Genomic DNA, 144,179 nt, shown 5'->3' with positions numbered 1-144,179 from the left:
ACATTTAATTTGCCAATTTACTAACTAGATTTATTTGTTATGGGTGAAGATTTTGTCCCAGAGAATAGTTTTATTTTGTCTGTAGTGAAACCTACCTTTTAAATGCTAACTAAATCTCTGCACTCTTGAGTGGATAGGTCTTCTTTCTTCATTTCAGATCTATAAAGCCAGCGCTTTTCATTTTCTTTAACACATCATGTGTATTCTTTCAAAGTCAGTATTTCCTTTTCTTTTAGGTATTTCCATACTTCTTTTGATCTAGAAATGTCTGTTTGTGTGGTTTTGGTGGTCTCTCTGCTATAAAGATTAATTTTCATCATCAATGTTAATTATTTTTATTTAACGTTATAGTTCTAAAATTTCATTTAAAACAAAACTTCCATTAATGTACTAAATTATTGACAATGAAGTTATAGCTTTCATAGCCTTCATGGGTTTTAAATTTTTCTATTTTTAAATAATTTTATAGGTTGATCATTCAGTGATAAAATATGATTTATCAAAACCAGATATACCATATTTATAAATCTAAATCAAAAATGTCTGAAATAAAGAGGAGTCTTGTCATAATTTATTCAATCAGTTTTATATTGTGGCTTTGATTTATAATTTTGCCCTTTGATTATGATGATCTAAAACAAATTTTAATTGAAAATAAAAAATAGTTTTATTCCGATAATGCTTGTTCTTCCTCAGAAACTCCTAGATTATTGCTACCTCCCTACTCAACCAGTCCATACCTTTCCTTGGTCTTTCTCATTAGAAACAAATAGGCATCTAAAAACAAATAGAAAAATAAACAAAAATACTAGCTACTAAAATAAGATGTGATAAAAAAAGCTAACAAATCTAAATGGGACAAAACAAATAAATGAACAGAAAATCAAAGAACCAAAGAAAACACACTAGAAATGCCTAGAGATGCAGTGCCCAACACAGTGAAAAACAGAAATCTCATAAAAAACACAAACTGGTTTGTTTCCAGGTTCTGGCTATGGCAAACACTGCTGCTATGAACATAGTTGAGCACATGTTCTTGTGGTTTGATTGAGCATCCTTTGGATGTATACCCAAAAGTGGTACTACTGGGTCTTGAGGAAGGTTGTTTCCTAATTTTCTGAGAAATCTCCATACTGATATCTAAAGGGGCTGTACCAACTTGCACTCCCACCAGCAATGCAGGAGTGTTCCCTTTACCCCACACCTCCAGCATAAGTTGTCATCAGAGGTTTTGATCTTACAATCTAAATGCCCCTGGACCAAAGAATGGATAAGAAAAATGTGGTACATTTACATAATGGAATACTATACAGCAGAAAAAATAACAACATCTTAAAATTTGCAGGCAAATGGATGGAGGTAGAAAACATCATTTTGAGTGAGGTAACCCAGACCCAGAAAGACAATTATCATATGTACTCACTTATAAGTGTTTTTTAAACATAAAGCAAAGAAAATCACCCTGCATATCACAATCCCAGAGAACCTAAAGAACAATGAGGACCCTAAGAGAGATGTACATGGATCTTATCTGCATGGAAAGTAGAAAAAGACAAGATCTCCTGAGTAAATTGGGATCATGGGGACCATGGGAGAGGCTAGAAGAGGAGGGGAAAGGGAGGGTAGCAAAGAAAAATATAGATCTCAATAAGAATCAATTAATAAAAAAACAAATTGGAAACCATAATATATAAATAGAAGACATGTATGATAAAAAAAAAGCTTAGACAAACCTCATGAGACAAAAGCAAAAGCAAACAGAAGCAAAAACAAAACAAACAAATAACTCAAAAATCCATAATTATCATTGAGTTTATTTTCTGCTGGCCATCTACTACTGGGCATAGGGCCTACTCTCAAAAGTGGTTTGTAGCCAGGTGGTGTTGGCACATACCTTTAATCCCAGCACTTGGGAGGCAGAGGCAGGTGGATCTCTGTGAGTTTGAGGCCAACTTGGTTTACAGAATGACTTCCAGGACACTTGGGTCTACACAGAAAACCCTGTCTCAGAAAACCAATATAATAAAATAATAATAATAATAATGATGATAATAATAATAGTAATAATAATAATGTAGTTTGTAAACCCAGTGAAACTCCCTTGGAGAAAACTAATTTTCATTTGCAATTAGAGATAACATCTGGCATAGGGGTAGGGGCTTGTGTCTACTTCTATGCAGCACTGGAACCCAAAAGGTCCTTACCCATGTAGGCCTTTCGCATGCTACCACAGGCTCTTTTGCTAGAGCTAAACTCCTTCCATTTTACTTAGACAAAAGGGGGAAATGTGTGAAAATATGGGTTCCTTTTCATGGAATGGTCCTTATATCCAACTGGTGTTGGTTAGTGAGTCCCACAAGCCTTGCGCCACTATTTTGCTGGGATCTTGTGTGCAGGTGGGTTATCATTGTAGATTGAAGGGTTTGTAGCTGAGTTGGTGTTTACCATTCTCCTTTGATAGCGTGCAGGGTACCATTAAAACTAGTCAGTGTGGGTGAAGGCTAGACATAAGCTCAGTTTTTCCATGAGTTGTGTGGATGTTGCCTTCAGCAACACAGCATTACTCTCAGGATGTGGAGTACAGCTGATAGAGTAGGCAATAGCCTGAGTTGTTCTGGGAGTTCCCATGGGGGCCCTTTGGCCAACAACTTGATTAGATGTATGTAACTCATTTCTCAAACTGGAGACTTCATTTGCTGGGGAGAGATGTGACCTAACTTACAATGACCTAGAACACAGATGCAACTCTGGGTGTTTGTGAGGAGTCTCTGGTGAGGATTAACTGAAGAGCAAACCTACTCTGAATGCGGGGGTGGGGTGGGAGTGGGCACCATCCCTGGTCTGTAGTACCAGTACCGTGTAGAAAAAGGGAAATGGAGAAAGCAAGCTGACACTAGGAGTCCCCTTTTATCCATCTTGATCCATCACAATGTGAATAGCTGTCCAAATCAAAACAAACTCCCTGTTTTTCTATTTTTCTGTGTGTGTAAACTTTTTTGTTTATTGATTTGTTTTGGCATTTATGTCTTACTGTTTCTTTTCCTTGTTTGTTTTTTATTTATTTTCTTTGAGAGAGAGAACATGAAGTTAGGTGTATAAGAAGGTAGATAGAATATGAGAGTAATTGGAGGAAGGAAAAATATAGAAAAACACATTTTAAGACTCTAAAGTAAAAATGAACTGAATAATAATATTTGTAAGTGATTACACACTTGTACTATTTAAATGTTTCATCAATTATTAAATAGTCTTTTGAACTGTCCACTGTTCAGATGCTCCTTGTTCAGCACCAAATTTAAAGATACATGCTTTTATTTTTATAGCTATAATAGCTATATATACAGTATAAAATTTGTAGCTATTTCTTAACTTTATTTATATATCATTTTTCATATCTGTGGTTTTCATTGCTTTGAAAATATACTCTGACAGCTTGGAGAGGAACAAGTTTACTTTGCCTTATAGCTTAGTCCATCACAGAGGAAAACCAGGGGAGGAATTCAAGGTAGGAACCTGGAGACAGAAACTGAAACAGAAACGATGGAGGAATGTTGTTTGCTGACATACTACTCCTGACTTTCTCAGTCTGTTTTCTTTTCTTTTTTTTTTCTTAAGATTTATTAATTATGTATACAGTGTTCTGTCTGCATGTATGCTGCAGGCCAAAAGAGGGCACCAGACCTCATTACGGATGGTTGTGAGCCACCATGTGGTTATAGAAATTGAACTCAGGACCTCTGGAAGAGCAGTCTGTGCTCTTAACCTCTGAGCCATCTTTCAGTCTCAGGACCACTGTATTCTTCACCGTGGCATGGTCACTCCCACATCAACCACCAATGAAGACAATACCCCACAAACTTACCTACAGGTCAGTCTTAATTGTAGTTCCTTATTCTTAATTTTCTTAATTGTAGTTCCTTATTCTCAGATAACTAGTTTGGGCCAAGGTGACACAAAACAAGCCAATACAAGTGATATCTCTTCAACTTCACCTTATAAGCACATCACTATTCAGCTAGATCCTTTCCTTTCTCATGTGTCCCCAGGTTTATAGGCTAATATTAATACTAGTACAAAATATTTCAACTTTTAACGGTACCACCATCTTTAATATTGAAATCACATTAAAATTTTTATTTCTTTAAAACATCCGCAGTCTCTCTCAAAGGTCAAAGCTTCTCAAAAATATCTGAGGCTTTTCTAAAATTCTGAAGGCTCTTTAAATGTTGGGATGATTTAAATTATGGACTTCTATAAAATCAAAAGCTACATAACTTTTTATTCCACTTGGGAAGAACCAGGGTATAATCACAATAGAATCAAAGAGAAACCGAAATTCAACAGCTTAAAATTTTTGCTGCTTACTGTCTAGGTCAAATTTATCATCCTTTGAGTTTCAATGGACAAAGGCAGTGGCATTGCTCCAGCTTTGTCATCCCCAATATCCACAGCTTTTTTTCTTCTGCTCAGACCCGCTTCGTTTGACATCTATGCTGTTGGTGGTGGTCATTCCATGCTACTGGTGTCTCCAACTGGCTTCTTCAGAGCAACTGAATTGTACCTTCATCATTAGCATCTTCTGGTTTCTTTTCAAGGACTCATTCAGTCACACAGTACCAGTCTCAACCTCTTTCATTGACCTTTTCCTTTTTGGGGTTTCTACCTCAACTGAGGCTGGAAATTCACCAAGGCCTGGCTTCTCATGTTGCTAAGCATTTTCATGCTTTCAAAACCAGTACTACCTGGGAGATACTTACATATTAACAAGTTCAACTGTGAACACCTGGGAGATACATAGTAAAAAGTTCAGCTGTGAACACCAGGGAGCTACTTACATATTAGCAAGTTCAGCTGTGAACACCACCTGTAGCCTTGATCTCCTCTGGATCAGAGATTTTGTGCTGACCAAGAAACACTTCTCATAGATTTTGTATCAATAATACTAGTCTCTTTAGAATCATCACCAAGTTCTCAACTCCAACTCACGAGCATTAATTGTCCCAGTAAAGCAAAGGTCTGATTTCAGTGGTGCCCATCTATTGTTATTCACAGCCATTTCTTCATCCCCATCTGACGACACATCACTGATGTGAGATCCCCTCTGTCTGCTGTCATTACCATCAATAAATAAAGAAACTGCCTTAGCCTGTTGATAGGACAGAACTTAGGCAGGGAAGACGGAATTGAATGCTGGGAGAAGGAGAGAGGGACACTATGGATCCATAGCAGGAGAAAGACATGCTTTGCCAATAAGCCACTGCCACATGGCAATATACAGATTAATAGAAAGAGGTTAAATTAATATAAGAGTTAGCCAATCAGAAGCTAGAGCTAATGGGTGAAGCAGTGATTTAATTAATACAGTTTCTGTGTGGTTATTTTGAGGCTAAACTAGCCGGGTGGCTGGGATGAACAAGCGGGTCCTCCTCTTACACAACACAGATTATTAACACAACATATCACACCAATGACCCTGGTAGTTTTTGTTTTTCTATAAAACTCCACAAACCAGTCCTCCATCCTCTGCACTGCTCTCGGTGTTCTTATTTTTCATACTTACAAACAAACAAAACAAAACAAAAAGCCATCAAGCTCTAAGCACTCAATAGCTTTTCTAGCCCCAAATTTAAATGCAACCACAATACTTCAAAAAATATATGGTCAGATCTGTCACTTCAATATCCACAAGCTTGGAACCAAATTCTTTCTTAGAGTTTCTGTTGCTGTGATAAAATATATGGAAGCAAACTGTCCTATGTCAATCTGGGGCTATCTTCTTCTATATCTTAATAATATTTGACTTCTACTCTCTGTGGTTTTTCTCTAGTCAATACTTGTACAACCTAAATAGCTATACTAGAGCAAACACTGCATATTCTAAGTGGTTAAATTAAGAGAATAAAGAATAAATGCACAACCTTTCTTTAATTCTCTGATTACACCCACGTTGAGCTGCCTTTGCACAGTTCCATGTCATGACTTTAGAAAAATCAATTAAAATAACCACCTAAGCCAGGCCTGGTAAAGTCTGTTGTTCAGTTACCACAAGATATGACACAAGAGTGCTGAGGCTAGCCCAGGCTTCAAAGTGAGACTTTTCTCAAAGATAAATAGAAATAAGTAAATAAATAAGCAAACATCTACCACATCTTTCTAATTCACCCTAGTCATGCAAGTCTCTACCATTATTCTCCCAAATGAATCTGTTCTCTCTTTCCCCACAGTTTATGGATTAGAATCAGTCATTTTTTCAAGTCAAAATCTTGATAGATCATTGCTTTTGTTTTGCTTATTACATAAATTTGTTTCTGTTTTTCATTTTAGAAAATCTCATGTCAAACCAATATTCTATTTTCTTCAGTTTTCCTTGAGGTCAATCTTCATCTCATTACCACCTTTGTTGTATCTATTCTATTATTTTCATCTCCTCATTAACTACTAGATTTCCTAGAACTAGAGATGGTTGTGAACCACTATGTGGGCTCTGGGAAGTGAATCCCGGTCCTCTGTAAGAACAAGTGTTCACAGCTACAGAACTCTCCTTCCATCCTTAACTTCATTTCTTATTCTCTGTTGGCATCCAGTTTTATGATATTCTTCTCTCGTTTTTATCTTGCAATGTATTATTCTTGTGTCCCAGACTTTTACTTTTAACAGCTGATTCTTCTCTCCTTTCCATGTCTCTGAAACACTTCTCTTTTCTTCTATGTGTCCTGTTTTCCATTTTTTTACTTCTGTTTTCTGTCCACCTGTACCTGAGTTCTCCAATTCACATATCATACATTGCTATTTTTTCTCAATTCTCTTTGAGTTCATGTTAATCCAAAACTTCTGGGATAGCATTGACATACAAAATTTTCCAGCATTTTTTTTTTTTGGCTATGTTACTTAGAGTCAATACTGTGTTTACCATTGCACCTTTTGTGCTTTCATGCCTATGAATGTATGTAATATGCAGTAGATAATAAGCTCATATTATTTGTTAACATCAAAGTGAATCAATACAAAGAATATACACATGTGAGAAGAAATAAATGATGGTCTGTTGAATAAGTGTATTATCGCTCATTTTCCTTGAATTTTATTTTTATTTCAATCATTCATTTTAACTTACATCACACTGTCCATTATTTTTGCAAACTACTCACATATGAATGAAAATGAATTATGTTTTCAGGGTATCTCAAATTCTAATTCATATTCTGTGATGTGGCTTATTGTTCTAAAATGTGTATTAAAGTAGATTAGAAAAGAGTCTTGACTGTGGTTAAGAAATTACTACCTTCAGAGATACGACAACAGATTGGTTCCCAGGAAGAAATGGTTCTTTCCTCCTAACTCTGACAGTCAGGGATTTTTTCCTTTTAGTTAGTTAATATATGATCTTCTGCAGGCTGCCAGCTTGTTCTGTACTCTGTGGAACAGTTGATCTTGAAAGATGTCATTTTTCCTCATTTTCTGACTTGTTTTGTTACATCAATGTTGATTTATTTTGCAGTCTGACAATCTGGATTTTTTTTTTAAAAAAAGCAAAACAGATTACATCTCAGAAACTTTAAATTAACAAATTGGAAGTTGTAAGCAGAGGGAAAACTACTCTATGGAACGGCTTATTTTAATTTCCCATCTCATCTCATCTTCTTTCTCTTTTCCCTCTGCTTTTCTCTTTTCCAAAGGGACAGACAGGTACATACTCTACTCATGGGCCTTGAGAACAGATGTTCATAGGAACACACTGCCAGGCTAAGTACAGTGTCTTTATTCAGTGCATTCTTACCGCAAGAATTCTACTTCCCAGACAGAACACAGTGTTTATTTGAGATCCAGCTCATGCAAAATTTGTAGGCTATTACTACAGCATTTTCAAGTTTATTTGTAGTTCTAGACCAGCATATTGTAATCTGAATGTACATCCCGTAACATTTGCATGTTATGGTTTTAATATTAAAGGAGAAGCATTACTTAAAATACACTTTGGCAAAACTGTTTGGCTAGATTTCTGCTTCTAAAAACCATATCACAAATGACATAAAATTCACATTCAGTTTTCAGAGTCTTAGCCAAGCTTACTAACTGTCCGTTGGTAGAATGCTGGTTGATTTTGGATAAATTGGGATAAGTATTGTCTTATGGTTTTGTTTTTAAAAATCTTTACTATAGGATAAAATGCCTTGGTAATAATATATGCATATACACATATGTCTACTCACATACAAGCCTAATAAAAAGACCAGAGTGAAGGCTTCATGTTTGGCAACCTTGATTACACTTGCTATTTGGTACTTTGGCTTTATTAAATAATCATTTTTAATGACTACTGAATGCCAAGTTAGTACTACCAGTGTCTTAGTCAGGGTTACTACTGCTGTGATAAAAACCATGACCAAAGCAACTTGGGAAGGAAAGGGTTTATTTGGCTTACACTTCCACATCCTGGTTCATTACCAAAGGAAGTCAGGACAGGAACTCAAACAGGGCAGGAACCTAGAGGTAGGAGCTGATGTAGATGCCATGGAGAAGTGCTGCTTGCTGGTTTCTCTGTATGGTTTGCTTTCCCTGCCCCGGGACTACCCTAGGAATGGGTCCACTCACAATGGTCTTGGCTGTTCTACATCAATCACTAATTTAAAAAGTGCCTTACAGGCTTGCTTACAGCCTGATCTTATGGAGCCATTTTCTTAACTGATACTCTTCCCTCTCTGGTAACTCTAGCTTGTGTCAAGTGGACACAAAACTAATGACATAAAACTAGCCAACACAATCACTAAACTGAGTATAGGAAAATGTGTGTTGAAGAAAAATTAGAGAACTCGGTGTCAGATATGTTATTCTCTGGCTATTTTATTTTTAGGTTCTTTGGGTGTGTGTGTGATCTTTATGTAATGGACAAGAATTCAAGCTCCGTACAGAAGGTGAAAGGAAAAGTGTTATGATTCATGGGTGGCTCACTTATGCTTGTTGTAGTTCATGTACTTTGGAAGGTGGTTTCTAATAAACAGCAACAGGGAAACATTGCTTGGAAATAAATTGATAAGAAGATATAACTTTCATGACCTTTCTTTTGCCTCATACCTTCCTGTTTCTCACTGCTCCAAATTATGGAAGGCTCTGAATTTGTGTTATTTACATTAACAGTTGTATTCATTTGTCTATTAAATCTTCAACATTGGAGACAGATGTTGAGGGAGGCATCTTGTTCATTCCCAGCTGCCCAGACCACAAAATAATCACACAGAAACTAGATTATTTGCAATACTGTTTGGCCAATAGCTTAAGCATATTTCTAGCTTACTATTAACCCATCTTTATTAATCTGTGTATCACCACATGGCTTTGGCTTACCAGCAAGGTTTTGTCATATCTGTCCCCGGCAGTGACTACATGGCTTCTTCCTGACTTTGCCTTCTTTTCAGCATTCAGTTCAGTCTTTCCCACCTAGCTCTATTCTACCCTATCACAGGCCACAGCAGCTTCTTTATTCATTAACCAATAAAAGCAACACATATATAAAAGGACTTCCCACACCAGACAGATGATCTTCACCAAAAATATCTATTAAGTAACTGAAGCATAACTTCACTAAAATGTACATTTATGCAATAGTCATTATAAGATAATGTTTTTCAATAATCTTTACACAAATTTGGAAACATATAGTCAGTTTGAGTTTGTCATTGTTTATGCATTCACTCTCTCAGTTTACTAGGTAAGTAGTAGAAGAAATATTTCTAGTCTGTATGACGAAGAACTTAACTCATTCTGCATGTTTTCATTTTTTTTGTCACAAACATACTTTCTAGGATTTTAAGTTTCATAAAGATAGGACTAGTTGTAACATAATAATATTTCAAAGTTTTAAAATGGGAAACAAATTATAGATGTTTCATAGTTCACTTTGTTCTCCCAATAATGTATCATGGACATCTTTGAAAATCATTATATATTCTATGAAGACACCAATATTAATGGCTCAGTGGCAGCTCACTGTATGCCTGCACGTAATTCGTTTAATGCATGCAAGTGGTGCATGCTTGATGCAATGATATTGGAAATATTGCAAATGGAGTCATTTAGGATAATTTATTCATAACCAAGTTTACTCTTTGTTTCTCAATCTGATTTATTTGTAGCCCTGATAAATGGAACACTATATGTTTTGGTTTGTGTATATCAAGCATAAATTTATATGCAAGCCTGAAATATTGTGCGTGTGTGTTTACTAATATGTGAATATGTGTACAATGAAGGCAGGGAAAGGATAAAGCTTGGGAATAACTTCTGACAATAACCAGAGTGCACAAAGCAAAAACAAGAATACATCAGTGCTAATCTTCCTTGGGATTCTAAGTTGCATCACAGTTTCAGGTCGGAATTGCAGTGAGCTTTTAAAACTGTTTGACTGCAGCTTTCACCATGAACACATCTTAGGAAGAAAAGAAAAAAAAAAACAATAAAGAATTCTGAGTCAGAGAGGTAACTTCTTGCTTCTTGCACAGTTTTATAATATAGCAAAGGACGTTGTACTCAGCCCTCATATCATTTTGCTATACTGAAAAAAAAGGAACTGTTCTTGTTTTCTTCTATTTTAAATGCACAGATATAGCAGTTCCTTACTTCTGGAGGCTGCTAGCAACCGGAAGCATAAGCTCTATATAAACTCGATGAATACTATAGCTTCTACGCTTCTTTTCTTTGGCATTTTCATCAGATTTTATCTTTGGTATTGAAACATTAACACAAATGAAAGAAAAATGTGGGAGATTTTTTGTTCCTTCTTTCTTCTCCCTTTTAGATCAACTTCAAAAGAAAAAGTCAGAGAAAGAAAAGTTCGTTTGTTCTCAGGTACAATGGCAGCCACGAGAGCATACCTTTTCTCATCCAATCACCCTTTTCTCAGTCTGAGTTTCATGGCTAATAGTCTCGGGAAAAAAAAAAGCGTCCACTTGCTCATCATTCTGCAAGCCCTGAGCAACAATCAGTGTGTACTCATGTGGCAAAGCCCTGGCCTTTCCTATCAATCCTCTTGACAAGAATGTTGTCAAGTCTAGTTTGTTCTTTTCTGAGTTGATGAACTTATTTCAGGAGGCTGGTAGTTATATTTCACATCTGTCTGGGATGTGCCAGTGAACCTTAAGGCTCTCTATCTTCCTTGACTTTCCACAAGCCTTTGCAGAGATTAGGTGAGGTAGTCTGATGAGCACAGACACAGAGTTCCCATTCTCCAAAAGGCGCACAAAGAACAGTGGGGAACATGAAGGCAGCCTTAGTATGCACAACAATTTTTTTCCTCTAACTTCTCTTGTTTATTTAGTTATATGTGGCTGGTGAGAATTTAGATATGAAAAAGGATAAAGGAGCTTGTCTTTTGTTATTTAGAGAGCAATGGATGGAGGTGTGGCTGCTGCTGCCCAGCTGTTTTACTGGAAAAAGAAGACCTTGTCATATGTTTTCCATCTTGCTGTGGTCAAAAATTGTTAAAAAAAATCCTACAAGACTGAGAAAGCAGTGTCCCCAAAGGTGATAATTCAGCCAGTTGAGCACAAGAGCAGGTATGCAGTGACACCTGGAAACTTCCCAATGAATAGCAAGCAGCATTTGCTATCCTTTAATTTGCATAAGATGGGCAAAGCCAAATGCCACACAGGCTCTGGGTAAAGCAGTGAGCTCTGTGATCAATGGGTAAAGGGAGAAGGGTCCTTAATTCTGCTACAGGATGAAGAAAAGAATGACGAGGCATTGAGGATGCTGGCTTTAACTTTTCTCTCAACATAAGAATTTTTTTCATTCTAGTACAGTTATATAGAATTGAAATTTTTTTCTATATAGAGGTGATATATGGAATCAAAAAAGAAAACGCAACTGGGCAACAGAAGCAGCTGGTTGAGAATCAGTTTGTACTACTTAGGATACAGGGCTTTTGTTGAGAAACCAAGTCTCCATCATATTCCCTCAGGTAGCTTCACTAACCTTGTCTGATGCTCCATTTTCTTGCCCAGCAGCTAGGGCAAGACTGGTGTCTACCCAGAGAATATAAAAATGCATCACCAAACAGAGTGTGTTCACGTTTAGTGGCAATCCTCCCACACCTTTGACTCTTTTGAAAAGCTTACCCTTTGTGCTCTTGTGTATCTGTCACAGTCTGCATTGTGTATTACAACTGTAGATTTCTTCATCCCTTGCTTGTTCAGCCATATTTCTACACATGCTCATTTTGAATTTTTTTTTTTTGCTTCTCAGGTCTAGTCTAACCTATAATGTCATACTTGAAGTATACAGTTAGTGTTTTCATCATTTTTTAAAAATATTTATTTATTTATTTATGTATTTATTATGTATACAATATTTTGTCTGTATATATGCCTGCAGGCCAGAAGAGGGCACCAGACCCCACTACAGATGGTTGTGAGCCACCATGTGGTTGTTGGGAATTGAACTCAGGACCTTTGGAAGAGGAGGCAATGCTCTTAACCTCTGAGCCATCCCTCCAGCTCATTTATAGTAGCACAGGAGAAAATCCATAGGAAGACATGAAGTAGCCAGGAGCAGTAATATGATCAGCAATAACACAAGCTTGGATGAGAAACTCATTGTATGTGACACTCATAACAGTATCTTGGATAAAGTGAAGACTCCAACCAGCAAATTTACAGAACAGAACCACCTATGAGGGGTTGATAGTACAATAGAGGATGAGAAGGAAATGACACAAAGCGATGTGAGCAAAAAATACACAGCAGTACACATCAGACAGATGTAATTAGGATCCTATCTTTGCTGTATACTTGATATTTTAGCATTCCGTTGCTATGATAAAAGAGCTGAATTTTTTTTTAAAAAAAGTTATAAGAAGTGGAAGTTTATTTTGAATTATGGCTTCAGAAATTCCAGTTTATGGATGTCAAACTTGTAGTGAGGCCAAGCATGACAGCAGGAGGCATAATATGGAATGACTATGCTTATTGTATTACAGCAGAGGTAGAAAGGAGAGATGGATAGGGAATGTTCTTTCCCCAATAACTCACTTTCTTCATCTAGATTATATTGCTTAAGAACCTTTTCTATTATTCCACTGAAGAATGTAGAGACCTCATGTTTAAAAGAATCACCTCTCAATTCTATGAACTTAGTGTCCTCATAACAAATAACCTACCAAATAGAAATCAAACCTTTTACACACATGAGCCTTTTTTTTACAGACACTCCATACCTAAACCATAAAACTATTCTCCCTCTTTGAAGAAATGTGAATTTTTTGTATAAAAAGTATGTGTATTGAGTTTTATTTGGAGCTAAGGATGGTGTACTACTCTATAATTTTAGCTTTTGGAGGTTGAGGCAGAAGGATGAACAGTCCAAAGCCACAGACAAGTAGTAAGTTCTAGACCAGCCTGAGCTACATTGTAATACCATGTATTAAAAGAAAAAGAAATACAATTTTGAAAGTAGAGAATAAGAATATTGAGGGTGAAACAGTTTAAGTAGGAATGTCACTTGGGGAAAAGGAGGGTGAGTTAGCAGAGAGAAAGAGCAAGAGAAAGTCAAAGGGAAACCCACTGAATTGTATCCAAATTAAAAGTTTGAAGCCATAATCCCTGCCTGATTGAAACACTTACTGCTAGAAGCATGAGTTATTTAACAAAACTTCAGTGCCAGAGTGTGATATCTCATGAGTTGTTGGTCAGTGAAGTTCTAGACATCCTCTAAACAATTCTCCTCAGTTGTCAGTCATGACTGGATGATGAGATGCTATTAGTGAAGATGCCACACCCTTTGGTTTCACGATATATGGAAATCAAGTTGGAGGTGAGTTGGAAGCTTCCTCCATGACGGTTAATTTTTATGGTCCCAAAGCTGTTATGCAGAGTAATAGGGGAGAAAGGCATCAATTCTCCTTGCCAGCTTTGAACCCTGTAATAGTAAGACCAACCTGCCAAGCAGATGCAGCCACTTGTACAGTCATGACACTGCTGTAATGGGGGCCAATCAATCACTCTTTGATTGAATTTGAAGCCTACTCCATAAGAAAAAATCTGACATGTACTACAAACCTCGGTTTTTAAAAAGCCTATACACATATGTGCATGTATGTAACAAGAATTAATGAAAACATGGGCTATGAGTTTGAAAGAGAGCAAAGGGGTTATTTGGGAGGGTTTGCAGGGAAGAAAGAGAGAAAGAAATGATGTAATTATGATATAATTCATAAGATAAAAGAAGAAAAAGATCATACCAGGCAGAAATTATAGATCCTAGGGGGAACTGCATCTCATTCTTTAATTAAACTGATACAGAATCCAGGTTCTCTTTGAATATTTAAGTTTACTAAATATTATTTATTATCAAATGCTACTTTTAGCCTTAGTCAAGGAAGCCCCCCCTTTTTTTTTCTGTGAGCGGTGTCATATGTAGAGACTCACAGATACACAAGGGGCTGAGTACAAGTGATAAACGAAAAGACATTTCTATCCTGTTTTTTAAAGCACAGAAGAGGAGACAGAAATAATATGAATTGAAAGACAGAAGGGCTGTGAAACACCATTTTCTGACTAAGACATAACATTGCAGTAAAGAACTCATAACAGCTGTGGACAAATATACTAGATTTGCCCAAGACTGCGTACCTCTGTGGTTATGCAAAGCTGGAGGAGCGACTCAGGGGTCCTAAACCTCTCAAAAATAAACTTTTTGTTACTTATAGATTTGGAGAAAGGAACCACAGACATTCTTTAGTTACACAATTAGATATCAATCATTAGATATCGTCATTAAATCCATCAAGTTTCAAGGGATAGTTTCAATCCAAAGGTTACACAGATCATCTTGGTTAAACTAAGTTGTCACAAAACCAAGCTAAAACTCATTAATTCAGAAAGGAGACTGGTAGGGAGGAGTGAGATTGAGGTTGACAGGAATTAGACTGTGAAAAAAAAAATCAAAAAACAAAAAAAAAAGTGTTGGTGAAGACTGTAGTCAGAATGAATTACACACATGTATTAATCGCCAAAGAACAAGTTTAATAGAAAAAACAAAAGGAGTTTACAGTACTTTTAAAAATCCTGGGTTTATTTTCTGATGTTTAGATTTCTTGTTTTGTCATTTTGCTGACTAATAAGGGTTCTGTCACTGTCTAGCAAAGTGGTCTGTCTCCTCAATGATATTTCTTCCTCTAGGGTTTTACATCTGGGTTCTTCCCAACTTGTGTTTTATGTGTGGATTCTGGAATATTGGACTAAGGCATCTGTAAGGCTATTGATTATACAGTAATTAATCCTTTCTGAAGCTAATGTGTATATTTACACAAATTAAATGCTTTTGGGGGCAGCCCCGATTCAAGACAAATAAACAAAACCAGTGCCAGCCCTCCAATGTAATGGCATTTCCTGCCCTCAGTTTTGATCTTTCTATTTGCAGTTCTGAGGCAATGGTGGCTGATGATCACAGTTCACTTTAAATGACTTTTTAATGCGTTGATAAGACATATTCATTGACTGCCACTGTTCTCTTTGTACACTTTAGAAATTTATTACAGAGATAATTGTTTAAGGTTTATTGCAGCTAACCTGAATCATCTTGTTTTGTCCTTACTTTAATAGGGATTGAGAGGATAAAAGAGATTGTATGTGATTGTTTTCAGAATTTATTTAAATTTTCACAAATGCTGTCAAAATGTTGTTTTGCTAATATTGAACTCATTCTATACTCTCAAAAATGAAAAGATAAAGAAATAAAGAGACAGGTTGGGGGCAGGGGTAGTAGAGGGGAATCTTTACACCTGGGAGCGCTGGGATTTGTTATGATTGAGAGGCAGGAGCCATTCGATTCTCTTTGTTCTGAAATTTATAATAACGTCATTATTTTTTTAGGTCTACCCTATTTCGCGTTTTTTGATATTTCTAGTACATACGACGAGAACATTGAAAATGAATGTGTAGACAACAAGATAGATTGCCGTTGCTAACTTGACTCTGGGTTTACTCCTCAGTAGCCACATAAACAAGGCGAGAGATGACTCCCACATGTTGTACTCCAATCTCTACATGCTATAGTGCATGCTCTATCCTTGTTTTGTAGGAAAATAAGGGAAGATATAATAGAACTAAACAGACCTGGAAAAAGAAGAATTTATTTAAAATTACAGAAAAGGAATCAAATCATCATGACTCCCTTTTATATCTACTATCAAAGAAAAAAAATTAAGTATGCAAATTAGTCTTAACTCTGGGTTTGAGATTATACTTCAGCTCTTCAGGACTTACTGCAGTGCTTGTCTTGTAATATCAAAATTTCAAACTTTCCAAATCCAAAGCAACACCACCAAGTTTCCTCCTTTGCTCTGTGAGATCACTTTCCCTGGGGAGATGTGAAGAAATGCTTGATACTGTGCTAGAGGGCCAAAGAAACAGTTCTACTCAAGTCTAATGTTGTAAACCAGTGAGTCTGCAGGGGATGCTCACAGGAGTATGGGGGAAGGGTAACTCACAGGAGTATGGGGGAAGGGTAACTCACAGGAGTATGGGGGAAAGGTTACTCACAGGATTGGGGAAGGTTACTCACAGGAGTATGGGGAAGGTTACTCACAGGAGTATGGGGAAGGGTTACTCACAGAAGTATGGGGGAAGGTTTACTCACAGGATTATGGGGGAAGGGTTGCTCACAGGAGTCCGGGGAAGGGTTACTCACAGGGGTATGGAGTAAAGGTTACTCCCAGGAGTCTGGGAGAAGGGTTACTCAAGGAGTATGGGAAAGGGTTACTCACAGGAGTATGGGGGAGGGTTGTTCACAGGAGTATGGGGGAAGAATTACTCACAGGAGCAGGAACGACCCAAAGGCAGCTGCTTCACTGAAAATTCAATCTCAGCATGAGTATGGGAAGATGAACATTGGTGGTCTTGCAATCTGAAGGCAGCTCTGCCAAAATTTGATGGTCTCTTCTTCCCAGCTATTTGTTACCACTTATATAAAGTTGAGAAGGGCTCTTGCAAACCTCTAAGATTTCAGGAGTCTCCTGGTCTATGCATATTTTGTTCATTTCCCAAATTTTTCAAACCTCTTTTTTCCCAATAGATATTTCAATTCAGATGAGATTGGTATAAAAATGCCCTTTCCTTGGCCTCTAGTATTCTCCACTCTGCTTCTATGAATCTATTTTCTTTTTTATTATTTGTATTTACTTTTATTTATATGCTCATCCTTTTCATTTTTAAAGGTTTTTTATAAGTTCATACATGATGCTGTAATTACATTATTGACATCCTTCCATATTCCCTTTCAACTCTTCTCATGTCTCCCACATCCTCTCAAATTCATGATACTTTATTCTTTAATAGTTTTGTGTGTGTGTAAATATAACCTGCTGCTGAGTCCTTTTACTGTTGTTCATATATATATGCATATAAAGCTGACTACTTAGTACTGGATATTCTATTGTGGACTTATTCTTGGGGGAGACTGATTCTCTTTGTAACATATGCCATTAATTACCTGTAGCTTTTTATCTAGAGGCAGGCTTTTGTGAGACTTCCCCCATATAAGCTGGTTTGCCTACTGCTTTTGTAATCTTCAGAGGCGTGTAAATCAAATCCACAATGGGACATCATTTCTTTCTTTTTTCCTTTTATATTTTTTTGGTTTTTTGAGACAGGATAGAACATTATTTATTATCTACTACACTGTTATCAAAGGTTAAAAGACAATACTAGTTTCCTAACCAGTTGTGAAGTACACGAATATTTGTATACTCTTGATGGGAATTTGTGCATCTGGTATGAGAATCACTATGAAAGTTCCTTATAACATTCCAAATTAAACTATCATATGATCTAGTATTCCCAAGAATGTATACTGCCCCATGGAATTGAGATCTCACACATTTAAAAAGAATCCCAGCTTTCCTATGTTCATTATAGTCTTATACCCATGTTCATCATAGCGTTATAGCATCGTTTCTATGCTCATTGTAGTTTTATTCCTACATTCATTATAGCGTTATTCCCAATACCAAGGGCAAGGAAAGTCAAAACGTTAGAGTCACAGTGATAGAAATTGCGGCTCTGGTCCTGGATTTGTTTATTTGTTTTCTGTCTCATTGTCTGAGCATGCCTTTTCAAAGAACTATACTAAAGTTTAAAAGCAGCATATGTTAATTTTTTACCACTTCACAAAGTACACTTTCAACATCCAAAATTTTAATATTAACAGTTATGTAGTATTAAGTACCAGTAATTGATTAAGAAAAATCAGAGAATTAAAGAGATAGGCTACAGACCAGAAAACCACTATAGTACTGATGACAAGAGACAGAGGAGATTTACATATCATTGCATTCTAATTACAGTAATGGTTGATGATCCCTAAGAAGCCAACTGAAATTTGACTAAATATTACAGGTAAAACAATGTAAACTGAGTTGTTCAAATAGTGTCTGATGACAAAGGCCCTTTTAGTTTCTTTTTTTTTTAATTTAGGAACTAAACTATTTAGCATGTATACAAGTATACATGTGTACAATAACCAACAGGAGAGAGATGTGCATGATCTAGTAACTAGTCTAGTGTCTTCCAAGAAAAAAAAAACCCTAGAGAGCCTTCAGGAGAAGATTCTGTGTGAGGCAAAAGACATACTTAGAATCCTGGGTTTAAGTTTCTATAATAATTATTTTGCTAAGCCAATGGGCTGTAGAATACCTATAAAAACCATATTGCTTATTTCCTGTTGCTACAAGGTCCAAGGATTAATCAGAGTAGAGTACACTTACCGGGTGTGGAGATTTTTGTAGTTGGCGTGCATTGCAAAGTGTGGCAGTTTTCTCATGTCTGTGCCCTGTCTCCTACTGAGGAGGTCACAGCATAACAAACCATGTTAGGGGCAACAGGATGGGTGGTCGAAACTCAAGACGTGTGGTTCCCTTTATCTTTTCTAATCTTTGTCAAGAAATATAAGATATAACTATACTATATTTTAAGACTTCCCTGATCATTTATGCTCAAAGATAATTTTAATATTTTTTGCATGTTTCCTTTATAGCACTTTGCTCTTTTCATGATGTCAACTTTCTTCCAAAACTGCTGATTTCTCATGCACAAAGACTATGCTTTGTATGCTGGATACAGCTTGCATCGTTTGATACAACGTTTGGTGTCCTCTCCATTCATACCAGAACTCACTGTCATCCACTTACCCTCTCTCAAGCTGCCAGTAACCACTTCCTATGAAGTGAAGACTTAGTGATTTCCTTTTAAGTCAGAGTCATGTGATTCCTACCATTTTCAGAATAGTGTTTTTTTTTTTTTTCTCTAGTGAAAGCAATACAGCTGAATCAAAGTCTAATTTCTGTTCTGATTCTGTTTGGGATCCCTTCCTTGCTTATATACTCAATTCAACTTTTTTTCATATACTGTTTCTTCAAAAAATTGGACTTGATTTAACACATTCCATGGTGAGAAAGGCAAAAACTGCAATTTCTCATCATGGAAGAAAACACAAACCAGTGAACACTCGATCATTTGCCCTGCACAAGGGAGATGTGTGTTATGGAAAGCGAGACTAAGTGTGAAAAATCTAACATTTAATTTCTTAAAGGAAGGCTATGCTTGTTATTGCTGGCAGAGCTAGCTAGACATGAGGAGTTGTGACATGTTGATTCAAAATGTATATTAACGCCCTTTTATATCTATACACAAAAGCATGTAAATGAAGTCATTCACTTGCAAAGGGAGACTTCTCACAAAAATCATATTTCTATTATTTCTGCATTAAAATTTAGGGCATTTTGCCTTACTATTTCAACATTTTTCAATGTATCCTGATAGTTCTAAGCAATATAATTCTACTCTAAAATCTGAATCAACAATTTTGAAAAATTCAAGTCATAAGCTTTAAGTAATCTACTTATTAAAATGCAAATTTCCATATTCCATGAGAGATCGGCATATGTCAAGGATATGCCATTTTTAAACAATTCTGGTGATTCTTCTGTGGTGTACCAGAGGTATTTTGTACGCTTTGTAATCAATTGGGTTGTCTATTACGCCTTCAGATAAATTTAAAATTCCTTCACATACTAGAAGGAAGACATCCTTGACTCCCAGCCACTGCAGTGGGTGTCCAGGTGTAACCCTCTAAACATGGGATGGGCTGCCCAAGTGAGTATATTACCATCACTGACTTACCCAACAGGAATCTGCTGCAGTTTGATTAGTTTGATCTTGAATAAACTCTCCTGTGTAATAAAGAATCTTAGTCAAAATTGGTTTAGGAAAAAGTATGACATAAAATAATACCCATCATGTAGTATTTAGTTTATTTTGTTCAAAACTGCATGTGACTGTATATCAAGAAATAGAAACCACACTATTTTGGCTCATTTTTTTTTAACCTTCTCTAAAAAATCCATCCTTCTTTTTAAAAAATATGTCCTGAGAAGATATAGTGACATTTAATTTCCTGCTTTCAATTTATTTATTTAATTTTGCCCAAAAACTGTGCTGAAAACCATATTGCTATGGGTGTCATCAGTTTTTATTTCTTGATGTTATCATTAAGTTTCTTTCCAAACAATTTTTTTAAAAGGAAAATTGGCTTCACGGCTGGACCTCAGAACATGAGATCCTGGATTAATTTATTATTTTTGAAAGGAAAATGTGTGGAAACAACAAAATCAATAACCATTTGCCACATAAGTGGGAAGGAAAATGTTGCTCTTAAAAAAAACTAAATTGGGGGCTCTTAAATTGAAACCATGCTGAAAGAAATATCCACCGAGTTCCCGAAATGTGACAGGTGCTTTAGTCAACAGAAATAACTTCCGATCAAATGCCTCATTGTACTTACTTGCAAGGGACACTATAGTAACCATATGTCTTGTCCTAAGCTTGGTATTTTCTCAGATCAACTCATTTAACGCATGCAATAGCAAAATATGCACAATGTGATCTCATTTATGTAATGAAAGCTATGCATTTTAAATATCTCATTAAATTGTCTCTGCAACAACAGTGATGTAGCTTTTCCCATCTTTATCAAAACAGTTGGGGGGTTTGGAAGAGAAGTACTTGCTTGGATGAGCTACCAGTTATCCTATAATTTACCTTACCTGTGCTCTATAAATAATCCTAATAAATTCATGGACTTACCAGATTGGCCTTGGATATACATGTCTCTTTGGCCTGTCATTGATTTATTTATTGGAGTAGGTGAACAGAATCACGCTGTCCAGGACATATTCAACAGAGAAAATGAGTTCAAGGGCGAACATATGAAAAATTAAGTTGGGTTTGAATGAGTGTGGCAGGGCACATACATATAAAGGATTGAAGAAAGTCTTCTACAACAAAGATGCAAATGCTTAAACCAGAGAACATACAAAATGACTTTGCAATTTGTTTACTCCTTATTGAATTCTCCATTTCCTGCAATGTCTCTGAGATACTTTCCCAATAAAGCATACTCCTAGGTCCTACTGCAAGCCTAGCACTAAGTCAGACTTTCTTAGGCTTGGCTGCTTTTGTGGTTTCATAGTCTCATGTGTCTGAGCACCTGGTCCCCAGGTAATGGTGTTAGCAAGGTGGTAGTAAGTATAGTAAGAAACGCCTTGCTAGCAAAAGACTGGGGGCATTTTTGAGTTTTCATAGCTCAGCCACACTTCTTTCCAGAGTGGGTATGAAATTTGACCACTTTGCTTCCTGACTGTTCAGCCAGGTTCAAGTCTGCTTTTGGGCTTCCCACCCATGATGGACTGTATCTCTTTAGAACTGTTAAATGAGATTAACCCTCTTACCCCTTAAGCTACATTTTTTAGGCTATTTTATCACAACAGAAAATTGACTGATTCTTGTACACAAGCTTTAATTTGATCTCTATTGACCATTTTTTTATTATTTTATTTTTATATAGCTGTTGACCATTTTAATACATCTGTTTGAGAAAATTTAATCCCCAATATATTTTATGGTAATACATTTTTATAGTCATTAGGCAATATGATGCCATTAAATAGACCCTTGCTTTGTTCCTTACATCTTGTTTCCCCCACCTCTGTTAACTGTCTATATTGCTCAGGCAGGCCTCAACTTTTTAATCCTGCTGCTTAGCTTTACAAGTAACTAGAACTGTAAGCCTGTAGCACTACACATAGTCAACTTAGATGCTATTTCTTAATGAGTAATGTGATATTCTTTTATGTTCAATCACATTTCCTGCTTCTGTCAGTTTATCTTAATATTGTCACATTTCATTGGATAATAGTTCTCTAGTTTGTCTTGAGTAGCCAAAGGCCAGCACGTCAGCATTCTGTGTGTTTAGAGCATCACAATTTGCCAAAGATTGTCCAGTTGTTTTCAGTTGTCTAGCCCACAATTGCTTTTAAATCGGCTGCCTAAATGATGACTCTTCTCCAGAACATTGATGAAAATGCTGGATTTCACTCTTGATGATTTCCTATATGGACACTGTGCTATTTAGCTTCTTTCATTGAAAATATCTTTAATAATGATCCCATCTGCAAGACCTCGTATTTGTTTATAGTCCCCCATCTTCTTCTTGCTGCCCTTGTACATTCCTGAATGTGTATAGGGAAGCTGAGCACTTTTGTTCATCTTTTTGTGAATGCACCTATTCTCATGATATCTACCTCTACAAATTTACTTAGAAACAGCAAAAGGACTTTTATATATGAAAATTACATATTTTAGATGTTACTGTTCTTTGTGGATGATGCAAAAGACATATAAAGTCTAAAACTGGTAGATCCTCAAATTCTCAGTTCTGAACTAGTTGAGCTTAAACCATTTTTTTTAATAAACAGCCATCCTAAAATATCTTTTAGTACAGATTGATCTTATTTTGCCCTGAAAATATTAGGTGAGAATTCTTTTAGAGAGATAAAGTATGATTATATATGCCCAAGGTTTAAGGGTGAAAGCTTCCCTTTCATTCATAAACTTTTCTTTTTCCTATTGCCTTCCATCAACCTGCTCTGTATATTTCATCAAAATATGTTACAAGCCCACCCTTATACCTCTCCATTGACTCTATCCTTTTTAAAGCCCCATCACCTTTTATCTACTCTATATCAAGAGTAAATTACCTGTTACTACCTTTTTGTCTATCCCACAGCTCTCTGAGGTGTAGCAAAGTGATAAATTCAAGACAGATGGTGTCACTTCTTTTCTCAGCCTGGATCTACAATGTCACCTAATTCACTTAGATTGCAATGGCCTGTAGAATCCGACCCTTCCTCACTCCCCATTCTTCTTCTCTTCCTCTTACCTCTCATCTCATTCTTTAACATTTCTATTCCGTGAATATGCCAAGCATGTTCCTCTCATAGGAATTTAGCCTTGATGGTTTTTGTCACTCCCTCATTACTGTGAAGTCTTTATCCATAAATCTTCCTCTCAAAGATGGAGTACCAGAGACCACTCTCATTCAAATGGATTCCCAAAAGGCCCTCTTCCACCATATCCAATCTGAAATTTATTTTGCTAAACACTACTGTCTTAACCCTCTCATCCTCAAACAAAAACAGGGATTTGGCTTGAGTCTTTCACACAGTTGTCTTTCCATTTCCTAGAAATATACCTTGGAGTTAGTAAGTGTTCTATAATGCTGTTGACATAATCCATGACAAGACCACTTGATGCTTCTGTCACAATATCTCCCCTAGACAGATGCACATAAAGGAATTTTTATTTTTTTTAACTAAAAGAGAATTCTACTACCATTACAGACTTTACCAGGGCTTCTACTTTTCAGCAAATCAAAGTGATTATTAGACCGATGCTGATTGATATCTTGAAGTCTCTTTCAGGTGAAATTGCTAAGAAATAGTAGGTAGGATTCTGCATATTTTCTCTGATGATAATAAAATTCAATTTAACAATGTTAGTTTGGAATAAATTTATATATTTGTTTGAATATATCTTCACATATAGAAACAAAAGTTGATTCCATGAAAGTGTGTTAGCATAGAGTACAGTGATTTGGGAAAACAAGACTGTTATCTTTTTGTGTATTATTTATTCAAATAAGTGTGATACAAAAATACAGGTAACCAAGAATGTGTGTTTCTCACTTAGATATACAGTTTCTTGAAGATAGAGTTCTCTTCTGTGATAACATGTCCTTTACTACTTTATAATCAAGTAGACTACATGGTAATTAAGCATTTGTGTTTCAAAAGTTAATTTAGAGTTTTGTAAGATGCTTGTGCAATAAATGTGTGTGTAAGAGTGTATGTGTGCACTTTTGTGATATCCCTTATTTCCAAAAATTTTTAAATTTTTAATATTTTAGTTTTCTTTTTTATTGAAAAGAGTGTTTTTCATACTATGTATCCTGATTAAGATTTTCACTCACCCTATTCCTCCCAGTTCCTCCACATCTTCCCTTCCACCCAAATCCATCCCCTCTCCTTCTCTCTTTAGGAAACAGTCTAAAAATAAAATAAAATAAGATTAAAAACAAAAATGAGCAAACTGGAGAAAAAGAGCTCCCCAAAAGTCAAAAGAAAAAAATATAGACATAGAGACCCACTTGTTTGTACAATCCCATAAAAACACAAAACTGAAAGCCATAATATATAATCAAAGGACCTATGTGCGTATATGGGAGTATCAAACAATAATAAAATTTAAAAAATAAATAATCAGAAAGAAAAAGGCCTGATATGAGATTATGAGACAAAGGATTTCCAAGGAAGGTTTTTGAGCCCCTTTTCTACTAGACAGCTCCTTTGATGAGTGCAGACTACGCTAAAGAGTGGTTTCATTCCCCAGTGAGATTCCCCTGGGAAAAACTAAATTTTCTCTTTCTTTTTTAAAATTATTTATTTATTTTTAAAATCATCTTTCCTTCTTTTATATACCAATTCCAATTCTCACTCCTACCCCTCCCCACACTCTCTTCAATTTCCCCCACCCCACTCCATTCACTCTTCCAATAAAAATAGGGTAAGGCTTCCCATGAGAAGTCAAAAAAGTGTAGTACATTGTTTGAGGCAGGGCTAAGATCCTCCCTACTATGTCCAGTATGAAAAAGGAATCCCTCCAAAGATAATGGGCTTTAAAAAGCCAGTATAAGAAGTAGCGATAAATCCTGGTCTCACTGCTAACAGCCCCACAGTCTGCTTAAGCCATACAACAGCCATCACATTAAGGGGGCCTAATTTGGTCCCATGCTGGCTTCCCTGCTGTAAGGCCAGAGTCGGTGGGCTCCTGTTAGCTCAGGTAAGGTGTTTCAGTGGGTATCACCATCATGGTCTTTACCCCTTTTCTCATATTCTCATTCTTCCCTCTCTTCAACTAGTCTTTGGGAGCTCAGCCCAGTGCTCCACTGTGGATCTTGGTATCTGCTTCAATCAGTTGCTGGTTGAAGGTTTTATGATGACATTTAAGATAGTCATCAATCTGACTACAGGGCAAGGCCAGCTCAGGCACCCTCCCCACAATTGCATAGGATCTTAGCTTTGGTCATTCTTGTGGATTCCTGGGAATTTTTCTAGTGCCAGGTTTCTTGATAATCCTGTAATGCCTCTCTCAATCAAGATAATCTCTTTCCTTGCTCTCCCTCTCTGTCTTTCCCCATCTTGACCATCTTTTAATCTCAAGTTCTCCTTCCCCTCCTCTTCTCATCTCCTCATCCTCTTCTCCCCTCTCTCCCCCCATACTCCCAATTTTCTCAGGAGATCTTGTCTACTTCCCCTTCTCAGGAGACTCCATGTATATTTCTCTTAGGGTTCTCCTTGTTACCTTGCTGCCCTGGTGTCATTATATTTTGCTTTACGTCTAATATCCACCTATGAATGAGTACATACTATGTTTTTCTTTCTGGGTCTGGGTTACCTCACTCAGAATGGCTTTTTCTAGTTCCATCCATTTGCATACAAATTTCAAGATGTCATTGTTTTTCGCTTATGAGTAGTATTCCATTGTGTGACTGTACCATGATTTCTTTATCCAATGGATCAAAGACCTCAATATAAATTCAACTACGCTCAACCTCATAGAAAATAGGAAGTAGCCTTCAACAAAGGGGCACAGGAGACACTTCCTAAATATAACACCGGTAGAAAGACGCTGACAGCAACAATAAATGGGACCTTCTGAAGCTGAGAAGCTTCTGTAAAGTAAAGGATACAGTCAATAAAACAAAAAGGCAGCCTATTGAATGGGAAAAGATTTTCATCAACCCCACTTCAGACAGGACTGATTTCCAAAATATTTAAAGAACTCAAGAAACAAGATATTAAGATACCAAATGATCAAATTTGAAAAGGGGGGGGGTACAGATCTCATCAGAGAATACTCAACAGAAGGATCTGAAATGACCCAAAGACACTTAATGTTCAACTTCCTTTGCTGACAGGGAACTGTAAATCAAAAGGACTCTGAGATACCATCTTACATCAGTCAGAATGGCTAAGATCAAAAACACCAATGATAACTTATGCTGAAGATGATACAGAGTAAGATGATACAGAGCACTCCTCCATTGCTAGTGGGAGTGCAAATGTGTACAGCCACTCTGGAAATCAGTATGGCGGTTTCTAAGAAAAGTGGGAATCAATCTAACTCAAGACCCAGCTAAACCTCTCTTGGGCATATACACAAAGGATGCTCAATCATACTACAAGGACATTTGCTCAATTATGTTCATAGCACCATTATTTATAATAGGCAAAACCTGGAAAAAATGTTTTCTCTTTTAAATGCAATTTTTATTTTATTTTTTTCTTTGGGAATTTCATATTATGTACCCCAATCCCACTCATTTCCCAGTCCGTCTGCATCTGCCATTTACCCTTCTAGTGTCCCCTTCAAAGGAAAACTTAAAAAGAAATAATTAAAATAACACTAAAAAATTAAAACTACAAATAAGGATATTAATTAAAAGCAAACAAAAACCAAAAAGAAAAATTAAAAAAAATCAACCAATCAACCAAGCAAACAAAACAAACAAGCGAAAACAAACAAACAATGGTGTAGGACAATTGTATTCTGTCACTCATGTTTTAAATAAACGCTGACTGGCCAGGCAGGAAGTATAGGTGGGAAAACCAGACAGGAAGTAGAAATGATACAATGAGAACAGGAGAATTCTGGGAAGGAGGAAGTTGAATCCTCCCAGTTCAGACCAGACCACCTAACAAGCTGAAAAAGGTACTGAGCCATATGGCTAAAATAGATAAGAATAATGGGTTAATATAAGCTACAAGAGCTAATAAGCAGCCTGACCTAATGGGCCAATCAGCTTTATATAGAGATATCTGTGTGATTGTCCTTGGTTCTTGCCGGCTGTGGGATACCCGACAGAACAGAAAACACCAAGCTTCACTCCCCTGTATTTTCCACCTCTCCATCTGGTCTTCATTCATCTTAGTGTCATTGGGAGCTGCTGTGTATCATGCTGTTTCATCCTTTTATCCACATAGCTTCATTAGCAGAGGTTCATTGTGCAGTGTGTTGTTGGTCAGGTTCAAGGTCTGTGATACACCCTCAGTACCGTACCTTCACAGAATCTCCACACCTGCCGCAACCTGGGCTACAGACCACAGCTGTGTCAGCACCACAGATGAGGCATCAGCAGCAGCTGTGGTCAAGTTGTCACCGTGGCCAGGAGGCAGTGAAGGACTCTCATATCTGAATGATCCCAGCAGTCGCATGCTCCGCAAATTCCAACATGGCCCCAGGTGTTGGCCCAGACCCAGAACATCTGCTTGGCATTGGATGGCAACAGGAGCCCCAGATATCAACATGGACCCTGGTTGTCGTAGGGTCACAGATCCAGACATGGTCCTTGACTGTAGTTCTGGCTGGGATGCCTCCAAGGCCTATGTTCAGACCATTCAGAATGGCTCTTGCGTTGGCATAACCCTCGGGTGCCAACGTGGCACATGTAGGGGGCCAGATTTTTACAGCCTTCCGTGACAACAGGAGCTACAGACATCAACATAGTTTAACTGTGGCAGGGCCACAGAACCAGACATGGACCTTGGTAGAAGATCAAGCTGGAAGGTCATTGTGGCCCTGGGCGGCCTGCAGGCCTCCCACATCAGCCCATTCCTCACTATTTCCCCTCTTCAGAGCTGCCTCTCTCCATAGGACATGAGCCATTCTGCCTCTTTCTTTCCCCCACTATATATTGGCTCACAATCAAGGCACCCGAGTGTTGGAAGGCTCCAGACTGGCTCTTGCTTATTCCTACCCACCCAGGTCAAGCGGCTCTGGGCACGCGTGTGAGTGGAAAACTATATTTTTACTTGCAAGTGGTTAGCATTGGAGATAGCTTCTGAATTGGGGATGGGGGGGGGGATGTTTCCACTACTTCTTGCAGCTCTAGGACCCAATTTAATGCACACTTTTGCAGGCCCTGTGCATGCTGCTGTAGTTTCTGGGAGGTCATATATGCCCTGGTCCTGCTGTATTTTGAAGGCCTTGTTTCCTTGATTGTCTTCCATCCCCTTTGGCTCTGACACTCTTTCCATCTCCTCTTCAACATGATTCTCTGAGTCAATAAGCAAGAGATTTGATGGAGGCATCCTGTTTAGTGTTGAGTGTTCCAAGGTCTCATACTCTCTGCATTTTGTCTGGTTGTGGGCTTCTGTATTTTTTTTTTCCAACTGCTTCGGGAGAAAGCTGCTCTGATGCTGGCTGAGCAAGGCACTGAAAGTCCACTAAACACCTTTCTAATTAACTGAGAGAACAAGAATTCTACAGCAACTGACCAGCTCTTTCACAGAACGCATAATTCCAGTGATGACACAGAAACTTGATAAGGTCACATCTGTCAGAACAGACTGTGACTTTCAAGAAATCATCAGCTCATCTTCACTTTCTCTTTTTTCTCCCGCTCGTTCCTGTAATCATACCCCTATACTAATAACCTCACTGGACCTACTGCCATTTATTTATGTAGAATCTAATAAATGTAATTCACTTTAAAGTAAAATTAATAAAGGTGAATTACAGTAACTGTACATCTTTGTTAAATATGTTTGTCAGGCTCAGCTAGACTCAAGTGAAAACTTCTTACTTACTTACCTTCAGCAAGAATATTGAACACACACAGCGGCTAGAAAAGAGATTCGAGTTTCCAAGCAATAGTCTTGGGTTATTCAGTCGCATGACATCACAAGGGACACATGAGCAAACGTGCCACTGTTCTATGAAAAGATTTTTCATGACCATAATACAGTCTGAGTGTCATGCTTATGAAATGCCATAGAGATTAGCCTTTTATTCTATACTTCCATTGAAACCTTTCATTTTTGGTTTAAAAATCTTGCCAAGGAAAGATGAATATGTCTGAATTGGGGGATTGGCTCTGCCGTTCATGCCTTCTGGGCTTGCATTCAGAAAGTGAAAGGAGAGAGAAGAAAGGGAAGGGCGTGTTTGAATGTGATTCCCTTTGATGAGCAGGCAATCATTTATTTATCTTTAGGTTATAGCTTAACTTGCCTTAGTAAGAGGTATAAAGAATTGCTTTTGAGTTAGGTTTTTGCTTTCTTTCTGCCTGTTTCTTTCTGCATGGGATGTTTTCTACCTTATTTTTCTGTTACCTCTCTTCTAGCCTTAGCATCTGCTCCTACTTCTCTTTAAAAATTGCAGTTTTTACTATTTACTTCAAAAGTCTGGGACAATCTCTGGTGTGTTTCTGGATGCCACCATATATTTTCAGTTTCTCCCAGAAGTTGTTTTGAGTTGTAGTTTCATTACGGTTCCCTGGTAACAATGTAATCGCTGCCGAGATCTTCATTCTCTTTCTTTTCTTTGCCCCAGACAAACCAATTTAAAAAGCAAATTCAGTCAGCATGACTGTTACCAAGAAAAAGAAAAATGAGGCAGGCTGTGGGGGTGTATGCCTATAAGCCCAGTACTCCGAAGGCAGAGGCAAGCAGATTTCTTTGAGCCAGCCTGGTCTATAGAGCTAGTTCCAGGACAGCCAAGGCTGCACAAAGAAACCTTGTCTTGGAACACACACACACACACACACACACACACACACACACACACACACACACACACACAGAGAGAGAGAGAGAGAGAGAGAGAGAGAGAGAGAGAATGACTAAAAATAAAAATGCTAGTGAGAATGTGAGTGTAAAGAAGCCCACCTGTCCACACTGTTGAGGATGTAAACTGGTGTAGTCACTGTGGCCAAAAAAATCTATAGACAGAGCTGCCATGTGACCCAGCCCTACCCCTCCTGGGTACCCAAAGGTGCCTACAATAAAGATTTGATGTGAGTCTACTTAGAATATAAGAACATTGGAACAAGTCTTGCTGTCCACCAGTAGATGAATGGTTAAAGAAGATATGTTATATGTCTGCAAAGGATTTTATTTAGCAATAAAAGAGAATGCAATCATGACATTTGCAGGGAATTAGAACTGGAGAATATACTGTGTGAAGTCAGTCAAGTCCTGGGAAACAAACACTGACTGTTCTCCCTCCTGTGTGTATCCTAGGTATAAATTTTCAGAGCTTTATGTTTAACTTTATGCATCATGAAAGGCCAAACTAGAAAGGAGGTTCTAGAATTGGAAAAGAGATCTTGAGGGAGGATGGTAGGAGGCATTGAGTAGATGGTGGCAATGCCGGGACTAGCAAGGTCTAGGCAAGCAGGGAATTGGGAGGACAGGGAAGTAGGGGTAACCTAAACTTCCTTCTCCCGTTCATCTTGACATTTGTGCTAAGTACGTTGGAGCACAGGCAAAGTTTTGCTTTGTTTTGGAATACCTTCATTCCTTTCCCAAATCCCTAATTAGAGCCAACATTTTAAAATAAGAGACTAGATACTGTCGACTGAGGCTTCTACAAGGAAAGATCTGAATAGATATTTATTTTAACAGCTTCCACAATTCAGTAGTATTTCACAATCTTGGGTCCATATAATGTAATAAACTGGTTTCAGAAAAAACTGGTGTTGGGCCTTAAATCCTATTTCAGTATCAAAATTAACTAATACTTTTTGCTTTTTCCCCCAACTTTCTCAGCTTTGCCTTAAAAAAGAAATTATGCTACCATGGAAAGGACCAAGAAGCATGCAGGTCTCAGTGGATTAAGTGAATGCGAACACTCAGGTGTTTCTTCTGCTAGGTGTTGTTGCTGGTGGTTTTAAGTAGTTGTCATGCTTTAACTCCCCTTAGTGTGGATTCATTAAACAACACTGTGGGATTCTCTAGTCCCTGGCAAAACTGACTGGAGTAAGATAAGAAATTCTGTGGTACTGGCCAGCACACACAACTGCTGTGGGTTTTAGTGGTAAGTGCCAAAATTTACAAAATTTTAATATAATCTTGAATTCAAACTTTTGCCATTAATATTTTATGCATAATCTATATAGTACTCTATGTCTAATTTTTAAAATTATCTTGATTGATGATTATGTATCAACTGGTAATTGATCTTTAAGTAACAACATATATTTTTCAATGTGTGTAGACCTCATACATAAACATATTAATAAAATTAAAAACAATAACATTTGAAAGACTTATAGTACAGACACTGCATTTAAGTGTGAAATAATATATATTGGACTAACCATGAGCAAATGAAAAACTGTCTCTTTGAAACAGAAAGGAAAACAAAGAGCAATTTATTATTTTTCTTAACTTTGATTAATTAACTGTCAATCTTGTATCTTATTATATTTAAATCTGATGTCAAATTTGTGTATAACAAGCCATCTGATTGACAAGGTAGTTTTTTATTCATGGATGTGATGTTATACGTATGTATAAGTAGGTATTGATTGGCATATGGAAAATGTCAATATAACTTTATATTCCATCTAAAAGTTGATATTGTTCAAAACCAAAATGAAAGCTGCACAAGTGTTTGTCATATACTTTTTATTTAATTTCTTTTAGTTAATAACTATTATGAAACTAATTTACTTCAAGATAATAATATGTTGTATAGTAGAAAAATACTTAAATATTAAAATACATATGCTATGATCTTTGAACTCCATCTCATTTATATATATATATATGTATATATATATATATACTTTTTATAATACAGTTTTCTATTATATGAATTCAAATGTGGCAAAAAATCCCCACTGTTTTAAAGTATACTGCTCAATTAAATGTGAACCATGAAGTCAGAATAAGAAGAAATCTCAATAATGCTATTCAAGATTATCATGCCATTTCTTTATGATTTCATTATTGAGAGGTTTGCATGTACATTTGAATAGTTAATTTTTTAATTTTTTGAAATTGTAGTATAGTTTCTTTATTTTCCTTTTCTTTCTCTAACTTCTCCAATGTACTCCTCCTTTATCTCTACAAGGTTTTGGCTTATTTTATGAATATTATTATACACACATATGTATTTATGTATGTACACACATTTATATTCATATATATATATATACATATATCTCACAAATAAATAAACTCTGCTCAGTGAATTTGTATTATCTGTGTCTGGCCACTTGGTATTGGATAACCAACTGGGGTTCTTCTTTGGGTAAGAACATTTCTTATGCTCTAAGCACTGCCCTGTTGCTTTAGTTCTTTGTCTAGTGTTAAGACACCAACAGATCTTCCTATTCCATGTTAGCAAGTCTAATGGCCAAATAATTGTTCAGGAAGTCATGCTGATGAAATTTCATGGGTATAGCCACTATAACAGTTTTAGCCATTTGGGTAAGAAAATGCTCTTGCCTAGACTTCTTGATGTTATACTGTATGAGCTGGATATGCAGGGCCTACAGAAATGACTGCTGAACTTGTCTAAAGGTAAGATGTTCCTTCAGGTTTCCTGCTTCATGAAAGGGTCTGCAAGACATTTTGCATGACACAGGAAAAAGTGACTGACAAATTGCCAATATAGGAACTGTCTTTAAAATTTCCTGCTTTGTGGAAAAGTCTGCAGACACTTTGGGCCTGTAGGCTGTAGATGGGTACCCATAACATTGCAGAAGAATTTGAGTGACTGTCCAGGTAGTGAGATGTCTCTGTCAATTCTAGAGCTAGAGTTGCTTACAATGCACTTCCTGCTTACTTAAGTAATATTACATCCTTCTGGAGTCTTTGATGGAGTTGAAAATTGTACAGTTATAATTGTAGTTTTCTCTAGTAATGAAAAAGATATAATAGATATAAATATTCATACTGTAATTCTTGCTTGATACCTATTTTTTATATGTGATTTTACTATGTTAACGTTAAAACCTTCCTTTTAATTTAAACTGAAGAGGGGAGGTAATGTGGGATTCCCCTCTGTATGCTGTGAATACCATTGGCTAATAAAGAAATCTGTGATAGGGTAGAGTAGAGTAAGGTGGGGAAAACTAATGTGAATGTTGGGAGAAAGAAGGCAGAGTCAGGGAGAAGCCATGGAGCCCCACCAGAGACAGAAGCCAGACAGAACTTTACTTGGTAAGCCATAGCCACGTGGCCATACACAAATTAATTGAGATGGGTTAGTTTAGGATATAAGAGTTAGGCAGAAATATGCTTAAGCTATTGGTTAAACAGTTTTGCAAATAATATGGTTTCTGTGTGATTATTTCGGGGCTGAGCAACAGGGAACAGACAAGTGGCCCCTTACTACAGTTCCTCTTGTTCTTACAATTTTCTACCTTATCATCCACAATGGTTCCTCCAGTTTCAGGTGTAGTAATTGTGCTGTATTTTCAGGTTTTTTTTTTTGGGGGGGGATGATACTGTATAACACAAGATATCTTGTTTTCTAAATTTTGATCAGTTACTGTTTTCTCAATATACTGACACAGTGTAAACGACTTAATAAATTTTGATTTAAAAAAGGTTTAACATGTTTTTCTAGTGTGGAATTTTTCAGAGTGATTGAAATGCTAATATAATCTATGAATACCAAAGCATGGGAAATATGTTCTTCAAACGTCTTTGTTTGTTTGTTTATTTATTTATTTATTTATTAAGGATTTCTGCTCCCCCCCCTCATCCGCCTCCCATTTCCCTCCCCCTCCCCCGATCAAGTCACCCTCCCTCATCTGCTCAAAGAGCAATCAGGGTTCCCTGACCTGTGGGAAGCCCAAGGACCGCCCACCTCTATCCAGGTCTCCAAAGGTGAGCATCCAAACTGCCTAGGCTCCCCCAAAGCCAGTACGTGCAGTAGGATCAAAAACCCACTGCGATTGTTCCTGAGTTCTCAGTATTCCTCATTGTCCTCTATGTTCAGCTAGTCCGGATTTATCCCATGCTTTTTCAGACCCAGGCCAGCTGGCCTTGGTGAGTTCCCGATAGAACATCCCCATTGTCTCAGTGTGTGGGTGCACCCCTCGCGGTCCTGAGGTCCTTGCTCGTGCTCCATCTCCTTCTGCTTTGGACCTTGAGATTTCTGTCCCGTGCTCCTCTGTCTCTGTCTCCTTTCATCACCTGACGAAGGTTAATATTCATGAGGATGACTATGTGTTTGTCTTTGGGTTCACCTTCTTACTTAGCTTCTCTAGGAACATGCATTATAAGCTCATTGTCCTTTATTTATGGCTAGAAACCAAGTATGAGTGAGTACATCCCATGTGCCTCTTTTTGGGTCTGGCTTACCTCACCAAACTTTTTTTCTGGAAACAAGAGGGAAAAGAACATCTTTTAAGAAATACTGTTCAGAACATTTTTGCTTATGATAAATATATAAAATTGAATAATTTCATAGATTTTGCTAAAAAAATAATGCGGTTTGGCAAATATGTTAAATTAAATAAAAACATAGTTTTTAGCCAGTTGTAATAGTGCACATCTTTCCTGGTACTTGAGAGGCAGAGGCAGAAGGTTCTTTTTGAGTTAGAGGCCATTCTGGTCTAAATAGAGTATTTCAGGACAGCCAGTTCCACGTAGTGAGACTCTGTCTCAAAAAAAGAAAGGAAGAGGAAAGAAAAAAAGTAAGCAAGGAAGAAATACAGCAGATAATTTTTTCTGTCTGTGATTGACTTATAAAAATATTATGATTTTTATAGTGAGTTATTAGCAGAGAATAAAAACTAAAAATAATAAAATAATTAGTGTTTATTAATAACCTTCTGTATGAAACAATATGCAGCAATTAAATAGTGATAGTAGAACTGCATTGCTGACATGAAAGTATGGTTTCAATATGTTACATAACAGGAACCATAAAATGATGAAAATGTATAGTTTGTGTGTGTGTGTATTTATGTGTGTGTATAGAAAACAGGAAAGGTATACAGTCAAATGACTAGGGTGTTATTTTAATTTTTCCTTCATGTTTGTATTCAGTCATTCATTAAAAACCATCAAACTGACATGGCTTCAAGTCAGAAGGAATGCCAGTTTGCAAAGTATGATAACTCACCCAGCCCTCAGTTGAGGATGGGGACTTTCAATGACTCTGAAGATCTGCATCAGGAGCTGCCTGATAGTTATCGAGGGCTCCAAACATGGATACTGAGCAAGATCAACCCCATTTGTCTGGAGTACATCTCTCAAGGAACAGAACAGATTGAAAAGCGAAAATGTTTCTGTGAATAATGAAATGTTCCCCAAATTTAGTGGACCACAGAACACTGATCATGAAAGGTTCATCACTTTATATCTGGCAGGTTAGTGACTTTGGAAATACATGAGGAACTGGTGAAATGGTGTGTAGGCTCACAGTTGGTATAGTTAGCCCCTTTAGAAAATTTTAACCTCCATGCAGAATTAGATTATGAAATTAACATCTAGGAAATTAACTTTTTCAGATAATCCCATCTTATTAATATTACCTTTGTAATCACTGAGTAAAGTAGATCAGTAATTTTTTTATCAATACAAATGAAAAGTCTTTCATGTCATATCAAAATTAATTTTTCAAAGTTTTCCTTTTCTTTCAGATCTTAGAATCAAAGCACTAGAAAGGATTCATAGAGTTCCTGCCTTCAAGTAGGATCAAGTTAAATCATCCCTGACAGAAACAAGCCCAATTTTGATTCCCAGCTGGGTTGTTCTCTCAAGTGAAATACTGTTCTGATCATACCCAACTGAGCTCAGTGGCTGTAATTCTCATCACACTCTCTCTACTTTGCCCTCTGGGGACACTTTCAGATCCCAATCCTAGCTTCATCAGCAGTTTTTGCTGCTAAAGTCAAGAGCCTTAAGAATCTTGAACCTAAGACTGACTCTGAAATCATATTCATGCAATTAATTTTACTCTGTAAAAACCAAGAATTTACTCTAGTCATAAAGACAATCGGATATGACTAGGAATAAAGTTTCCATAGACCAAAATAAACAAAATTGGAGAGTTGAATGGGCACTAGGTGACTCTGTGCCTCACCCAAGAAAACCAGCTGAACACGGGCAAAGGAGATCCTAAGGAGCCAAGAGGCACAACGGAGCAATATGCACTCTTTATGCAGAATTGTAAGAGAACAAGAAGTATCTGGACACTTCAGTCAACTTCTCAAGGTTTCTAAGGAGTGTTCAGAGAGATGGAAGAACATATCTACTTAAAAAAAATTAAAAAAAATGACAAAATCGGACAAGCCTGGTTGTGAAAGAAAAATGAAAACTTGTATTCCTCCCCAAGGGAAAACAAGGAAGTTGTTGTCCTTTGTGTTTTGAATACTGCCCCTGAATCAGAGAAGAGCATCTGGCAAGAATCTGGGAGAGCTGTGGAGTTGCACAGATGCAAATGGCAAGCAACTTATGAATAGAATGCTGCTACACAGAAGGGAAATACAAAAGGATGCTTCTGTATTGGGTGTGATAGAAAAACCCAACGCAAGGGGAAAAAGGGAGAGGGTAACTCAAGGCAAAAACAAAAGCAGGATAAAAAAGAGGGGATATGAAGATGGTGAAAAGAATGAAGAAGAGGAAGGAAATAAAGGTGATAAATAAAGTAAATAAAGGAAATAAATTTGAATCTAGAATAGTGTTTTGTTTGTCTGTTTGCTTGTTTTCATGTATGTAAAGTGTTTAATACTCACATACCGGGATCACTCTTCTTAAAAGGAAAAAAATGGAAATGTAAGTGTATGCAATATCATTTTCAAAATATATAGTTTCTTCTTTATATAGTTCACACACTTGTGATATGTTTTTATATAGGCCTGCTCTGGTGGTATTTTTTTCTTTTCTTTAAAAAAAAATCTTATTTTGCATACCACTCCCAGTTCCCTCTGCCCCTAGTCCTCCCATTCTCTCTACCTTCTCCCCACACCACCCCTTTCTGCTCAGAGAAGTTGAGGCCTCCCATGGGGAGTCAACAAAATCTGTCACATCACTTGAGGTAGGACCAAGCCCCCCTCCTGTATCTAGGTTGAGCAAGGTATCCCTCTATAGGGGATGAGCTCCAAAAGTCAGGTTTTTTAACTGAAAATTAGTACAGTATATTCTGATCATGGTTTTCTTTCCCTCATTTCTTCAAAGATCCTCCCCAACTAGGACCCATCCCATTCATTATGCACCTTATTTTTCTTTCTTTCTTTCTTTCTTTCTTTCTTTCTTTCTTTCTTTCTTTCAAAATCAGACAGGAAAAATAACATAACAAAAGAAAAAAAAAGCAGTGAAATTTTCAATAGCAACTAACTTCCTGGGCCAGTATGTGGGGTTTGTAAATTGACATGAAAATTTAATACATGTTCTCACTGATGCACAGCACAAATTGGTTATATATAGGATAGGAATTATTTGTTTGTTTTTAACTTCATTTTTCTATGGTGCAGCTTATAGGGAAATAATTGTTATGTTAAAGGAACACTGCTTTGTAATTTTGAAAAACCGCAGATATTTGTTGACATTCTGAATGGTTCTAAGAAAATAAGATTTTTAAAAAATAAAAGATGAACAAATCCTCACTGTGTGTGCCATTATGAATCGCTCAATTTTTTTATTAATATTTTTCTATGGTAGTGTAGAATAAACAGAGGTGCTAAACCATAATAATATAACGTTATACAATCACTCTTTAGGATAGCAGTTCAGCACCACGGGCAGAGGCATAGTCATAAATCTAATGAATGCCTGGTAATCCTGGAAGCCCATTCAATTCACTGATCCATATGTATATGAAAATATGGTATGCAGAATCTATTGGTCTTGTGTTTCACTCATAGTTTCAAACCTAGAGAAGAACCAAGTATTGTCTCGTGCCAATAGCCAACATGAGTGAGTTCCATGGTCATAAACACAACAGGAAATAAAATTAGTCGACTGGGGTTGGTAGTATGACATTCTGGTCAAAGCCTCCAGTCTTTGGTCCACATCCTGATTTTGGTTTTAGTCCTATAGAAGATGCTGCTAGGTATAAATCTATTCTATATTTTTTTTTTGAGAAAAGGGATCCTTTTATAGCTCCTGATAGCAATGCAAACTTCATGTGGTCACTACAGAAATCAGGAAGGAGGATCCTCCAAAAACTGAATATGGGGCTGAAATAAGATGAGTTAAACTACTATGGGTTATCTAAACAAGGAACTTGTAATCAACCTACCATGCATTGTACACCCGTGTTTATTGCTGTACTATTCACAATAGCTAGGAAATGGAGCCAGCCAAGATGTCTATCAAAAAATAAACAAAATATGGTACATATACACAATGGAATTTCATGCATCGAAAAAAAAAAGAATGTCATTTTCAGGAAAATGGTGCAACTTGAATTCACTGTTGAGTGAAATAAGCCAGACTTGAAAAGACAATGCCGCCTGCTTTCCTTCAAATATGGAACACTATTTAAATTCATGTGTATATATTTGCTTGTTCACAATTATTTGTATGTAGGTATATTTATATATGTGCATTTGTAGATCATGAAACTACAACGAGGTTCATAAGAGGGTGGATGAGATTTTAAGGGGGGTAGGAAATTGAGAGAGTAACATAAAGCAAAGAAAACCAGCCTACAATTCACAATTTCAGAAAACAAAGAGGACCCTAAGAGAGACATACATGGATCTAATCTACATGGGAAGTAGAAAAAGACAAGATCTCCTGAGTATATTGGAAGCATGGAGATTATGGGTGAGGGCAGAAGGTGAGGGTGGGGGAGGAAAGGAGAGCAGAGAAAAATATGTAACTCAATAAAAACAATTAAAAACAAATATTCAAAAAAGAATACAATAAATTTCTTTAAAAGAAAGTGTGCTACATAAATAAGTACAATGAGAGAAGGGAAGAGGGGACTTTGACTTTTTTTTACTATGGTGATTTTGAAAATACTTTAATCTTTCAGGTTAGCATACAAAATAATGAGCTGCATTATGGTGTCTTCATATATGTGCACCACTATACTTTGTTCTGATTAGTTTTTCTTTGCCATGTCTACTTCCTTCTTCTAACTGGTTCCCTTTCTTTCCCCAGTTGCTTTTCCCTTCTGCTTCGCTATTACATAAACGGATTCACAATGATGTGAGGTGATAAATTAATGCGACTACTTTAGATAGAATATTTGAGTTTCTTTTCTATTTATGTGTTAAAAACAGAATCCATGGTATAATATAATGAATGAGGCCTTTGTGAGATACTCTATAGTGTCAGTAGAACCTACATGAATGAAATTGGTGCCTTTATTAAAAGGAAAAAAAAAGATGCCAGGTTTGAAGAGGTAGTTCACAGCTTACCTAGTGTGTGTGAGACCCTGCGTTTGACTCCTACACCATAGAAGAAGCAAGTGGCCAAACAAACTAACAAACAAGCAAGGAAACAGGCAGATGAAATCACAGAGAATCAGCTCTCTTTGCAATGTGATGAGAGAGAGAGAAGGCAGCATCCAAGAGAAATGAGCCCTCACCAGGCACTTGGTCTGCCAGCGCTCTGATTTGAGCTTCCGATCTTCCAGAACTGTGAGAAACAAATTTCTGCTGTTTATAAGCCAGCAATCTATAATATTCTGTCATAGCAGTGCAGACTAAAACAATTTTTTAAAGCAGCCAAGTTGTAGTAATTTGTTGCATAGCAATACGCAGCCAACACAGCAGTTAGCCAGTGCCTGTCCTACCATGAGGGGAAGAAATAACATCTTAGTTTCTCAAGTTCACATCCAAAGAAAAAAGCTGTTCTTTTCCTATCACAGCTGTATGTGAACCCACTTTGCGTAGGAAGAGTCTGTTCCCTGAGATCATGAAGAGCAAATGGGACAGTTGGAAACCATGGAAGGGCTAGGTTCCCTTTATTAGTGGGAGGTATGAGAAGGGATGAGAATCTTTGTGGGCTTAGAGGCAAGTGGATACACTGACCCATGCTCAAGTGCAGGGAATACATATGGGTGTACATGTTCCAAGTCAAGAGCTGGCAGGGGGCATCTTGGAAGGGAGCTAGTGCACAGTCTTTACATTTTAATAAACATTTAATTAACATTTAATATAATTTAACTGATTCAGGCTTATGAGTACTGTCTTAACTCTCTTTTCCAATCTAGCTGCTGGCCTGTGTTCCCCCCCCCCCCCCCAAAACAGTTTCTCTGTGGCCTGTGTTTTTATAATTCTGATTCCCACTTTGGTCTATACAATTATGAGTAATATTTTAGTAGATATTTTGAAGACTGTAACACACATTTGTAAGTTATTAAAGAAAACATAAATGAACAATTATTCTGACTCCTAAAAATATAATCATCTTAGAATAATTTAACTACTTTTCTCTGCATGTCTTAGACATATTCGACATACAGACACCAATGCATGGATTTGTATATTTACATGACTTTAAAACATTGATGCTATTATTGTATAGATCAATATTTTATCAGATTTATCCACAGTTATACTAGCTTAACTAGTTTCTTCTTATGTTTATGATCACAGTAGTAGTAGTATCTGGTTCTAAGTCTCTAGAACTAGATTTTATATTTTCTTTGAGTATGTTTTAGAATTCTAATTATTTATACTTTTTTGCCTGATAAGAACTTGCAAAGGTTGTACTGAAGATACTCTTATAGGATATAAATTTAAGTTAACACTGTTTTCTTCCTTTCCATAACCCCATGAAGACTGCATTCTGTAACTTTTTCATTCTATCATGGAAAGCTGTCAATTTTGTTGACATCCTATAAGGGGAATACTGCTTTTTCCCCCCAATATTTGGCATAAATACATTTTCCTTAGTTTCCAAGCATTTCAGTTGTTCTTTATTTTTATGTGTGTATATGCTGATAGCAAGTTTTGGATCTGTATCTGAATATCTAGCTTGAGAAAATTATTTTTCATTGTCTCTTCAATTTTTTCATTCTAACATTTATAATTAATAATAAATCTCCGTATCTTTATTTGGGACCTGGTTGGTGGCCCAAAGAAAATTTCACCTACAGTTTCTTCTTAGCTGCTGTTTTAGTGTAATAGTTCAAATATATCACCTCTAAACCTTAGGTGTACACCTTTAATGGCAGCTTGAAAAAAGTGATTTTTGTCATGAAGATTCTTACTATCCTATATGGAATTCATATTTGTGGCTTTATATTAGGGAATGTAAATTAAAACTCCTATAACTCCATTTTTACCATAGTCAAAATGAAAAACATCTAGCAGCACCACCCCAAACAAAAATAAATGAGGATATGGGGAAAGAGAAACACTTACTAATTGCTAGTAAGTGTATAGAATGATGCAGCCATTATGAATGTCAGTATAGAGTTTCCTCAAAAACTAAAATTAGAATAACCAAGGTAATATGGTTATTCTACACACTACTATGCTACTCTGGATATTTCCCCAAATGATTCCAAGTCAACATAACAATCACAAAGATAACTTGCATATTCATGTTCACTATTGCAGTATTCCCACTCTCTAGAAGATGGACTCAACCTAAATGTCTTTTAAAAAGTGAACAAAGAAGACATGGTTCATATAAACAATGCAGTTTTGTTCATCCAAAAAGAAAAATGAGATCACGAGTTTTCAGGAAAGTTGGTGGATCTGAGCATTATTATCTTAAGCAAAGTATCACAGACTCACAATGACAAATACGCTTTTCCCTTTAAAGACTACGTTAGATTTCTTTCTCTCCCAGTCTGTATCTATCTGTCTACCTATCTCTCTGTCTGTGTAACTATTTATCATCTTTCTATATGATACACATACACACATATGCACATGTGTGTGTGTAAGTGTGTGTTTGTTTATATATGATTGGGGTGAGTATAGGTTATGAAAATAGAAAGGGGACTAAAGACGAAAAGGGTTTTAAAGGATAGTTATGCGGGGGAGGGGGAGGGAAATGGGAGGCGGTGGCGGGGAGGAGGCAGAAATCTTTAATAAATAATTATCATGCTAAAAAAAAGGATGGTTAGGGAATGAGGACAACAGAGTGCATGAAACAAGAGAGCAGAAAGAAGATGAATCAAAGGGACCATTAGAAAGTAAATGAGATTTGGGGAGGGGATGAATAATATCATCAACAAAAACAAAATCTGTGTGTAAAGCCCATAATGAAACCCATCATTTTGTATACTAAATTGAAAACCAATGAAAAATGAAAGACAAAATAGTAAATTAAAAGTTGTTTTGTGCATTATTTATGGGCCTCATTTCCCTTCAAGCTTCCACCATGTGAGGACATGCTTTGGAGGATGGAGCATTAACGAACCACATGAAGAAGAGCAGTATTACTCAGACACCTGAGTGTGATGGCACCTTGGAGGATTTCTAAGACCCCATAATGGTGATAAATAAATTAGTTCCACTCTGCATCTATTTCCTAGTGTCAAACATTTATGTAGCCCCACAAGTAGACTGAGATATTCAGTTTTCACTTTTAGGGACTGCCCAGTGCTCTTAACCCTTCAATAAGAAGTGTGCTGGTAGATCTTAAGTTAGATGTGTCCCAAACACAGATTCTGGTGGTGTTCCAATTTATACAGGGCAAAAGAACAGAATGTATGATAATTGAAGTGTCACATGATCTGCCCCACACTTACCTTCCTAATCCATTTTACTCAATGAACACATCTCTCTGTTTAAACAACAAGCAAGCATTCCCTTATGTCTTTGGGATTGCTTTGCACTTGGCCTAGGACACTTTCCTTCACCACCTCCCTCTAATATCAACTCCAGCACTGCCTTTCCTAGTAGGTCATTTAATATCATATCTACTTAGAATTTCCCATCTCTTTATTTACTGATTTTTTCTTTTACCTATCATGTCACCTATTTTTAAGTTAACTGTGTTTATTCTCCATCCACCATCTAGAATATAAGCTTCATTAACATAGATTTGTTGTTTGATTTATCCCTTTTTTCTCCATCTCTAATGCATTAGAGTCATCCAACAAATATTTGCTGAGTAATTGAAAGAAGTAGTTTTAGAGTCTAGTTATTTAAAATGCCCTGGAGTCTGTGTTTTCATTTCTTCCTAGACAAGGAATCATTTCTCTTAGGAAATTTGAAAGTCCAATTTAGTACAAGAATGTTTGTTCAGTATACCTATAGTATAATGTCTTTATAATTTGCAAAATAGTCAAATTTGTAGCATCAGCTACCATATTATTTAAGTTGTCATAGTTATATGATATTTCATATTGACATACACTTTGAATGTCAGACTATTTTTAAAAGGTTAATGGATCCTTTCATGCAAGATCCAAAGTCAATGTGTAAGCCCTACCTGCCCAAGGACAAGGCAACTTCCTAGAATTTTGGGACTTGTAGTTCTTGGAAAATAGTGAAGTCACATGAGAAATATGGTGGCCATGTGGTGTTGTCCTGCAACATGTGACTTGTCACTTCCTAGGGTTCCAGAGCTTAGACCAGGCTAGAGTCCATTCTGATCAGTATTTAATGGCATAAATTAAATTTAAGAATGAAGAGTGACAGGGTAGTACAGTTGCTTCCCCATTTCCTATGTTGTTGACTTTACTAATTATGTGTAGTTTTTTTTCATATACCGTATCATTAATTTTATTATTATGCTTAGCATTTTGTGGATCTCTGACTCAAATTCAAAGGGGTTATTTTGCTCTGATTTTTATTGATTTTATTTATAGCTACTGTATATTTTATTCTTCATATTTTAGATCTTTTTTAAAGGATTAATTTCTTTCTAGTTTCCTGTTTTTCACACTTTTGTGCCTGCATCAAAAGACAAGATTTAGAAAAATTAATAAATACAAATGTAAATAAACCAACTTATTTTTACTTAACAAGAATGGTTAACCAATTAATACGTTTATTTTAATATGTTTATTTATAGATCATTTTAGTTTTTTTATAGATGCATAGAAGCAGGTGCAAGTGGTATTTTTGTTGTTTACTTTTGAGATTCTCATATAATTAAAATGTTTCTCTCTTCCCTTTTTCCCCTACAAACCTGTGCATATACTCCCTTGCATTCTCCTTCAAACTCAAGGTCTATGTTGCAAAGAGGAGAGAGCAACTTGTTTGTTTCCGGCCACCCACAACTGAAATAATCACACAGAAACTTTATTAAGTCACCGCTTGGCCTATTAGCTCTATCTTCTTATTGGTTAACACTTACATCTTAATTTAACCAATTTCCATTAATTTATGTATCACCATGGGGTCATGGCCTACCAGCAAAGTTTCAGGATGTCTATTTACAGCGGTGGCTTCATGGCAGCTCCCTGGTGTCTCCCTGACTCTGCCCTTCTTTCTCCAAACATTCAGTCCAGTCCTCTTCACCTACCTAAGGTCTGTCCTATCAACAGGCCAAGGCAGTTTTTCTGAGACATAACCAAAGGCATTGGCAATAGGTTATATGTTTTGGGAGTCACTTAGATAGCCCTGGTCAACAGCCCAAAAGAGAAAATTTCATTTCTGGTATTTTATTAGATGGCCTTTGGCTCTTGCAGGTAACACCATCAGCCCAGAAAAGAAATGCTTATTGAGACTATATTTGTATATTTGTACATTAAATTATGTGCAGTATTGGTTATTCTTTAGGTAAAAAGTTAATAATGTGAATTTTTGTGGACTTTTTAAGTCATTGTTATTGTTATTTTACTTCCCCTCCTTCTTTTCTTGCATTCATCTCACAACCTTTCCCAAGGATCCTGTACTTTTTCTCCATTTTCCCTATCAAATCACTTGGTTCTGATTTTGTCTCTAATCTTCCTCCCACCTTCTTCTGTGTTCAACTCGCTCGCTCCCCTTTCATTAGGAGTCCCACCTTCTCATTTCCCTGACCAGATCACTTGTGCATTGATAAAGCCATCTCTAGAATTGTATCAGTCTTAGAATTAAATGTTTCCTTGTTGTTGTTTTTTCAGTTTCATACATGATAAAGTATAACATAGAAACAATTAGGATAACACTTTCAGTGGAGTCAGAGGTTGAAATACTGCATACCAAAGTTTTGTTTTGTTTTTGTGACAGAGTTTCTCTGTAGCTTTGGAGCCTGTTCTGGTGCTAGCTCTTTGTAGGTCAGGATGGCATCAAACTCACAGGGATCCACCTGCTTATGCCTCCCAAGTTCTGGGATTAAAGGTGTGCAACACCACTGCCTGTACATATTCAAAAGTTTTAATCCCACGTGGATGGTGTTGGCAAGAATTTAGTGCAACATACCTATATTTTGTTTCTCAAGTAAAAGCTATTCACCTCTGCCATTTGTAGTAATATGGGGCGGCGGCGGGGCTGCGTCCCCAACACCCCAGCCGCCTGCTCGGCTATCTTATGCCCCGAAATAATTACACAGACACTGCATTCTTTTAATCACTGCTTGGCCCTTAGCTCTAGCCCTTACTGGCTAATTTTGATATCCCAATCAACCCATCTCTAATAATCTGTGGCACCGGTCTTAATGGGAGGATTCTAGGTCGGAGCTTCATCGCGTGTGTCTGCCTGGGAGTGGGGCATGGCGTCTCTGCCGAGGCGTCTGCTCCGGAGAGGAGAGCTGTCGGGTCTGAGCTCACTTCCTCTTCCTCCCGGCATTCTGTTCTGTTTACTCCACCTACCTATCTCCTAACCAATGAGATGGGCCAAGGCAGTTCCTTTATTAGCCAATGACCTTCCTCCATCACACCTTAATCCAAAAAATCTTCATCTGTTTAGGGCTGTATCAAGAGTGCAGGTATAGAAAAAAGTGATGCTAAAAAGTAAGCTCCCAAAATATTTATGGAATAATTGGCAATATAATGTATGTTAGAACAGTCAAATGATGTTTATAATAAATCTAAGAAATTATTATATTCTTGTGCCCTGGTTTTGACCTTTCATAACAAATATTTATTTTTAAATTAACTTAGAAAAACTTAATAAAACAGATTTAAAGAAGAACTAATTTAAACAATGCATTACGTGATTAGTGCTGTGGAAGCTCCTTCTGCTCCTTCAGCCAATATTTTTTAAGATACCAGCCCACTTGGGCATGGTCTCTTATACTATAAATGCAGCTCTAAAACCTACGCTTGCTCTTTTGCTTCTAGCTCTAACTTCTGGCTGCTAGACTCTGTTCCTGTTCCCATTCATGCAAAGGACTGTGATCTAGGACAGTGATCTGTGAGTCTCCCCTAAATAAATAACCCTTATTATTTGTACATCTGAACTAGTGTGAGATTACTTTGCAACTTCTGCCATCAGATTAGAGAGGAACAATCTATGGTATTCAAATAACCAACTTTAATATATCCAATAACTTTACAGGAACAATTGCCAAATGATAGCTATCCACAAGAATTAAATGGACTCCTGTGGAAATGTTAGATTTAAGGAGATACAAGTAAGCAAAAGTCTCATATGGCATGCATCCACCTTTTGTGAAACAAATGTTAAACTCATGGTCAGTTCATAGTACAATTATCCCTAAAGATTGAATTAACTTGGTTTAAGCTGTTTTAGAACCTGGTACACAATTACCTTGTTCAGAGAAGAGCCTAAGGCTGTTGAACAATGGAATAAAGCTAGAGGCATCAAAATCTCCCAAGATCAACTTATTGAAGTATTGAAGATTGTGCCACTGTAGAGATCTTTATATGATGAACACACCCTGGCTTTATGCCATGCAGCAGCTTTGATCTCTTGGGACAGATTTGAGAAGTAGGAAAGAAAATTAATTCATTTACTAAAGTTATAAAGGGCCCAAAAAAGCCTTCATGGATTTCTTATTTTAGCAGTAAATAGAATGTTAACAAATTGAGAAGTTAGACAAATAATAATAAAATAGCTGGCTTTTGAAAATGCTAATTTTCACTGCAAAAGGATAGAAGGAATGAATCCAAGATAAAATCAATATTAAATCTCCTGACCATGATGATGTGTAGAAAAAAAGAGGTGATTTCCAGAGATTTGGAGACATATCAAAATGCCAGGTGTTTTAATTATGGCAAATATGGTCACCTAAAAGAGATTATAAACATGGCTTTCCTAGAAACAAGGCTTTTTCTAACCATAATCCAAATAGAATACCCCTCATTTCTGATTATGCAGAAGGTGTGCCAATGGCAGGCAATGGACTAATAAGTTTACATCAACAAGAGCTATTCAAGATAATTCTTTTCCATAAAAAAACTCCTTGAGTGGTCTCTTACAGACTCCTATCACAATACCAGATTTTTTGAAATGAAAAAAAAAATCATTTTTTTCCTACCATCACAGAGAAAACTACTTCCCAGAGAAATTAAAGAACCTAACGCTTATTGGAAGAACCCATACTGCTCTGCACAATAGAACAGCTACAAATGAGAGAACAAAAAATCAGGAGAAACCATAAAGTGAGTATTTTGACAAACTTTTTAAATGGAAAATACCAAAATTAAAACTACAAATAAATGTTGTTATCATTAAAAGTCTGGTAGACACAGGTGTGGATGTAACAATAATTTTACCAGAATCTTGGCATCCAAATTGGCCTCTTCAAGAGGAAAGTGTTTAGCTTTTAGTGACTGGAACCTTATCTCAGGAAAAACAGAGTGAAAAATAGGTCAAATGGATTGGGCCAAAAGGACAGAGAGGAAATTAAAGCCTCATGAGCAATAAATGTTTGGGAACATGAAGTTTTACAGCAATGGAATACTCAGATTAACATTTCCCCAATCTCAGAAACAAATCTTAAGTTAACATATGCTTCTGGAAAAAATTACAAGTTATTATAAAGAACAGTCTCCAACCATTCAGATTATACAGGAATAGGGCACAACAGCTGCTGATATTTCAAAAGTACCAAAAATCCTACCTTCAAAATGGTTGACAGACAGACCTCTATGGGTTAATCAATGGCCTTTAACAGCAGAGAAACTGCAGGCTTTAGAAAAACTGGTATAGGAGCAACTAAATGCTCAGCATACTGAAGAATCAAGCAGCCTTTGGAATTCTCCTGTATTTGTTATTAAAAAGAAATCTGGAAAATGTAGAATGGGAGCAGGTTTAAGAACTGTTAATAAGGTGATTCAGCCAATGGGATCTCTACAGTCTGGAATTCCTTTGCATTCTCCTTTAGCTAAAGGATGACTTCTTACACTTATGGATTTAAAAGATTGTTTCTTCATTATACCTTTACAAGAAAAAGACAGAGAAAACACATTTGTCTCATGGTGCCTATTTAGAATAATTCTCAGCCTGCTAAGAGATATCAGTGGAAGAATATCCCACAGAGAATATTAAATAAATCTACTATATGGTAATATTTTTATAGCAGCTATTGGAAATGAGACATAAGCTATTTCCTCAATCTATAGTTTACCATGAAATGGACAACATCTTGTTAGCTGATTCAATCACAGATACTTTAAAAAGAATGTTTGAAGAAGCAATTAAAATTTGCCTTTTTGGATATTACAAATTGCTCCTGAATAAATACAAAGATTAGATTATATTAATTATTTAGGCTATAAAATAGATTTATAAAAAATTCGACCCTAAAAGGTGCAAATTAGGAGATATCAATTGCAGACTGTTAGTGACTTCCGAGATTGCCAGGAGACATTTCCCATCTATGGCCAATTATTGGGATAAAACCTGATGAACTGATTAATTTAAGCAAAACCTCAGATGGTAAAAAGAATTTAAGTATTCCCTGGGAATTATCAATTGAACCTGGGAGAGAATTGGCTTTGATAGAAGATCATGAGGATCCAAATCTTAACTGCGTTCAGGTCATATTACCCTCCAAACATTTCTCTACAGTAATTTTAATGCAGTGGGAAGATACCTTAGAATGGATCTTTTAACCACATAAACTTTGTAAAAAGTTAAAAACTTATGTGGAAAAAGTCTCTACTCTGAGTTAATTCAAAAAGGAAAACTGAGACTTTGTCAATTAGCAGTCATAAACCCAGGAGAAATTATAGTACCTTTTAATAATGGTGAAACTGACAAATTATGGGAAAAAGATGAACCCTGGCAAAGAGCTTATAGTGATTTTTGGGGGTGAGATTAAGAACAATTTTGCCCAAAACTAAAGAATTCAACTAGCTGGATACTTCCTCACACTGTACAGGACATATCAATAACTGGTGTACTATTCTATACTGATGCAAATAAATCAGGAAAGGAAGAATACGAAACAGAAAATTTAAATAAAGTGGATCAAAGCCCTTATGATCCTCTACAAAAGTCAGAATTGTTTGTTATTCTCATGGTACTAAGGAATTTTAAAGGACCTCTCAATATAATTACCAGTTCTCTTTATGCAGAAGGAGTTGTTTTGCATATTGAAACTGCTGAATTTATACCAGGTGATACAGAATTGATTTTATTATTTATTCAAGATACAATCAAGAATAGGAATCATTCAATATACATAACCCACATCTGATTCCATACAGGTCTGCCATGTCCTCTAGCACATGATAATGCAGAAATTGATCAGTTATTGATTGGAAATGTGCTGGAAGGCTCAGAATTTGATTTTACAAAACTATCATGTCAATATCAAAGGTTTCAAAAAAGACTTTTTCATCATGTGGCAATAAGCCAAGGAAATTATAAGGAAATGTTTTACTTGATCTTTATACAATCAAATACGTGTAGGAAGTAATTCAAAGGGTACTCAAAGGAATGAAATCTGGCAGATGGATGTGCCCCATTTTGAAGAATTTGGAAAACTAAACTATGTAGAGCACACCATTGATACACATTCAGGTTTTCAGTGGGTAGCTCCTTTGAGTTTTGTAAAGGGTGATTTGGTACTCACACATTTGCTAAAAGTTATGACAATCATGGGTGTACCTGTAAATATAAAGACAGACAATGCTCCAACGTATGTTTCTAAGAAAATGAATCAGATTTTATTTTTCTTATTATAAAGCATATTACACGTATACCACACAATCCTTCAGGGAAGACAGAGAAAGAACAAATTGAGCTCTAAAAGATATGTTAAATAAACAGAAAGGAATGATAAAGACCTCCAGAAATTGATTCCATAATGCTTTAATAGCTTTAAATTTTCTAAATGCTAATGAGAAAGGAATAACAGATATAATGACCACAAAATGGAAACCAAGACATGTGTTACGTTTTATGACACAGAATGGGGTTTGCTTTTGTTTCCACAGGAGAAGAAAAGCTATGGATATCATTGAAATTGATAAATGTTCAATTTGAACAAGAAATAGCTCTTAAAGAGAGAGATGATAGTTCATCAAACAGCATGGCTGTTTAATCCAAACTAACATATAAAATTAGCAAATGCTTTTCATTTTATCAGAAATAACTTGCCAAAAGAGAATCTCTAAAATTCATGTTGAGGAAGGGTTTTGTTTTTCAGTTTTCAGAAGAATAAAGGTATCTAGTTGAGGAATCTGAAGACCACTGAACAAATGAGAGACATCTGAAGAAATAGGACAAATCATCTAAAGAAGTGTCTACAGAAAAAGATTAAACAGGCCTATTGAAATATCACATTTCCAACAGCATAAAATTTCATAAACTTTCCCAAACATTTGTTTTTGCTATTCTCCACAGCCATATAATGCAAATGGTCTTTTTGTAGTCCCAGCCCAGTTAAATACTAAAGCTGGCTTTGGAGTTGGCCTGTGGCTCTCTCCTTCTCTAAACTTATTAAAGCCAAATCCAAAATCACTGTCTCATGACAGAAGAGCCACCTGATATGGGACAGACAAAACCAAATATTTTAGAACTATGTTATTGCCATTAATCTCATAATCCTTTGGTTTCATATTGACTCTTTAACAGCTTTCCTTGAGGTATAAAATTTATAATGTAAGCATATATATTGTAAAGTTTTTGTCTTGATATTAATGGTAATAAAAAGTACTAATGAATTCTAGAAAACGGTTTTATATCCCCTACCTTTCTGTACATGATCTCATCTTTGATTCTCTATCAGTTTTCTGCAGTGAACTATGAACAACAACCTTTGAAGTCTCTAAAATGAGGATGTGGCCACACAACGACAATTCCTTCAGGACAATGACAACACCACTAAAATGAAAATCGCTACCTAAATATTGACCTGTACTACAAAATGCTTGAACAATTTCAAGGTGGCTGAAATTGATATGATGTGAAACTGAGATGATACAGCCTCGCAGACTGCTGTAGCTGGGACTTGAAACAGCCCTGCAGTTTCTCATTATGCAGAGACTTAACATCAAATGATAAAGCTACCTTTCCTAGCATTTGATAATTAACTCAAAGTTTTCTTTTCAGACTCCTCTAAAGATAATATCACTCCTAGACAGCAGGAAGTAAATTTACAAATATGATGTCCACATTCACAAGAGGTAGGTATATTTTGGTCTTTCATTGGATATTTGTCATTATTCAGGGGGATTGATTGTAACTGATTATTGGTTACAGTAAGGAGGAAAGCTGAACAAAGTATATTAGATTCAGGTTTTTTTAAAAAAGATATGATATGATATGAAATGATACAGATATGATAAAATAAAAGAGTAGGCTATTGAAACTACTCTGAAAAGAAAAGGGGAATAATATAGATATGATAAATAAAAAGGTAGATTTTTGAATCTACTTATAAAAAGCAACTACTAGTTTTAAATATTTTACATCAGATTTGATTTTTGTATGTTGATACAAATTTGAAACTAATTTTATTTAAACATACTGTCATGGATTCCTAATATTATTCAAAGTATTATGCCTATGCAGTTCATTTGACAATGTAATATAAATTTCTAGTCCTTAAAATTATTATTGTCAACTTTTTAGGATAAGGAAATGCAGTTTAGCAATTAGTCATTATTACAATTAAACTTGTAGTCATATTAAGTATGTTTTCAAAGTCAAACAGAAATATATTTTAAATAGATGTGTCATCTTCAAACACTTCAGAGATCTACAGAATATGACATTTAAGATGTTTTAATAACATAGGTTCTTTTTCTTATGACAATAAAATATCTCTGCTCTTAACAGTACCAGTCTACTTCAGAGAAGATGATGGGCATTGGAGAAACCAATGAGTTCGCTTTCTTTTTTGAAAAAGTAAGCCACTAGGCAATAAATACCCAAGCCTTGACTGCTGACAGTCCTAATCGGACAAGCAGGAACTAACCCTAGTGACTGCCAAATTTTGTCAAGATAAGAGAGGACCATCTTTCAAAAATCCTAGAAAATTGTGTTGTATATTCAGCCTTTAGGCTGAAGATGGATACCCCAACTTTGCAGAGAAACTTTGGGTGACTGTCCAGGCAAACATCGGTTTCTCTGACTTCTCTCATTGTTTGGAAGTTGCTTGCTTGCACTTCCAGCTTACTCAGTTAATAGTATCTTCTTCTTTTGTCTCTGAGGTAGTTGAAGACTAGACAGCTGTAGTTATAGTTTTCCTTGTTTACAGACTCAAAAAAGAAATTCATTAAGGAAGTGTAAATTGTATAAGATTGAGAGATATCAAAAGATAGTTTTGGAAGGTAATACAAGACATGATAGAAAATAAATTAGGTATAAGACTTTGGACTAACCAATATAAAATAGACAGTTGAGTATTTTCCTATATTTGTCATACACAATTGGACTAGACATTGTTGAAGTACTTATTGCATGTATATATTGTATATAGTGATTGCACTTATTGTATATAGTTTTTATTATATAAATTATAATCTTTATCTTATATTAGACAAAAATGAGAAATACAGTGATTTTTAAAAATAATCTATCAAATAAAGCTTGTCTTGATGGGGGAGAGTCTTCTGGCTTGTGTTAATTTCATTGGTTAAATAAAGAGACTGCCTTGGGCCCTTTAATAGGACATAAAATTAGGTAGGTGGAGTAAACAGAACAGAATGCTGGGAGAAAGAAGCAGATGGAGGAGTCGCCATGATTCTCCTACCGGACACAGATGCAGGTTAAGATCTTCCCTGGTAAGACACCTCGTGGTGTTACAGGGATATTAGAAATGGGTTAGGTCAATATGTAAGAGCTAGCCAATAAGAGGCTGGAACTAATAGGCCAGGCAGTGTTTAAAAGAATACAGTTTCCGTGTAATTATTTCGGGGCATAAGCTAACCATGCGGGCGGCCGGGTGCCGGGGACACAGCCTCACCGCTCCTACTACAACATTGTCTGAGATCAGAGTGCAAAGATAGCCACATTAGTCAGCCATACAGGTCAAGTGATAGTGGTACACACCTTTAATATCAGCAATAGAGAGAAATAAGGTGGGACGAGATAGAAACTTGCTCTATTTCCAGTCTGAAGATTTTGTAGAGGTAAGAACTCTCTAGTGGCTTGGCTGCTTTGATTTTCTTATCTTCAGGTTGAACCCCAATATTGGTCTCTTTTTATTTATTTATTATTATTATTTTATTATTTGTGCTATAGGCTTATAATGTGATAGGCTGATCTTTCAATTTGAATCCCAATATCTGTCTCTGAGTTTTTATTATTTGTGCTACATAAATCAATAATATGTATTTTAGTATCAGAAATATACTATAGTCATTTAATAATCTATCTTACTGAAAATTTACTGAACTAGATGGTCATGAAGGAGATCTATATACCCAGTAATAATGCCACTAGCTCCAAAGTTTCCATATAATGGAATTTCATTGACTAGTAAAAAGAAGGAAAAACCAATTAAAGGAAAAGCAAAACGAAGAACACTAGTATCTATCTATTTAGCTCATGTTCCTAGATTCACACTCTTTCTGTCTCTCATTAGAAAGCAAACAGTATGAGAAATAATAATACAATAAAATATAATAAAATAAAACAAGAACAAATACATTGAACTAGAACAAACAAACGGAAAGAAAACAGCCCGAGAAAAGGCATAAGAAGCAGATACAACACAGAGACATGTTGGTTCACTTAAGAATCCCATAAAAATATAACTTAAAGTCACAATGTAAATGCAAAACCTGTAAATGTTGGCACAGCATCTAACTACTGAAATCAATGGTTAATTAACTCTTTGTTTTAGAGAAAATGTTTCCTTTTGTGTTGAATATGTAAAACTTTAAAAATTAACCTGGAATCCTGGTTTGTACCTATAATCTCATCAATTAGAATGCAGAGGCAGGAGTATTTTATGGAGTTAGGAACTAGCTTGGGCTACACAGTGATCTCCAGTTCAGTCTGACCTATAGAATGAGACCCTTCTAAAAATGCAAAAAGCGAAGTATAAAACAAAGAAATATGAAAATGAAAATAGGAAACCTTTTAACTGCAACTGTAGTTTTTCTCTGCTAAACAGAATCACATGTGCTTTCTCTCTGAGGTTTCAATTATCTGACATTCTAGTCAAAGAGTCAGGAGTTATTCTTAAATGTGACTGTGGATCATTGGTACAATAAATTTAATGACCTTTTTCCCCCAAAGAATTGGAATCCCAGAATGAACTTAGGCTCATTATTTATAAAGATGCTGGCTTGAGAAAAGGAATTATGCTTTCGTGGGCATGTACATTTTAGAGAATAAAAGTTGTCAGGATAGGACTAAAGATATGCTAATTCATTCATTGCTTGATTTATTATTATTATTATTATTAAAAATTTCTGCCTCCTCCCCTCCTCCCTTTTCCCTTCCCCTCCCCCCCACTCTTCACCCTCCCTCTTCCCTTCCCCTCCCTCTCCAGTCCAAAGAGCAGTCAGGGTTCTCTGCCCTGAGGGAAGTCCAAGGTCCTTCCCCCTCCATCCAGGTCTAGGAAGGTGAGCATCTAAACAGGCTAGGCTCCCACAAAGCCAGTACATGCAGTAGAATCAAAATCCAGTGCCATTGTCCTTGGCTTCTCAGCATCCCTCATTGTCCGCCATGTTCTGAGAGTCCAGTTTTATCCCATGCTTTTTCAGTCACAGTCCAGTTGGCTTTGGTGAGCTCCTGTTAGATCAGCCCCACCATCTCAGTGGGTGGGTGCACCCCTCGTGGTCCTGACTTCCTTGCTCATGTTCTCCCTCCTTCTGCTCCTCATTTGAGCCTATAATTCGTGATCCTAGAGAAGATAAACAAGATGGTGAACCCAAAGAAAAACATATAGTTATCCTCCTGGATATTGGAAGTAGACAAGATTGCTGGGCAAAAATTGGGAATTGGGGTTGGGGTGGGATGGGGAAAAGGGGAGATGGGGAGAGAAAAGTGAGAAGGGGAGGATGGGGAGAGCTTGGGGGAATGGGATGGTTGGGATAAAGGAAGGGTGGATATGGGAGCAGGGAAGTATATATCATTGCTTGATTTTTATCATTTGGAATTTTCCTTTTGTCCTCGACCTCATACTAGCAATATGGTTCAGGGCCATCCACTCCACAATGGAAAAGCCATCTGATGTCCGGCTTTGACTCAAGCCATCATGTCTGTACTCATGCCTTTTTCACTGGATTGTGATTGATCCCGGCAATCCCAGTAAATTAAAAAGCTAACCTGAAAGCCCACGTTTTTGTACATAGATGACCGCACACAGTTATAGAACACATTCTCATGCACAGATCTCAGCTTTCAAGATTTGGAAATTGCTAAGATGATAGGGATTGTCAAAAGTAGCCCTTAAACACCAAAAACAAACTGGTTTTCCAAAACCCAACATCAGACAGCCTAGTCTTGATTTCGTTGCAATAAAAATGATTTTCCTCTTTATTTTTCAAATTGTATAGAAGAATAATTCCTTTCCTTTCATGTCTGCAACAGATTGGTTTCCTTGCTTTCTGAATAGATATGCAGGTTCTGGGAAAAAACAATAGGTGCTACTTACAGTTTATGATTTAGGAGGTTGCTTTTACAATTATTCTAGCAAATGAAACATTGTTACATTTAAAAATGTGCAAAGTTGTTCAATGTTAAGAATACCTTCAGCATATTCTTCTCACAGAAACCCTTGTTTTGGATTTGTGGGTATTTTCATTGACTTTGGTTTCATAGAAGTGTGTGGGTGTTTTCCTTCCATGAATAAGAATGAAATGAGTTCATTTAAAAGTATTGAAAGAAAGACCATGCCTTCCATACACAGTACCACTCTTTTAATTTTCTTGCTGTCTTATGCTGCAGCAATGCACGGAAGGTCTGGAACAATGTATTAAACTTATTCTCTGGGGATTTCCTGGAGGTGATTATTTTCTGAAAGAACTGTATTCCTTTTGGCACACATCTTACTTAGAGGACAGGGGTTTAGAATTGTTTTGAATTAGATAGTTGTTTCACTTTGGCAAGAGTTGAAACCTCTTCTTATAAGCCATGACACCTGCTTAATTCTAACATGCTAGTATGAGGGCAAGGGCGGTAGCTCCCTTGCAAATGAGTTAAGAGCTACAGCAGGAGACTGATGGTGTGGAGACTATTGTAAACCTTTTAACTACACAATTGCAATACAGTGTGGTTTGTTATCTCATCCTCTTAGATAAGCAATTAGGTTTAAACTGTTCAGATTTCTTTAGCATAAAAATTACCTAGATCTTTACAAATTAATTTGAAATATATATATATATATATATATATATATATATATCATTATTCAATAATTTTAGATGGCAACTCCGCTATGAAGCTTTTCTTCCCCCACTACAATTTAATGATATTTATCTCAAAAGTCAGTGGCAGGAATCATTAAGGTTAAAGGGAACATTATGTCCAACAGCTAGGAGTCAAACTTCAATTTGACAAAGTAGCCAGGACTGATTTATTGAGGGGTCAAGAGGATGAGAGAATTTTGTTGTAAGGTCAGTAACAATGGAGGAAAGATATTTTCTTTGAACTTAACAGTCTTGAGTATTTTATGCTAGTTCCCAAAATAATTTACATCTAATTATTATTTTTATTTTTTTTCTCATCTTCTGTATAACAAAAAGTTCAAAACTCTACGCATTAGCCAAAGAAGTTTAAGAGAAAGCATACTACTTATTAATTACTAATATAAGGTGGTTGGCAAAGATCTTTTCATTGATGACAAAATGCTGCTTAACCTTTAGAGCTTAGGCAACATAATAACACAGTAAATTGGTCTGGTTTAGTTTAAAAGGTGTGAACACTGGCCTTCAAAGAGCAATTCCTGAACATTAGGGTATGTACTTAGGCTATCTAATTAGATAGGTATGGTGTGGGCTAATTACCAATTGTTTGAACAGATAGATAGACCTGCCTAAAATAATCTGTTTGTTTTCCGTGAATGTGTTCTTTTGGACTGGGGATGAGAATCACAATCATCTGTTCTTTTACTCATCTCTGTGTGGCCAGGACAAATGCCATTTTTGCAGTTTTTCGCAATGGCCTTATCTGAGGCTTTTTTACTTGATACCTGTATTATTTACCATTATTTATTAATTCTCATTTCACATCTGTGATGCGAAATGGAGAAAGTGAGCCTTGTTGGATGCTGCAGGGGTAAAGAATGTTATAACTGCAGCTCTGAAAAACAAAAAACTCCCAGAATGCCCATGGATGATATAAGGCAAAGCAAAATATAACTATGCTATTCCACGGAGAAAAACATTATAAAAGGATTTAACTGTTATTGTGTTTGCCCTCAGTCTAAACAACAAAGTACAGGTTCTTACCCTAAATCTAAGAACAAACACTTTCCACTTATTTCTATCATTTGAAGACATTTTTACCTTGAGCTACCAGGGTAAGAGACTTATGATCTCAGGAAAAGCAGAATCCATGATCTTATGACTTTGCCTTTTCCCACCAGAGTGGACCTACTTTTCAGAACCAAAATATCATTATAGTACCAGTGGGAGATTTGGGGAAAATGTTTTAGATGAAAAAACAGCCTTTTTTTTGACACATGTCACCCTTATTTCATTTCAGATATGCCTCAGGTCAAACATATTCTTGAGACACTATCTTTCAAATAAAAGTCCTTTGTACAATACCTCAAGAGATTTGATGTCATGCTTCCCTAAATCTGAGACCTAGGGTACACTGCTCTCTGCCCAGAATATGTGCTCATGATTTCTAAGAGCTGGCTAAAATAAGTTTGAATTTACACAGTAACAGGATTATTTTAAAAATTGCCAAGGGCAATAAACAGAGGCATTAAAATTCTCAGGTGACTAGAAGTTGAGTTTAGTTTTCAAATGTTAAAGGAAGGGTATTAAGAGATTGTTTTGACTTTGCCATCTACATTAAAATAACTTAATTTATGATCAATGTGGTAAGCCACGTAGAAGAGAATTGTGTACTTTTTGTCACTTAAGAGTTAAATATCCATAATAAATACAGGTTAGTCTGTGTAGCAGGGGTTAGCTTCTTTCAACAAGAATTATGAGCATTGGGGCCGGAGAGATGGCTCAAATGCTCTTGCAAAGGTCATGGATTCTTTCCTAGATTTCACATGGCAGCTCATAATAATCTGTAACTCCAGGTCTAGGAGAGACTACAACCTCTTCTAGCCTCTTCGGACAATGTATGCGTGCACATAAGTGCAGGAAAAACACTCATACACATAAAACAAAAGTAACTAAATCCTTTGCAAGGAATTATGATTTCTGGGTTAATATGGAAACTAGGTTTGGATTTGTTTCTGAAATGTGCTCAACACAATTTGTTACCCGTGCTCTCTAAAATGAAGCTTCACTTCAGGAATTATATCTTATCATAAGTTTTACAAATTTAAAAACTTCATATTGTTTCCTTAAAGTAGAGGATTATTTGTCGAGATGCAAAATCCAGGAAGTAATAACATGAAGATATGCCATTTTAGTGTTTTCTATGCAGTTTAAATTTCATTAAGCAAAGATTTTCTTATTGTGTAGTCTTTCCTAGTGAGGATGGATATTAAGAAAAGCCTTTTCCCCCGCTCTCTCTCATTCTTACAAAGAAAGAGCATTTATGCCAAAGGACATTTTATGTAACTTATTTCTATCCTAAATAACACTGTAAAGTAGGAAATGTTATATGTGGTTTTTCAATGAGCAATCTGAGGCTCAATGATGTGTTCAAAGTCATAAAAAAATAAAATGGATAACAGAGGTAGAATTCCAAAATAATAAATAAATGCTACATGGAATAAAAAGTGTCAAAGCAGTTAGGTTGTATTTGTCTTGTTCAATATTAAAATCCCAAGATGAAATAGCTGTAAAATATATAATTTAGGACCCATCATTCAATGTAAAGAGGGAATGTGTAGAGGGAGGAGAGATGAATTTGGAGTACACAAAGTCCTCACCCTCAGTCTCTTTAGGGGAGACTAACAATGACTTGCTTAGCTGGATGGATGAATTAACTGGGAGGATGACAAGGCACTACAGACTTTATAGCACCCTGCCACCAACTTTGCCATTTCTGCTCTTAGCTAGAGAGTTTTTACTGTTCCCTAGTTACACAGGTTCTCCTGTGGCTGCTTCCCAAGTAGGTAAACATTTCCCTGTGGGAAAGCAACAAGCCCAGCTAAGTTAGACTCAACACTTACTCCTAAAGAGTGAGTGGCAGAAGGAGCAATCACCCTCTGCTGCTTGTCTGCTTCTACCATCTTTACACAATAATTATTGTTTAATATTTTAGCAGTCTGTAAGTGTGTCAGTTTCCTTCTGCACAAGACCAGACTATCCAGAGAGTTAAAATGAAGCCCAGGATGATTATCCCTCCATTGATTTTGTGTGTAGTGTGAGAATTCTGTGCTGCTGAACTGTTCAAAACCAATTCTCCCATCCAGTCTCCTCTCCGCACTGTGTTTTCGGCTGGCTTGCACCCAACTATCTCCCAGATGCTAACCCAGTCTGCTCTATGATCAGTTTCATCAAAATCAACCTAAGTAGAAATTCAGTATAATTGTTGCACTTGGATTATTCTATATGAGTCTTCTATGTCAGAAAGAAGCATGTTTAGATACACAAGGAGATCCCACAAGGAAATGAAAATAGGCCATTTCACACCAGTGTCTTCGGTTCTCTCTCTTCCTTAATCTTACACCATTATCTCCTCCCTCAATACTTCTATTTTCTTGATTCTTTTCTCCTCGGTGAGTGTACTAGATAAAAGGTGAAAATGAAATTACAGTAAAATCGTATTTTAAAATTATTGTAACAACTTATTGCTAACAATCATTTGATGTGGTAAAATACAGTTTTATCTGTAAATTCATTCAACTTCGTTTAATGACTAAGTTATTTTTTAAGACAAATGTTCAGATTTCTAAAAAATTTAATATTTAGGGATTTTATTTCATGCTGAATTTCTAAGAGGGATATTAAAGATATAATTCATAATGGATGAAAAGCCTATTTAACTTCAAAGATATCTCAAGCAATAATTCTATGATTTGTAAAAAATATCAGAACATTAGGTACTAGAAAGAGAAATATCAGGATACAGATGCTATGAAGGAAGAAATGGAAAATTGGGAAAGGGTACCCAGTTGGAGAGTTAGAAGAGGAAGAGAAGGAGGGAAACAAAGAATAGCAACAAAATTGTTTGTTAAAGACTTAAAGAGTCTCCCTAAAATTCTGTGCACTTTATATAAGTGATATAAGTGTGTATATGTATATATAAATCCCATATACATACACACACATATATATGTATGAATTTATGTGTGTAATATGTGTGTGTGTGTGTGTGTGTGTATAGTGGTAGTTTGAATAAGTTTATCGGTAGTGGCACTATTAGGAGGTGTGGCTTTGTTGGAGTGGGTGTGGTCTTGTTGGAGGAAGTGTGTCACTGTGGTGGTGGCCATTGAGGTTTCCTATGCTCAAGATACCATCTAGTGTCTGAGACCATTTGCTGTTACCTTCTGATCACGATGTAGACAACACCATGTCTGTGTGCATGCAGACATGCTTCTTGCCATGGTGACAATGGACTCAACATCTGAACTGTAAGCAAGCCACTGCAGTTAAAAGTTTTCCTTTATAAGAGTTGCACTGGTCATGGTGTCTCTTCACAGCAATAGAAACCCTAACTGAGACACACACACACACACAATATATATATATATATATAGTATATATATATATATATATATATATATATATATATATATATATATATATTAGTATATATATATATTGTGGAGTATTATGTGTTATGATATATGGGCACTTTGGCTGAGCATGCATGCCATAAAAACAATAAGCTAACAAAACTCCCGGTGCCAGGCACAAGAAAAGCCTTCATGTTGTTGTTCAGGGTAGCTGAAGTAACTCCAGAAACTATATAGACAATGTCTTTTGTCCTTGATTGTATCTCAAAGGTTAAAAGTAAGTCCTACTGAAGACACCACACCCTTAGAACATAGTACTCATATAATTAAGCTGGATCTAACATGAAAGTTTTCATCACGCAGTCTAGTTTCTGTAGTACTAGAAAGTACTATGCAAGCTGCCAAGGAAGGAGATCAATTAATAATCACACCCAGTTGTGAAACCTGTGAATCACAACAATGACCGGTATGACAAGATATCTATAAAGGTGCAATAGATGGCATTCAAATGATGGTGATAACCATCATCTGTCTAATTAGCCCACACAACAGGAGGAAAATTATGCTTGGTACTAGAAACTTAGATGATTATCAGAGCTACTGAAGTCATGGATCTTAAAAGAGAATCTGCTCTTTCCACTTCACTACATCAGCATGATTCCTACCTACATTTAAAATCTTATCCTATATCTGCAGGTAGATACAGCTCTTACTCCTCTTAAAAGAAGCTTTATGCATAGCAAAGGGAAACCAGTACAGGAAACCACAGCTGGGTAAAGTGGGGACACAGACATCGGTGATATCAGGCCCTGTGGAAGCTTGCACAGCACAGCTCCTGAATCTGAGGCTCAGAGAACATCTTGGAGGGTTGGCTGAAAATAAAGTAAGAGACGGATCATCAGGAAGTTTCCTGTGAGACTGTTCTCTTGGAAATAGCTGTACCAACATGTCCTGAATAATGACAATATCAACAGACTTGCTAACTCAGGAGGAGGAAAATTTGTTGGTCTTCTTCCTCTAAACAAAGAACTATAGGCACCTAATGGCTGCTGAAAGAGGGAAAATTAGCCTCTTTCAGGGATGAGGATGCAGACCCTAACTGGTCAACCCATACAAAGTGTCAGCCTTAAAATGGTACACACATAGACAACAAAATCAGATTCAGGAGGTTGTATTTATATCTTCGTATGCACACGTTCTCTCTCTCTCTCTCTCTCTCTCTCTCTCTCTCTCTCTCTCTCTCCCACACACAATCAATAAAGAAAAAGAGTCTGTCACTTTGAGAGTGGTGGGGATGGGAGTAGTTTGAGAGATGAAACATGTGAAGGGCAAGAGGGAGGAAAGAAAAAAAAGTAAGTGATATAATTATATTTTTATTTCAAATACATTAAAATTAAATACAGAAGATAAGTAAAATAAGATATTGTAGCAAAATAAATACAATTCATAATAAAAGAATTTCAAAATATAATTTGAAACAAATATGACCCAGTCATTTGTTAGTTTTAACCTTCATCATAATAAACACAAGTCTCTGTCACTTACTGGATATATTATTTATTACACAGAGTACTTCTTTGTCAGTTGTGTAAAAGATTTTCAAGATAAATACCAACTGATCTAGAGAGAAAGGGAGACCTCCCATATGCTGTTGGTGAAACTGGAACTTAATAAAAACCAACTCTGAAATGATACTTGCTAGAATAGGTATACCAAATATAATAAGTACACAGTGTAATCATGGCTATCATTGTACATTGCTCTAATTGAGTTACTTGATAAGTGTATTATAATGCCTAGATGTAGATGGTAGGGAACTTGTACAGAGCCATGTCTGCTAATTTACATATAAGCTTTCAAGGTGCGTGATCAGCTGAAAAATACAGTATACAAAAGTGATTATCATGGTCATTTTTTATTTTAAAAGGCTATTTTGTGCACACAAATGTGTGCGTATGTGTGTGTAGTAGTAGTAGTAGTAGTGGTGGTGGTGGTGGTGGTGGTAGTAGTATACATAGGAACATTCTGGGCATTTAGACAAATAATTATAATACTGATACTTTCTTAGAAAGTCACTTAGGAGTGGGTGGTTATAGAGACATCACTATACTCTTCTCAGAATATTTTTAATATCTAATTACCAGTATTCATATCCTTATAATTTTTTAAACATAAAGAGAATACATAAGTAGAACATCTGAGCATTAAATATGCCAATACATGTAAGTTATGACATGATTCTGGTTGACAGTAGTTAAACATTGCTTTATGAATTCACAAGTGACTATACATTTTTTGTAAGAAGGAATCCTGATTTTAAATGATATGATCAGGATTCCCAGAGTAAGTTTTCAAATGACTGAACAGAACTGTATATGCAGAGCTCAGAAAATTTTTTAGTGGGCGAGAAGAATTAATGATCAGTAATTCATGTTTGTTCAGGATTCAGCAAGCAGGATAACTGGATCATGTACATGGAACAAGGAAAATAAAAGGTGGTATTCTATTCCTCCTCTTGTCATTAGATCCTCTTTGTGTGGGATATCAGAGCACTGTTATGATCTCTTGTCCACCTAGAAACAGGTCCTCTTACACAAAGGTGTCTGCAAACCCTCTCTTGCTGCTCTGTTGCTCATCCCATGGGTACATGGATCTGCTGTCGCTGGACTGTGGACCTTGGTCTTGATTACGGTTATTGCCCCTCATGCCACCTTCTTGTAGCATCTACCACAGGGTTGTAACAGGATTTCTTAGAATCCTCAGTGAGGTAAGAGAGGGTGTTGTCTTTCATTTGTATTAAGCTTTGCCGGTAGGCCTGGAATAGAGTTTACAAGAACAAACAAGATGCCAACACTCTAGGCATACATAAAACATTTCTTCTTTTCCGATTATGACCTCTTTTCTTCTTGTACTCTAGAAATAAAATTCTTTGTTATGAAGTTCTATGCTAAGCTGAGTTTTACCACCCGAGAGACTAGAGGGGAATTGTCAGGGCATGGCAGTTTTGCAAGTCTATAATCTACTTTATTGTGTATCATTAGATTTACAGTGCTTTTCAAAAAAGAAAAAAATAATAACACAACAGTTTTCTGTTTATGCAAAGTGAATGGGGAATGATTTCCAATTAACTAATTAATTGGCATGTATTCAGAGCTACCTGAATGTTTTTACAATATTATTTTAGCCAAAGAGAGGGCCATTAACCTGGCTGACATAAAGTCTTCTCATGTCTTGTCACTTGAATCACTATCCCTCTTTAATATAGAAATTAATAGTAGAAGAAAGAGGACTCATAGGTCTGAATTCTGGCTGTTCACTGACTAGCTGCATAACCATAAAAATAATCTAAGCTCCAAAATCTGTTATATAATATAGAACTGATCTGATGATAAGAATCTAGCCATGATAATGACTTTCTTGTTCTAGTTTTGATTACATTCTAATGTGAATTTAACAAATTTCTGCTTGGATTGAGTTTCTTAAACTAAAAAATAAGGTAACCTTACAAATATCTAAGGTAAAATCATAATCATTTGATATTTTGTATTATTCATCTAAAACAAGAAGCCTCATGTCTATGATCCTCCTGCATCAGCCTCTTCAGTATTAGCATGCAGGGAGACATAAAATAAACACCTCTAAGGTAGCTCTCTCTGTAACGATGTAGTCATACAACAATTCTTGTATTTTTATAACAATTATTTATTTTTATTATTTGTTTAGAGAAGTTTTTCCTGAATGTATGTCTAATTACCACATACAAGCAATACCTACTGAGTTCAGGCAAGGGGATCAGATCCGTTAGAACTAGAGTCACAGACAGTTGTGAGCCACCACGTGGAGGCAGGTAATCAAACCCAGGCCTCTGGAAGAGCTCTTCACTATTGAATAATCTCTCCAGCTATTCCCTCTCTCACAAAGCATTGCCTGGATTAAATTTTTTAAAGTGATTTTGGTTGAAAAGGTCTACATAAATGAGTTCCTGTCGTTCTTGGTATTTGAAACAATCTCATATACTAAGTTACATTAAACTTATTGAATTACTTCATGTTATACTCTGTGATACAACTCTGAAAAGCATAGTTGATTGAAAAGGCAAGCAGTACAGAAATCACTAAAGAAGCCTGGTTCCTTAAAGTTCATGAGCCTAAATATGTATACCAAATAATTTTGTTGGATTTAATATTTTTAAAAATGATAATTAAAGGTCATTATGTCTTTATCTTTTGTCCAAATGCCCAATGAATGTAGTTCTGACTGGGTTCATTATCTTGCTTATGGTTTTGTTGTGTATGGTTCCTGAGATCTCCCGTTGCAGGGCAATGCAATCCATTTGTTTTGCAATGCTGCCTAAGCCTCAGTTTCCTTGACATGGCCTTGGATACTCAATACTGTGTGGTCTGGGGAAAGTGGCAACATGGGAGATGAAGGTACTACTGATACATAAATCTGAACGGGATGTGCTGGAAAAATCATTCAATCCACTACATATATCCTGATAAAAAATAAAATATAATAGGTGAATAAGGACAATAGTGATCTTAGGGAACATAGTGGCCAAATATTTATGTTTTACAATTTCTAAAATTGAAGATTGCAGATGAAGTTGTGGGCGGTTGATCATTTTATAATATAGCCAAGGGGTTTAATGGACACAATTTACTATGTACCATTTTAATGTAATAAATACCCTTCAAAGAGTTTCCCACACATCAATTGATTTAACCCTCATTAAAGCACCATTAGAAGGCAAACTTATTCATCCCCAATTGCAGATGAGATAAGTGAAGGCAGAACTGGATGTCAGACCAGGGAATCTTGTTGAAGATGTTATGTAGTTATCTTCTTCGTTATTTTGGCTCTTGTTGCTTTGTGATAATTACTTTCCAATACTGGCCACTGTTATAGTGCCTGCTTATGCTGTCCACTTCTACAATAGCTGCTGGTGTATGAAGACCCCGGTAAGACAGAAGTATGTATCCACATTAAGAAAATGCAATTATTTCAGTTAGTTTATGTTTCTAATTTTATCTGTGTCAGATAAAATGAAAAGAGTACATTTGGTGTGTGTGTGTGTGTGTGTGTGTGTGTGTGTGCATGCATGTTTAAAACAAATAAGGCTGTACCGAAACATTTATAAAGGCATACTTTATAAAAACAATAACAGCAGACAAGTCACAATTTTCCTTTCTATCTGAGAATGAGATGTCTGCATAGCTTATGTTTTATTTCTCAACTGCTAGCTGGAATAACATCTTTCCCCTTCCAGTTTATCGATAAAATTGTTTAACTAAATATAAGCTTTTCCTTGTAGGAAAAGAAAGACTAATTACAGAAATGTAGGCAGTCTTAGTATCACAATGCACAAAAGGGATATTATGATTGTAATGGGCAGAGTTTCTGTTTGGGGGAATATTGACTCATGTCACGGAATACATCACTTTCATAATCACTTCTACTTGCAGCCCAAATTCAAATTAAGAGGATTCAGGAAATTTGAACAGATTATATTGGCCTCCATATATTATTGCTCTTTTAGCTTTCCATTTCTGTGGGAGTTTATTTCCAGTAATGGCTAATTTAGATTCAAACCGGGTCACGCTTGCTTAGTAACAGCTGGACTGTCATGGATATTTTTTTTCTAATATCAGTCCAAATATTGCCTTAAAAGTTCACATCTATCATTATATCTGACAAAGATTTAGTATTTGCCACTACCTTAACTCTATTGACATAGCTATTAATTCAGTCCTTGGAATTGTCAGGGATGTTGATAGTGTTCTTGGCTTTGATGCATTGTGGCTCTCTCCATGCAAAGCAGACTGAGTTTGCTACTGACTTGGTGCTGCTCCATCTCCATCACAAAGCATAGATTCACTCATTCCCTTTTGACTTTGCCTCTCATCCTTGTAATTAAGACTCCTTTGATTGTGTTTGGCAACTCACCATCTGCAGAAAAAGAGGGCAAGCCCAGAAAACTGGCGCTTTCACGATTTCACAGGGTCCTTGATTAAACTCCGTTTAATTCTGAGAATCTTAATCAAGGTAATTATCTGAGTGTGGGTGTCGGCGTCTGTGTCTGCATGGGTTCCTCTGTGGCTTCTTCCAACAGCTGGAAGGTGTTTTGAAAATGGCAGCTCTCCACAATGGACCTACTGTGGTGGAGCAGCACGGAATATACCAGCTCTGCTGAACACAGTCCTGAGCGGATGGCTATATTGATTTGTTTTTAAAACCTTCCAAATGTGTACAAAGCACACTGTTTGTTTTGAGCCAAAAGACTAGATTAGCTAATTTGCAATAACACTGAATTCAACCCCTTAATATATTTCTCCCTATTTCTCATACCAAAATGCACTAATTACTTATCAGTACATTTCACCACCTTCTACAAATACAGGAAGTTCAAGCAAGAGAGAGGTCAGAAGTTAGTCTCAACACACGCATCACTCATTTTATAAAAGGTTAGTTTACTAGAAATATTGTAATCTAATAAATATTTTAATATGCCTACCTAGCCAACAGTGACAGACAGCAGAAAAGAAAATAATTTCTAATATCAGAAAATGTTCGTTCCTGAACGTTTCAAGTTCTGTTGGTTAAATAGCTTGGAGAACTGGGATTGTGCATAGCTATTGCACTGAGCGTACAGTTAAGTTATAGAGTTTTGTCCAAACCAGCACATCCAGGGCTGGGGGCAAATAGATTTTCTTAAACATAATCCAGACCTCCATTTTGATTTATATCTCATGAGTGAATCAATCCACCAGAGCTATTATATATCTTCCTTTTTCCATTTCCTTCCGCCAAGGCCTTTGGTTAGTGGGTGGAGGAACGATACGAATCTGCCAGCCGTGGCATTGTGGAATGGGAAGGCCTTGGATGGCCTCCAGCCTAGCATTTCTCACCTTCTGATTTTGTTTTGACTTTCTAGCTTACTAAAGTCTCATAAGGACAGAAAATGCAGTGGAAAGAGTCTAGAAATTTCCGACCAACCTTAAGCCTTCAGTTTGACATCAGTGGTTGTACATCAAATATTTTGTTTCAGAACTGTGTGGTATTTTACTATGAAATTAACATACTAATCTACCATATTTAGAGCATATAAGATTACATTTTATTTCATTTTTATTAATTTATATTAAATATGTGATGCAAGCATTTTTAACATGAAAGTAATTAAAAAGGATATATTTTATAATATTTTTATGGGTTGACCAAATATATTTTTGCAGCATAATGTTTTTTTGTTTCGTTTTTTTGTTGTTTTTTTTAGCATAAAGTTTTTTAAAGCCTGATTTTCATGCCCTCTTCAAAACTGTACTTTAAAATGAACAGTTTGAAAAATAGGACTTCGTCATATTATCTTAGCTAAAGAAACAAGAGGAATCTCTAGGAGATGTTTATCGGCATGTTTTTACTTGCTTTACTTTGTTCTCTGATAATGGGTTGTTAGTGTGCATCCTCTTATATTCCAAATTCTAAATTGTATTTCTATTGTGTTTATTTTTTAAAAAAATAACATGTACACAAGATAAATATGTTATTGGAATTTTTTAAATTAATGTTGTTTTGATGTGCTATCTGAGATTGATAAGGTGATTCAAATCTGTGAATCTTGTGATTGAGCCTAACACTGTTTTCCAGGAAAACATTGCTCCCTCATTCTCCACCACCTTATGCTTTCTTTGAAAAAGAAGTCCTAAGTTCTTTTAAATGACTGCCTCTTTTAGTCACAAAAATATGACCAAAATGACAGTATCAAAATCATATAACAGTTTTAAAAATTAATGCAAAAAGTATGCCACCTCCGTGATGGCTTCCAAGACTTGTGAGGGCAGAGGTGTCAGAGGCAGGAGGATTTCCTGATGTTGATATTTCAATTTTTATGTTTAAGACACAAACTTGAAGAAATGTTGCAACGTCTTTAACACTAACACTTCACTGTGAAGAGTTTTTTAAAAATCTATTTTGGAATTGCTTTGCTTAAAGTACCTATCAAGGGTGAATTCCCTTTTTCCTTATTAGAGGAAAAAGTTGATGTCCATTTTTACCCCTACTTCAGCACATTGCTCTGCTTCAAAGCGTATTTAGAGGAGGAGATGTTTAGCAAGTACTGAGCAGAGTGTCTGGTCCACTAAGCAAATCAAGTGTTAATTGTTTATCTTTCCCCTGTTGCTCTCTTCATTCACTGTTATATTTACAAATGTCCCTAAAGGGTCATGGACTTTTATTTTCTGTGTCTTTAATAGGATTTTCCATTTCCCTTGTACTTTTCTCCAGCTCATCCCTGGTTGGTTCCTCTCCGTCACCAGTCTACTAGCAACTGTCAAAGTCATTTGCTCCACCTTTGACCCCCCACTCAGAACATACTGATGAATTCCATGCTCTTTTGCTAAATAATAAGAAACTGCAATTTAAAAGTAGACTTCTATGTTGCCCAAATCTATGATTCTTGGTTGTACAACTACTAAAGCTTGTGCTCTTGTCTGTTTTCTTTATAGATAATTCTTGGAGATTTGAACAGAGAAATTTAAGCCTCCTGATGGAATGGGGAACTTAAATCAGAAAGTCAATGTAGTAGCAAGGTGATTTTTTTATATGAATAATTTTTATATGAATTATATGACTACTTAAAAGTAAACCAGTATAGTCTATTTTGTTCATGCTTTACTTTAATTATGATAATATATAAAATGAAACTAGTTCAGAGTACAAATTAGTAGACATATTCTAATATAGTTCAATGGTAATGTAAGATATGGTATTTGACCCTTCTCACATACTTTTAAATATTGAAAGATTTTATAATCAACTGTGAATCATTACATGCAAAAGTTCCATTGACATATTTCATCATGTATTGTAGTATTTGGAGCGGTGGGGCTGCATCCCCAGCACCCCGGTCGCTTGGCTAGCTTATGCCCCGAAATAATTACACGGACACTGTATTCTTTTAAACACTGCTTGGCCCTTTAGCTCTAGCCCTTACTGGCTAATTCTGATATCCGGATCAACCCATCTCTAATAATCTGTGGGCACCGGTCTTACCGGGAAGATTCTAGCCTACGTCCATCCTGGGTCGGAGCTTCATCGCGTCTCCCAGGGAGAGCGGAGCATGGCATCTCTGTCTGAGCCGTCGTACCTCGAGAGGAGAGCTGTCGAGTCTCTGCTCACTTCCTCTTCCTCCCAGCATTCTGTTCTGCTTACTCTACCCACCTATGTTCTAACCTATGAGGGCCAGCCAAGCAGTTTTTTTATTTTTTTAACCAATGACCTTCTTCCATCAATGTATAAACATACAAAGACAAAGTACAACTCTTAAAAATAGTGAGGGTGGGGGGAGGGTACTGTGTAGGTCGAATCCAGTAGAACCTCTGCTTCAATGTCAGCAACTTTTTTAGAGGCTCCTGGCAAATTTACATGGCATGAGAAGATGATTCTTAAAGCAAGGAATCAAGGTTATTTTACCATGCAGCTGTTTCACAAACACCTCCACGATGTCTTTGAAGGTTGGGGAATGTTGATCAAAGCAAAGTCTCTTGTGAAGCTTCAGAAACAACTTAGCAAGACATTAGAATAAAAGACAGGAGTTGACATCAACTTAACTCCTCACCCTGATGTGGTGTGTCCTATTAATAACAAGCCTGATATTAATCAGGCATGAGATTTAAATGATAATGCATTGCTGTTATTCTAGCAAAAATACGTAAAACATCTCTCAGATTTGTATTTGCTAGGTCCCATAAAGGTTTAAGAAGTAACACAAAACATTTACTATAATTAACTTCTATTTCTAGGAACAAACTGGGATACAGTATCTTAAATGACTGAAGTTGAAACCTTGCCTTTCCCCAAGAAAGGGCCAAGGGCAGGTAAAACAGCAACACTATAGAATTAATTCTGCTCTGTATAAACTTTGCACATAGAAACAAATAGGAAATCTCAAATTGTCCTTCTCCTATATTGGTAATAAGATAATCATTCAGTCAATTCTAATGGTGAGGAGTTAGCAGAGACAATGATTTTGAAAAATAGAGCCTCAAAACTTCCTGGTAACGTGATTAGAATGATACATTAAATTGAACAATAAATACAGTTTCTTGTCCAATAAATACAGCTTTTTTGTCCACTTATTGGAAACATTTAGAATACTACTAATTTGTGTAAAAGTTTAATACAGAGACTCCTGATAAAGTTCTACCGTAGTCATGATGTACTCAAACAGTTGAAAGGATGAGATGTGTTTGAAGAAGGAACAATTAGTTATTTTAGGCTTGGCTACCAATTTTTTGTTTGTTTTGTTTTTGTTTCTGTTTTTAGATAGTCTTACTATATAACTCTGTCTTTCCTTGCTATGTAGACCCGCTGCACTTGACTTAAGAGAGAGAGAGAGAGATACTTCTCTTTCTGCCTCCCAAGAGCTGGGATTGAAAATACTTGCCAACAAGCCTGGCTGTATGGGCCACCAACTTTTATTTTTTGTCACCTCTTGCCTCTCCATATAGTTATTTGCTTGGATAAAAAGTATTTAGTCTTTTAACTATGATAAACCATGGGGACTGGCAACTCATGGATGGTGAGAGCTATATCAGTAGTTTTTCCCAGGGAAGAGCATGCTAATACCAAATACTGCTCATCCTAAAGCAAACATAGGAATAACTTTATACAGACTAATCAGGTTGTATTTATATATATACAACATGCTGTCTTAGTGTTTCTATTGCTTTGAGGGGACAACATGACCATGGCAACTCTTATAAAGGAAAACACTTAATTGTGGAAGCTCACTGACAGTTTGGAGGCTCAGTGTATTCACTGTCATCATAGCAGGGAGCATGGTGACATGCAGGCAGATGTCTACATCTTGCAGGTGCTGGCTACATCTTGATCAGAAGGCACAGGAAGTTGGCTATGACACTGGGAGTATCTTGAGCAAAGGAGATCTCAATTCCCACCTTCTCAGTGACACACTTCCTCCAACAAGGCCATACCTACTCCAAGAAAACCACATCTCCTAATAGTGCCACTCCCTATGAGCTTATAGGGACCAATTGCATACAAACCACCACACATACATATATGTAATTAAACACAGTTAATGAAAATAATAGGTCACTACTTTGAAAGGGAGAAAGGAGATTTTCATAAGAGAGATGCATTGAGGATTGAGAAGAATGCAATTATAACACAGTCTCCCAAGATATTAACCCAATGTCTTCCAAAAACAATTAAATTAGTGATTATAGTGGACATTCTTCACGTACTTACACACTCTGTCTGCTAACTAATCTATCTAGTCTTCTTTTCTATTGCCACATGATTCTTCAACAGGTGAGAAATAAATTAAAAGGATGAAAGAGGCTTCAAAAGTTAAAAACTAAATTTAAAATTTTCTATTTAGTATAAAACACATTACGCTTCTGCGTAACCATCATGGGAAATTGAATATCTTCACAACCATCAATACGGCAACCAGCACTGTGAACCCAAGGAGTGATGTGGTTTCATAAAAGAATGACCATGACCTGGAATCATGTTGAATTGTCTGGGTGATTTAGTGAACTCCAGTCTGTATTAACTAGATAAAGGAAAGAATCTGAAAAAGTTAGAAGTTCTCAAAAACTGGGTTGTCTTTTTGTAGACATAGCACTTGGGTGAGAGAAATTGTGCCAGACATAGGGTTGTCTCTCGTGTTTTCCTAGTCATTAATAAACATTGATATGTACTGTCCATAACTGTGTGATATAAAGGGCAATGGAGCAGAAGCTGTTCCAAATTTGCCTCTGTGCTTCCTTCTTTTCTGGAATGCTAGTTTTATTTCTATTCCAAAGTCTTTGACTAATTTCCTTTGCTCTACTGAAAAGCTTGACCTGTCTTACTAATGGCCTTTAATCACCCTGTTACTATAATCTTTAGTGCGCGGCAACTTTTTAAATACTGAGTTTTTGACACAAGAACACTGTGGGCTTTTTGAGGGTCATAACATTCACTGATAGTAGAGGGGTAAAATGAGGGATCCTTGATTTACACAGACCATAGATGACACTTACTTAGTCTGTACACTTCAGGTGATTCATGGACTAGTAAATTCAAGGACTTCACTTCTCTGAGCTTATTTCCGAAGTCGTGTCTTGGGGATATGTCTCAGGGTTGTGGTAAAGGTTTACTGTGATGGCATGTTTAAAGCTCTTAGCAGGCAAAGGGTTTTGCACATAGAACAGATTTAAATAAAATGCCAGGATCTATTTCTTACCAGCCAAGTATAGGATTAAGCGCATACCAATTACTTCATAAAAGTTTAATTATGAAATGAATTAGCGAGTTAAAATGTCTTCTTTTAAAGTTAAGCATTTTAAACTATTTTTTAATTTGTAAAAAATAATACGGAGTTTGTAACCAAAAATGTTAATCTATTTGCAATAAATAAGTCTACTGATGCATTCTAAAACCAACTGGGGAGCAGCATAATTGGTGACCTGGGTGAATTTTCTCCTGAAGGCAGTTCCTTGGAAGAACAAGGAAATGCAAAGATATGCAAAGAGTTCCATCCAGCTGAGCCTAGCTTATTAGTAATCTCATTGACCCTACCAGGAGGCCCTCCTGCTACAGCTTGGGCTGGGAGCCCTCAGGGGCCCAGATGGTCTCTAATGCACTGTAACAGTCAGTGCAGAGAGTGAACCAGGTCATCAGCCTGGGAATGTCCCATGTTCCACCAGCCTGGCCTCATTTGTGCTGTAGTGTCATATGTATGAAGAAAAGATAAAGCTTACGTCTATGAAGAAAAATTAATTTGCCAATGTTTCATGGCATCATAGTGTCACAATCGTTCAAGAATATCTTTTAAATATCTTAAAAATGCAACGAAAACTGGAAAAGAAATTGACTAACAGAAGAAGTTGATTTTACCATGGATGAAAACCTTTGAAAATATTCTTGCTTGTTACTCTTGCCTTAACCCTTTCAATTTCTTATTATAACTAAAGTAGATACATGTCTCAAGCTGGGATTGCTATTCTCTTGCTAAAATAATCAAGGATAGTTTTTTAATCCTGCATTTGAGTGGATAAAAATTTTAATAATTTTCTTACAATAGCTTAAAAGGCAAATGACAACAGAGATTGCCTTTCTCTTGAGGTTTAGAAAAGGTTGTTTGACGTCTAGCCCTGACTCCAGAATTTGGAGACAAAGTGGACTGATGGTTTTCTCACCACCATATTGCTAACTTTTGGTCTTTTTCTTCATAGCTGAGTGTAATATCTAGACATCAATCCAGTTGTGAAACCCTATGCCACATATTTTTTATAGTACTTTATTATGTTAGAAGATCTTTTTGTTTTGTTTTTTTTTCTTTTTGTTGTACTAATTATATAGCCCAGGGCCTCAAAGAAGTTGGGCAAACATTCTACCTCTGAATTAAATCTCATCTAAGAAGATTTGTTATTAATTTAAGTGCCTGATGAAGGGGAGGGTGTTATCAAAATATCTACTGATCAGCAAAGCACATGGCATTTCATATTGAATGTTCTTATTAAAGTTCTTTCTGTCAGTCTCTAAAAAATATTTACTTCATTATCCTTAGCTTTATGTCATCTCTCTGGTTCTTTACTCATCCTGTATCATTATTCTCTTCTCCAATTCTCCCTTTCTTTTTCCTTTAACAAACAACAAATAAACAAGTGCCAACACATACAAATTATTTTTCCCAGAGACTATATTATGCGTTATTTGTAACTCAGGATGAAGAAATTCAAATCCCACCTTTGCAAATACAGGGACAATGACTTGGGATAAATCTTTTAATCTCCTTCAGTTTTATTATCTAAAATATGAAGGAGAAAGAACTACTCAGTAACTACTTAAAAAATGGCCACGATAATCGAGTTACTAATTTCTGTAAGCTCTGGAAAGGGTTCATGGTGCTGGGAACAATAGAATTTACCACTTTCTTATTGCAGCTTAGACTCACCATCACATTTCCAGTCAAATAACCTACCAATATAGTTTCTAACAGAGTATTTCTACCATAGAAGAAATTCCTTTCCACTTTGTAAGAACGTTTAATATATAGTGGATATGATTGAAGTTCTAGATTAGTGCTGACAGAACTTCAACATTTAATAAAATAATATTTATTATACAAAAGCCTTGCTTAAGATATCTATAAAAATTATGAATACATTTTTTTGCTATGCTTAGTGCCTTATTTTTAAAAATAGATTCTTCTCTCATACAGTGAATCCTAATAACAATTTCCCCTACCTTCACTTTTACCAGCTCTCCCTGACCTCTCCACCTCCCCCCACCTCAATTTCCCTTTAGAAAGAGCAAGCCTCCAAGGCACAGTAACCAAACATGACAGAATAGGATATAATAAGACAAGGCAAAATTTCCCATGAAGGCCTGACTAGGCAACCCAATAAGAGGAAAAGAGTCTCAGAAGCAGGCAAAAGAGTCAGAGACATACCTGCTACCTCTGATAGGAGTCCCACAAAACACCAAGATAATAGGGATAAATCCGTGCTTGCCACTTCAGTCTCTGTGAAACTCTATGAACCTTACTTAGTTGATTCAGTGGGCCATGTTCACCTCGTCTGTCACCCCTCTGACTCCTACAATCTTTTTTCCCCTGCATCTTTAGAATAACCTGCATGGTTCAATATGAATTGTAAAAAATATAGTGAAATATTTCCATAGATTTGGAAAATATCTTTGATTCATCCATATTCTGATTTTATACTCTACTCATTTTCTGAGAATTCCAGGTCTTTCTACAACCTCAAAGCTGTAAAGTCAAGACATTTTCAGAAATGATATTCTAATTCCTTCCTTAGTTTACACCAAACCCTTATCTTTGCTTTTCTTGGGTAGTTATAGTTTTTAATATTCTATTGCTCTGTTTCCAAAATTGTATTAAGAATTGACGAAATTCTTGTATGTAATATTTAATCATAAAACACCAGCATCAAGCCGGGCAGTGGTGGCACACGCCTTTAATCCCAGCACTTGGGAGGCAGAGGCAGGCGGATCTCTGTGAGTTCGAGACCAGCCTGGTCAACAAGAACTAGTTCCAGGACAGGCTCCAAAACCACAGAGAAACCCTGTCTCGAAAAACCAAAAAAAAAAAAAAAAAAAAAAAAAAAAAACCCAAAACCCACCAGCATCATTTGTATTTGGGGATCACCAAATAGTTTGTTAGAATTTATGAATTATGATACTTTACTTAAAAACAAAAATAAGGCCCAGGACCTTGTGCAGGTAAAAAGCTCTCATAAACAAATACAGCTTATCATAGTTTTTTTAATTATTGTTAAAAACATTGGCTAAGCATGCTTTTCAATAAATGGATTGACAATTGGAACTTTTAAAAAAGAAAGCATATAATTACAGAGAGAACTATACTAGAAAAGCTAAGGGATTTTTCAAATAAAAAAAGAAAGAAAAGATTTGTGCATTCTACCACAATAGATGACCACTGTATACTACAGGAGTTGTACTTCACATGGTTATCTGTATGATTTTAAACCCTGATACTGTTTAAACTCAAGCCCTGTTGACATACTAAGCAAGTGCTCTACCATTTAGACATAGGCCCAATCTGCACATTTTCCTGAGCTTCACAATGCATGGTTGAATAGTTAAAGGATGTCAATGTGTGATAGAAGCACTGTGCACATTAGAAACAATAAGATGATCATAGGCTCGTGGATAGTGGCAGTTAATCTTTTGTTTTATTACTTTGTTTAGTAGTATACAAACAGAATTTATGCTTGAGGTTAAAAACATATTCAAGTATTTGAGAAGTGATAGACCATACTAAAAATGACCCATTGTAGTGTAAAAGATATTAATACTATAAACTAAGTGTCAGATTAGGATTATCTTTAATAATGATTTCTACTACTTTCTCTGAAGTCAATAAAATCTAGTCCCACAGGCGTCATTGCACAAATCCATTCTTTAAAGTAAAAAGCAGGTGAGACTTTCTTCCTTGAGTCTTCTGGCTAGAGAAAAATGTGTTATTAAAGAGTGTTTTCCTAATGCTAGCCAGCTGTCTTAATGATTCTGATGATTTCATCCTTACTCTCAATACCTTCTCCTTCCCCACCCACAAAATGCTCATCCTCACCACTATTGAGAAAAAAGGATATACAAATTATACTTTAAGAAAAAATTCTTCTCAGTGGGAGGTCCTTGGACTCCCCACAGGGCAGGGAACCCTGACTGCTCTTTGGGCTGATGAGAGACATGGAGTTGATTGGGGGAGGGGGAGGGAAATGGGAGGCGGTGGTGAAGAGGAGACAGAAATCTTTAATAAATAAATAAATAATAATAAAAAAAAATTCTTCTCATCCCATAATGGGCTACATCACTCAATACACAAAACAGGTATGAAACTGTCAAAAGGGGAAAACAAATATAGAAAAAAACAATTATTACCTACTTTAAAATGCCTTCGTTAGCAGTAGTCTTTACTAAATCACAGAAAGTGGCAACAGTGTCAGAACTTGAATCATCACCAGAGGAAAGATAGGAAAGAAGTGAATGGGAACTGTTGATTTTTATGAGATATTGCAAATGCCCAGGGAAGAGATGAAAGATGACAGAGCAGCAACAATTAGTAGTGGGCAGAGAATATGTTTCACAAGTTGCTTAGGCAGGTGATGCTGTTTCTATGCTTATTTTTATAATCAGTTCATATAAATAACATTAGCAAGATCTTTCTCTGCCCTTTACACTTTTATACTCACTTCATTTCTTGAAGCAGCAGGTTCTGTATGGTCAAAAGTCATAGGACTGCAGATATGTTTAACATCCCTCCCCCAGCCAATTGCATCCCAATATTGCTGTGAAAGTGCAGTAGAACATTTATACATGATGCCATCATCTTATAGTGTTAAAAGGTTGAAAATCCATGCATAGGAAAAGAGATTATTAGCAAGAGGTGTCCTAGACCTTGCTTCTAGTGTCATTAAAAGTATCTGTAATTCATTGTTGCTTTACATTCAAATTATTAGACACTTATATCCTAACATATGCATTTAATAAACAAGATAAGATATAGTAACTATTATAGGACCTGAAGGGAAAATCAGAAAAGATATATAGCACATATTTTTGAGTAACTGGGTAGATTTATTAAAAAACACAAGCTAAGAGAAGGTCTGGTCTTGGAATATAAAAAGGAGAAAGATTGAGCCCAAGGGATTTTGTGTGCTAAATTTCAAGCATCTGTGGAAATTATTAAGGTCATAATTCCAGAAGAGAGTATCACTGGAGTTCCATTTTTGGATAACATCAATTATCAACAATTGTTAAAATTATAGTCTTGTAATAAACAAGCAAAAGCATAATATTTATTCCATAATGTATATGTGTATAAGAATATCACACTATACCCCATAAAGGTATATGGCTGTTTGGTTTCAATTAAAAATAAATTATAAACTAACCAAAACGTGATGAGAGACAACTGGAAACAAAATGGTTAAAACTGAAAATGCTTTCAAGTTGCAGTCTTGGGGAACATGTAAATATCATACAATAATTTGACCCTTTCTTTTATCCTGAGAGTTCTGCTAACACACACATACACACACACATGCATGCATACATATACAAACACACACACACACACACACACACACAGCTTGGCTTTTATCTGACTCAGTTTTCATCAACAACAATGAAAGTATAATATTTTTACTAGTTAATTTATAATAGTAACCAGAAAGCATTTAGTAAATGCCAGAGAATATTGTAAGTCTAATATTCTTAAGGACATTTTTTCAGTAATTGTGTCTCCATTTAAATTCTAAAGGAATACAGAGCAAAATGTTAGCTGAGTAGGATCTCTGTTGATTGTCACCACATGGAGAAGTTTGTGACACTGAAGAAATACTGTCTTCATAGAGCTCAGGAAGCTGAATCAGAGATCATGGTTTTTGGTTTTAGTAGAATAAAAAATAATGCCCTGAAGAAGCCAGGAAGGAAAGGGTTGCTTAACTATCACTCTCACACTACAAGGTCAGCATGAGCAGAAATGTCATCTGTTTCCATAATAAAAAATAATTAAACCTAGTCTTTACCATTAACCCAATGCCAAGTTCATTGCAGTGAAACCTACAGACAAGGCACAACCCCATGGTCCCAAGTCTGGGCTAAAATCCAAACGGATTTGCTATTACTGCTTAACTAGGGTTACTAAGGACTGTCTCCACACATTCAGTCTCAAACAACAGAGAGTAAAGTGGTCCTATACCTTCTAGCATTGGACTTTGTCTTAGAGCTCAGTGCGAAGTTTGCCAAACCAAAATTTAACACTGAGTAGAAAATAACAGCTTCTATACTCATACCTGAACCTTAGATAAAGCCTTTAGAACTCCCCTGACAGCAGACAGTGTGTCCTGGTGGGACAGATGCAATTAGGCTGCAATCATTGCAATCTGTGATGTGTGCCTGTGTATGACCTTGGTATTTTACAGGTTCCTAAAACTGTTAAACTTAGTTAGAGTCCAGGCTAATAGTTAGACTTGGCAGCCAAGGAACTTTCTTTACCAACAGTTTTCCACCCCAGGGAAGAATAGGATGGCACAAGACCCTATTGACTAGAATTATCACAAATCAAGAAGCACGGGACTTTTATATGGAATTTACCCAGTGATATTGTGTTGGAGAAAACTGATGTTTTTTCTCTATTCCCTGCAGGACCCAACTGTAAATATCTTCTTTTTTAGGAGAGAGACTATGTGTCCATCATTCTCAGTATTAGTATTTTGTCTAGTTAGAAATTGTGCAGGTTATTGTACAAAAAATTAAAGTAATTTTAAAAGAAGTTACTATCAAGCTATATAAATTTAACATTACGTATACTTTAATGATGCCTATTCCCAAAACTCTGTGGACAGAACCAGCCTAGTGTTGGGGATGGGGAGAAAACAAGAACCAGTGTATTGCACTTCCCTTCCAGTCAGCATCATGTGTAGCCTTTTGCAAAAGTCTTGGACCACCAGTTAACTTCAGTAGTAGCATCCCATAGAAATGTGGTTGGTATGGAAGCTGAATAAAACATTTTAAAAGAGAAATGTGAATTTTGATCTTTCTATAGTGCTGTGAATGTTTTGTGAGATTATAGGTTCAGTGGATAAAAGATCTTTTACTCTTGGTGTCTACAAATATTGGACATGAACATGCATATCATCATTCCATGGTGATTCTGTTCAGCGAAAGAGACAGAGGCAGAATTCTGCAGGAATAAACCACAGCCTGGTGACCCTGAATGAGAGGTGTTCGCCCACTTATCCTCAGGGAGATGCTTGATGGAATAGACTAAACATTTTCATTTTATAAAGGAATTCCTTTTTCATATATTTTGTTTGTTTTCTAGGTGTAAGCATATGAACCATCTCACTGCCCAAAGGTGTTGCCTATACTTTTAAAATTCTCCCCATATATCTGGTAAATAACTATCGATTTAAAATTAGATTTGATTTAATTGCTATGCCAAAACAGTAAAGTCATGCCAGATTCAACCTTCTGGGAAATTGGAATTAGGTGTCCTTATGCTACTGAAATCCTGGAAGTGACTGCAGTGGTAAAAGAAATGAGCAGTCAGCCTAGAAGTTTTGGAAAGCTATGCATGCCCAGATACTGTATCAGTAAGCACCAAGAGAATTCAGGGAAATATGGCCTTACCTAAAAGTTTAAATGAAACAATAGAAGTTGACCAACTAGTAAACTGATAGAATAACAGTAGGCAATTTGACAGTTATTCTAAGTTAAATCAATACATCTTCAAAAAAAAAAAACCAAGAAGCTAGATTTGTTAAATGTTTCAATACTTCAATACTTTGACAAAGGAACTTACAAACAGATGAAAACATGCTTGAAAAATCTAATAAAAACCAGTGGTTTGAAGAATACAGTAAGTGAAAAATATAGCAAGTGAACATAAAATCTTTAATCAGCAACAGCAGAATTGACCAATTAAAAGAAAAGGCATTAGTGAGCTAGAACACAGCTGGGGGATGCAAAGACAAAAGGATGAAATAAATTGCAGAAAATTATAGGCACTTTGGGAAACATCAATGGAAAAAATATGCAGGATATTGGCAATCAAGAAAAGATTTTAGAGCTGAGGAAATGGCTCACAGGTGGAATGTTTGCTCTTCAAAAGCCAAGATCAGAGTTCAGATCATCAGAATCCATGTAACTAAAAAAGCTGAATGGACAACCCAGGTCTGTTTTGAGTCCATGGTCCATGTAGCCCCCAAGGACCACACAAATGCCCGGGATCTATACTGCAACCTGTGGCCATGACAGTGTCCAAGGGCCATGGTGTATTCTGGGTCAGGTCTGTTGCTTAAGGCCATGTCTTGATGCTTGGCTCTGTATCAGCCAGGGTCTGAGCTGATATCCGAGGCTCCTGTTACCAGCAAGGACCGTGCAGATGACCTAGTCTTGGATAGCCATTTTAGACCATGTTGGACTTCGAGGACCATGCTGGGCTAGGGCTATACCAATCTGGGTGTCCTGGGACCATGGAGGCAACAGCCTAGGAACGATCATTTCTGGGTCCGTGCCCTACAGCGGTCTGGGTCTAGGGTAATGTCCATGGATCCTGTTATCACCAAGGGCTCTGCAGATGCACAGAGTCTGGTCAGCCACTGGAGAACAACTTGGTGCATGAGGGACATCCTGCCACCCTGGTGGCCTGTGTTGCCTCCTAAATCATGGTGACATCTGGACCAGAACAACTACTGAGAGTCATGTCTGGGTCAATGATTCTACCAGCTGGAGTCTGTGATGATGTCTGTGGCCTGTGTTAGCACAGGTGGTCCCTGGAACAATACTGTGCTGATTTAGCCTCTTCAGGGGCCCTGTGGTATCTGGCTCTGCCCCTTGCTGGATACTGCACCAGGAGAGCTGGCTCCACCCCTCATGAGCAAACTGGCCTGCACTCAGGAAAGAGGGTCCCTCAACCCTCATCATAGGCATGTATCTCACCTTGACAGCACGTTTGAGCTGACCTGTGCTTGGGGATGCAGGTAAGCCATCCCTGAAGTGTGAGAGCAGAAGAGCTGACCCTGCCTGTCTGTCTGTCATGGGTGAGGGAAAAATGCACTCCCCATCTGCCCCTTTCTAAAATAGCTGGTCCCAGGATCAGGAGAGTGGGAGAACTAGCCCTGCCCTTCACCAGCTGCAGCACACAAGATAGCTGGCCCTGTACCCTGCCTGGAGAGCGCACTAGAACTTGATGGAGGAAGGTCATTGGTTAAAAAATAAAGAAACTGCTTGGCCCTCATAGGTTAAAACATAGGTGGGAGGAGTAAACAGAACAGAATGCTGGGAGGAAGGGGAAGTGAGCTCAGACGCCATGCAGCTCTCTCCAGGGCAGATGCTATGAACCTCCGACCCAGGATGGATGTAGGCTAGAATCTTCCCGGTAAGCGCACCTTGGGGTGCTACACACATTATTAGAAATGGGTTAGTCCAGATGTGAGAGTTAGCTGAGAAGAGGCTAGATATAATGGTCCAAGCAGTGTTTAAAAGAATACAGTTTGTGTGTTGTTATTCCGGGTAAAGCTAACTGGTGGCAGGCGGCGGGGTGCCAGGAACATAGCCCCGCAGCTCTCATTACAACAAGAACTGATCCTGTAGTCAGGTGCACATGAGAGCAGGGAAGCTGACCCCCACCTCCCTCCTATGCTCCCTACAGCAGTCTGGAGAGAGGACTCTGTGCCTGGCCTGGGCAAAACAATAGAACTGCTGTTGTGAGTGGGGGTGACCCGGATCTGAGGACCTCAGAGCAGAAGTGGTCCCGCTCTTTGCTTCAGGCTGCTTTGGGGGTGCTAGCTGAAGTAGTGTTGGAGTGCTCACCCTGGTAGGATAAATGAAGCAAAGTTGGCAGGCTGACCAACCTAGCTACCACCCAGGCTCAGAATCAGGGCTATAAATTGGCTTACCCCAAAATCCACCTCATCTATGAATTATTGGAGCAGGTGAGGGGGACAAACCTGAAGATCCAAAACTTCAGGATCTCCCTAACACTGGACAACAACAGGGTATCTAATAAGGAATCCCAGTGATAGCCCATTATTGGTGGTATAGCAGAAGCCAGTGGACCAGAGCCATAGAAATACCTTGTAGCAATGAACACTTGCAAGTAGGGATGAATGGACTAAAGGGTAAACTGTGGCTCAATAGACCACAGCTTCCATCATAAGAGTCTCTCTTTCTGTCTCTCTTGTTTCTCTCTCTCTCTCTCTCTCTCTCTCTCTCTCTCTCTCTCTCTCTCTCTCTTGTTTGTCTGATTTTTGTGGGTTTATTTTTTGGGGGTTTCTTTAAAATAGGATTTTGTTTAGGGAGAGAGGTTGAAAGGGCAGAGAACAGATGTGGGGGACAGGGATATAGTGGCATTGGATTAAATGGTTTGAAATTTGAAATCCACAAAGAAATAATGAAAGTTTTAAAAAAAGCTGGATGAATGTGACAAGTTGCCTGCAATCCAGTAATTCCAGTGCTTAGGAGGCAGAGAAGGAATCCCAGATGCTATACTGCTAGCTACATAGCAGTAGCTACAAGCCCCCATTTTACTGAGAGACCCTGCCTCAGTAAATGAAGTAGAGAGCACCTAAGGAAGACATATGATATCATCTGGCCTACACTCACACACACACACACACACACACACACACACACACACACACAGAGAGAGAGAGAGAGAGAGAGAGAGAGAGAGAGAGAGAGAGAGATACCTACATACTTGAAAACAGAAATAGAAACATGCACAATAAATACACATGCAAAAATAAAGATAAATGAGTGCTTAATAAAACTAGAAAAGTTCATTCAAACAGATCAAAACAGAAAACTTCCCAAACCTGGGGAAGTATTCAAGCATTCAGCTACAGTCAAAGGTCACTAGTCAGAGTTAGTGAAGTTTAACTCTATGCTAATACTAACCTCTCAGTGGTAGAAAATGAGAAGAAACGTCTCAAGAGGAAACCTATGATGGTGTCCAAATTTGTCTAACAGCAGACTTCTCAGGATGAAATTCATATGTAAGAGGGAAATGCATTTGCTTTTCACACTACCAAAGGGAAATAGTGCCTATAGAGTATACCATACACAGGGAAGTCTTCTTTAGATATAAAAGTGTGTGGTTTTGATACCCCACTATATTAGAGTTTTACCTGTAACTGTAGACTCACTCACATCTGCCAGTGTTCTTCATAATTCAGAAAGTTTTGTTATATATGATTTTTCTTTCAGCTAAACAAGCTCCACTAGCATTTGGTGATACATCAGGTTTCATGGTGCCAAACTTGCTTAGCTGCTGCTTACCTGGTAACGTCTTTATTTCTCCTTATTTCTGTTGACAACTTTTGGGTTGCATTGCTTGGCTAGAAGATGATTTTCATCTGTACTTTAAATTCATTTATATGTATAGAATTTCTTTGCACTTCACTTGTGTTTTCTGTTTCATTTTCCCCCTTCTTACTGCATTCCACATACTTCCTTTGTCCTGATCTTTAACAGCTGAATTTTGTCTTAGTGTGGTCTTATCTGAATAAGATTACTATCAATAAACTTCCAGTAACTAATCTATATCTGTCTTGAATTATGAATCATTCCCTATTATTTCTTCTACTGATTCACTCTCTGCTCTCCAGTTAGTATCTCATAAGCTTTCTTTGTTTCTTGAATATTGTTTTCTCTTTCCTCAAATACAAGGTCAGAAATTCTTGGTTTTGATTAATTCTGATAAATAAGGCTTTGAGTTATCTTTTCTTTTATTTATTATACTTAATTCTTCAGAATGTTGTGAGAGAATCTTTTTGGAAAATGCAAAAATGTGTTGCTGCCAAGGCACCTTCTGATTGATTTAATAATGAGTTGAATACCAAGAGCTAGGCTGGAAATGATAGGTGGGACTTAAGTAAGAGATAGGAAACTATGGGAAAAAGAAGGTGGGATTTTCCAGCCAGACACAGAGGAAATGATATGTCTAATATGAAGGAAAAGTAAGGAAACACAAGGCAATAAGTAGATTAGTATAATAAATGTCTTAAGTTTTAAGAACTAGTTGGGAAAAAGCATAAGCTAAGGTTAAGCTTTCATACTTAATAATAAGCCCCCATGTCATTATTTGAGAGCTGGTACTCTAAAGAAAGCTGGGCTACATATGCTGTCCAACTTTGGGCATATACATGAAGACACAGAGCTTGTGAACAGCTAGCATGCTACTCAGCAACAGGAAACTAGGTAGAAATGCGTGCCACAGCACAGACCCAGACAATTCCCAGAGCTGGGGCAGGCAAACTGGTTCTCAGCATGGTTATAGGCAGTTATAGGATATAGGCTTCCATGGACCAAGTAGGGCAGAGTCATGCACCAACACCATGTGCTGAACAGAACTTCAAAATGATCCTGAAGATGCACGGAAGGGTTTTGTAAAATTTTCTTAGAACTTCTGTGTTCAGACATCACAGTTTCTCTAGCAAGCTTGTAAATGATCCCTGTTAACTACTGTTCTTTCCTGTTGGTTGGTCATGACAGGTAGCCTGGCCCTTTAAGGCTTGACTCATGTGGTCAGAGAGCCATGCAGATAGCAAGGTCCACACTGAGAAAACTTTGGAACAGGTATAGTAAGAAAATATGCTTAGGTGTGAAAAAAAAAATGGATACAGACAGCCATAGAAAAAATAGTTTAAAAATAGTAAAATATTTATTACAAATAAGTCACAAAATGATGGAAAATATTATCAGACAGGGAGTTTAAATGCTATGTAATGCTTTACTAACTTTAAATTTTTAAGTGATAATGAACAAAAAGCAACAGCTGCTGAAAGACATTTGATTGTGGAAAAAAACTGCTGAGTTAAACCTGTTTATTTATGTTAGAAGTGTCTTAACTTCAGAATGTAAGTCAGGAAATGTGTTGTGTTGGGGGAGAGGTTATGCCTTTGTTTCCATAGGAAACAAAAAAACTATGGATTGCTTTCAAAATTGACAAAGACGAGATTTGACCAGGGGAGACCTTTAAAATCTTGCTTTCAGGCATGAAGAAAGAAATCAAGAAAAGCTATAAGACAGTTGATGTATATGCTGATTGTTCTATATGGGAACAGCTCTGAGACTGGATGAGACATGATAAATCTTGGTTACAGAGTCCTAATGACTTATTATTACATGCTATCCTTTCATAAAACCTGGATGTAGATTTATATTACAGTTTGGTTTATACAGTTCAAATGGAATTATAAAGCTAACAGATGCTTTTTACAGCTCAAACATAGAGCAGAAAATCATCTTTAGCTGACTTATGCATACTGCAAATTCCATACTTGTATTAATGCAGATACATATGTTGCCTTTAAATTTGTGTGTTTTCAGAAAAAAAAAGGAACCAGGCACCAATGAAAACAAGTAGTTCAGGTGATTCAGCCTCTCAGAATGCCTCCATTGCAGTTTCCTCAAAAACCTGCATCTAGAACAACTTCAGAGCTGCTAGTTGAGATAGATGGTTCAGCCTCACAGACTACTCTTGCCAGGATTTCATCTAAGCCCTGTACTTTCCCATTACACAGAGATTGAACAACAAACAATACAGCTAGTTCTTCCATTATCCCAAATTTTTAGGCTCCTTTAAGAATGCCATCACCCCTAGACAGCAAGAAGTAATGTAAAGAATATAACATCCATATTCCCAAGAGGTAGGGTGGGCTTTTTTGGTGGGTTATGGATATTTGTCATTGTTTAAGAGGGTTAGTTTCAAGTTATTGTTGGTGATGGTCACAAAGCAAACTAAACATAGATTTGATTAATAGGTTTCTTTCTTTATTTTCCTTCCTTCCTTCCTTTCCTTCCTTCTTTCTTTCTTTCTCATTCTTTTATTTTTCTTTCTCTCCTATCTAGTGAAATAAAGGGAGACTATAGGAATGTTAGGACAAGGGGTAAACTATTAAATCTACTTCTAAACTAAAAAGAACCACTGATCTTAAATATTTACATTAGCATAGATTTTTGTATATTGATATAAATTTAAGGCTATTTCTGTTATAACATACTATACATGTACTTCTAGTTTTGTTTAAGTTATTTCACATATGTAGCACATTTAAAATTGTAATGTAAAGCTCTACTCTCGAAAGTTAACATTGTCAACTGTTGAGGATAATAAAGAAATGAGGGTTAGTAGTTATTCATCTATAGCAGTCAAAGTTGTAGCCATAATAAGTTTATCTGCAAGGTTAAACAGAGATAAATTTTAGTTATGCAGGTGTTCTTCAAACACTTCAAAGATCCACAGAATATGGCATTTTAAATGTATTAATATCATATGGCTTTCCATGATAGGAAGATAACCTTATAAAAAGAACTAGTTGGATCATTCCCCGCATTGTATGGGACACACCAATAACTGGAGCCTGTACATTCTATACTAATACAAATAAATCAGGAAAGGCAAGTTACAAATCAGAGGATTTGAGTAAGGTAGAACAAAACCCTTATCATTCTGTACAAAATGCAGAATTATATGCTATTCTCATGGTACTAAGGAATTTTAAAGAACCTCTTAATACAGTTACTGATTCACAATATGCAGAAAGAAATGTCTTGAATATTAAAACCACTAAATTTGTACCAGATGATACAGAATTGACTTAATTATTCATACATATTCAAGATATAATCAGGAATAGGCTTTGTTTCATATACATAACACACATCTAATCCCATACAGGTTTGCCAGGTCCTCTAGACAAAGGTAATGCAAAAATTGATCAATTATTGTTTGGAAGTGTGTTGAAGGCCTCAGAATTTTATAAGAAACATCATGTCAATAAGCAAAGGTTTAAAGAACGAGTTTCTGATTCCATGACAGCAAGATAAGGAGATGTCCTACTTGTTCTTTCAATAACCAAACACTGCTACCTGCAGGGAAGTAACCCAAAAACTACTCAAAGTAATAAAATCTGGTAGATGTATGTGTTCCACTTTACACAATTTGGAAAATTTAGATAGGCACACCACACCATTGACACTTATTCAGGTATTCAATGGGCAATTGCTTTAAGCTCAGAAAAGGCTGATTCAGTAATCACACATTTATTAGAAGTTATGGCCCTCATGGGTATACCTGCACAAATAAAAACAGCTAGTGGTCCAGGATATGTGTCTAATAAAATGAAACATTTTTTATTTATTATAATATAAAGCATATTACAGGTATACCAAACAATTTTATAAGTCAAGTAGTTATAGAAAGATCAAATTGAACTATAAAGGATGTGTTAAACAAACAGAAAAGGATGAAAAATACTCCCAAAAATAGATTACATAATGCTTTATTGACCTTGAATTTTATTAAGGCTAATGAGAAAGGGACAATGGCAGCTGAGAGACATTGGATAATAGAAAAGTTTTCTGAATTAAATTGATCATTGTATTTTAAGGATGTGTTGACATCACAATGGAAGCCAGGAGATGTACTATGTTTGGGAAGGAATTTTGCTCTTGTTTCAATAGAGGAAGAAAAGTTATGGATACCATTAAAATTAATAAAAATTCAGCTTGAAAAAGAGAAATCTCTTGAGAAAGTGAAGTGATGGCTCATCTACAGGGGTGACAACCAATCAGGTGGTAAGGAAACCTCATAAGGGTTGGGGCAGGGTTCTGTTCTTGTTTTTGCAGGAAAATACTCATCTTAAAAAAGTCAAGAGACCATAAACATCAAGATGCCTAAAGAGGAAAAGATAATTATCCAGATAGGATCACTAAGCAAAGAGAATTATCGCTTATGAGGACAAGTCCTCTGAGGGTAAGAATCCCTGAATACCAACTAGAATAATAGTCATGACTCACCTAATAATCAAAGCTGACTTTGGAGTAAGACAATGGCTCTGTCCTTCCATAAATCCAAGCATGCTGTTCAAATAAAAATTCAGAGTTTCTGCCTCATGTCAGGAGCCATGGTATGGGACAGAAAGAAGAAAGTAATTAGAAAACATTTTACTTTTCTTCATATCTAATTTTGTCTCTATCACACTGTTCATTGAATATATGTATGTATAAATAATGTTTAAGCTTTCTATGTTAAACAATGAATTTCTTGAAGTAATCTTTGAAGTTTCCAGGAAGAAGATGGAGTTCCACCACAATGACTCCACCTGGTTGATATGATGTCATGATGCTGATAGCACTACTACAAGACCTGTTTTGGGTTCCAGCTATTCAAGATGGTTCAATCTTGGTTAGTTGAAAGGGTGCACTTTTTTTTCTGGTCTGAACTTCAAATAGGAACCTCAGTAAAACCCTACAAAATACTCAGAGACTATTTGCAATCATATCAGACCGTAATATTAAAATTTAATCATCATTTTACATTCACAGGATCCCATAGAAAGAACATGGCTCCCATGACAGCTGGAAGTAATTCTAGAAGATGACGCCCCCTCTCCCAACAAAGTTTGTCCTCAGGGTTAGGACATCATTTAGGGGTTGATTATAACTATTATAGGGTTGGGAGGAATTATATAAGTTCAGGGATCTCTTTGAAAAAAACGGTGGGGAATTGGATGGGATAATAGATTAATGTGAGCTTACTCACAGTAATAATAATAGTGAGTAATAGAGTGAATACTTCTGAGCTATTATTTATAGGCAATTTACATTGGTAAAGATTTTTGCATATTGATACAAATTTAAATTATATTGAATGAGTTCCTATTTTTGTCTACAATATTTGTATACCTAGGCAAAGTTGTTTTGTCATATTGTATGCATGCTTGCTTGTACCTCTGCTAAAGACATTTTGTATATTGATACAATTTCAGGATATATTTATCATATTGAAACATTTCTACCTCTGATCAAGATAACTATACATTGTTTACATTTTGAGGTCATTGTCCTCATTTGTTGCACAGTCATTTGAAAATTGCTTGATATTCTAACATGAAGTCTTAGCCTTTAAGTTATGTAGGTATTAAGAATTATAGGTCAGTAGTCATCCGTGTTTGTCATACTTATAGACTTTAGATACATTTCTTTAGATTTATAGAGATTGTATTCTGCATAGATAGACAATCTTCAATTACTTTAAAGAACTTTAGAATATGGCATTTAAGTAACTTAGGATTATGTTGACATGAGACACGATTGTTCCTGGTATCCCTGATCTATTCCTGAGAGAATGTTGATCACCAAAGACACTCCACTCGGAGCTTGTTTTCTTCTTGGCAAAGAAATGCCCCAGCCTCAACCACTGACAAGATACATAGTATCCGGAAATGGTTGAGCAGACTGTCAAATCTTGCCAAGACAGGGTAAGACGGTTTTGAAAAAATTCCTTCCTTTGAAAATGGTCTGTCAGTTATTCTAGGCCTTAGCCAAAGTTGGTTGCTTCAATGTCGCAAATGAGACTTTGGGTGATTGCGCAGGTAGCCAGTTGTCTCTGTCATTTGTTGCACATTTTGGAAGTTGCTTGATTACACTTCCTGCTTACACAAGTAATATTATTTTCCTTCTCGGGTCTTCGATGGGGTTGAAGACTAGATAATTAGTTACTTTCCTCTTATGACTTGGCCACGTTACTTATAATACAAGACTTAAACTCTTTAGGATAGGGTAATTATTGAAATATTTCTCACATGTTTCTTGCTAATTTTTATAATTCATATTTGTTCTTACTGTATATAATCCATATTAGGCTTAGAACTCTCTTATTTAAACAAAAAGGGAAGTGCTGTAGGAATTTATACAGCTAGTAGCCTGCCCTCTTTGGCATGGCCTCTTATACTATAAATGCCAATGTAAAATGTGTGGTCACTCTCTTCTTCTGGCTGCAGGACTTAGTTGCTATTCCCCATTCAAGCAGAGGACTGTGACCTGTAAGTCTACCCCTACATAAACAGCCTTTTATTATATTCAATTTTGAGTTAGTGTGGGATTTCTTTTTAGAATCTGTCTTCATATGGAGTCTGCTTTAATTGTCACAAAATTAGCCACTGTGCAAAAAATTTCACTTGCCTTGACTGCTGACAGTATGCTGTTCAAATTGAACAAATAGGATGAAAGAAGTTGATTTATAAATGCTGCCAAGGTAAGTTATGACAGTCCTTCAAAATTCCTGCTTCACAGAAATATCTGTCAGATATTCTACATCTATAGGCCAAAGATGGATACCCAATGTTACAAAGGAACCTTGGGGTGACTGTCCAGGCAGTTGTTGTCTCTGTTATTTCTATAGTTTTGGAAGTTGCTTGCTCTGTACTTCTTGTTTACTCTGGCAATATTTTAGCCTTCTTGGGTCTCTATTAGGGGTTGAAGGTTAGATAGTAATGCCTCTTTCTTTGTTATCAAGTTCAGAAAGAAACTTACAAAAGAGATATAAAATTTATGAGGTGGAGAAACATAAAAGGTTAAATTGTTTATCTAAAAACATCCTTTAAGGTCTAAAAAGAAATCTTTACTTTGACATTTCAAGTGATAAAAAGTGGTTTAGGTATAAAACTTTGGACTCACAAAGATAGAATAGATAATAGAATACTTTCTTTGAATTTGCCAAATGTAAATGGACTGGACATTCTGAATATAACTCTTACCTGATAATTGTTCTTATTCTACATAATTTTACTGTGTTGGAGGTCTAATTTGTCTTTTTTATTTAGATAAAAAGGACAAATGTTGTGGGATAACCTTTTCATACACTGTTAAGGTATGTCACTTCCAAGTTACCTTCTAATGGTTTAATAAAGACATGAATGGCTGATAGGTAGGCAGGAGAGTATAGTTGGGATTTCTGGGAAGAGATAGGAACTCTGAGTGAAGGGAGGTGGTATTCATCAGCCAGACATGAAGGAAGTCAGACATACAGTATGGAAAAGAGGTATTAAGCCATGTGACAGAACTTAGCTTAATATAAACAGGGTGATTTAAGTCTTAAAAGCTAGTTGGCAATAAGGCTATACTAAATCCAAGTTTTCATACTTAATAATGTCTCCATATCATTACTTGGAACTGGCAGTCCAAGGAAAGTCCAGTCACATCAGAATTTTTCTAATTTGTAAATTTTAAAAATTAACATTATTTATTATTGGGGCAATGTGTGTCATGGAATGTGTGTGAAAGATAAAGGAAAACTTTGTGGAATCTGTTCTAAATCTTTATGGATTCTAAAGTTTAAACTCATGTCATAAGTCTGTGAATCAAGTGCCTTGATTTGCAAGCCAATTTATTTCATTTTTAAAAAATAGAACTTCAGTGACTCATGTTTTTTACTTGGTAGGAGTCTTCATATTTTGTAGAATTGGTGCACTTAGGTCATTCAAAACAAATAATTTTGAATCTGTCGCTAGGTAGCCTGTACATTTCCATTTTGCTTAGATAATTATCTGGAGACAATTATGTCCTTTAGATTGGATTGCTACCTTGGTTGTAAGTTTTCCTCTTGCATTATGCTGATGTTTTGACATTTGATAAGGCTGAAAGATCAGTTTTTATGGTTTGCCTTCATCTGAGGAAGGCCTTCTAACTAACAACATTCCCTTGTCTGGGTGGTTTTCATGGTATAGCCTTTGGGCTTTCTAGCTTATGATTATCCTTAGGTACGCAGACCTAGTACTAGATTAGCAGAAGACTAGGCTATGGACCTGAGATGTCAAAGCGTACCTGGTATTAGGATGGTATTTATTCCGAGTTTGCAGAAATTAGTAGAACTGGGATGGACTTGCCTACTGACAAAAATAGAATGAACCTAGAGTCTGAATCCATGAAGGTAGCTGTGTTCTGTGACACTATTTCTGATGAGACATGAACAAAAGTTTATTTGCCCCAGATAAGAAAGTTATAATAGATCAAAATATAATTACCACTAAAGTCTAACTTGGGGAATCAATAATGTTTTATTTAAGTGACACCTGTCCAGATTCCGAGGCCTGTGTAGGAATATCCTGCTATTAAAGGCATTCTAGTATGAGCTACTGAGATATGTCTGGGCAGTGGGATAATCTAGAAACTAGATCTACTACACAGGCCTAAGGCTTTGGTGTGTGAGCTCTGTCCAGAGCAGTCATAGAGGTAAAGACTACTAACAGTCAAAGAGATACTGTTAGTAGTACTGGTCATATGATTTATTTAGTTAAGTTTTGCTTTCTGCCTTTTTAAATTAAATCTTCATTTTTCTATGTGTGTATAAAACACATACATGTGCATCTGTTAAGATGCATAAGCACACACATGTGTGTATGCAACAAGTGTTTTGTAATGATAAAACATTCTCATTATTTCTTACACCTTATCGCTTACAGTTTGTTACCAATCTCATTTCTTTCAAATCTATCTTGTTATATTTACTTCAACAATTCTAAGCAGTATTGTCAAATTGTTGATGTTTCGTTTTTTGACTTAATTATCAAATATTTTATTGATAATTTAAAAATAGGAATCACTTATGACACCATCTTGTCTCTTTTACAAGCACACACACACACGTACACACTTGCCTTTAAGTACTCTAAGATCTTGATGTACGAAATTTTACCCAAATCAGTATTTCTTTAAGCCATTACTATGACTGTATAAATATAATTCAGTACTAAGCTACATTATAAGTTATGAATGAAATTTTTCCTTACAAAATTTTCAAGGTTATAATATGAATGACATTTTTCTTCTTGCAAAATTCTTCAAAGAATATATCAGGCAAATTTGTCAAGTTTTCTGACAGCAAATTCTCTGTTCTTTTGAATCCAACTCGTCAGGAAGCTACAGGTTGGTTATTTTGTATCATTGTAAAGGATTTTCCCATATTCTCCCAAGCCCAAAGTGGCTTGGTACCTTGATTGGTTTTCTGAATTTCTTGTCTTTTCACCTTTGTCTTTGATTTTCATTTGCTCTCCTACTCTTGACTGCCCTACCCTTGAAGGCGCAGTTTTTTTTCTTTTTCTAGGATTATCTTACCTCTTAATGAATATATGATTCAGCAATGAACTTTTATTGGATAAACAAAGATAATTTTAATCCTTTGCATGACTGATATATTTAATCAAACCTTAACTGACTGATTGATAGACTGAATTCTAAGTTGAAAATCTTTCTAAATGTTTTTTTGAGTGGTCTACACTAGCACCTTCTTTTTCCTGCTTTTGAGAAAAGAGTGTGCTAATTGCCATGCTATCAGTTTTATTATAACTTAAAAATTATATACATTATTTCCCCAAGTTGAAAGTTCCTCGCCCAGCCCTGATATGAGTGTTTATACCTAGGTTTATTGTAATTTGTTATTTCATGCTTGGTTGATACCCCTGGGAGACCTGTTCTTTTCTTAAGAGAAGTGGAGGAGGAATGGATATGGAGGACAACGACTTGGTGGGGGGTTTGCTGGAAGGAAATGATGGAGGAGAAACTGCTCGGATGTATTATATGGGGGAAGATTAAAAAAAAGAAAAAATATCTTTTACTCCTTCATTTCTACGATGTAAAAGACTTTTACATATCCAAGTACAGTACCTTATCTGTTTTTTTATATATGTAAGTATATATTTCTATCTCTATCTATCTATCTATCTATCTATCTATCTATCTATCTATCTATCTATCATCTATCATTATCTATGAAGAGAGAGAAAGGACACGGGAAGTATTTTTAAATCTTAATATTTTGAAAGTTTTTATAATGCCTTGTGATTATCAGTATTTTGGTTAAATTTTATCAATAAAGCAAAAATGCGTGCTACTTATTGATTAAAGTGATGAATTCATTGCACATCCATCAGTACTGCACATGGGCTGGTAACCGAGCATGTGGGGTGCGCAGGTGGATAGCAGGACCCATTTCTGGATCATCTCAAAAATACATGTTCTTTTATTAGGCTCTGTACCCTTCCCCCTAATCAGCCTGTTCCTCTGGAGAGCATGCGGCATCTTCTGACTCCATGGAAGAGGAACGGCATATCTGCCAGTGGGAGATGAGCTGAGGAGGGAATGCAGACTGACAATGGCAGGTTCATCAGGATGCCAGGAGCATTTCTCTGGATCTTCCTGGTCTCTCCATGGTGCCTCATTCCTGCCTTCTGTTGTGCCTGGCTTCCCATGCCTTATTCTTTAGCAAAAAGAGTTTGAAAATTTTTGAGAATAACAAGGCTGGCTTAGAGCTTGTGGGAAGTGAATAAATGCTATTTTCTACACTTTGCAGGAAATGGTTTGTGTATAGCTCTTAAAACTTTGCCTTCCTGTGAAGTCCCAAGCCTCTATTAAACAATCTAAATTAGTGTGTCAGCTCTTATTTGTTAGTGTTTAGTGAGTCTTGTAGATTTCTATGCTGCAAAGGGGAAAAATACCCATATTTCTACCATCTACGTAAGTTATCCTGTTAGAAAGTGCTCTGTTCATAGTAAACCCAGTAAAAGATCGAGACAAGAGCGATAATTTCAGAAAGAGTCATTAACTATACTGTTTAAGTAAAAAGTAATAACCACAAGATTAAAGGATTGGATGTCATCAGCTGAGAGGAAATAATCAACTATTATAAGACAAAACTTAATATACATTCTTCAAGTTACCCATTTAGATATTTTAATGCAGATTTTATGACCAACTTACATTAGAGATTTTAACATAAAAGCACATTATTGAAAGCTAGCCATTATATTAATTATTTTAAGGATTAAAGTTACTTATTATGAGGGGGTAAGAGGGTAAACAAGTGCTATAGGATGTACATGGAAGTAAAATGATATTTCAGGGGAATGAGATCTCTTTTTTCATCATGTGGATTCTGGGAATCAGACTCTGGTCATCAAGTTGGTGGCAAGAGCCCTGACCAGCTAACCCACGTCACTGACCATCTGTGAGACTCCTTTGATTCTTTCCTTCATGGCTCAGGTGCACACTTTGATGATACTTGCCTTTAAAATTATGTATCTATTCTTATGACATGTGTATCAACAAGAAATATAGACTTAAATAGACAAATACAGTTATATGTTCTAATTAACCTCACCAGCAAATTGTCACAAAGGAAAGACTGTGATTCTAAACTCCGTATTTTTCTTTGGGATATGTACAGGTTCACTGTCCCTGAGCAAGGGACATATTTGCTTAGAATCTTTGCAAAGCAGGCATGGATACTTAGGTAAAAGAGTTTGGAAGGTGGAGCAGAGTTTGAGAAATGACTAAGAAAACAGAGATCTGTCTGGGACTCGATGATACAACTCTAGTGATTCAGACTGACTCACAGAAATGTACACAGAGTTCTATGCATGATTAAGATTTATTACCATGAAAACAAAATTAGAAAAAGGAAAAGAAACACAGAGAACAATCTGGAAGCCAGGTGCATGATTCCAAGAATTGTCTTCCTGTGGTGTCATATGAGACATGCTTAATTTCTCCCGCATTAAAATGTGAAATGCCATCCATTAAGGAACATGGGCAGAGACCGGTGCCCAAGGATTTTACTGGGGGCTGGTCACACAGACAGGCTTTCCTAACAAAAGTTTTAGATCTTCAGAAGGAAAGCAGACATTCAGCTGAAACCACTTTGTGTGGCTTATGCATAGTGAGTCATCCTAATAACTTAGGAAACGATATGAATGTTCCAAAAATGTAAGTTCTAAATGTCAGCCAAGGACAGATATTGTAATCAGGACTTACTCCGGGTAACAAGTCTATTTTGATAATTCTTTTATAAACAAAGAAAAAAATAAGGCAACTAAATTTTATTGAATGCTTCCCAATTATTATCATTGGTAGATACTTGTAGTTTTCTCAAAGCCTTTCTGAGTTAAAAGAAAAGCTGAAATTGAAAAGTTTTTAAGACTTTAGATTGCCTCAAGACTGTTTAACATTAATGGTGATGATTAAAGGTTAGAATTGTTACTCATTCATATTCAGTGGGCTCCAGGACTCGGCAGACAGGAGGACTGTTTGTCCTGCACATTATATTGGTTCCTGTTATTGTTGCCTGAGAAGTAAACTTTGATTTCTGCACTATTACCTGTTGCAAAAATGTCAGTGACTCTTTGGGCAGATTCTAAGTTTGTGAAATTCTTTCTTTGTCCTGGGGCTTCTCACAGAGAACATAGATACAAAGGGAATCTAACATTTCAGGGGTTGCCAGATAAACAAAACCAATAAGAGGTGTTTATATGTTTATATGAAATTGCACATGCACATAATTGGTTCATATAATTATATAGGCCGCGTTCCAAGATATACAGAGTGAGTTGGCAAGCTAGTGGCCCAGGAGAGCTGATGGTGTAGTTTCAGCCCAATGTCTGGAAGGCTGATATTTAAGTTCAGTTCTGAAGGAAAGAGAAGGCCCAAATCCCAACCCCAATAGAGTCAAAAGGACGCAGCTTTATGTAACCGATAAAAGGCTCAAACTTTTTGTTTGCTTTGGGTTTCCAGAACTGGATTAAGCTCACCCACATTAGATAAAGCAATAGACTTTGCTCAGCTTATGAACATAATGCTAATATTATCCAAAAATATCATCACAAAAAGACTTGTAAATATTTGAGCACATACTTGGATTCAGCATGGTCCCACCAACTGGCCATATGAACCTAACAACCATAGTACATGTCTTATTTGTTTATGTGGTGGGTCCATTTGGTAAATGACTGAGAATTGCAACCCATACTGTTGTTAATTAATGTATTTTCTTCTTAACAATCACAGTAGACAATCTGGATGAAGATTCAGCAGGATCAGTTGTTTTGAGCTCCCAGGCATCCTTAGTTTTTTTCTGATAGCCACACACTCAAAACTCCCAGCCAGCTTCTTGGCAGAAACCCTTCCTCTCTATATTCGCCATTTTGATGAGTTGCTGTGTGAGGCAACTGCAATGCCTCCCTGGCACAGAGCTTGTGTTCACTGTGACCTACTTAGTACCCACTTCTGTCCCCAACTGATCTGCAAATAAAGTGTGTTTGGTAGAGTCAGGCTCTCTGTTTAGGAGAAGTAGGGCATACGCCTATAAGCTGTTTCCATATTGAGGATGAAGGGATGCTTGAGAAAACAAACAAATAAAAGCAGATGAGAAATAGCCTGTGCTTCCAGGTCTGCCTCACCCTACCCCACTGGTGGACCTTCTCCAAGGAGCCAGTTCAGGACATGTTTCTCACAGTGCAAATGACAACTCCTTCAGCCACTAGAAAACTCCAGTATGCTGAAAAAGGGTTCCTGAGGAGAAGGAAATGAAACTTGAGGTTCAGGGTCTCCTAGAGAGGTAGCATAAAAGGCCTTTTGTTGTTGTTGTTGTTATTGTTATATTTTAAGAACAAATATTCACAGAAAAGCCAAATTTTATTTGGTAAGAAAGAATGAATAGTGGAGTTGCGGAGATGCCTCAAGATGTAAAATTCATAAGCATTATGATCTGGGTTCTAATCCCCAATGTCCCCATAAAAATGTCTGGGATGAAGTTTTCTGTAAGCCCAGGGCTGGGATGGCAGTGGGACAGGCAGATCCTAAAGGCTTGGTGGGTAATTAGCCTAGCAGAAAGGGTAAGTTCTGTGTTCAGTGAGAGATTCCATCTTTAAAAAAAAAAGGTGGAAGGAATGGGATAGAGTAAGACATTGGATATTAATCTCTGACATCCACAGGTGCACAGTGTGTGTTTATGTTTATGGATACATATACACATAAACTTAAAGAAAAAAATCCTTTACAGTTTTAAGACCCAAAAGATCTCAGATGGAGAGAATGAAGGTAAGAAAAACACCGGAGGAAGCACACTCTAAACATTCCAAGACAATGTCTTGTCTTTTGGTTTGGAAACTAAGCCAGGAAATCCAGGCAGGACTAAAAGAATATCAGCACAAAGTCGAGAATTTGTGAAAAGCATTCTGTGTCAAGGTGGTTGTGGCCCAGACATTCCTTGAGAGTCTCCTTTTTTTGGCAGGGCTTTTGAGCAAGTGCCTTCTTCAAAGCTTCCAGAGTTCTTGCACTAGATGAATGTTTGTCTCATTGTTCTGCTACCTCCATGGTATCTTTTAGCATTTGTTGCTAACAAAGGAGAAATTTGTTTCTTGTTTGTTATAACAATTTCATTACTAAGAAGTAAGAAACTTAAAGAACCTAATCATATATAAAGACATATGTTAAATATTTGTATTTGGAAAGATATAAAGACCTATGTTAAATATTTGTATTCAGAAGTATTTTAAAGTATGATTATTAATGTATTTGTTCAGATGATGCAAAAGAATAACTTGTGCTGCTTTCTTCACTAGGAAATGTGACGAAGTCATTTTGACCTGTTTTCATGTGTATAAATATGAAAGACATCCCATGGATTGACATATGCAGAGCACATTGAGATCTGTGCACAGATGATACCTGTTTGTTACAAAGTAAGGAGTGATTTTGGGGGGCTTGAAAATAGATCTAGTAATATGAGTTGTGAAAGAACCCTTCGGCATATATAAATATTTTTACTGAGATAAGTGAATGAAATGTTTGATTTTTCTTGGAACCTAGCAAAGATATGACATTTCACAGAGATTAAAAAATAAATTAGATTATTATTAGCGAGTTATGGTGAAAACCAAACTTTAATTTCATGTATTTTTTTTGTGTGGAGAGTTATTTAGTACCTGTCAGGTCAAAGAATGTTTTCTTTGGGGGGTGATGAAGCTAATTAGCAAATTTTAATATGATGAAAGTGGTCTGAGGAGTCTTCCACTCATGAACATGGATGTGTAGGGAGCTATGTTGAATCTTAGAGCTGCTTCCAACGAATTAATATTATTTTATTTACTTTATTGACTTTTTAATTTCTATTTTTCAGGTTAGCTGCTTGTATTTTCCATTTTCCTAACCCACATTACTCTCTTTTCTGTTGGCTAACATTGTTTTTAAACACAGCAAACTAAAACCTTACAGTCCGTGTCTGATGACAGAAACACATGTACATCAGGCCAGAGACATAATGCAATGAGTTTGCGTGCGATGAGGGCTGCTTTCATCCACATCACCCTGGATGACCCTTTTCCCTGGTACTTTTGTCTAAGTAACCCAAAGACACCCTCCTTCTCCCAGATGCTCGGGAAGGCAATTCCCCTCTAATGTGCAACTGTGAAGTAGCTGGAGCTGGTTGCTCTGGGTTATTGTGTGTTTTCACGAAGCACATTTTTTCCCTGATGACTGCTATCGTATCAACTCACTTTGACAGTCAAAATAAGTCTTTTAAAATGTTTCTCTGTGCAGATGACACTAATCCAAACCTAAAACAATCAGGATGACTTGTTTGCCTCTTCCTGCACCAACAGCATCCAGACACTGACAACAGTTGCAGCTTAAAGAATACTTGCTGTTGCCGAAGCTGTGAGAGCCAGATAGAAGGAAGCTTGGCTTTCATAAAAGAAATTGTCTTTGGAGGGCTTAGAGTGACTCAGAAAGCTTGCCTGGAGAGTTGGGAAGATGCTGTCAGTAGCCCAGACTCTATACTAGGTGCCATTTACAGTGAGATATTTTGCCTCTCCTTTCTTTCTCTCTTTCTTTCTCTCTTTCTCTTTCATTCATTCATTCATTCATTCTTTCTTTCTTTCCTTCTTTCTTTCCTTCTTTCTTTCTTTCCTTCCTTCTTTCTTTCTTTCTTTCTTGCTTTCTTTCTTTCTTTCTCCTTCCTTCCTTCCTTCCTTTCTTTTTTTCTTTCTTTCTTTCCTTCCCCACCCCCATTTTCTCCACCCTCTCTGAGGTGGGCAGAAATTCTTGTAAAGTTATTGAATGAAGGTGAACAGGACGAAATTAGTAGATTCCTGTGAGTCAGGACAGTTTCAGTACAACCCCTAGCTGCTCTTCATGTTAAATTATAGTGTGTGGTGTTTTTACCATGCATCAGGATGATTAACCACAGGACAGGCTCATTGCTAAAGGTGGTACTTTGTGTCATTGTGTGGCACAAATTAAGAGAGAAACGGTGACAGAGGAGGGGGTCAAATGATTTGAATATATACCATTTCAACCCTTGTTATCTCAATGTATGGCAAAATCCTCATAAGCCTCATATTAATTTTCAAGCCTTCCTGAGACTTAGTGGGCCTATAATGAGGTCTAGGGGACACAATATCAGTGCTCAAATGGCCCAGCATTCCTTTCTTAAGGACATGATATTAACAATGGAAATCCTGACACAACATTTAAAATAACAAAAAGTCTTTTGGAATGAAGCACTGAAATGATCATGATTGCTTGCTTAAATCCACTGAGGTTGAGGAAGGATAAACTGAACAGTGACTTATCCTAGCTCCCCAGTGATAATGCTATCTTCAGACAAGGAGGAAGAATTTTGCTGTGCTGGACTCGGAGCAGGAGTAGGACGATCTTGCAACAGCGGTAGCGAACAACTATTGAGCTCTTACTGAATGCCAGATGTTGTGCTGCTTGTTAGAGTTAATATATAATGGACTTGTACCCTTTCTGAGTAACTACTGTACCTACTATGTGTAGAGGGAGAAACTCAGGCTCAGAGACATTAATTTCCTTACCTAAGGCCTCATTACCACACACGTTGACACTGAACCTGGGGACCGCGGGGACCAGGAACTCATGTGACCTTGGAAATGTGAATGCTGTGACTGGGAGGTGGAATTCAGGGACCCCTCTAGCTGACCAACCTTCTGACCAAAACATGGCTGTTTTTTTTTTTTTTTTTGACAATGAGCCCGTATCAAATATCATTTTTGCTTGGCTGCAGATTAGAAATCTGAAGGCATTTGTTTCTGCTTGCACCCTTTGCAGCTGAAAACCTCCCCTGTTAGCTGTCAACGATGTCACTTCCACATTTCCATGTGATGGCTTTCTTCTGCTGCTTATTTTGAAACAGAGGTGATAATTAATCTTCCCACATCTGAGCACTGCAAACATATTTCAATTTCAAATGAGATAAGACCCAAGCTGAAACACCCACACTTATATTTTCGATAGCTTTGTACCAAGCGTTGTAGTTGGCTTGAATTTTCTCCATGGCAGTCCATTATGGATGATGACTGAGGACGTGTTATTCCTGGCGGTCAGTCTTCGCAGGGCAGGGAGATGACACAGTAGCACATTCTCTGAGATAAGGAGTTGGGGAAGAAAAGAAAGAGGAATCAGGTCAACAGGCATTTATCTGTGATCTGTGTACCACCCTTGTTTATGAGGTGTTTGTCAATAGCAAAATAGTATTAAAATATAGCTAGATAGAACCGGGTCCAGATCTCTTCCTGCCTTCCTTGCTACTGATTTTTATCTTTGGGTTGTGTTACAGTATGTTGGAATCAGATCTATAATTGACATGTAAGCTATATAGTTTATATATAGGCATGTATATGTTCAGATACTATTGTGCCTAACTAAGACAACTTCCTACTAAGTCTTACTCGCAAAACGAGAAATCTTTGAAATGTTTTTATCTTCTCATATTCTCTATCTATATTACAATACTTCTATGTTTTATGGGATTTTAAAAGAGAAAATCACAAATCAAATTCTAAACCTAAAATATATTTACTGCTCCAGATATTCGAAAAGATACTTATCCAGGGGTTTTGCAGACATTAGCAAAACCCTCTTCAAAGATATATATTGTGGTCATCATATTTCACGGGAAGTTATAAAAAAACTTGTCTGGAGAGGGCTTCCTTTGTGATTACTCATAAGGCATACAGGGTGTTTGCCATGGTTAAGGGCAGAGAAACTTCATTGTACCTGAACAAGGATATATACAATTTTTAATTATTGAATATCACTACTATAAATTCTTGAGGTTTTATGGTAAGTAGATTTTTCTTTATTTTATAGATATATACACATATAGACTTAAATATATACTTATAAACTAACAACACTCGTTTACTTTAAAAATCATGGTCAAGTACCACAGAACACAAAAACACAAAAAGCTACTACAATGAACTATACTGCCTTTCCTAACTTGTGCTATGATCTGTAGTTCATCTGCTATATACTGCTTATAGATTGAGGTCAAAACTTTTATATTAATTACAAATCTACTAGATATCGTTTATTTATGTATTAGGCCTTTCTCTTTCTTTAACAAAGAAAATTGAAGCCATCCTGAAATTTAAATGAATCCTCATATATTTTTATACATCTAGAGAATATTGTTATAGATACAATGGGTTGATGAAACAGAAAATAGGGTTGATTTGAAAAATGAAACAGTGACATTTGAAACATTTATCATATTAAATTTTGTCTAGGAAAACCTACTCAACGTATTAGAAAATTTTTAAATAAATCTCAAAATGAAAATAAATCTTGAAAGACTAATTTTAAGGTATTTAATCTGAAAGAAACAACCTCTAAAGACTAACAATAATAGCAAATACTTAGAAGGTGTCGTGGGTGCGGGATATGCTCCTAGACTCTGCATTTCATAAGTCCTTCTCTCTCTCTCTCTCTCTCTCTCTCTCTCTCTCTCTCTCTCTCTCTCTCTCTCCATATATATATATATATATATATATATATATATATATATATATATAACAACTTTTGAAGGTAGACAAAAGATAATTAAATTCTCTGGCATTTGTTTAGCTTAGAAAAGACAGTAAGAATTTCTAGCCCAGACAAACCTATTCACAAGGCCAAATCTGTAAATGAGTGGATGAAATAATACATGAAAAAATAAATGAATGAGCAGCTAAGTTCACCAAATATAACAAAATCAGATGAATGACCTGGATTCAGAATAGGCACTGACAGGACACTATGACTCCAGGAACGTTGCTCAGTGTTGTTGGCTCTACTTTTCACTGTTTAAAAATTAAAAGAGAGGCTGGTGATTATTTTGTTCTTTTCTAGTCAATAATCCATGAGTCTAAAATCCTTAAGCTTTCCCCCACCCACCCATGACTCACTTTATTTCAGGAATTAGAAGTTTTATTCGACTGGAAGTAAATCTGAAAATTCAAAGAGTAATCCAAAGCATCCCAAGACCTGAACACTGTAATATGTGTCTTCAATGGTCGATTCCATTCTGAACTAGTCAACAAAGCAGCTCAGGCTAGAGCTGCCCCCAGATGCAGCTTTCTGTCAGCACAGTTTAGCCCAGTTCAGTTCCTTGAGACTGGACTTGTGACCAACATAAAAATGTTTCTATGCACAATATATATGTATAGACATAAACACACACAAATATATTTGTGATTATATATTCATATACATAGACAAATATTTGTGAATATATGTATATAGAAAGCTTTGTTTAAAAAGGGGGACACATTCTCCAAAGAAGGCACCTTTGGATATCTCCATTTCATAGTTATATTGCGCAGACCATTCGGGTTTCCTTAGCAGATACTTGGCAAGAAGAAATCTTTACTTTTCAATATCTGATGCATATTGTCTGAATATTGCTTTTCTCACTGTGCTTCTAAGGTTAAACTTTAGACAGATGGATTTGTATCAGCGAAGGAACAAAAGGAAGACACTGTTTGCTACAAAAAAAATATGTCATACTTCTCAAATTATTTTCTACATGTAAGAAGCCAAGAAGGCTGATGCCTGACAAAGTCTCCAAGTGCCTCTGATTCCCTTGTGAAGGGCGGAGGAAAGCCCATTTTACCAATGTGCTCTGCATCTAGGGAGCCCCAGTTCTTCTCCCTCAATCCATTGATGTATAGTGTCATGATTTCTGCAGATATTTTCAGGACATGTTGCTGGTTACTTGAGGACAAAGTGGAAAAGTAGAGACTAGAGAAACTATTAGAAGGCTATTTTGCAAATTCATAAATTTTTATCCTAAATAATGTTTTTGAATAAACTGATTCAAAATAGAAAGCAAGGTATAAACAAACAAATAAAAGGATTAACTTCATCCTAAATGAGGTCCCTAGTACTTGAAACTAATCTTATTAAATTTTATTTTTGTTATTCAAACTGAATAAAGAGCCAGGTAATTATATTTTAATTATGTCTAACATTGCACAAAAAGTTGTGCAACAGAGGATTTTATTTTTTCAGTCTTGACTCAATGAAGAATGTGGAGCTGAGCTTGTCTTAGCTCCTTTTTCCTGAACAACTTTTATAGAGATGTATACTTTGCATTGGTATGGATCTTGGTCTATTGATACAAATTTAACATCACTTTGTTTTATATATATATATATATATATATATATATATATATATATATATATATGCTCCTGATTAAGGTACTGTGTTTGTATAGCTCATTTAAAAATGTAGTGTATAATTAAGAAATATAAGTTAGTAGATAATCATCTATAAAAGTCAAGCTATTAGTCATGTTAGGTTGTCTAGATATATAGAGATATATTTCAGTTAGATAATCTTCAACACTTTCAAAACCTACAGAATATGGCATTAAAATGTTTTAAGAACTTAGGACATTTTATGACAATGAGACACACCTGATCCTGACAGCACCAATCTACTTCAAGAGGATGATGGACACCAAAGAGACTTCTAATGGAGCTTGCTAGCCATTTGTGAAAGAAACTATTCTTGCCAGGACTGCTTGATATTATGCTATATGAACTGGACATGCAGGACCCATGGAAAAATGACTGTTGAACTTGCCTAAAGGAAGACAGTCCTTGAAGGTTCCTGCTTATTGAAAGAGTCTGCAAGACACTCTGCAGGACACAGAAACAAGTGATTTACAAACTGCCAATATAGGCGGAACTGTAGTAATATGGGCGGCGGGGCTGCGTCCCCAGCACCCCGGCTGCCTGGCTAGCTTATGCCCGAAATAACAACACACAAACTGTATTCATTTAATCACTGCTTGGCCCATTTCTATCTAGCCTCTTCTAGGCTAATTCTCACATATTAATTTAGCCCATTTCTAACCATTTGTGTAGCGCACCTAGGTGCGCTTATGGGAAGATTCTAGCCTATGTCCATCCTGGGTCAGAGCTTCATCGTGTGCGTCTGCCTGGGAGCTGGGAGCTGGGAGCATGGCATCTCTCTGAGGCGTCTGCTCCCGAGAGGAGAGCTGTGGAGTCTCAGCTCACTTCCTCTTCCTCCCAGCTTTCTGTTCTGTTTACTCCTCCCACCTATCTTCTAACCAGTGAGGGCCAAGCAGTAGTCTCTTTTTATTTAACCAATGACCTTCCTCCATCACGGAACTGTCTTTGAAATTTCCTGCTTCATGGAAAAGTCTACTGGATACTATGGGACTGTAGGCTAAAGATGGGTGCCCCAATGTTACAGAGAACTTTGGATGACTGTCCAGGCGGTGAGATGTCTCTGTCAATTCTAGAGTTTTGGGAGTTGCTTACAAAATATTGTACCCTTCTGGGGTCTTCAATGGAGAATAGATAGTTATAATTCTAGTTTTTCTTAGCTATGATGAAAGATAAAGTAGATATAAATACTATAACTGTAATTCTTGTTTGATAACTGTTTCATTATATGTAATTTTACTATGATAAAGTTAAAACCATCATTTTTAATTGAACAGAAAAGGGGAAATGGTGTGGGAAGTTCTTCTGTCTATGTGTTGCCTTTATTGGTTAATGAAAAATGCTGTTTCAGCCAGTGGCTTAGCAGAATAGAGCAAGGAAGGAATTCCAAACAGATAGAGGATAAGAGAATAGGTGGAGTTAAAGAGAATCCATGGACCCCCCTGAAGAAGATAGATGCCAACAGAACCTTAACTGTAGGCCACAACCATGTGATGATACACACAGTAATAGAAATGGGTTAATATAAAATAAAAAAGCTAACTAGTAATATGCCTAAGTAATTAGCCAAACAGTGTTTTAATGAATACAGTTTCTATGTGATTGTTTTGAGTCTGATCAGCCAGCAAATGAACGAGCAGCCTCCATCAATAAAAACCAATACTGAGAATACTGAGCTGTACTCCATGATGCTAAAAGCACCACCATGTTTCACAGGCTTCTTGCTAAGTCTACAAAGTTTCCTGATATGTTTCTGTTTATCATTCTTGAGTAACAATAAGATAATAAAGAAAATTCAACAAAGGAAGAAAAAAATTGAACAGGCAATTCAATTCCCAACTTCAATTCTCATGAGTCTCTTGGATGAAATGGTTATATCTATTTGTAAAAAGTCAGAAAAATAAACTGATTCACTAGTGTAACCTTTTCTCACTGAAGGAAAATGTTTCTCTCCATATTTGTGCTCTTCTTTAACCAGAGAAAATTAATCTAAATGTCCAAACACAATAAAATGCCATACAATGAAATAGCTTTGCCTATCAATAATACATTTTCAAATGTGTACTTGAAGAAGGCGTTTATTTCCACTATGTGCTGTTCCGAAACAGTTTTCTGGTGACCGAATACCTCATTTGGAGGTTTACACTGCTTTTGTGTAAATAAAATTGAAATAAAAAGATGAAAAATAAAATGTGAAGGGGGTTATTATGGGAATGAAAGGGACAATCAATAGGCTACATGAAAGGGAAGAGTTGAAATCAATTAAAGGAGGGAGCTACTTGATGTCTAATTTCCCAAATGCCTTTTAAAGCCACATGAGAATCAGATCTGAACTCCGTCTATTGCCATTAATAAGTAACTTTTTGCCTTAACAGCCAAAGCATCTGGAAGCCAAGGCTATTTTCTTTCATATACAGTTTTTTGTGTGCTATTGCATGCCCATGTCTGCAGGGTAACTCCTAAACATGGTAGCTCTTCTTCAGACATAACCTACAAAAAAATGTAAATTACAATTTTTAGATGCTCAAATAAGAACATGTGTGTAATTTAAATATATATGCCTGTGAATTGATGTGTGCTTTCTAAGGTTTTAAAGTAGATCCACAGAATTTGATACACACACACACACACATATACAAACACACACACACATATAGAGATAAGAATAAATGTTAATTAGCGAACTTACATGAGTCATAACATTTATAACAGAGGCTTCCAGCTTTGATTACCTGAAACTTTTCAAACCTTAGAGTACAGACAAGACTGAAATGCACTTATAAGAGGGAAATGAACACTGCTATTTCTATATTTTAATTTGATATTAGCTTTATATTCATTTAACCCTAATATCTAAAGAGCATTCCAAAACACTTAGAATATTTGTTTCCAGATACATAGGAAAATAATAAACATATCAGACACCATCTGGCTATATTTTCCCTGAAGGGTTTTGCATATTTTTCAGCAAGAAACAAGTCTAAATATCTTGTAATTTTCACCAAAATGTTTCATAATTTCACAGCAGCCTTGCTAATGAAGTACAGTATGAGCCTTTGTAATAAACCAAAGTGATTCCAAACAGCAGACAGAACTTTGGATACTGTGAAAAAGTCAGTGAGAGCATCTGGAGAGCTGGAGAGGTGTTTCCTGCTTAGAGCAAAAAGAAATCTAAAAGAAATTTCATATTGGAAGGAGAATAAGAAAGGTTGATATGAGCATTAATCTCAGATGAGTTCAAAAAAATTCAGAAGCTTGGTGAAAGGAATCTGAGAGAACTCATAATATTAGCTGTGAACACTGAGTCTAGCAACAATTTTGTAGATAGTGACCAGATCATTTCCTCATATGTGGTGTGTGAATATCTGTTGAAAAATCAATATTAAGATACCTGAAGAAAGGAACACTGAGATTGCAAAATTGGATCTGATATTAATTTCCTGTTTTGCCTCTGTCATAAATCCAAGCTTTCAGTCCAGAACAGATATGAGACAGTGTTGTAGGAGGCTACTTGGTTGTTGCCAGCTGCCCAGACCAAAAATAATCACTCAGAAACTATATTAATTAAATCATTGTTTGTCCTATTAGCTCTAGCTTTTTATTGGTTAGCTCTTGCATCTTAATTTAACCCATTTCTATTAATCTGTGTATCGCCACGTGGCTGTGGCTTCCCAGCAATAATCCAGCTCGTCTGTTCCCAGCAGCAGCTACATGTCACCTCCCAACTCCACCTTCTTCTTCCAAGAATTCAGTTTAGTTTTCTCTGCCCAGCTCTACTCTACCCTGTCACAGGCCAAGGCAGTTTCTTTATTTATTAACCAATAAAAGCAACACAGAATGACTTCTCACACCATTTCCTCTTTTCTGTCTAAATAAAAAGGAAGATTTTAACTTTAACATAGTAAAATTACATACAAAAAAAACAGGCATCAAACAAGATTTACAGTTACAATATTTATATTTACTTCATCTATCATAACTAAGGAAACTATAATTATAACTATCTATTCATCAACTGCATAAAAGACTGAAGAAGGATATATTACCTAAGTAAATAGGAAGTGCATTGTAAACAACTTCCAAAACATTGACAGAGACATCTCTCTGACTGGATATAGTTACTGAAAGTTTTTTTGTACTGTTGGGGCATCCATCTTCAACCTGCAGCCCTGATGTGGGATTCCCTTCTATGTGCTGTGAATACCATTGGTGAATAAAGAAATTGCCTTGACCTGTTTATAGGGTAGAACTTAGACAGGTGAGGAATACTAAACTGGATGCTGGGAGAAAGAAGTGCAGAGTCAGAAAGTAGCTATGGAGCTGTTGCCCGAGACCGACATGCCAGAACTTTGCTGGTAGGCCACAGCCTTGTGGTGATGCACAGATTAATGGAAATGGGTTGAATTAAGATGTAAGAGTTAGCAAATAAGAAACTAGAGCTAATGGGCCAAGCTGTGATTTAATTAATACAGTTTCTGTTTGGTTATTTCAGGAGTCTGGGCAGCCAGGAAATGAAAAAGTGGCCTTTTTACAACAAGATTTTTCCACAAGGCAGGAAATTTCAAAGATAGTTCCACCTATATTGGCAGTTTGTCAGTAGCTTTCTTTTGTGTCCTGCAGAATGCCTATCAGACTCTTTTATGAAGAAGGAACCTTGAAGGATTGCCTCACCTTTAGGTAAGTTGAGCAGTTATTTTTCTGTGGGTCCTGCATGTCCAGTTCATACAACATAAATCAAGCATTCCAGGCAAGAACAGTTTGTTGCCCAAATGGCTAGCAAATTCCATGAGGAGCCTCTTTGATGCCCATCTTCCTCTTGAAGTAATTGGTTTTGCCAGGAGCAGAAAGGTCTCATTGCTATGAAATATTCTCAGCTCTTAAACATTTTATATGCCATATTCTGAAGGTCTTTGAAAGATTTGATAAATCCCTATCCATCTGAAATGTATCTCTATACATCTAGAAAGCCTAACTAACATGACTACAAGCCTGGCTATTATAGATAACTCCCTATTAACCTATATTTCTTAATTATACATTACATTTTTAAATGAACTGCACAGACATAATACCTTAATCAAGATCAGAACTATACATGTAACAAAACTGACCTAAAATTTGTATCAATTGAGCAAGATCCATACCAATGTAAATCTTTATAGCATATTCCCCTTTAAATGTAAATAAACATTTATAAACAATATTTGGGAATTTTGGTGTAGTTCTTTCCAAACTGCTTCCTGCTTTTTGCTGGGTGAAGTAATTTATGGCGGGTATTCATGATGACCTTTCAGCATGTCTTGGTCCATCAGACCACATTAGTCTTGAATTAATCCACAGGTTCTCATCTTCTGTGGAAATAAAAGCAGAATCTCTTTTTTGAAGCAACATATCCTTAGACTCAAATTCTGAAGTCAAGATACCTTTATGTTGGTTTAATTTAGCAGTCCATACAACGAAATATCTCTCATTGTGTAGCTCTTAACAGTCAAAAACACAATAATATACATAATCCAGACTCTCTGTGTTCATTCCATCTTGATGTGGCTTATTTTTCTTACTCTATTACATTTTCTACAATTTTAATATTTATTTTATTATCTTTACTCCTTTAATCTATGCCTGTCTGTACTCTTTTGTATTACATTACTGTCTCTTTACTCTTTTTCTTCTCTCTCCCAGGCCTACGTACATTTTAAAAACACACTATGATTCATTTAGAGATTTTTCTATGTCTGAATCTGTTCTATTGTGTATCTGTAGGTTTTTTTCTGTCCTGGAGAGCTTTTGGAATGGTGAGCAGCTTGGTTGCAGCAGCCCTGGGTGCTGGCTCCTCCTCTCTCCACCTTTCAAATGGTGAAGGTACAATTACCACCTGCTCTGGGGCTGCCAGATAGGAGCTACTTTTTCTCTGAAAAGGAACATGCAGCACATAAACTCTTTATAGCTGAGTAATGCTAAATATGCCGTGTAGAGCATTGAGCAGTCTGGAAATATTTCTGTGTAAGGTGGTGGGAATCTACCATGCTTTCTGCCTGTGTACTCCTAGCAGACCTGATCCCATTGCTTGCCCAGGTGGCTGGGCAGGGGTAGCTGACCTATAAGCATGATCTCAGCTACTTTTCTCCTAACCCCAAGTGGGCATACAAGCATCTGGGCCCACAAACCCTATTCAAATGCTCTGTAGCTGAACCTCCCAAAAGAGTCAGAACTTTTTATGCAGGTTAATCAGGAAGCTGCAAGTTTGGAACTGCCATTTTTTCAAGTAATGCTGAATCAGGAAGACCTCTCTTAAAGGAGCAATGAGCCAACAAAGCAAGAAGCTGCATTAAACTCTACTTTTCTTTGTTTCTAGAATTACTTTTCAAGCTTTCCCAGGTTTTATATGAATTTAACTGGCCACATTGGTGCGCCAATTTGTTGTAGGGGGTGCTTGTTTTTTCCTGGTTGCCCAGACCAGAAATAAAATTATATTAATTAAATCACTGCTTGGCCTATTAGCTCTAGCTTCTTATTGTCTAGCTCTTACAACTTAATTTAACTCATTTCTATTAATTTGTATATCACCACATGGCTGTGGTTTGCCAGCAAGGTTTTGGCTGGTCTGTCCCCAGCGGCGGCTACATGGCATCTCCCAACTCTGCCTTCTTTTTCCCAGCACTACTCTACCCGATCACAGGCCAAGGCAGTGTCTTCATTCATTAACTAATAAAAGCAGCACATACACAAAACTACTTCCCACACCATTGAGATGCAATGTAGCCACAAGAGAGGAAAGACCCAAGCTGCCAGCTGGAACCTTGTTGGTAGGCCATGAACTTCGTGGTAAAACAGAAAATAATAAAAATGTGTTAATTTAAGAGATAAGAGTGAGGTAGAAATATGCATAAACTAATAGGACAAACAGTGATTTAACTAATACAGTTTCTGAGTGGTTATTTCGGGAGTCTGGGAAGCTAGAAATGAACAAGCAGGCTTCTAGAACAGGACAGCATATGAAAACTTGCTAAGATTGAGAGACATTTCTGATTCTATAGAAGCAGAAGAAGGTTAATAGATAGTGTGAATCTGATTTATTGACCTATTGTGTGCTTAACGCTGTGGTTTCTTCTAACTCTCACATTGCCATCAACACTGAAGTCCAAAAAATGTGAAGTATTACTCAATGGTTTAGAATTATCATGTGGCTGTTTTTAAAAACCTGCTGGATACAACTGGTGCTTCTCATACATTCCTAATTCTGATTTCTGATTCCTGGTGCAAGCCAACTACACAGTGTTAATTACTCAGTATAAAATGAAATATCTAAACTGGGATGAGGAGAATATTTTAGGTGGAATTGTCTGTCAACAATTTATTTTATTGGAATGATTCTGCATTTATCTTAGTTTATGTCACATAAACATTGTCAACATATTATAAATTTGTGTGCAGCTGTATCATTTTTAGTTTATACTAAAACTTAAAGTAGGGCAATATAATCTTGTTCACATAGAATACATGAATTGTTTCTGTGATATTAAAAGTTATTCTGAATGTATAAAGCATATATTTCCACAAAAAAGTCTAGAATGGAGAGCTAGCTTTGTTATCTATCTATGTATCTATATATCACATATATGATATAAATATCATAGACATATGTATCTGGAATGTTTTTCTACTTACTATAGGCTTCCACTTTCTGAATTTACAAGCCCAGCACTGTGGTGCCCTTGGTTGGAACAGTCAACAAAGTTCATCAAATAATTTGTGATGGAATGAGATGAAAGCAGGCCCAGCGAATTTTAAATATATTGAGTATGTGGCAATCAAAAAATCAAAGTGTAAGTTTATAAGAATATTGTGAATAACATAAGGTAGTAAAAAGTAACAAACTCTCTTGTCCAGTAGAGTTACATAAACTGTGCTCTGGATATACCTGCTATAATTTTATGGTTACAGGTAGAAAAGACTCATATTTCTTAGTAAGCAGCACATGCCAAGTGATGTAATATACTTTATCATTAAAATTTTCATTGACTGTTAGCAATCTTTCTATCACAAAATTACAGTAAGAAAAGCTTTCTCAATATGTTATTGTGTTAAAAATAGGTTTACATGGATGTTAGGATAAAAGTGAAAATCATTCTGGAGACAGAATAAAGGAAGACATTGTAGTAGATGTTGCCAAGATATGCTAACTAGTATGAGATGCTTGAATTTAAATTACTGTAGAAGAAAAAAGAGACACACACAGGCTATTTTGAAGTGTACATGAACTCTACATGTAATGAAATCTTGATTACCTCATATCTAGTGTTTTAAAGAGGGAATGGTATTCAGAAAGTGGTGAGTCTTAACAGCCTTCCATTACAGGATTAGTAACTTAATAACAAATAATCACAAAGAAACAGCCACTTGCATCCCCAAGGAACTGCTGAGCATCATTTCTCCATGGGGAAGTAAATTGCTTCCACAACAGAAAAATCTAATAGTAGTTTCAAACATGTCAACATATGATATGCTCAGTTGTATTATATAAATCTTGCTATTAAATAAATATAACTTAAATATAAGAGTTACAAAAAAACAAAAGGAAAAAGAAATATCCCATATAAAAAAAAGGAGAGGGAGTTGTTATAACAGGTACCGGAGAAATAGTAAAGATCATTAACTATTAATTGCTAATATGTTCCAAAATCTGAAAAAAATAAATCTAGAAATGGATAACTTTCTCAACCTAGATGACTTATAAAAAGTTTAAACAGACACACGCCCTACAAGGAAGTGATAGGAATACTTAAAAATTACCCTAGACAAAAAAAAAAAAATCTCAGAAATTGATTCACTGCTAAATTACCACAGTAATAAAGAAAATCTAACAGCAATATTTTTCAAAATTCTCCCACAAAGTAAATGATGGAATATTATAAAATTCATTCTGTGAAGCTAGTAATAACTTGGCACCAAAATCACAGATACAAGAATTCTCAACAAATACTAACAATCAGAATTCCAATACACAAGATCACATAGGACTGGAAAGATGGCTTAGCAGTTAAGAGCAATGGCTTCTCTTCCAGAGAACCTTGGTTTGATTCTCAGCCATGTGACACCTCACAGTCATCTGTAATGCCAGTTCCAGGGAGTCACACAACTCTTTCTGGCCTCTGTTGACATTTCATGCATGTGATATACAGATAAATATGCAGGCAAAATGTACACAGAAAATAAATTAAAATTTCATAAAGATCAGTCTATTATGACCAAATTGGTTTCATCCTGTTGGTGAAAGCTAATTCACTGTAAAAATGTCAATATCTGTATTATTCCATATAAATAAGTTTAAGTGATAGAATTCAAATGGTCATTTTAATAGATGCAGAAAAGGCATTTGCCAAGATTCCACATGCCTTCATGATTAAAATAAAATCTTGAAGAAAATAAGAATGGGAAGAAAATGTATCAAAATATAAAAGGGAGTATATGGGAAATATATAATATAAGAAGTGTTAAGAAAATCAATAAAACATACAAATGTGGTAAATGAAATAAAATGAGGAGTAAGTAAATGATCCTTATTTACAGACGACTAGATTTTATACTGAAAGAACTAAATACACTCCACCAGAAAATACACTTCACACTTTGAATAAATTTACATAATATGCGATTGGCATACAAAAATCACTAGCTTTTCTACATAACAATAATGAACTCTCTGAGAAAGAAACTATGAAAATTGTCCTATTTGCAATAGTTCAAATCCATACATACAAACGTTGGAGTAAGCATAATCAAGGAAATTAAAATCTCTTCAATAAAAACTTCATGATGGTGAAAAATATTGTCAAAGACATTGTGCGCTATAAGGGCCTTCTGTGGTTTTGGTTTGGTGAAATTAATATTGGGAAAGTGGATATACTATTCAAATTAATCTACATAGTCAATTCAACTCAACACAATAAAAATTATAAAAGTATTCTTTTCAGAAATTGATAGAAACAATACCAAATTTATGCAAAACACAAAAGACCTCTAATAATTTAAGCAATCCTAACTGGAGGTAGAAAGACTAGTAGTACTAGGAGTATTTAAATACATCACCTCAAATTATACTACAAAGCCATAGAGTGAAAAAAACTGAAAAAACAAAACTATCATAGTCATATAAACCAAATGCAACAAAATAAATTATCTCGAAATAACTCCATATGAATATGATGGCCTAACAAATGACAAGGTATCTGTCATTCAATGAAAAAACCTAATCAACAAATAATACTGGCAAAATTGGATATCTTCCTACTGAAGAATGAAAATAGATTTATATCTCTTATTTTCCACAAAAATCAGCAAAAAATTGATCAAAACCTTAATTTAAACCATAAATTGCTGAAGCTACTAGAAGAAAACACTAATATTTAAGTTAAAATTTTTCTCAAGCAGATTTCAACAGCACAGGGAATATTCATAGAGACTGATAAGGGGATTACATTAAATTATGATTCTTTATAATAAAGCAAACCATCAGCAAAGCAAATAATCTATAGAATGGGTGAAAATAGTTACCTGTTATATATCAGATAGAAATTTAATATCTACTGTTTATTTTTTTAAAAAATGCTAAAATTTAACTCTAAAATTGCTAATCAGTACATTGGGTAATGAAATATACAATGATTAAACAAAGAATATCAAATATTCAAAATATTTAATTATTAATTTTTGTTTGTTGAGTGTTGGTGTGTGTAGAGATGTGATACAAGTGACCCACTAGTATACCTGCACACAGACGCTAGAACAAGACATTGAAAGTCTTCTATCATTGTGTACCTTCTTGTCTTGAGACAGGGGTTCTCATTGAACTAGAAACTTGCTGTTTAGACTAAACTATTTTGTTGAGACGATCTAGGGATTTGGTTGGCTCTGCCCCATCCTTAATCATTGAGCTCCAAGTATGTGCATTTATGCCCAACTTTGTGTGTATGTGTGCTAGGGACTGAACTCAAATCTTCAGGTCATCATGAATGCAAAGCAAGTGTTATTAAATACTGGGCCATCTCTCCAGCTCCCAATAAAGTTATTTTAAATCATTTTAAAAAATTTTTAAGTTTATAATTACATCATTTTCTCTTCCCCTTTGTCCCTCCAAATTCTTTCATATATCACTCTTTTCTCTCTTTAAAATTCATAGCCTCTTTTTCCATTAGCTGTTGCTACATATATGCATATTCTTAGATGCAACCTCCTCAATCTTTATAATGTTACTTGTATAGATGCTCTCACGCTTGACCATCTGGTATTAGATAACTAGTTGAGACATGCAGGATTTATCCCCATCCACTCCAATCAGCCTTAACATACTTTGTTTTCATTGTTCAGTTCATATTTATACAGTCATTTTGTTGAGATTTTATGGGTATAGTCTCTAACATTCCTAGGAGACACAATTTCATACTAAACATACTAATCCTCTGTTATTATCTTTCTAGACCCTCTTCCACAATGATCTCTGAGCCTTAGAGATCATTGCAAGAGTTGTATTGTAGATGTACCCTTTGAGATTAGGATCCACAGTGCTGACTTTTGACTGGTTATGATTTTCTGTGATGGTCTCCATCTACTGTAAGACAAGTTTTATTGATGAGGATGAGGACTACACTTATCTGTGGGCAGAAGGACAAATACTTAGAATGTTGTTAGGAACTGATCTGTTTTAATAAATTGGCAATTGTAGATTTTCCTTCAAGATCCAGGACTTTACCAATATTGGGTGATTGATTAGTTTCCAGTATTATGCATTACTTTTTTTGATGTGCAATTTCTCTCTGTATACTGTGAATACCATTGGTGAATAAAGAAACTGCCTTGGCCTGTTGATAGGACAGAACTTAGGTAGGCAGGAAAAGCTAAACTGAATGCTGGGAAAAAGGAGGCAGAGTCAGGGAGAAGTCATGTAGCACCGGCCGGAGACAGGTGCCAGAACTTAGCTGGTAAGCCACAGCCACATGGTGATGCACAGATTAATAGAGATGGGTTAGTTTAGGATATGAGTTAGCCAGAAATACACTTAAGCTATTGGCTAAACAGTATTGCAAATAATATGGCTTCTATGTGATTATTTTAGAGCTGGGAGGACGGGAACCAATAAGCAGCCTTACTACAACATTCTTTTTGAGCAGGTATAAATTCAACTAGAGAATTGTTGATTATATCAATAAATATTTTTAAGCCATTCATCATCCTTTGACATCATGAAAATGCAAATTAAAACTACTCTGATATTCCATCTCTCCTCAATCAAAGAAGGTATCATCAAGAAAATGAAGGAACAATGTCCATGTAGATGAGAGAGAAGAGGACTCTTATGCTCATCTGGTTAGAGAGCAAACAAATTCAGCCATTAGGAAAACCAGTATGGGGGATTTAAAAAAATCTTAAAAATGGGAATACCATATTACCCCATAGTAACAATATTTGGCATATGCTCTATATGTATTTGGTTTTTAGAGACAAGTTTTTTTTGTGTAGCTTTGGTCCTTGGAATTCATACTGTAGCCTAGGCTGGCCTTGAACTCACAGAGATCCCTGTCTCTCCTCTCAAGTGCTGGAATTAAAGGCATGCACCACCACCCCACTGATTTTATATTTTACTGTAGAGTTAGTTGCCTGTCCATGCTCATTGTTGTTCTGATCACAATAGAGCCACCTTCATTGCCTGAATTTTAACCTAGTTTATAAGTGGTGAAGGTGATGGAAGCCATGATGGTAGAGCTACAAAATGAAATTGATGGAATAAGGGCTTCTGAAAGGATATATCTTGTTCCATCTTTAATGAAAACAAACATGGAATACACATTTAATACACATGCTAAGGAAAATAAATGAGATATTTTATCATTCTGAAATATGTGTCAACTCCTAGGTTTGAGTTGACATGCCCTTTCTCTCATGCAGTCAGTGCACATGCTCTTTTGTGTAAGATTCATAAATATACCTGTACAAGTTTATGTGTCCACAACCCATCTAGAAATAATATTTGAGACAGTAGATCTGTTTCTTAGTCAAGTTTGTACCTGCAGTGCCAATGAAGTTGGGGACCTGAGAAGCAGCATATTGCCTCAGCGTGGAAAACAAAAGGTCAGCAACCTATTGTTGTTAAAACTGCAACATATATTTGTTCAGTTCATTAAATGGATGTCTCCAAATACATTCTGAAAATTTCAGTGCATATAGCCTGGATCTGGTTAAAACCATTTGATTAAACTTTTGTACCAATTCATTTTAAGCTTATAAATACAATACTTTTAACTTCTTTTTGCCCCTGGGGAAAAGAGGCTGAATTGAACATCTATAATCAAACAAAGTGTACTTGAACTAGAACAATGTGTTTCGTGACTTAATACAGCTAGGCTGTGTCTATCATCCACAGGCATATTGTTTGAACACTGAGATCTGAGAAAAGGTTGAGTAAATAAAGGTTTACAAAAGTCACTCAAAGTTCGTGTTAAAGATTGATCCATCAGAGTAAGAGTATGGAAGAAATGAACACAGGACTTCTAGCCTAAAACACGACCAGAACTCACAGTTTAGGTAACAAACAAAACGCTGATGTGTTCTAGGGAGACTTGAGAACAATACAAAAATCACAACTTTGTCCTCAATTTCTGAAGAACTGCAGGCAGTTAGGTAGAATATGCATGGGTATCGTCTACTCACTTTGATTTCATGGTAATAAAAAAGTCATTTCACTGAAAAAAACTGTGAAAATTAAATCAAATTTTCAACCCATATTTGTGTATGTTGTGATACTTGTAAATACATGTATATATAAAATTACATATGTATTTTATAGAGAGAATTTATATTTAGGTATTCACACACAACTTCATTACTATACTTTCTCAAAATGCTTTGTAATAAAGAATTAAATATAAATATTTTAGTATAATTACAAAAATTTATTAAAGTTAAATTATTAATCTTTACTCTTCTTAAGAAAAATGTGTTAAAACGTATAAATATTAATGTCTACACATTATGATTCTGCTAAGCATGGAAGAACCCATTAGTTTATAGTATATCTTCCTTGAGAATACATAGAAAGTAAAAATCAAACATGTGTAACTTAAATAAAATTAAAGTCTTTCTATGAATTTTAGAGCTACCAGCTATATTTAGTATTAAATGGTCATAACTCACTGTATTATGAAATATGACAAATTATCATTGTTAGCCACAGGAAAATCTATCATCCCATGAGTGAAATCATGTCATGATACGTGGAGGAAAACCCACAACCACTATGATCTCTACACCCCATTTTAGACATTTGTCCTTCTACCCAGAGATAAGTACAGTTCTCACCCTTCATCAAAGAACCTTCTCTTTGCAACCGAAACTGTTGTAGAAAAATCACAATCAATAAAACAACAAACAAACAGTTTGTAGAGCACCATCCCAACTGATAATCATTACAGAAGAGCGGTCAAAAATATTGCAAGACCCAATGGAGTTGGAATATTGCTGTCCATTGTTTTTCCTAAAAATATCACAGAAGTTAAACTGATGGGGTTTCATCAGGGTAGATGCCGAAAGAGGACCCGAACAATAGCAATACCTATAGACATGTTATCACGGAAGAAGGAACTCCCACAGGCCTCATTCCTAGACAAACACCTGTAGGCAGCTAAGGAATGTTGAGATAGAAAAAACAGTCTTTTCTAAGAAATAGTGCACCACTTGTTTAGCCAATATAAGATTGTCAAGCCTAAAAACATATAAATATAAGTGTCACTAACTGAACTCAGCAGGTTGTATTTATACATTTAGAAATATACAACAGTTTATACTTTCTGTTTACATAAGAAAACAGCCATGAAAATGAGAGGCCAGGGTGGGGTACAAGGGAATGTTGGAAGGAGGAAAGGGAAGGGAGAAATGAGGTATTTACATTATAACCTCAAAAAAGAAAATATAGTAAAAATATTAAGATTATAAATTGCTTTTGTATAACTTATGCAAGGAGTTTCAGAGATTTTTCAGTGATAAAGACCACTTTTTTTTTCCTGGCAGCCATTTTCAGTTCCATCTTAGGTCTCTAGGCTATCCAGGCTCTGGTTCCTGGCCCTCCAAGCAGTGTCAGACATGGGTTTCAAGTTGAACCAGGTATTGGTTGGCCACTCCCACAAGTTCTGCACCACCTTTACTCTAGCCCATCTTGCAGGCAGGACAAATTGTATGTCAAAAGTTTTGTGGCTGGGTCTGGGCCCTTGCCTGGTTACAGAAGATGGCCACTTCAGGCTCTGTATCCCCATTGCTAAGAATCTTCACTAGGGTTACCTTCATATATTCCAAGAGTTTCAATTTCACTAGGTTTTTACCTTTCCCTCTAAATGTCTCCCCCAATTTCAGATGTCATTTCCAATTCCAGTTATCTCACCTAGTACTCTCTCTCTCTCTCCATCTCCCTACCTGATTCCCCTTGTTCTATCCCTGACCTGTCCCTGTCTACCTGAAAAACTATTCTATTTCCCCTTCCTAGAGGGTTCTATCTGCCATGGTCCTCCTCCAAGTCCTCCTTGTTAGTTACTCTGGATCTGTGGATTGTAACATGATTTTCCTTTACTTTAGAGCTAATATCCACTTAAAGCTGAGTACATACCATGTTTGTTTTTCTGGGTCTAGGTTACCTCACTCAGGATGATTATTTTCTAGTTCTACCAAATTTACTTTGAATTTCATGTTGCCATGGTTTTAAAAAGCTAAGTAATACCGAATTGTGTAAATGCACCACATTTTCATTATCAATTTCTAAGTTGGGGAATATCCAGGTTATTTCCAGGTTCTGGTTTCTACAAGAAAAATCTTCTATGAGCACAGATGAGCAAGTGTCTTTGTAGCATGACTGAGCGTTCTTTGGTATATACAGCTGGGTCTTGAGGTAGCTCGATTTTCAATTTTCTGAGAAACTGCCATATTGATTTACGAAGTAGTTGTACAAGTTTGCACTTTCACCAGCAATGGAGAAGTGTTCCTCTTGCTTCACATCCTCACTGCACGAGTTATCACTTGTGTTATTCATGTTAGCCTTTCTAACAGGCTTAAGATGGAATATCAAAGTCATTTTGATTTGTCCTTCCCTAATGGCTGATGATGTTGAACATTTCTATAAGTGTTTCTCAACCATTTGAGAGTTCTTTGCTGAGAATTCTCTGTTTAGATCTGTATTACACTTTTAATTGGATTATATTTGGTTTGTTTATATCTAGTTTCTTGAGTTTATATATTTTGGAAATTAGCCTTCTGTGGGATGCAGAGTTGGTAAAAATCTTTTCCTATCTATAGGCTGTTGTTTTGTCCTATTGTGTGTGTCCTTATTAAAGATATAAAGATATAAAACATTTATATCTTTATATCTTTAATATAACCACCTTGAGTTCTTGAAAAAGCCAGCATGATAGTTTCATAGAAAACATGGTACAATGGACTTGACCTAATTTCAGAAAACAGCACAACGATATCACAACACTGTGTGAGTACAAGGAAACAGGGCAGAACAAGAGGGGATGTGTCATACCTCACATCGGCCCTGAGTACTGTTAAAACTGTTAAGAACACACTACAACTTCTCCATTATTTTTCTTGATTTACCCCAAATATTTTATTTGCTCATTTTTAAAAAGTGCTTTTAATGCTTCTTTTTCACGTTGGTTTGATATTTATATACAGCAAGGAAATTTTGGGATTTAATTTCTGCACCAGTTAGAAAAGTGTGTGTGTATGACTGAGTGTGTTTGAGTACATTCATGTATAGACTCCAGAGACTTTCTCTCACTGAAACTGGAGCTTTCCCATCCAGCTAGACTCCAGCAAACAGGGATCCTTCTGTGCCTGCCTCCAAGTCCTGGGATTACGAACACACATTTCCACATCTGGCTTTTAAAGTGAATACTAGGAACACAAGTTGAGTTCCTCCTGCTTTTGTGCCAGCAGCCTTACCAAATGAACCGTCTTCCCAGTTAGGAAACATTTAAACGGGCTATTCAAGCCTAAGTTTAAAAAGATCTCCTGAGTAAATTGAGAGCATTGGTGACCTGGAGGAAGGGTTAAAAGGGAGGGGAGAGGTAGGGAGGGGGGCAGAGTAAAATGTAGAGCTCAATAAAAATCAATAAAACAAACAAACAGAAAAAACAAACCATTTTCGGTTTATTTTTATTTAGCTATATGCATGTGTGTATGAGTAGGTTTGTGCTTGTGAGTTCAGGTGCCCGTGGAAGCCAGGAGTATCAGTTCCCTTAGAGCTGAGATCTGGTTTTGTAAAGGTTACCCTTCCTTTATTATCTATTTGCTTGGATGTGGAACCTAATAAGAGAACACATTCTGGGTGGTTCCGGGAAGGTTAACTGTTGAGAGAATACCCTCCTGAAAGCAGATAGCACTTTCTGCTTGCTTCAAACGTCCTTGTAGGTACCTGATTAGCACAGGGTCAGCAGATGTTCCAAGGATGTGACCAGGGGACAGTCACTATGGGTGAACAAGCCCCTCTAGACAATGACAGCCTATCGGGAACCCTGATTGCACTTTGAGCAGATGAGGGAGGGTGACTTGATCGGGGGAGGGGGAGGGAATGGGAGGCGGTGGGGGGACAGGCAGAAATCCTTAATAAATAAATAAATTTAAAAAAAAGACCACCCTGTGGATGTCACAAGAGGCTACAGTTCTATATACATCCCAGAATTCAGGCATGTGCTAACAAATAAATTTTACATCGTGCTTTCCACTTAAAAAAAAAGAAAAAGAAAGAAAACAGCAGCTAAGTCTTACCTAACCTTTAGCCAATTGTGATATAGGATAAACATTTTTGTATTTTGAAACTGTAACCTTATAACCACTTTGTAGTTTTTCTCTTTATAAACCCCTTACAATAGTAAACGGGGTCCTTCTCCCTCCGTCTGCTGTGTCAGACTGGTGGCAGAGGATGCATGCTAGCCTGTACTTAATAAACAAAACCTTGCTTTTGCATTTGGAAAAAAAAATTAAAAAAAATAAATAGAAAGGATTCCTAGGGAAAGCATGCTGCTGCCACACCTGCCTCTAAGTCTTGATGAGCAGTGTGTCCAGCCTGCTGCTGCTGCCACCTTCTCTGCCATCAGATCACAGCTTCTTTAGCAATTCCACCTAGGTTTAATGCAAGGAGAGCTTCAGGACCCCTCCAAGCCTCAGCACTGGATTGAGACTGATGAGACTTCCAGACCTGTGTATGAGAAGCTATCAGATCTCATGCTCCCCAGTTTGTGGATGGTCACTGTCAGACGGCTTTTCCCCCTTCATAAGAGTCAATCGTATAACCCCCCTTCATGCCTCATTCTGTCAATCCTGTTCCTGTAGGGACCTCTGATTAATACAGCTGTCTTCCTTGTTTGCTTTTATTTTTATTGTATATTTATTTAGGCATCCATAACCTTTTAAATTTTGTTCTAGTTTAATTTTCATAGTAATATCTGAAAAATTCAATCTCCCTTTCTTTAGACAAGAGCCCTGTTTTGCTTTTATCAGTACACCGTTATTGGCTCTGATTGGCATGCTGCTTCTGCATTCCTGGTTTTTTGCTGTGTTTATAAAATTTTGGTAATTTCACACTCTTTTAGCAGTCCTGAACTCCTCTCTGACTTTTGACTTCAGCTTGGCTACATGGCTTTATTTGATATCAGATAAAAACACATGCCAATCTTAAGCCTGCGTTTTGAGAGATTTCACATCTTTCCATGGCTCTGAATTGTCTCTCTCTTTTTTTTTTCATGATAAAAGCATGTCTGGATGTCCATATGCCTTCAGGATAAAGACGAACACGAGAATGAACCCAAATTGTCTGCTTTAAACTTCCACTTTAGTCTTTCTAGTCAACACTTAGGTGTGAGAGTGAGACAAACTAAGATTGATGGACGCACAAGGGAGAATATAAGCTATCTTTATAGTTTAAACCCATAAGGCAAGTCCATGCACTTGAGCACAGCATCTTTTCAATGTCACACAACATCTTAGCACCTGTGAGGCAGTCACTGGATTTGTTCAGTTCTTCCCATTCTTTTTGCTGATTCTTTCTAATTGAAAACCAATACTATTCCTTTAACACAATGGAGCACATACACACTGTTCTCTCAGATGCATGCCCACCTTTTCTTTCATCTTACTATTGATTTCATTAGCCACCAGGCATTTGATATAGTCTCTGATTGGATAAACCAGCCTCTCCTTCTAGTACACCTGAGAAAACATTCCTCAATACAAAGTAACCTTAACTTCCATGTAAATTCTGTTTTATTGCTTTGAAATACAGTGAACGTTTATTTTAAATACTGCCTAGTTTATCCTTTTTGCCTAGTGCATGTTTTAATAAATTTGCAAATCGGATCCTTTTCCTTTACTTGGACAGGGTAAAAGGGTCCATTTGGTTTTCTACTGTGTGCCACCATGTAGCAGAGATGGAAAATGAAATCAGAGCGAAGTTGTGCCGGCCTGTAAGCTTTGTAAGAATGACAGACTGAGACAAGCTTTGAAAGGTTCTAGAGTTCTGGTATGTTCTACTCATGCGATTTTCACCAGCATGGTAATTTCTCTTCCTTTAGTCAAAAAGAAAAAAGATAATAAGAGTGATATTATTTTATATCCAAGTTTTAGGCTATCAAAGGAAGCAGAATGAAAGGGAGAATAAAGTGCGGAGCAGGAAAAGAAAAGCACACAGTGCTAAAGAAATGAGAGCTGCGTTCCAACATGGAAATTAGCAAGAAGCAAAAAGGATGTCAGCCAAACTCAACTGAGTGTCTTGCATCTGCTTGTGAACTACAAACAATGGTTATGGTTGAAGAAATAGTATGTATGAGCACTAGCCTCAACACTGTCAAAGGATGTGGATGATCATTTCAAAGGCACACAAATAAAGATCTCCTAATGTTCAAAAGAACCTAGAACTGAAAACTTCCCTCTTTCTGTTAGGTTACTGAAAACAAATGTTAAGACCAAGGAAGAAACAAAGACTACAAGTGAATTTTACCAGACAGATGCAAATATATAAAATTGGTAATTACAATAATAAATAATAATAATTAAGTAAGTCTGTTTTTAAAAATCATATTGTATTAAATCTTCACTTTGGAGGTTTTTTTATTTCCTTTTTTTTTCCTTTCCCATATTTTCCTTTTTTTTTTCTAACTTGTGGCCTGTGGGTTACATGTGTCCATGGATAGCTGTCAATGAAACTCAAAATAAAATTGCAAACATTATTTTAAACACCCTGAAAGCTTATGCAATGCTTTTTGTTTTTTTTTATAACTCAGTTGTGTAGACCTCAAATATGAATCTGTAGATGACAATGTCATGATGTAAACGTTAAAGCATTGGACTCTCTTGTAAGGAAAGAGAAAGAAGAAACATGGCAATGTAGAAATTCTTTTAATTCAAGTGATTATTAGTGTTTGTTGTATATATAAAATGGTCAGACATATGAATTATTTAAAAGTTCTTTTAAGTTTTTTATTCATTCAGTGGATACACACTAAGTTCTTAGAACATTTAAGGGATTCTTGTGACACGATATAGAAAAAAATCTGACAGGACTTGCTTCTTAAATTTTAGGGGAATTTTATAGAAAATGAAAAAAATACAAAATACAAAATAACATAAATAAGAATATTGGAGAAATCAGACCCATTTTATTATAGCCACAGAGAATGACTTTTGGATAACCAAAGATGTTTGTCCCTTAGATGTTTAGTTCTAGGTGGATATTGTCCTTAAAGGACAATTTAAGGGGAATAAATTTTAAGGTCATGCAGATGTGGATTTAAGTGGTGAGTTTTCTATTCCTACTAGGTTTTTAAAATATGTATAGTTTGACGTGGTTAGGTCAAGCCATGTTTTCCTCACTGTTTAATATTTGTTGAAATATTTTTGCTAGTTTCTTATTGGGATGAACTGTGTGACCATACATAAATAACCTACTAGAGTCACTGATTATCACCAAGTCCTTATTATTGTTCATTTTTGTTATTAAAAGGCAAAATTTTGTCATGTTATAACAAAAGAAAATATATGATATTCTGCTGATACTATGTATTTCATTCCATTTATTAAAGCAGAATAAGCTTACTATCATATGTTTTAAGAACTTGCATTTGGAAGTTGAGCATAGGAAGGTTTTACAGTGTAAAGTTTGAGTCTAAACTGGAGAAATAATTCTAATACTTTTAGTTCAGTGAACTTTAGTATTCTATTCAAATATCTCCATTTCTCTATAAATTCTGTATAAGTACTAAAATCTCATTTAAGTATGAGCTGCTAAATGTCAGGGTCATGTTTTCTTTTGCTGGCTTTGTAAATTATACTAGAATACACCAAAAATGATGAAGTAATTTTTCTTTATTTTCTCTGATTACATATGTTCTAGAGTTATGAGTCATTGATTGCATTACATACTCCAGTAATATGGCTCTGCCGGCTGTGTCAGTACCATAACACGTCAATTGAGCCTAGCAAGTGACAGCTCTAGAAACTTGGTCTAAGAGAAAGTACAGATCTGTCAGCTGTGTTAGACAAAGCTTGATATCTTGTCAGAAAGACCTTTAAGAAGTATTTATGTTTCAGGAAGGGGCACTGAGCAGAAATCAAGCTGTCAGACATAAACTATGTTCGAAATATCAAACTTTGTGGTAAAAGTAGGTTATACACTAGGCAAGGAGGTGAGGGGACTATAAAGCACCAATCTGAATGGGAAGCACTTTTGGACTCTCGGTGTCAGGGGAAGTCACCCAGGGTACCTGCAAAACATGACATCATGTGGATCCTGGACTGGAGAAAATGAGAGAATGAATGTGTCTTTTAAAGGGACAGGAAGAAAATTCTCCAAGCATGATGACAACTTAATACTGTGACGTGGCTATGTGATATGTATACTGTATTTAATGGTGGCAAATGCTCAGAATGGAGATGAGATAAGGCAAGAGTATAGATTCATGAATAAAACAATTACAAAGCTATTTAGAGTCTCATGCTCTCTCAGGCACAAACGTGTGTGATAGAACAAATGGTTTGCAAAAGATACCTCCATATCAAAACTTTTGAAGTTCTTCCTCTCCTGTTTACATTCCTGTGATGTAGTTGATTAAGTTGAGTAAAATCTGCATGGTAGCATAGGCTAATGTGTCCCATTCTAAATATTTTAATATAAGTGCCCTAATTATGCTGCCTAATATACCTATTTTTCAACATATTATCAAAAATACATTTTCATTTAAAACTTTTTATTTGGAAGCATATCTGCATATAATATGATTTGATCAAGTTCATCTTTATCCCTTCCCGTACAATTTCTCCTCGACTTCCCCTAACCTCTTTTACTTTTGACAGAGAAAACCATCCATCTTTTTTATATTTTGTGTCTACACAGACAGTCTCAGACTGGCCTAATGGAGTACAAATATAGACCAAAAATAGTCTCTTTCAATGTGATTAGGTTATAACAAAATACTGATTATGGGATGCTAAAAAGATGACTCCATTTTACCTTCTTGTGGCCACTGTACGCATCAGGCATGCGTATAATGCATAGAGGCACACACATAGGAAAAAATACTATCAAACACATTTTAATTAAAAATAAATAAAACACTAATTATTTGAATTCATTTTCATTGTTTATTTAAAATAGGTGCTATACTTTAACAAGTGAAAACCAAAAATTCTGACATATAAGAACCTGAATGTGTTTATTTTTCATTGAACAATGACATAAAAAATGGAAATATAAAACCTTCATAAAGGAGAAGATAAAAATCATAAGATGAGACATCAAAAGAAACTATAAAAGAGTTCTATTTTTCTTTTTTTTAGAAACATGTTGTTTATTATGTTTTTGGGTGGTTTTGACGATAGTCAATTGTCAAGAATGGAGATTTCACAGGTGTCCACAGAGATGATATATATCTTTTCTTCCTGCTTTTTTTTCTTGAGACAAGTAAAATATGGAAAAGAGCTTATGCAAATCTCAGGAATGCATTCAGAACAATAAATTATTTTCATCACTTCATTTAAGGATTTGGGAATCAAATCCAGGAGTTTGTACAAGCTAGTCAAAATATGCCATATTCCCTGTCTCCACTCATTTTAGGTGCCATTTTGATTTAGAAAGTGAGATGACCAGGTCAATAAATTCGTAGCCAGATGATGCAACTTTTCAAAAGGAAGCTGTCATTACCTGCTAAAGAAATAGCCATAAACACAGCAGTGATTTCACAGGGATGCATATTTTGTTTTCTCAAACTTGCTACAAGAATTCCACTTGTAGTACTGCCATGACGTACACAAAAAAACACGCACCCACACAAAGTAGCTGAAGCTCAGGATCATGTAACCTGGACTGGCCTTTCATTAGGTTCTACATCTTCCAGGTAGGTATTTGTTTTAGAGCAGGTGTGGGTTAATTTTCTGCTAGCTTAGTAATCGACAGTACTCAGAAAATATATTATTACATTCCTCTTCTGTGTGGTCAAATATTTGTAAAGAAACAACTTCAGCTTGATAGAGTTATCTTGGGTTACAGTTTGAAAAGGAATATGGTTCGTTATGACAAGGACAGTGCAGCTGCAGAAGAGTGAGGTAGGTGGTGACATTGTTTCTGCAGTCAGGAAGCAATGATCAGACAGGAAATGATGTGATACACGTCCATCAAATCTTTTTCGTAACTTCTTTTCACCATCAAGACTCTACTTATAAATGTTCCAAAGCCTTCCCAAATAGTACCATCAGCTGGGGATAAGTGTTCATACATATTCAAGTCACATTTTTCTCCTGGTCCTCACAGGTTCATTATTATCTCATAAATGGAAATGTGTCTGCTCCAACACCAAAGGTTTCAGTAGTCTTTAAGAGTTCCAACACTTAGTGACAGTGTCCTTTGTTTTACAGAAGCTTCTCAGTCTCAGAGGTCCCATTTGTTCAGTGATGCCCTTAGTGTCTGTGCTGGTGGGGTTATATGTAGGAAGTGGTCTCCTATGCCCATGTGTTGTAGAGAACTTCCCACTTTCTCTTCTATCAGATTCAGTGTGTTCGGACTGATATTGAGATCTTTAATCCATTTGGACTTGAGTTTTGTGCATGGTGATAAATAAGGATCTATTTTCATTCTTCTACAGATTGACATCCAGTTTTGCCAGCACAATTTGTTGAAGATGCTCTTTTTTCCATTGTATACTTTTAGCTCCTTTATCAAAAATCAGGTGTTCATAGGTTTGTGGATTAATGTCAGGGTCTTCTATTCGAATCCATTGGTCAACTTCTCTGTTTTTATGCCAATACAAAGCTGTTTTCAATACTGTAGCTCTATAATAGAGTTTGAAGTCAGGGATGGTAATGACTCCAGACGATCCTTTATTGTAGAAGCTTGTTTTGGCTATCTTGGCAACCCACTGACTGGGAGAAGATCTTCACCAACCCCGCGACTGACAAAAGTCAGTCTCCAAATATATATAAAGAACTCAAGAAACTAGACCGTAAAAGGCTAATCAACCCAATTATAAAATGGGGCACTGAGCTGAACAGAGAATTCTCAACAGAAGAACTTCAGATGGTCAAAACACACTTAAGATCATGGTCAACTTCCTTAGCGATCAGGGAAATGCAAATCAAGACAACTTTAAGACACCATCTTACACCTGTCAGATGGCTAAAATTAAAAACACCAATGATAGCCTTTGCTGGAGAGGTTGTGGAGAAAGGGGTACACTCATCCATTGCTGGTGGGAATGCAAACTTGTGCAACCACTTTGGAAAGCAGTGTGGCGGTTTCTCAGGAAATTCTGGATCAACCTACCCCTGGACTCAGCAATATCACTCTTGGGAATATACCCAAGAGATTCCCTATCATATGACAAAAGCATTTGTTCAACTATGTTCATAGCAGTATTATTTGTAATAGCCAGAACCTGGAAACAACCTAGATGCTCTTCAATGGAAGAATGGATGAAGAAAGTATGGAACATATACATATTAAAGTACTACTCAGCAGTAAAAAACAATGACTTCTTGAATTTTGCATACAAATGGACGGAAATAGAAAACACTATCTTAAGTGAGGTAAGACAGACCCCAAAAGAAAATCATGGGATGTACTCACTCATATTTGGTTTCTAGCCATAAATAAAAGACATTGAGCCTATAATTCGTGATCCTAGAGAAGCTAAATAAGAAGGTGAACCCCCAAAAAACATATAGGCATCCTCCTGAATATTAACCTTAATCAGACGAGGAAAGGAGACAGAGACCCACATTGGAGCACCGGACAGAAATCTCAAGGTCCAAATCAGGAGCAGAAGGAGAGAGAGCACGAGCAAGGAACTCAGGACCACAAGGGGTGCACCCACACACTGAGACAATGGGGATGTTCTATCGGGAACTCACCAAGGCCAGCTGGACTGGGTCTAAAAAAGCCTGGGATAAAACCGGACTCGCTGAACATACTACTGAGGACTACTGAGAACTAAAGAACAATGGCAACGGGTTTTTGATCCTACTGCACGTACTAACTTTGTGGGAGCCTAGGCAGTTTGGATGCTCACCTTACTAGACCTGGATGGAGGTGGGTGGTCCTTGGACTTCCCACAGGGCAGGGAACCCTGATTGTTCTTTGGGCTGACGAGGGAGGGGAACTTGATCGGGGGAGGGGGAGGGAAATGGGAGGCGGTGGCGGGGAGGAGGCACAAATCTTAAATAAATAAATAGTAATAATAAAAAAAGAGTTCCCGCCGGGCGGTGGTGGCGCACGCCTTTAATCCCAGCACTTGGGAGGCAGAGGCAGGCGGATCTCTGTGAGTTCGAGACCAGCCTGGTCTACAAGAGCTAGTTCCAGGACAGGCTCCAAAGCCACAGAAAAACCCTGTCTCGAAAAACCAAAAAAAAAAAAAAAAAAAAAGAGTTCCAACACTACTCAAAATCCCAAAATCTGTCTTCATTGTGAGCACCCCTTACAATGAAATAGTAAAATGTCCTGTAATTCAAAAATATAATGTCACCAAATAAATATTATTATTCTAAGTAGAGGAATGCAAGCATAGCAAGGAAAGATCAGATCAAAGTAAAATTGAAATTCAACAGAGAAAACAATAAATCCTTCAACTCTGTTCAACATTTGGGACTTTTGCTGGAATTCTTACTGTAGGCTGTCTTTGAATAAATTTTATAAGAAGGTGACTAATGGGTGTGATTCTATCTTGGGGCATCTTTCTTATAAATGTGTGCAGAAGTCTAAAGAGGGCATCAAAAACCCTTGGAACTGGAGTTACAGGTAGTTGTGAGGATCCAACATCAGTGCTGGCAGCAGAACCTGGGCTGTCTGCAAAAAGTATTATTTCATTTAACCCTGTAAGGATTTCTTTTACTTTGTAATTTAAAAATAGCCACAAACAGCATTTCCCAGGTTTTTACTTCCAAAGACAAATTGTCTTTACTTAATCTAGACCAAGATTTTACCATAAGTTTTATCCCAAGATGACTAGTATAACTTTAGATCTCTGGTTTGACAGTTTGGTTTTTCTTAGATGACCCCAATTCCATTTCTGTCTGTAAAATTTAGCCTATTTTTGCCATGGAATTTTTATTTTGAATTTGAGCAGATTATTATTGGACAGGTGGACAATTCTATGTATGTCTTGATATTTGAGAATTAGGTTATTGATAAGTGATAACACACACACACACACACACACATTTTTGGGAATGGCTCTCTCTAAAGAAGGAACAACAAAGAACTTGTCAAAGCTATAAGAGAGAAGAACGGGTATGAGATTGCTAAAGTAACTTCACAAAAAGACTAGTATTGCAGTCTCTGTCTGTACTACCAGCTCCCCAAAAATGAAAAGGAAATTTATTATTAATTATGAAAGTTCAGTCTTAGCTTAGGATTGTTTTTAACTAGCTCTTATAACTTAACCCATTTCTTTCATCTATGTGCTGCCAAGTTGCTCGTGGCTATTACATCTCCTGCTGCATGTCCTGCCTCTTCACTATCTCCTGTGGGGTGTGTGTGTGTGTGTGTGTGTGTGCATGTCTGTGTTTGTGTGTCCCCCTCCACCCAGGTCTAGATTTATCTCCTCTTCTCTGTCTACCCAGAAGTCCTACCTAATCTCTTTCTGCATAGCTATTGGCCATTCAGCTCTTTATTAAACCAATCAGAAGATGACTTAGCAAAGACACATTTTCACAGTGCTCAAAAAGATAACTCTACAACAGAGTAGGGACCATTCTCTGTAGGACCTCTTGTAACTTGTACATGATAAGAGCAAAGGCGATTGTGGCCTAAAATGAGTAATCAAAATGGTGATAAAATGTTTAAAAATACTAATATATTTTAAACTTACACATTATAAATGGATTAATAGTGACTTTAGGGAGAAAAGGGAGGCTGAGATTAATTAGCAGTTTTAAGGCTTATGTGGCTTTTTATCTAGTTACTCTAATTTCAATTAATATAGTTTAAATTAACATATTGTCTATGATAAGAGCATTCATTATGATGTTTTTATGAATGTATAAAATGTTCTTTGATTATATTTACCCCATTACATTGTTTTGTATATAATACCTTTTGTCGTAGCCCCTAAAATATATAGCTGTTTATGTTAAAATTAAAGTTGTTATAATTTAAAAAATTAAAAGTTAATATATATCTTTTTGTCAATAATTGGCAAGTTTGATGTGGTGAAGAGTAGCATGCAATGCTTAGTAACCTGAACTGAAGGTCAGAAGCCACAGCAGAATCAAAACAGATGTGAAACCTCAAGAAGCATGACCAAAATTTAGAACATGCTTGCTATGGGAGTCTGAGAAACTCTCTGGTAACTTGAAATTCTGTGCTATTGTGTTGAGAAGTGGGAACAATTGGAATATGCTGCTCTTATCATGCAGGCATCAATCTGGGGGGAAAGCCCAAGAGTCTCTAGTTCACTGTTCCAAAGTAGATAAAGAAGCATAGAGACAGAGAAAGAGAAGAAATGATGAGAGACAACTGTATACTCTTAATAGCTACCATCATTATGGCTATCTAGAATTCCTCAAACCTGGTTATCAGGAAAAGACACTTTATTTTCCTGGAATGGGGAATTTGACAACTCACAGAAAGAAAAGGTTGAGGTTTGCTTGAAGATCTCACAACAAATCTGTAATTCAGGCTCCAGCAGAAACGGTTGCACCATCATCCACTATTGACAAGTAGCTACCACTTTCTCTTGTTTATGGGAATAAGTTATCAACTGAATGGGCCATTTATTTCTCAGCTCTTGCTTTGTTGTGCCGTAGACCTCCATGTTGTTGCTAACAACTCATTGGACTAGTCAAGACACATCAGAAAGAATAATGCATTTTAAATCAGCTGATGACCAAGAATCCATATTAAAACCATTAAGCTCACTTCAGAAAACCCATCTCCATACGATTAAAATAAGAACTAAAAATAGGAGAAACTATCACTACCAAAACACAGCTCTTCCCTGATAGTGGGTAACTGATAGTATATTCTAGAGCAGAATATAAGTGATCACAGTCTAGGATCACAAATTTTAGCTCATGGAACTTCTTTGTTCCAGTGTAGTAACTTATATAAAGTTTTTATAGAAATACAAATAGCAATAAATCCAGATGACTTTAAAAGTCAGTGGTTGATGAAGTTCCAGTGAATTAGTCAGTGAATGCAAGGTACTTATGCATCGATATGCCTGTGGGAGCAATGTTGATGTTGTGAAATACATACATTGGTTGGGTCATCAGGTAGGTTAGTTAAAAAACATAGGAAAAGTCTCTGTTGTAGTCCTTGGATGCCATAAGTCTACATCGTTAGCCTTTGATGGTGAAAACTTGTGATCTGTAACCTTAATACATTTCCAAAGGTTTTAATTTTTCACTTGTAAGTCACAATGATTTCAGGGTAGACACATAGGTGGGCAAGGAATAGCTACAGATTGAGCTATTCCTTGTAGTCCCAAATAAATTGCAATTAGGGTCTGGACCTGCAGAGTTTCAACTTCTACAAATCATGGACATTCTGATTATTCAATCCACCTTGCAAACGCTTCAATATTGGTGCTGTTCTTTTGAGGAACTTTCTATCACAAAACTTAAGCCAAAATGTTTCCCAAGTTTATCATATAAACAATAGCCTAGAATTCTGGAAATATACTTTTTTAATAAAACTTACATATCTACTTCATGATAAAAAGCAGCCCAAACTAAATTATAATCATACTGAATCATTATTGCACATTTTAGAGCTTACTGAATGTTATTATTGTTCTTTTTCATAATTTAACTCTTGATCGAGTTCTAGACAACTCTTGAATTAGTTTCCTGTGTTAAGATTCAGTTGTATAACAATGTAAAAAGGTAAATTGTATTATAAAATTTTTTTTAAGAAGAAGAAGAGAAGAAACTGAGGCCGGGTGATGGTGGCGCACGCCTTTAATCCCAGCACTCGGGAGGCAGAGGCAGGCGGATCTCTGTGAGTTCGAGACCAGCCTGGTCAAAGCTAGTTCCAGGACAGGTTCCAAAACCACAGAGAAACCCTGTCTCGAAAAACCAAAAAAAAAAAAAAAAAAAAAAAAAAACCAAAAAAAAATAAACAAGAAGAAGAAACTGAGACACAAAATATGGATAATAAATTGAAGTATTTGGCACACTTTTGTGCTGTATTTTTAAGTATTTAGTTTGATTTTTCTCCATATTTATTCTTTCAGTGATAGTACTCTGTATACTTCCAGAGTAGAAAAGGACACTTCCTAAAGAGTTCACAATGGGCTCATTGACACCTACAGCTAAATCATAATCATCATGCACATTATAAGGCTTTATGTTGCTTTTTATCTTTTATTTTATTTCTATCATCATTATTATTTTGCTTTTAGAGACTGAAAGCAGAACTCTGCTAATGTTAAGAATAATCTTTTAAAGATATGCATCTGCAATCCCTAGAATACAATTTTTACCAAGCAAATGAATTAAATGTAATAAATAAGCCTACTCAGGAGCTGAAGCTGAAGACTTAGGAAAGCATCCCCAAGTTCATAGAGGCAAATGTTTACAGGGGTGAGAATTGATAAGATATGTTCTGAGTTTCACAGTGGTAAGAAGGTGATCCAAACAAGATAACCTATGCAATAGGGCATTTGTAGACACAAATCTAGAAACAACTGTTAGTGCTTACATTTTTCTCTTTATATCCCAATCACTTTTGCATCCTTTGAAACCCAGAGGAACATTTATGATGTGGAAGGTCCTTTTGTCTATGTATTGTTTTTACTGCTTAATAAATAAAAAATCTGGCTTGGCCTGATAGGGTAGAACAGAGCTAGGTGGGGAAGACTAAACTGAATGCTGGAAATAAGGAGGCAGGATCAAAAAAAAAAAGTTATGTAGCCTAGCCAGAGACAGACTCCAGAACTTTAGCTGGTAAGCCACAATCATGTGGCAATACACAGATTAATAAAAATAAGTTAAATTAATATGTAAGAGTTAGCTAATAAAAAGCTAGAGCTAATAAGCCAATCAGTGATTTAAATATGGTTTCTGTGTGATTATTTCGGTTCTGGGCAGCCAGGACAAACAACCAGACCCCTTCATCAAATAGGTGCCCAGCATGATGGACTATTCCCAAATATTGTTTGTTAATGTTTCTTTATATTTAAAGAGGGATATAATATAGATATGAATAATTTACACTGATATGGATCTTGGTTTATTGATACAAATTTAAGGTCAATTTTTTATACTGTATATATGTATTTCTGATCTTGGTTAAGGTATTATGTGTACAGTTCATTTAAAAATGTAATATATAATTAAGAAATATAGGTTAATAGATAATGATCTGTAATAGCCAAGCTTGTAGTCATGTTAGTTAGGTTTTCTAGATATGTAATTCAGTTAGATAAGTATTCTTCAAAATTTTCAGAGACCTTCAAAATATGGCATTTAAATGTTTAAATACTTAGGACTTTTCATGACAATGAGACACATTTGCTCCTGGCAGCACCAATTACTTCAAGAGAAAGGTGGACATCAAGGAAGCTCTTTATGGAATTAATTAGCCATTTGGGCAAAAAAAAAATGATCTTGACTGGACTGCTTGATTTTATGTTAGGTAAACTTGACATGCAGAACCCATAGAAAAATGATTGCTAAACTTTCCTAAAGGTAAAATGTTCCTTCGGGGTTCCTGCTACAGAAAAGAGTCTGCCAGACATTCTACAAAACACACAAAAAGGTGACTGACAAACTGCCAATATAGAACTATCTTTAAATTTTTCTGTTTTGTGAAAAAGTGTTCTAGATACTATGTGCCTGTAGGGTAAAGATGGATGCCCCAATGGTACAAAAGAACTTTGGATGACTGTCCATGCAACAAGATGTCTCTGTCAATTGTAGAGTTTTGGAAGTTGATTACAATGCACTTCTTGTTTACTTAGGTAATATTATATCCTTCTAGAGTCTTTAATAGAGTTGAAAATTTATAGTTATATTATTAATTTTCCTTAATTATGATAAAAATAAGGTAGATATAAATATTGTAACTGTAATTCTTGCTTGATAACTGTTTTGTTATGTGTAATTTTACTATGTTAAAGTTAAAGCCTTCCTTTTTGTTTAAAGAGAAAATGAAAATGGTATGGGAGGTTCTTCTACCTATGTATTGCTTTTATTGGTTAATAAATAAAGAAACTGGCTTGGCCTGATAGGTCAGAAAAAAAAAAATGCTAGGTGGGGAAGACTAAACTGAATGCTGGAAATAAGGAGGCAGAGTTTTAAAAAAAGCTATGTAGCCTGGCCAGAGATGGACTCCAGACTTTAGCTAGTAAGCCACAGCAATGTGGCAAAACACAGATTGATTAAAAAAAATGGGTTAAATTAATATGTAAGAGTTAGCCAATAAAAATTTAGAGCTAATGGGCCAATCAGTGATTTAAATAATAGTTTCTGTGTGACTATTTCAGTTCTGGGAAGCTGGGAGGAACAAGCAGTCCCCTCCAACACATTTATATATTGTGTAAGTATTGGTTACACTCCATTGAAGACTGGTTCCTTTGTTGAGTGTGGCAATGCCTGCACTTTTCCTTCAGATGTGCACTAGGTTGTGTGTAAAAATATTTTAGTTTAGCATAAGAAGAAAACTTTGGTATCCTTAAACTAGCTCATGCATAGTAGTACTAAATTATGCATTTGCACTTGGCATCTGTTTATTAAATAATTCATTTAGTTTAAATTTTGTCTAAGTATATTTTCCCAATAATTTATAAAAATATGACAGTCAATGAAATGAAATACACCAAATTCATTTCCTTTTCTTTCTATCCTGTCCTCCTTTCCAGCTTTCCAGCTCCAGAGAAGATAATAGAAAGCTTGGGATTTACCAAAGATATTATTAATTTATTCTGTGTTATGTAACTATGTCAGAATAGATAGAATGTCTTATGTGAGCAAATGCATGATTCATATGTTTAAGAGCTCTGAGAACTTTCTAACAGAGTTCTGTTTTTTAAGAACAATATAAGTTGCTTCTCTCATTTCTTTGCCGGATGTTTCCTTAACCTTTCTATTAAATAATTCTGCAGACACTCTGGAAAATGTTTTCATACTGAGATCAAGTAGGGTACTGCTTTGAATATCTTGAACTGCAACTCTAAAGTCTATAATGAGTTTCTGGTCTCCATTTTTACTGAGATGAAGTAGACTTAGCAAGTTGACCACAGAGAAATTTCCAAAAAAGGCTGTTAGACCATCATTGAAGATGTAAGCACTGGACACTTAGCTATGGGGGATTCTCTTTGCTTTGCTTACACACTGCCATAGTATATCTGCAGTACTGATAATCACCTTCATTTAGCCAAATATGTCACAATTTTCTCCACAAACAAATAAACACACACACACACACAGACACTGATTTAAATCTCTGACTGTTATTATTTCTATCACGTTTTCCACAATAATACATTCACACTTTGGTATAGAGTGTCAACAGTAATAGTCATCAGCTTTCCATCATTATGAGAAAAAAACAAGCAAAACAAGCAAGCAAAAAACCTGTTTGCTCTAAAGGTTTAAAATCCCCTTTTCTAAACTATACTACACAGACTGGAACCAGGTCTATGCACATGTGACTAATTTCTAAGTCTGCATACTTCCAGGAAGGATGAGAGTCAAGCTGCAGGAAGGCTAGCCAGCTGACTTCCCTTAGCTCTTGTTTCCTTCTGGTGGCTTCAATTGTACACAGCCACCTTCCTGCCCTTCCTCATTTGTGATACAAAAGAATTAATTACAAAAGTTATATGAATATTAACTTAAAAATATAATAATATTTAGTATAATTTGCAGGCTAACTCCCTTCTATGCATTTTCCTTGTTATTAGAATTATTAAAAATAAAATTTACTTTTTAAAAAAATGGCAATTTATAGAAAAACTGAAAATAGTAGAGAAAATTCTCGTTTAGGTCGCATCCAATTTCTTTTCTTCATAATACCTCATTGTGTTATGTATTTTAAAATTAATGAACTTATGTCAATTATTATTGATAATTGAAGTCTGACCCTTTAGTTTTTAACCTGGTAGACTTTTGGTAGACTTTCGTTATTGCTGTTGTTTTAGAACCACACACACTCACATTAGGCTCTCCTTGGGTGTCATAATTATCATCCAACTTTCCCTGTTTTTGAAGGCTGTCACGTTTTCAGGGACATTTATCAGATATTGTCTATGATGTTAATTAAATGGGATTTCTCTGGTGTAATCAGGAAAGAGACAAGGTACTATTTTTCCTAGAGTATACCACGTGTATATACTATGTACTATCCTATGTGTATATCCTATGTCTGTCGGTGAGACATGAATCCACTATTCTTTTTTAGTTGCCACAGTCAATCACAGGATAGGTAATTTATTCACTTTATAAGTATTCCTGTTTGAAATATGAGAAGTCAAGCCATGAGCTTGAACATAATTACTTCTGTGTGGGCAAATCCTTCATTCCATCCTTGGACTGAGTCCATAAAACGTAGGGTTTAAAGTTAAAGTGTAGGTGCAGAAAATTTAGACTGATATTTTTTCCCCATGATCTGGGGCTTTTTTCCCCTTCCTTTCTCCAAAATGAAAAGAGAAAGTGAATGTGCCAGACTAGATGTGCAGAGCCCAATAAAAAATTATTACAAAAAATGAGAAGTTAGCAAATTTTATGTCTTCTTAGAAAAGGGATTATTAATAGAGATAGTAAGAATTCCAGTCACTGTGTTTTATTTTCATAGTCACTGAAGTACAACTGTCCCCCTAATATTTGATGTTGTTTGTGTTACGGTGTATCTGAAGAGAAAAACTCCCGAGATGCCTGATTATGTCAAATGAAATCTTCATTTACCACTGAGACACCATTGAGGGTATGGTGTCCAGGTCTGTTTGACTTGTTTTTTAGCGCTTTGCTTTAGGCTTGACCTTGAAAATATACAGCAAAGACTAAACAAAGCTTGTTGCTAAATGAATCACATTTGTGTTTATCATGATTTATGAGTCTATTTCTGATCATACTAAAAAATAAAGCAAAAGAGTATTAACTTGCATGTCTTAATTATCTTTTACAGTTTACAGCAAGTGAGTGACTTTTGTAAGACTACAATTTTACAGTTTTATCCTATTAAGTTTGAGCTAGGGGAGAGTGTGAGAGGAAGAGAAGAGATACCAGGAACCAGGAGGCTATGAGTTACCCCCAAAGACCAAGAGCTCAGCATACCTAAAATGGCTAAATTATATAGAGATGAGAAGCTGGGGGAAGGACGCAGCCTGGTCCCTGGGCTGGAGAGTTTAAAATACCAGCAGGATATGACAGCCAGGATGATTCTGTTACAGGTACTGGGAGATCCTGGGAGAACACGGAAGCCATGTCTGCTTTGATATGGTTTTTTTTTTTTTTTTTTTTGGCCAGTGGTGAGAAGGGAAGTTATGCCATACAACAGAACTCATGTGGGAGGTTTATTGGGGGAGGAGAGAGATGGGACACAGATTGACCTCGAGTTGAGAGCAACAGAAGAGAGAGATAGACAGAGGGACCCTATTTTTACAAAGGGTATAGCATATGCTCGCAGGGAAAGCTCTACTTAGCAGGGGCTGGATGACTCATTTTGTCAGTGTCCTCAGCGCTGGCCAGTGGAAATGCCCGAGTACTAACAAGCATATGTACACAAGTGGCTACAGCTGAGGACCCTAAAGGCTGGCCAGCATAATGCCTGAATGCTAACAGGGTTAAACAGGCACTCCAGCAATTTGGCCTGCGTTTGAGATTTAACTTTATTCTTGTAAAAACAACAACTGAAATTCAGGATATTCGAGTTTCTTGGCAACTCTCAAGAGACTACTGAAGATCAATTTATTAAGCCAGTATGGAGATACTGTGGGTTTTCATTTTGTCTATGACACATATTCTACAGATAGAAAAAATGCCAAAACATATCTGGCAATAGAATGACTACTGAATAACTCTAACTTACAGTCCCATATTGAAGCAAGAGATTCTCAGGATCCAATTCAGCTATGAATGTAACCAGGAAGTTTATGTGTTATCTCTTGGGTGCCATGTTATTCACTTAAATGTATTTATTATTGATAGTGTTGGACATAACTATTTAAATTCTTGAAAGTGTCTCTACTAAATCATGCTTTTTGGATATGCTTGATATTTTGTGAAGAATTACATTACTTGGACACTGTATTAATGCAATTGTGATGTTCATATTTGAACAGATTTCAGCGTTGTGGGTTGTAAAGGCTCACTAAAAAAAAGAAAAATAATAAAACAGAATAAATTGGAATAGGCATTATGGAAGAACAAATTAGTGATACTATTACTGAAGGTCTAACTATTTCAAATGAAGAGGCTTTATTATTTTTCAAAGAAATACCATTAAGTATTTAAATCACCTGTACTCAAATATTCAAGAATTTTTAAAAAGCAAATGTAAGAGAATTTAGATGTTATTACCCCTAAGTAATGAAGAACTATCATTAATAGGCATCTCTTACAGTGTGTGGATGTTGCCATAGCACAAAACACATTTTTTTATGAAAAGGTTATGGTGTCGGCTTTGTTTCATCATTTTTGTCTGACTTATTCAAGGTATGAATTTCTGGAAATTTCTTTTCTGTTCCAAACACAGGCTTGCTTTGTGATCCCTCTAAATGAGTCAGAAGCATTGAATTCATTTCCTTTTTTATTCTACCCAGAGCCCTGTAACAGAGCGGACCTACCATCATTTCTCTTCCACTGTTCTGAATATGGGTAAATTGAATTCATAAACTCCCACTGTTCCACACCTCTGTGGTGCAGCCCCTTAGAAGCAGCACTCAGGAGCTCTTGTTTTTGAGACTGTTCTTCCTGCATTCAGATTCAGCTTCAGCAGGGGATGGAAGAAGCAATTTTCAGATTCCATGGTGGGCTGGATTAAATTACTCCGCAGGCCATATGTCTCACAGACCTACTAGAAGTGGATTAAGTGTTTGCTTCCTCTTTGCATTTGAATTTTTTTTTCCTGTAAAAGAAAGAAAATGTTAATGCAGACCTAGTAGGGAAGAAAAAGACAAACAGACAAATTGTGTTGGCAAAGAAGTATCTTCAACATTTCCTCTTTGTGCATTGCAGCCAAGACTAGATAGATTTGGTGACAGGCTGAAACTAACCGTTCTGCCTGGATTTTAGTAGCTACTAATACGTGTTGCACAAAGAACCAAGAGTGGCTGCTGGGCATTCGGGATGCTTTTAATTCCATTCCCTCATCATTGTCTTTCATCAATGACTTAAATTGTGGCAATATGAAAACAAAAACCCAATGTTTATGGATTTGGAAGAGAAATGACTAGGAGTGTTTAACAGTCATGGGTTGTTACCCTTTAATCAAGTGAATTATTATACAGCATTTAGTACTTGAAGTGTTTATTTTTCTGTGTTAATTAGTGAATAGTACTGGCTATGTTATGCTGAACAAACTTCTGAAAATAATAGCCCTGTGTGTTTGTGAGTATATGTGTAAGAGAGACAGAGACACAGGAAGAGATAGAGACAGAGAGAGACAGAAAGAGAACAACATGCCACGTACTTCAGTTATGATCAAATAGGACCCTGAGGTTTGCCCTGTTGTATTATAGAGAAAAAATCTCAAGATTAAAGATTATATGTGATGGGCTGGAAAGATGGCTCAAGAAGTTAGAGCTCTTGTAGTGTAAGCATGAGGACCTGAGCATCAATCCCCATCGAGTAATTAAAAAGCCAGGCCTGACTGTGTGCCTGTGACCATGGGTAGGAAATGGAGACAGGTAGACCCCAGAAGCTCTCTGGCAAACATGGTGGGCTTCAGGATCAGTGAGAGGTCCTACCTTAAGATGATTAGGTTTGCAACGACAGAGAAATATCTAGAACTTCTGAAAAACTAGCCTGACTCCAATTTAGGCTTAAAAGTCATCTTATAGTAAAGACAAACAAGATTCAATCCTACTTATGATTAAACCTCTGTTTCTCAAGGACTGGGCTAGGCCCCACATGTAGCCTTAACTACAAATATTTCTGTTCTGCCTGTTCCAGGAATGTCAATCGGGTCTTTGTTTCAATGGTTATTTATAAAAATCTTGTAACCCTACTTTTGTTTCAAAAGGTTATATGACCACCTATGACTATGTTGTTTGACTACCTGTTGTTAAGACCACCTTGCTATGCTCACCTTGCAACCATGTCTGTTTTCCAGGAGGTCCTTAGGACTAACTTGTTATGCTTATATTCTATTCCTGTAACTCTGCCTATTTTGCCCACCAAATCTCCCATTTGGAAACCCACTATCTCTGAGCTATAAATTTGTCTTTCTCACATCCAATGCCGACCTTTCAAACTCTGCCTCAGTGGGAGGCAGCCCCAAGGAATGAGAAAAAGAAAGCTTGCTTTAATTAATTTTGTTATAATTAATTGGCCATAATGATTTGGGTCAATGGTTTTTCTCCCCTCATCTTTGGGATTAATGCTTTGTGTTCTGGCTTCTACGTGAATGCACACAGCACGTACTCCTGCCCTCATATTCATGCCCTTATATAATTAACAACAACAAAACAAAAGCAAAGAAAACAACATTTAGGCTTGTACGGTATGAAGTTTAAATTCAACTTTGTTAACCCTTTTTTTGTGCTTGTGTAGAGAATGAAAATAAAGCTTTGGGAACTTTGATGTCAGTTTTCTCATTTCTGTAAGATTTAAAATGAAAAGACACTGCAGATATGAATGAAGGGAGAAAACTGAATAAAAAAGATTTCAGAGTTTTACATATTTTTGCTATCTTCTTTTAAGTCTAAGAAAAGGTAGAAGAAATGAGTTCACAATTTGCAAATTCCTAAGAAATCTCAAATGTCAATAGAACACTTTATCCAATGCCCTCAAGCTATGTAAGTCACTGAATCTTGATTACAACAGAAGCATGCTATATATGGAAAACAGTAGATCGAGGAGGGGGAAATAAAAAGAGTGTTTATTTCATGAAGAAAATGATATTGATGATATAACTAAATCTATTGCTGATAAATGTTTTAATTTTTTTCTGGGGAACATCAGCCAAATCACTAAAAGATTCTCTCAGTGGACTCTTCTAATGCTGACCCTATTTGTATTTTATGAAGCTTTAAACTGAAGCTGATTGTACCATTTAGACATTCTTTTCCTTTCTGGCCTGGGCACCCATTTGGTACAACATATGCCATCTAGTTTTTGGAATAAGAAAATCAGAGATCCTAAGACACTGATATTTGTAC

This window comes from Microtus pennsylvanicus, chromosome 13, assembly GCF_037038515.1.
Source record: "Microtus pennsylvanicus isolate mMicPen1 chromosome 13, mMicPen1.hap1, whole genome shotgun sequence".
Classification (NCBI taxonomy): domain Eukaryota; kingdom Metazoa; phylum Chordata; class Mammalia; order Rodentia; family Cricetidae; genus Microtus; species Microtus pennsylvanicus.
Note: the sequence above shows the minus strand (reverse complement) of the source record.